Raw genomic sequence first — 123,845 nt, 5'->3', positions numbered from 1 at the left:
GGGGGTATGTTCCAATATGCCAACACCTCTTTATATGCAGCAGATAGAGGAAACTCTACTCTTTCGTCTCCATATAGTTTAAAAGCAATAAGAGTAGTTTTACTACATAGCAGAAACACCATTTGCCTCAATGGGGGCTCGAAAATAGCACATTTTCCCATGATTTTGCAAATTACGTAAAAGGGGCGGGTAACTTTAGCAGTTCCAAAGGGGAGTAGGCTTTATGGTACCAGCACCTCTTTATATGTAGCAGATAGAGGAAACTCTACTCTTTCGTCTCCATATAGTTTAAAAGCAATAAGAGTAGTTTTACTACATAGCAGAAACCCCTTTTGCCTCAATGGGGGCTCGAAAATAGCATATTTTCCCATAAATAGTTAAAATATGAAATAGGGTAGTTGAATTTGGCGACCCCCAAGGGAGGTATGTTCCAATATGCCAACACTTCTTTATATGTAGCAGATAGAGGAAACTCTACTCTTTCGTTTCCATATAGCTAAAAAGCAATAAGAGTAGTTTTACCACATAGCAAAAACACTTTTTGCCTCAATGGGGGCTCGAAAATAGCATATTTTCCCCTAAATAGTTAAAATATGAAATAGGGTAGTTGAATTTGGCGACCACCCAAGGGGGGTATGTTCCAATATGCCAACACCTCTTTATATGTAGCAGATAGAGGAAACTCTACTCTTTCGTCTCCATATAGTTTAAAAGCAATAAGAGTAGTTTTACCACATAGCAAAAACACTTTTTGCCTCAATGGGGGCTCGAAAATAGCATATTTTCCCTAAATAGTTAAAATATGAAATAGGGTAGTTGAATTTGGCGACCACCCTAGGGGGTATGTTCCAATATGCCAACACCTCTTTATATGTAGCAGATAGAGGAAAGTCTACTCTTTCGTCTCCATATAGTTTAAAAGCAATAAGAGTAGTTTTACTACATAGCAGAAACACCATTTGCCTCAATGGGGGCTCGAAAATAGCACATTTTCCCATGATTTTGCAAATTACGTAAAAGGGGCGGGTAACTTTAGCAGTTCCAAAAGGGAGTAGGCTTTATGGTACCAGCACCTCTTTATATGTAGCAGATAGAGGAAACTCTACTCTTTCGTCTCCATATAGTTTAAAAGCAATAAGAGTAGTTTTACTACATAGCAGAAACCCCTTTTGCCTCAATGGGGGCTCGAAAATAGCATATTTTCCCCTAAATAGTTAAAATATGAAATAGGGTAGTTGAATTTGGCGACCACCCAAGGGGGTATGTTCCAATATGCCAACACCTCTTTATATGTAGCAGATAGAGGAAAGTCTACTCTTTCGTCTCCATATAGTTTAAAAGCAATAAGAGTAGTTTTACCACATAGCAAAAACACCTTTTGCCTCAATGGGGGCTCGAAAATAGCATATTTTCCCATAAATAATTAAAATATGAAATAGGGTAGGTGATTTTGGTGACCCCCTAAGGGGGGTATGTTCCAATATGCCAACACCTCTTTATATGTAGCAGATAGAGGAAACTCTACTCTTTCGTCTCCATATAGTTTAAAAGCAATAAGAGTAGTTTGACTACATAGCAGAAACACCTTTTGCCTCAATGGGGGCTCGAAAATAGCACATTTTCCCATGAATTTGCAAATTACGTAAAAGGGGTGGGTAACTTTGGCAGTTCCCAAAGGTGGTAGGCTTTACTGTACCAGCACTTCTTTATATGTAGCAGATAGAAGAAAGTCTACTCTTTCGTCTCCATATAGTTTGAAAAAAATAAAGGTGGCCTTACTACATAGCAGAAACACTTTTGCCTCAATGGGGGCTCGAAAATTGCATATTTCCCCATAAATAGGTAAAATATGGAAAAAGGGTAAGTGATTTCGGAGACCCCCTAAGGGGGTATGTTCCAATATGCCAACACCTCTTTATATGTAGCAGATAGAAGAAACTCTACTCTTTCGTCTCCATATAGTTTGAAAATAATAAACGTGGTTTTACTAAATAGCAGAAGCACTTTTTGCCCAAATGAGGGCTCGAAAATAGCATATTTTCCCATTAATGGGCAAAATACGTATAATTATCGGGTAACTTTAGCAGTCCTCAGAAGGGGTAGGCTTTGATGTAACAGCACACCTCTTTTGTAGCAGATAGAGAAAACTCTACTCTTGTCTCCACATAGTTTAAAAACAATGAAAGTGGCCGTACTACATAGCAGCAACACTTTTTGCCTCAATGGGGGCTTGAAAAAGCATATTTTCCCACAAATAGGTAAAATATGAAAAAGGGTGGGTGATTTCGACGCTCCCTGAAGAGGGTATGCTTCAGTATGCTAGTAGCAGATAGAGGAAACTCTACCCTTCTTATCTCCATGTAGTTTAAAAAGAATGAAAGTGGCTTTATTCCATATCAGAAACGTTTTTTGCCTAAATATGGGCTCCAAAGTGGCATATTTTCCAATAAATGGGTAATAATGGTATTTGCCCTTTAACTAAGCAAATAAAGTCATACATATTGTCATGAAGCGTTACAGTATTATCGGTATATTATATCCTCGTTCGTGTCGAATGCTGATATTTTGAAATAGTTGTTGATGTTAATGATTGAACAGATAGATATCAATGCACATGCACATTTTTGACCAAAATCATGCACATTTCGGGATAAATTTTATTTCAAAATATATCATCAGAAAACGAATTAAATCGATTTCTACTATCCCAATCATAGAGAAATGCGTATTGATTAAAAGATTGTCCCATTGTCAGACTCTGTGCAATAAAATATGAAAATAATTGATTTTCATTTTTAAAAAGTCCAAGAGGGCCGCCAAAGATATCAATTTTGAACCCCGTTGGACACGATTTTGGGAAGGGAACATCAAGATTCATTAACGAGACAGTTTAGACAAATACCAAAACGTTGATTGAAAAATTGAGTGAAAAATATTTTGATGGTACACAGGAACCTCTTATCCGACTCGACTACAACGATGCAGTCTTACATGGTATAGGTTCGTTGTTGAAAACTAGGCTGAAAACGTAGCCTATAGACTGCCCAGTGGGCAATCAATTTTTGCTGAAATCATTGATTGTTCACCAGAGACATAATGAAGAAGAAAATATGTTGTTTGGAAGATTTAATATCATGCAAAATGCAGGAAACATCAAGAAAGTAGGCATATCGTTCGCACACCTCAGCCATATGGTGAAAATAGGCCAAAAACGCACGATTTCTACGTGCGCACCATATTGGAAAGGGGGCTGAAATCACAGTCTATAATGTCTTTTTCAATTACTGTTATATATTTTCTTAAAGTAGAGATATAGATGAAGACAATGATATTATGCTTGAGAGAAAAAATATCAAATAAAGTACACTACAAAAGAAAATAAATTTCTAAATCGATTTTTGACAATTTTTTATGCGAGAAATCTCCAAAACTAATGATATGCAAATTTCATTACGTAATTTGCATATGTAAACAATAATTTCTGTTCGTGAAATTTTGCATATCTCTTGTGCACTACTCGAACAATACATTGTGAAAGTTTCATACAAAACAAGCATGATTTGGCTGAGATATTCTCCCTTGACTTCATGCTATGTGTACAATGTCTGAAAAATGGTGAAATAGGGCCATTTTGTAGTGACGTCATATATTACGTCATTTCGGAGGGAAGACCACGCATAGAACCCGGCAGCAATGCATTTTTGTAAACTTCAAGGTCCATGCCATCCAGCTATGGGGTCATTTGCTTGTCCGGCTTTCGGTTGAATAAACCTCCTGGGCTGCCGGACTAAAGCACGAGCATGCTCCAAATGCTGCAAAAAGGGAGGAAAATGTGAGCAACCGTGAAGGTCCGTGTAAAGACCCAGTAACATCCGTGATCATCCGGGTATTCCGTGTTGGCTCCGGGAGCATATCAAACAGGATCCCTATTGCTACCTTGCCTATCCTTGTAGACTCCGTACTTTTCCGTACAAATCCGTGTTAATAAACAGTTAACTCCGTACTCACTCCGGGAATGCTAGGAAAATACAAATTTGGCACCCCGGATCATCACGGACTGAGATCCGTGATGATTCGTGTTGCATCCGTGAAGGTGTAAAAGGGGCTTTAGACGGCGATTTGCGGTTCAGGTGCAATATACAGTTTAGGGCCGTAATACATGCCCCATCACAACCATCCTCTTGCACCACCGGCGCATAGCACCCGATTCTCTCAAGAAACTTTTTTTTTTAAAGGATGTTTTATTATATTCTCTCAAATCAACATACATACTTTGTACAAACTATTTGAAACATAATTATAAATTATACAATAAATCCATTACAATATAATTATACAACTTATACATCAAACTTCAAAAATACTAGAAATTAATATACTAATGCGTTTCAGCAATTACAAAATGAAATATTAACAAAATATATGACATGATCAGAGAGAAAAAAGGATAAAAGGAAGAAAAAAGGATTAAGATTTTTTTTTCTCAGCCCTTGTCATTCCCCCCCCCCCCACCCTCCCTTGAACACCCCCATCCCCTATCCGGTGGAGAACTGGCTCTGGGCTCCAGTATATGGTCTAATATTTAAGTTTTCCCATTTACAGAAATGGATTGTAAGAGTCCCCCTCTTTGTTGCTAATTTCTTTTCTTCTCTTTGATCCCCCTAATACTATTTTTTATTTCAATCAATGAAGGAGGTTTTTTTAATTCTCGGTTGTTGTAAATAACATATTTAACTAAAATCAAGACATGATTGATTAATTGATATTTACCTTTACTTTTCTCCTGCTTCCCGAAAAGAATTTCCTGCCAACTAAATTTATCTATTTCAAAATTTAGACTTCTTGCACATAGATCCCAAAGTGATTTTGAAAATTCACAAGTATAAAATAGATACTAAATAGGTTCATTATTGCGGATTGAAATAATCGCTAGAGGGTATTCATTTGTCTCGCAATCTACTATGGTCAACAAGTAGCTAACTTGTAAGCTAGTGAACACTTTTTGCGAGAGTGATCACGAATTTCCTAGAAAGCCAGTGAACACTTTTTGCGAGAGTGATCACGAATTTCCTTGTTGACCATAGTAGATTGCGAGACAAATGAATACCCTCTAGCGATTATAAAATAGATGTTCATACGTTTCTTCTTCCCTTTCACAAAATGAGCATAAATTGGTCGAAATAAGACCAAAACGGAAAAGGTGGTGGTTAGTGTATAAAATATTATGCAAGAGTTTATACTGGAACTCCCTTAATCGACTATTCAGTGTGCAATATCTTAGTCTTAAAAATATACTTCCTTATTGGTAAGATCATAATTCGTTCTAATTCTGTCAAAAATGGAAGGTTTAATTTCATTTTTATATAACAGCTGTTCGTATATTTCTTTTGATTTTAAAAACATCAAATTAGTCATTTTCTTACCCAAATTGAAATCGATTCCAGAGTTATGCTTTGCATTCATTTCACTATTGTTCTTCCAACTAACAGGTAAACAGGCATAAATATGCTTAATCTTTTCAACATCATTTGCATCTAAATTCAAATTAAGAAAATGTGTATCACATTTTAGTTTACCGTTATTGTCCAAAATATGATGCAGTCTATAAACCCCTTTATCGTATAGAATCTTATCAAATATACAACTCCCTTTATATCGAACAGATCACCACTTTCCCAAACTCTGTACTTCTAGTATGTCTTATATTTACCCACTCTTCTAATAAGTCCATGTAAAATTTGGAAGCTGTTACTTTCAATAAACCTGGTATATAGTCACATGAAAATAACAAATCTCCACCCAAATGTTTAGTGGCAAAATTAAAGTACCGTTTCCATTTCATATCTTCATCTTTATTTAAAAGTCTTTTAATCCACATTATTCGCTGTGCCTTTACCTGTACAGGGAAGTTTAACATCTTTAATCCTCCTTGCTTATAGTCTAAAAACATTGTATTCCTATTAATTTTGTCTTTCTTACCTTTCCATAAAAAATCAAAAGTTAATTTATCCAATGACTCATAAACCCACTTAGGAACAGGAGTAAGAGACGCTCGGAAGAGGACTTTAGAATAGATATGCACCTTCAATAGTTGAATTTTCCCCATGAGCGTTATATCTCTTAGCTTCCAAAAGTTCAACAGAGTTTTAATTTTGCTTAAGATTTCTTTGTAATTAAGATCTTCTTTCTTATGTTCATCTAAGGTGAAAAATACTCCTAAAACTTTAAGAAAATCCACGGTCTCGCCGAAGGAGAAGTCATAATGCAAATGTTGGCATGAACCTAATTTTAATACTTTAGTTTTGTCATTATTGATTTTTAATCCAGAAAGTTTTTCAAAATCTGCAAATAGAACTTTTAGCCTATCCACTTATCCACTGATTGTACATTACGAGCAAAAATTGTCATGTCATCTGCATAAAGAGCTAATTTAATTTCTTCATCTCCAAATTTAATTCCTTCAATCAGATTATCTTTTCGTAATTTATGAGCCATTACTTCAATACACAAAATAAAGAGGTAAGGACTAAGCGGATCCCCCTGCCTTACTCCCCCCCCCCTTTTTCAGAAACACTGAGTTATATCGATCAGGACAACACTCAGCCTCAAACGGGACGGACATATATATGCAAAGCTTAATTCTGAAATATCACCCATTTCCACCCCCTCCCGTCATGCCCATAGCCCACCTCTACTGAAATTAAAAAAGAAAATTAAAGAAAAATTAGCAAAGAAAGTGGAGGGGAAAGTAATACCTTTTTAGAAGTAGGGCACACAACAACCAGACAACAAAAGAGTTGTAAATAAATCTACCTAGATCGACATAATGAAGAGGGCACTGTGCATCAATTTAATTGGCATATTTTGTACTTGGTAATTTGGCACTATCGATTGAAAAGGTAACATTGTGCTTTGGAGCAGAATTCCCCCTCCCCCATTACAGCGTATTACGAAAGCAAGCGCTATGGATCATGAGTAAAAAATCTCGGGAAACTAATCTCAATTTTTTTTGTCCAACAGTATCTTGTTATCATTGCTTATGTAAAGAGGTTTACGATATAGTTTGAGAAGTGTTCATAGAAAATGCTGTCTGGTTCTGGCGGTCCAACATTATTTTTAAATAATGTGTGTGCGTTGCTACAAGTCTTTGGCAAATAGCTGATGAGTTTTGTGCCACAGGTACTTTCCTTATTTTGTTAGCTGTCATAGTAATATTGCACCATTTATTGTAATTGTCCAACATCTTCCGGAATACGACGAGATCCTTGTAAAAGTTTGGCCCAATATCATTTATCTTTTTCCACAGAGTTCTATTGAAATGGTCATACAAAATCATATCTGCTTTATTCCACCGCCTAATCTTCTCTTGCAGGTCTTCACTCATCAATCCACTTGAATTTGAAGGACGTTGATTCATCTTAACGTACAACAAGTCCTCAAACTCCCAACAGAGGAGACGTTTAAGTAGAATCAGCGACTCATCAACGTAGTCGGTGATTAGCACTAAATGTAACTTTTTATCAAGTTCTTTGATTAATTCTTCGACATGAGTCATATTTTCGTTGATGTCCCGTGAACTTCCAATTATATCAACCCACTGACCATTACGATGTATGCTCTTGAACTTTTTTCTCCAATATGTGTCTGGTTTCTTGAAAAAGTTATTGACATATTGAGATGGATTTTTTCCAGGTACTTTCATTGACTTATATCCTTTGAAGAAAAAGAATGCTGACTCCCATTGTCTGACTGGATTCCGAAGAATAGTGAAGAATCGTGGTTCTGGACTCATTACCTGTTTCAATTTATTCTCATTTGGTAAGAAAAATATATGGAATGTCATCAAGTTGTAGTTCTTGTAGTTTACGAAATCATTATTGGCGACCCCTAAGGGCGGCAATATCGTCTTGTTGTTGACCAGAATAGTGCGGAAATGTCCTCTTGTAGGATCCCGTTTGTTGGCAAGAAAGGATAAGTTGTGCCTCTCACCGTATCTGTTTAAAACAGTGCTGATGGTAGTGCTCCCTGTTTTATGTGTTTTAATGAACACCGCGCTTCTGACAGGATGGCACTTTCTTTGAGGAACGGGTTGAGGTTGTCGAACAGTTCTTCGGTGTTCTGTGGTCGTTCCCACTTCCTGAATTATGGCACGTCTGTATATATCCACCACGACACAAATATATACCAAGCCAATTAAAGAAAGTGCCGAAAATGCCTGTGGAGGGGATGAGAATAATAAAAAGATAATCAATGAGAGAGCGAAAGGATTAGAAGATCTGGGGATGTTTCATCAGGGGACCTGTTTGGTTTGATTTAAAATTCTTATGCGACAAATTCTATTTTATCATTAAGTAACCATGGGTTACCATGGTGACAATCATACATCAGCTCATCTAAGACAAGTGAAGTCCATAAAAATTTGTTAGATCTGCCGTGTTAGATGATGAATATTGGTCAAACGTACTACAATAATTGACGTTTGATTTATCTCTCTCAAATATAATTTTGAAAAACGGACTTAATTGAAAACAAATAAAATATTTTATTACGTTCTCACCGTCAAGTCTTATACATTGCTCTATTAATATGATATATATGTATATATATATATATATATACTACTTCCTTTTTGTCTCACCTGCGAAGCAAAGTGAGACTATAGGCGCCGCTTTTCCGACGGCGACGGCGGCGGCGGCGGCGGTGGCGGCGGCGACGGCGGCGTCAACATCAAATCTTAACCTGAGGTTAAGTTTTTGAAATGACGTCATAACTTAGAAAGTATATGAACCTAGTTAATAAAACTTGGCCATAAGGTTAATCAAGTATTACTGAACATCCTATCAGAGTTTCATGTCACATGACCAAGGTCAAAGGTCATTTAGGGTCAATGAACTTAGACCATGTTGGAGGAATCAACATCGAAATCTTAACCTGAGGTTAAGTTTTTGAAATGTCATCATAACTTAGAAAATATATGGACCTAGTTCATGAAACTTGGACATAAGGTTAATCAAGTATCACTGAACATCCTGCATGAGTTTCACATCACATGACCAAGGTCAAAGGTCATTTAGGGTCAATGAACTTTGGCCGAATTGGGGATATCTGTTGAATTCCCATCGTAACTTTGAAAGTTTATGGATCTGATTCATGAAACTTGGACATAATAGTAATCAAGCATCACTGAACATTTTGTGCAAGTTTCAGGTCTCATGATTAAGGTCAAAGGTCATTTAGGGTCAATGAACTTTGGCCGAATCGGGGGTATCTGTTGAATTACCATCATAACTTTGAAAGTTTATTGGTCTAGTTCATTAAACTTGGACATTAGAGTATTAAGTATCACTGAACATCCTGTGCGCGTTTCAGGTCACATGACCAAGGTCAAAGGTCAATGAACTTTGGCCGAATTGGGTGTATCTGTTGAATTACCATCATAACTTTGAAAGTTTATGGATCTGATTCATGAAACTTGTACATAAGAGTAATCAAGTATCACTGAACATCCTGTGCGAGTTTCAGGTCACATGATCAAGGTCAAAGGTCATGTAAGGTCAATGAACTTTGGCCATGTTGGGTTTTTTTGTTGAATAACCATCATATCTCTGTAAGTTTATTGGTCTAGTTCATAAAAAGTGGACATAAGAGTAACCATGTATCACTGAACATCTTGTGCGAGTTAGAGTAGTATTCAAAGTCAGCACTGCTGCTATATTGAACCGCGTGATGCAGGTGAGACGGCCAGAGGCATTCCACTTGTTTATATTAGGAGAGGGACATTTTATTGCAAGATATTATAAAAGAATGCCTAACATTGCACTAAGTATAAATTGACTATTGTTTGTCAATTTATTTTGTTTTCAATATTTTTTTTTCTAAGTCACCCAAAGTGATATAGAGTAGTATCATGTAATTATGTACACGTTTTATGTACTTTCATATGCCCATACATAACTTTGATGTGGGGATGTCCCAACAGTTTTAATTGTCATCTCAATATCATCCCCAACTGGTCGGGACGGATTTACGCCTCTGTCATTTTTATTTTTATTTTATCAAGCGGAATGAGCGGGCCTATGGCAAGCCCTTTTGATATTAATTATACAACCCAAATATTTTTTTCACTTCATGACATCACTTTGGGGTGAGCTAGAACACGACATATTCCACCTGAAAACTTTGTAAGTCAGCTCTAACTTTTTTCTTCTTTTTGCACATAGTTCATGTTTTCGTATTACCAATGATTATGTTTATGTGTTACCAAGACATGCACCATAATTTTACAAACACTTTGTAGACACTCGTTTCAGTATAAAGTGCGATAAACAAATTACAATATTAAATCATTACTGTTGATACTATTTTTAGTTTATACTATAGGGGGAAAAGGATCGTGGTAATAGGTTATTCATGACCATGATAACGTTCATACATTCGTTAAATTTGTGTACATTACCGGGTGTATGCTGAGGTGCTGCATGTTTTCCTAATTTTGTACATGTAGGTCTGAAATCGAAATTATAATATTGGAAAAGTCTCATAATTCATGAAGTTCATGTTTTCGTTCTTTGTTTTGTATGTTGCCATGTCACCCTATATGTCTGTATTTGTACAACAAAAATTACATACTCGTTCCACCCTCTTGACAAACACTCACCCTGCTTTCACAGGGTGATGAACGATAATTTTATATTTCATGGAAATTAATAGTATTATTTGATGCGCACTTGTGAAATGTGTTTCCGTTCTTTGATCACATTTCAATATAGATGTGTGCTAAATTACTGTTGGCTATTTGTATGATAATTTTGTAAGCACTATTTAATTAACTACCATGTTTCTAAAAAAAACTACTTCTAATAATATCAACAAACAGATATTTCATTAGATCAATAATGTGGATTAATACATGCTTAGATTAAAAAAAAAGTGAACATCTTTTGACGACACTTGTAACCTAATTAGCGCCACTGCACAGCTTATGATTGGTTTGCGACACGATTTTGGAACAACTCCAACTCGCCAAAGTTAATAGAAGTTTATGCTGGTATTGAAACATGGAATATCTTACCGTGTAATATTCTAAATCATTATACGAATTCCAAATCTGTGACTATGCTATCATCCTTATGAGAATAAAGGCGAATCTGATATTTACTCGTTATGACGTCATAGAAATCGTACGATTGGCTAGGATTTAAAATTACACGTACTTTGGCCTTTGTTCCAAATAAAGGATTGCAGTCATCCAAATTTGTTGTAATGGTATACTCTCAGTTAGTTTGAACCTCAAATAAAAAAAAATACCTATCATTCCTATTTTCAGACAATGAGCAAAATGCGATTCATTTATAAAAACTTGATTTCATGTATAAATTCAATGTGAAATATCATTTTTTACTTTTTGTTAATGATTGGAATCTGTTAAAAATAATTTCTATTTAAAAAAAAATAGAAATAAATAAAATATATACATAAAAAATATTTAAAAACATTTAAAAAAACATTTCAAAATTATTCAAAATGTTTTTTATGTCAGATTTTTTTTTAAATTTCAATAGATTTTTTTAAAAATAATATGCAGTTGATCAGAATATTAAAAAAAATAAAAGCAGTTCAAGGCTTTTATATATATACCTAAAACCAAATACGTATTTTGTGCATTTAAATTGGTACAATTGATTCAAATAAAATAAAGCATGAATTAAGAAATTAAGCTTAGAAACCTCTTAGATTGTCATTTTCTACCATTGTGCAAATTCCTATTTTCTTTCTATAGAAACGGGTGTGAAATGATTAGTAGATTGATATACTGAAGGTACAGTAAAAACCATTTTAAATTTTATAAGAAAATAACATTTCATTGATTTGAAAAGTGACTACGAATTTCTTCCGCTATATATATATATAGGGGCGGATCCAGCCTTTGCCAATAGGGGAGGACCGGATTTTTTTAGCCACATTTTCCCCGATCGGCCACTTGAAGTTGATTTTTGTTTCTTTCTTTCTAGTCCTAATAGTCACTTTAATTGTTTATTCTTATAATTCAACACAAATATATACTAATCTCATAAACCTTATTTAAATAATGTGAGCGCGAAGGCGACCTTCTTTTTTTATTTCATGTATTTTGTCCTAGAATTAAAACATTCTGGACAATGTTTGTGATCGTAAACGAGATGTGTATCCAATTAAATTAAATCTATTCATTTTTTCTTAATCATGAAAATGATGAGTAATTTGAAGTCTTCCTACATTAATAATGCGAGCGCAAAGCGCGAGCAGAAAACTTTGGATAGTTTGTGATCTGAAACTGGATAATGATTTAATTAGAGAACAAGCTTTCTACATTAATAATGCGAGCGCAAATGGAAACTATTTTTAATATACGTTTTGATCTGAACAAAAAAGGATATGTTAACGGCTGCTTGATCATATTTCAACTATCAAATAATGGGAGCGCGAAGCGCGAGGTGTAAATTTTGACTTTTTCACTTGTAGAATGGAAATTCTAAGCACGTTTTGTAATCGTGAAAAGGATTGATATATAACGAGCGCGAGCAGACAAATTAAAGATTTACACCTAAAAATGTGACACTCTATTCATGTTTTGTAAATCATGAAAATGATGAGCAATTTGAAATCGTCCTACATGTACTTCAATAATGCGAGCGCAAAGCGTGAGCAGAAAATTTCTGATAGTTTGTGATCTGAAACTGGATGATTTAAATAGAGAACAAACTACGTATCTGATCTCGACCTAGAATTTAGGTATTCTGGATAAAGCGAGCGCGAAGTGCGAGCTTAAAATATTTGATGTTCCGATCTGAAAAATGGTCGATATAAGTTTTGTATTTCAAGTACTTTGTAAGAAAATTGTGAGGTGGATATTTATCAGTTAAAAAAAAAGAGTTGATATGTTTCATTATCATTACTTTGAGTTTTGACATAGGACTGGGACATTCTATAAGCACATTATGTCATCATATGAAAATGATGACTATCTTCCTATTTCTCTTCCTACGCGAGAAATTAAACTTGTCGATATTCCATTAAAAAACGGGGACAATTTTATCATTAAATCAATTTCTATGCCTGACAGTAGACATTCAAAGCTCTTTTAAAATTGTGAATAAGATGTATGAGTTAATATCTTTTCAACAATCATGCGAGCGCAAATCGCGAGCCGAAATTTTTGATGAACTGTCATGAAACGGGGATTTAAATAGTTTGTTCTGGAATTAATATTGAGATATACATAAATCACTAATCAAAATGCGATCGTGCAGCTCTAGCTGATATACGCTTTTACAATGTGACCTGAATAGGGATAATTTGAGAACTTTATGGAATACCATACCTGAGAAATCTAAATTTGGCTCGAGCAGAAAATGTTAATATTCAGACCATAAAACATAACTTTTTACAGAGCACTTTTTAAAATCAATTTGTAAATCAAACAAAATAATGAAAGTTCGATGTCCGAGCTGAAATTTGTTTTTTATCTGGACTTCAAAATTTGATATTTGAAGCTCCATATTGAGCAAGATATGTTAATCACCTAAAAGGCAATGTATATATGCATGTATGTATTTTTTGTTAATTTTGCGATATAATTCGTCCTTCATGTAATTATCATATGTTTACTTCAAAACAGGTGCAATCGCTAACCGAACAATTCCTAACCGGATGCCGATCCTTCGACGACCGGAAACACTTTTTCCTCTCCACCAGATCAATTCATCGATTAAAAGTTGCATTTGCTATCGCCTGGACATATTAAAACTCCCATGTCATTTGCAATTTACTTTGTAGTATTTTTCAAGAGTTCCTACATGAACCAAAATAATATTACATCAGTGAATGTTTGAAAAGGATATTTGTGAATTGATTAAGCAGGTATCCCTTAAAAAAAATATGATTTACAAGATAAATTCTGTGATTTTTACATAAGAATATCTGCTAGTTATGAATAAATGATAATCAAAATGATAATAGTAATAAATTGACTCACCATTACATTATATGGATAACTGGTTATTATTAAAGGACTATAATATCCGCTATATACATGTATTCCATTGTATTGTATTTATCATTGTTATTAGTAGGCCTATATTTTGTATTTTATGTACTGATGAAGGGCTTTTGCCTGAAAGCTTGATGAAGACTGGTATTGACCTTGCTACGGCCCTCTCCATAAATCCACCCCAACATGAATTTGATTTGAATGAAACGCGGTGATTGATATAAGCATGACGCTGAAAATTTTATCAAAGCGATATAAAAGTTATAACAATTTCGATTTTTTTATTTTTTCACAACACGGTCATAGTCTCAACACAGTTACATGCAAATAAGAAAGTTGATGATATCACTCAATCATTATTTCGTTTTGATTTCATTATAAACAAATATAAGATATTTCAGTTATTTGCAGATTCAACAATAAGAAGACCCTTCAACGGACCACCATGCGGTTGTCACAATGACAATACCATATGTTAAAGGAGGAATCAAATTTTGTTTCACAATATAACGAGGAGAAAATGATATTTCATTTTTCATATACTAAAATACAAAAGAAAAAGTGAGCGGATGACATTACCGGTTCCCTGATCGATAAGAATGTTCGTATAACTATTTTGCAAATTAGGCATGAAACGTAAAATATCACATCTTTCTTATTATTCATGAGATTTCGGTGAAATTTTCAGCGTTAGGCTGTATCAAAAGCTGTCAGCTTCTCTACCGACAGTAATTATAATGTCCCAGTCTAAGGTCTAAATCTAAAAATAAAATTTCACCTCGCGCTTCGCGCTCACATCACAATTGGATCGATATCCTTTCCACAATTTTCCTTCATATTGGAAAGTGCTTAATATCTCCCTTTCTGGTCAGTATGTGAAAAATCTTGGATTGGTGTGATATATATTTTAGTCATGGATCATTGCGAACTGTCTTTAACATGTCTTTTGCATGCCATTATATTAAGAAGTTCAGCTCGCGCATGGATCCTCTAGTTAGATACGCATCTGGTTCATGATTACAAAAGCTCTTCAAATGTTCAATTTTCAGGTCTAAATACATGCATATGAAATATCCAAAGATTTGAACTTCGCGCTTTGCGCTCGCTTGGTATTTTGTTTATATCCAGGTCACATGAAATACCTTATCTTGTTTTAAGAATGAAAATTTCGTTAGGACGAACCCCTAAAAAAAAGGGGGAAAAAGGATTTGGGCGGCCGCGACGGGGAAAATGTGAATGAAAATATTTTCGCCCCTCCCCCTATTAATCAAAGCTGGAACTGCACCTGAGTATGACGAAATTGAATATGTGTGACTAGGAGAATGATGAACTCTAGCATGACGGTAATCGGTACCGATATTTGTCGGTAATCAGGGCCTCCACATCCCCCCGGAAAAGTCCTAGCGACGCCCCTGCACACACGCATAGGTGCATACCCACACATATACAGAGTGAGTCAGAAAAAATGTCCCACTTTGGTAAAGTTGAATTGTTTAAAATATGAATATTTAATCATTAGTTTCATGATATGTCTTGATAGAGGTATCCTCCAAGTACATTCAGGTACCATTTTCATTTGACCCCGTGCACGCATGACTGAACAGCGGACAATCTTTATAAGACTGTCAGATCTCACTTGCGCCAAGTTACAGGGTGGGGAATAAAACACTCTTTTGAACAAAGACAGTCCGACAGACTGAAACACACACAAACACACACACACACATGCACACGCACTGGCAGACCCACTCAAACATGCACACACAACCACACGCACACACACACTCACATCACACGCACGCACACACAGACAAACAAACACACAATTACTGCAAACGTCGGTGAATAAAAACACAAACAACTGCTGGGACACCGAACATCTGGGTAACGGCGGCGAAACCCTTGCAAAACAACTGCTACACTCTGAGTCCTTGCATACTCGGTGACCATAAATGACCTATGTTGTGGTGTGAATTGAGGACGAACCATGATTCTTGTACTTTTGCTACTGTAAAAAGAGTCTCAAGTGACTGCTGCCAAATCAGGCAAATTTGTTGCAAGTGCAACAAAAGCACAGACATCCATTGTAAATTTTCATTGTTAACCAACAAAAGACATAAGCAGCATATTGGATTTATGCGATGATGATGATGAAGATCAAGATCAAGATGATGACAATGAGGATGATGATGATGGTATGATGGTGGTAGTGAATGTGTTTTAAGGGGAAAGATTGTCGGGAATTGCCACTTAAAAATTCAGCCATGATCTTGCTAAAAATCAATGCTTAATCAGAAAAGAGAAAATTATGAACCAGTTATTACCATGTGTGTTTTGTGTGTTGATGTGTGTGTGTGTGTGTGTGTGAGAGAGCATGCCAGTCTGTCTGTCTGACTGTCTTTGTCTAAAGCACTGTTTTATTCATCACCACGTAACTTGGCGCAAGTGAGATCTGACAGTCTTCTAAAGATTGCCCGATGTTCAGTCATGCGTGCAAAGGATCAAATGAAAACGGTATCTGAATGTACTTGGAGGATACCTCTATCAAGACATATCATGAAACTAATGATTAAATATTCATATTTTAAACAATTCAACTTTACAAAAGTGGGACATTTTTTCTGACTCACTCTGTATAATAGGGGTGATGTACATTTTATAATGAGAATAAGAAGAGACCCTAGAGCAAGTTACCCTGTATGAATATAGAAAATCGGAGAAGAAAATCAACAGAAGTTTGCGAAAAAAATGGACAAATAATTAAATTATGAGCATTTTAATTTCGAAACCACTTAATATGGAGATCCTTCTATTGAGTCAAAGATTCGCGACGTCACACAACTGCCGCTATATCCTTTGTACACAGAAAATATGTTCCCAAAACCATCTATTTAACGTATCCTACCAATAGTACAAACACTTTGCTATGATATACCCTCTATTACAATGTCATCCCCTCCCATGAAACGAAAGAAATAAAAGTAATACTCTATGGAAAGACTTGATAAAAGTAGGTCCATAATAAAAGTGACAACTTCACTATAATGTGGAACACTACTTGGGGAGTTGTGACATGACGCATGTTGGTCGCATTGCCAATGGGAGGAGTGTCCACATAATTAGTGATCTAAACATTCAATGTTCTAGACTTTATTTGTTAATTTTTTTCCCCAAACTTTCATTCATTTGTTTCTTGGATTTTTTTCTATTTTCACACTGGATAACTTGTTTCCAAGGTTCCCATTCTCCTTTAAAGTTTGTGATACATGCATGGATTAGGGGATTTGTGGTATGTCGTAATAATGGGTATAATGAGACGATTAATTACGTTACACGGTATTCTGTGAATAATGCCATGTCAGTTGAAGTAAATGATTATATAAATAACGTTTACATTTACAAGAAAATGAGCTGAACTAATTATTTCTGAACCATAAATATGTCAAAACATATCTTGTACATAACAGTTCTTGGACCCAAGTTCCTATACAAAGTTATGTTGAGTGTTACATGATCTGTATTGGTGGAATTTTAGGGGAAATGGCAGAGGTAAAAATGGCAAAAGGTAAAAATGGCAGCGGTATAAATGGCAGCGGTAAAAATGGCAAAAGGTAGAAATGGCAGAAGTAAAAATGGAAAAGGTAGAAATGGCAGCGGTATAAATGGCAGCGGTAATAATGGCAGAGATAAAAATGGCTGACGAGGTATTGAGATATAAATGGCCAGTCTTAATCCCCATGCCAAAAATCCAAACGCCCCTCCATGTACAGTAGATTTAATAAGAAAAGTTTTGATAAGAAAAATAAGGATCATAATGTTGGACTAATGGAATGGGTCAAATTTTTACATGATTTTAAATCATACTGTTAATCTTCTGCACCAAATTGATAACACTTGAGTTGGTATTTCTATTTTTCCCGGACTTACATGCACGGCCTTTTTATGTCAAATCGCTCTTCTAATATTCAAATTTGAATTACACTCTGGATCCCAAGTATTGTACTTAATTCATTACAGGGGACGAAGTTTATTGTAAAAATAGCATAAAATAATAAGCTGAACTCATTGTTTCTGAATCATAAATATGTCAAAACATATCCTGTACATAACAGTTCTTGGACCCAAGTTCCTATACAAAGTTATGTTGAGTGTTACGTAAATGATCTGTATTGGTGGAATTTTAGGGGAATAAATTAGGGGAATAGGCCATTTCGTCGATAGGAGTCCATTCAAGGTCAATAAAGATGAGTGATATTTTAACCAGAAAGGCTCTGTCTTTTCCTTGTTGATGTAGCGTGTCATGATCTTTACCTCTGCCATTATTACCTCTGCCATTTTTCCTCTGCCATTATTACCTCTGCCATTTTTACCTTTGCCATTTTTACCTCTGCCAATTTTACCTCCTCCATTTTCACCTCTGCCATTTTTACCTCTGACATTTTCACCTCTGCCATTTTTACCTCTGACATTTTTTACCTCTGCCATTTATACCTCCTCCATTTTCACCTCTGCCATTTTTACCTCCTCCATTTTCACCTCTGCCATTTTTACCTCTGACATTTTTTACCTCTGCCATTTTTACCTCTGCCATTTTTACCTCTGCCATTTTTACCTCCTCCATTTTCACCTCTGCCATTTTTACCTCTGCCATTTATACCTCTGCCATTTTTACCTTTGTCAGTTTTACCTGGCACCTATAAATTAGTGAACAAATATCAGACGTCAGGAGATGGTTTATGGGTTTGCTATCGTAGGGCATAATTATGATCATGTCTAGATAAAATGGTACTATCTCGTTTGACGGATTTTTTTTACACGGAGTCTTTTCTTTACGAAAATGTAAAAGGATAAACGAAGGTGATGCAAGTACTTGGCATCTTCAGGCCTGTCCCATAAAAATAAAACGTAAAAGATTTATAGGCCTAGCATACAAATACATGCATGTTGGTAATGAAGTACTGATAAAATGCCGAAAATATATGTGGTACACCTTTATCCAGTTCACTGTTCCTTTGTTATCTACTTTTGTAAATTATTAATTTTAAATAATTTGATTACGATAACATTTGGTTGACACAGGAAGCCTGAAAAGACGCTTATCGCCTCCGTCATCGAAGGGATGTATATCCTTCGATTTAAGGGGAATTTAAAGGATTATAAAGATGAAAATAATGGGACATGTAGTACAAAGTATTCATTTTCAAGATGTGAATAAATGACAGAAAATCAAAGCCCCTTGAAATAAATCTCTAAAATGCAACCATCAAATCAAAATACTAAAGTAGATTTTACTCGGATGAAAAGATTGTGAAAATTATGTGGATAAGAAAATTATACTCATTTAATTAATTCAGCTTCTTGATTTGCTGTACGATCATGTTCATCCATGCCAGAATCGAGTGACACTAAAAGAATGGGCTTCCTTTCCAATTATATATATTTTTTTTCGGAAAAACACATTAAACTTAACATATTAATGTTTTGCACATTGCCCCTACAGTATTTGTTCAAACAGCAGGGAACTCGTTGTCTGTAGAGAATGAAATGCTGTTCCCGTTTTATAGCATTTGGATTGAAACCAGCGGGGCAAGCCGACTATTTCGATATTGAAAAAGACAAACTATCTTGGAAAATCGACACTTGTGACAAGTGCTAAAATAATGCCCATTTCAACTCAACATCGGACTCCTTGGCAAGCGTCATAAGTGTACCCTTCTAAACAAATTAATTTTTGGTTGAACATTGGATGCATATTTTAGTCTATTCTTTTCCCCACATTTTATTTCATTTTTTTTTCAGTTTTTTTTTAGTCCCTTGAAATTTCACTTCCAGGTGATACATGGCGTGCCATGTACCTCGCTCCAAATACACGCTTCTAGACAAAGTAAAATTAAGGATCCACCACACCTCTTGTTGTTGGAAGCCATTATTTATGAAAATGTGAATATTTTTTATTGTTTTGATTCTTTATTGATTTACAATGATTTATGATAATCATGATTGGTCATGTTTATTTAGGAATCAAGCCAAGTTTCATATCATTTAAGAAAACCTTAATTGTATTTGAAGTTATAAAATACAAAAAGATATTGATTGTGAGACAAATTTTGGCTCCTTCATTTGCATACTACTCACGATGTACATAATAACTGCCTTGTCAGCATGTGTTGTGACAATAATTTGCCATTTGATATTTCAGCGATCTACACCTTCTTGATTGATAATTCCCCTTTGATTCAGGACACAGTTTTGTTTGAACTTGACCTTCAAATAATAGTATAATGTCCATCTTACATGTCTTATGTAAGATTTCCAGCATGATAAATATTTCTAAGGGTAAGTAAACAAATCATACTGCTATGATCATAAGCGGACAGTAAAAATCTGTAGCAGACCCGGGGCCCGTCTTACAAAGAGCTACAATTGATCCAATCAATTGTAACTCTATGGAAATCCATCAGAGTCATAAAAAATTCTACAGGAAATTTGCACGTCTTTTTTGAACAAAGAGAAGCACAGTAATTTTTTAAGAATTAATGCATGAATATACATCATAGCGAGAAAATATTTTGAACAAACATGCATAATACATGTTGACGTTGCTGGCCATCCATAGTTGCGATTGATCCGATCAATCGCAACTCTTTGTAAGAAGGAGCCCCATGCATATCATGTATATAAATACCTTTTGGGCCATTATCAAAGTCCAATCAGCGCTCACTGATTCTGGCAAATATTTATCAGTCTAATAGTCTAATCCTCTTGAAATGTTCCTCTTGGTTTCAGGGATATCCCCCGTTGTGCATTGCAGTGCGTGCCTGTATAACTGAGAACGGAAAATGTAGACACTCATGTGAAAAAAAAATCCTTTTTTGCCATTACCTAAATCGAAATAAACATTATGATGTGATAATGATAATCATTTGAGAGACCCAGACGGGACCCAAAATGTATATGCCTAGCATTGTTTGTTGTTGTCTTTTAAAATCTTTTCCATGGTATATAGTATTTTGGGGTCCGGTCGGGGTCTTTAACATGAAATAAAACACATAGAGGAGAAAATAAAATGTAATTCAATTCAATGTTTTGTTCATAATTGATCTTTGTCTTGTGAAAGATCCTCTAACGATTGTTAATCCTAAACAAGATTTATAATTATTTCAATGTTAATTATTAAATCATTCATTTATTTATACAGGGCGCCGCCATATATGTTGCCTGGTATTTTGCCTTGCTCTGTGTTTCTGGGCGTTTTTTTTAATCTCTTTTGTGATGTTTTATTTGAATGCGTAATTTTTCTCATCACTTATCCTTTTAATTTTGGTTTGCTCTTCCAAAAGTAATACACCAACGGCGGCCGTACGGCGAGTAGAAAACAGCCGTTTTATTCATTTTTATTCTAACCACCTGTATCTCCTACAAACAAATGAAAGAATGACTGTTTTCGACTCACCATGCGGCCGGCGTAGGGGAAAAGTGACTGATGTATTAACGTGCCTTCGTGGCGCCGTCATACTTGAATGTGGAAATTAGCTGTAGTTGTTGTTGCCACGCTTTCATTAGTATTTATAATGTCATAATTATGGAAATGGCACCCGTGGGCAAACATTCTCTAAACATGCTAAACACGAACAACTGGACTTACATTCTGGCAAAGTTAAGTATTCAAGTCGGAAATGGGGTTTCCTGTGTACTATCAGAGAAAAATGTTTAATAAACTTTTTTGGTATTGCCTGAAGTGCCTATTTAATGAATCTTGATGGTCCCTTTGCCAATGCGTGTCCCATGGGTTTCAAATCCGCTAATTTGAAGGCCATCTAGGATTTTTTTTTCATTACAAATAAAAAATTTTCATATTTTTTTACCAAGGTGACGGGAAAATCTTAAGTGAATTTGCTTTTCACTATGATTTTGATAGTAAAACTTGATTGCAATCGTTTTATGGACAGTCGGGTGGTAGTATTTGTGTGAAAATGAGAATTTTTGCCCAAATTGCCATGTTTTTTTCTTCAAAATTTTGCATGTGCATTGTTATATACCTGTTCTATTATTAACATCGGCAACTGATGCATAATGTTAGCGATCGACACGATAGAGTTTTTATCAACGAATACATTTATATGCTTCATGACAGTTTAAAGTCTTTATTTGCTTAAACACAGTTAACACTAACGGCGATTGCCGAATCATTTCTATGTGATTTGAACATGCCAAGATGTATCGGAGACATAATAGAAGGAAGAAGAATATCATGCTACTAAACTAATGCTACTGTTCTGTTACCGAGTAGGCCTATCCAGGCTATGTATCACGTCAAGCCAAACTGATATTACAAGTGCTTCACATGTATGTTACAAAGTAAGCTGTGCATAGTCATAAAATCATGATAGATCTTGAAGCTACATGCAGGATCCCAGTCAAAACATCTGCAATCGGAACTGACAGGTCAAAATCATCTTCTGCGAAAGCTTTCAAGTCATGATAGATCATGGAGCTGCAAGATCCCGGCTCTCACGCCCAGGGGCGTCGATCCATTTTTCAGATTGGGGGGGCAAAATCATTAACGTTCGAAAGGCGCTGGATCGTACAAGACACCCACATACACACACACACACATATATATATATATATATATATATATATATATATATATATATATATAGATAGATAGATAGATATGACTCATGAGACACAGACACGTATCTCACCAACAAATTAATGCGAGCGCGAAGCGCGAGCTGATTTTTTTTTAGTATACTGGCAGGGAAAGCGCGCCTGTTTAGAACTGTTTGTAATAACTCATGAGGAGGATACATATCTCACTACACAGATAGTACGAGTACCGAGAGTGAGCTAAAATTTCTTTATATTCTGACCTGAAAGCTTGATATTCTAAGCATTTTTGGTACCAATGATTAAGATTGGTATCTAAAAGAAGAATAGATGCGAGCGCGAAGCGCGAGCTGAAAATTTTGATTTTTAGATTTGAAAAGAATGACAGTTTAATGGACGTTTTTGATAAAGAACAAGATATATATCCAAGAAAAGATGAATCAAATCAAAGCAGGAGTTCTTATGAGGCTTTAAAGTGAAAACGGGACATTTGCATTCACCTATTTAATCATGAGAAGTATGGGTTTTTGCTACAGAAATGATGCGAGCGCGAAGCGCGAGCTGAAAATTTTTATATTCCAATCAGAAAAGCGGGCATTTTGAGCACGATTTTAAATAAAGAATGAGTTGTGTATCTCATTTTCGCCGCTTGCTGAACCTTACAATCTTGTGTTTTTTTTGCCATATCCGGAATTATTGGGGGCGGGAAATGATATGTTTGCCCCCCCCCCCAATATTTTCATTGGTGGGGCGATCGCCCCCCCCCTGCCCCCCCCCCCCCGGATCGACGCCTCTGCTCACGCCTTAAACAGAACTGACTGGTCCAAATCAACTACTGTGAGATCTTTGACGTGATGATAAATCCTGGATCTGCAGGCCTAATCCAGGTCAAAACACCTGGAAACAGAACAGACTGGTCCAAATGAAGTTCTGCAGGATTGAGTCGTGATAGCTGCAGGGTCCAGGCCAACATTCCTCAAGATGTAACTGACAGGTCAAAATAAACCGGTCAAGATTATTTACGTCATGATAGATCCCAGAGCTGCAGGATTGATCCAGGTCAAAACACTTGGAATCGGAACTAACAGGTCCAAATTAACTAATGCAGAAGTTACGATAGATCATTGTAGCTGCAGGATCCAGGCCAACACGCCTGGAAGCGGAACTCAATTATCCAAATCAACTCTAAAAGATCTTTCGCTTCTGTTTTGTTTTCATTATACAATTATATGCCCATTACCTATTCATAAATTTTCTTTACTTAAATATGATTTATAAATTGAATTAATCTAATTCTATACTATGTTATCAAGGGTGGTTATCCAGACAATTCCTTTTGGTTTTTTATGACTACCCTATTCCAATAATGATGTGTTCTTTCTATATTGTATCTCATATTTCAATACTATATTTTGAATTTTTCACTGCTCAAGTTTTTTTACGCAATTATATGATATGTGTAAGTTTTATTGGAATTGAATAAATGAATTGAATCGATTTGAATGATAGATCCCGGAGCTGCGCAGGATTGATCCAAGTCAAAACACCTGGAGACGGAACTGACAAGTCAAAATCAACTCCTGCACGTAGAATTATAGGTCTGGGAACAGCATGGAGAACTAATATGATCTTCATTGCAGGCTACGGAAGAAGGGTAAAACCAAGGCCTTTCAAGCGACTGACTATAGATTTTTCATTCTCTATGATACAAATGTCGATCAATTCTCCCTTTACTGTCAATCGCTCATACAAGTAATTATGAGTTCTATTATCATTCAATGATTAGTATGTAAGTATATAGTAATAAGCATGAACACGTAACCCTTTACTATGAAAGACACCAGGGGCGGAAATCTCTCCCAAAAGGTAGGGGGGACAAGGGACTGTGAATTTTTACAGCAAAAAAAATAAAAATAGTAATAAAATTTATCACCCCAAATTTAAGGTCATTTCGACGAAAATATATTTGACAAGTAAAAAAAAAAAGGTCATCTCGTCCAAAAACGCACGTTTTATTCCCATTTTGAGTGATATATTTCATAGCATCACCAAAGACCCAAAATAGTAGGGGGACATTTGATATTGTGTCCCCCCTACTATTTTGGATAGGGGGGACACTTATATATTATAGAGGAAATAATAGGCTTTTTTCTCTTTCAGCTACATATAAAAATTGCTGGAACTTCAAAGCCTACCCACATTTTGGGGCTGTCGAAGTCACCCCACCTTTTTTTGCCGATTTATTGGAAAATTCACCATTTTGGAGCCCCAATTGAGGCAAAAGGCGTTTCTGCTATATAGCAAAGTCACTTTTACTTTTCTAAAACCACTTGGAGAGGAAGTGCTGGGAAATCGTAGCCTACCCCCCCCCCCCCTCTTTCTTCTCCAAGTTGTTTGAATACATTGAAAGTGGCTTTACTATATAACAAACACGCACTTTGCCTCAATTGGTACTCAAATATGGCGAATTTTCCAATAAATAAGCAAAACTGGTAAAAAGGGGTAGGGTGACACCGGCAGCCCCCAAAGGTGGATAGGCTTTAATGATGTGCCAGCACTTCTTTAGAAGTAGTTGATAGGAAAAAAGCTTACTCTTTCCTCTTCAAGTTGTTTAAAGAAACGCCTTTTTGCCTCAGTTTGGACACCAACATGGCGAATTTTCCAATTAATAGGCAAAAGGGGATGGGATGACTTTGGTAGCCCCCAGAGATGGGTAGGCTTCGATGTGCCAGCACTTCTTTAGATGTATAGCTGATAGAAAAAGCCTACTCTCTACAAGTGGTTTCAAGAAAATAAATGTGGTTTTACTATACAGTATGCCATTTTGCCACATTGGGGATGAAAAAAAGCACGGACAGGGGCGGGTATATTCGACAGGCTCCTCCTGCACTATGCCAGAACGTTATTGCATGTAACTCGCACAGCATGCACAGCAATGCTAACCGTTCAAACGTCTTTATTTACTTTATATGATTGAAATGCTAGCAACATTCTTTAAGAAAGAGAACCTTGTCCTGTTTGTTATTCCTTAATCATTTTCTTTGATTAGGCCGGTATTATTATAAAGAACATTTTGAGACATGCGATTTTCCTTTTTTAAAGTTCGAATACCGTTCGTCAAGTGAGTTTTGGTAATTTACTAAGTTATATGAGATGACGGAAGAAAAGAGACTTAAGCTTTATAATCACTTCTCAACCGTGATGAAATAAATATTTCATACAACTGGTAACATATTGTTCAAACATTTATGTATTTATCACAACATCTTTATACGAGATAACACGGCACTGTTGACATTAAAAACATCAACAGCATATTCGGAAATGTACAACATATCTGATAAAAAAGAGTGCACCGGGGTGATAAATATCGTATTACAAAATATTAAAATATAGTTCGTCATGGAGAGCGGAGAGAGTATTAATATATTATATATACAGTGCGTCCCACAAAAAACGAAACCGAGATTTATCATAACTTAATCACAAATACAATAGACAAATGACCTACCATTTTAAAGCTTAGAATCTCCTCTTTCATCTGAAATTACTTAGATTATTTCTCATTCAGGCCTGAATGAGCAAAAACAATTTGAAAAGGGGATTCCAAAAAGTCACTTGGCGGGCCGTATCAGGGTTTTAAAAAGAAAACCGCATTTTAAAAAAGTTCAATATCTGCTCTTTAATTTGATACCTCAATTACAGAAAATGGTCAAGGAATAACAAAGTTCTGGTTATTGAAATAAGGCTTGAAATTCAGTAAATTCATAAAATGAAGAGGTTTTACAGGCAGGCGTTCAAACTCACTCGACGCTCCGTTTTGTTGACGATCAGCCATGCATTAAACCTTTTGTTACCGTTCGATAGCTTCTGTGGGAAACTGGTGAAAACACTTTTATTTAATGAAATTATGGAAATACAAGCATTGTTTCGAGGGATAACTTTTTTATTTCTTGACCATTTTTTGTGACTAAGGTATCAAATAAAAGAGCAGATATTGAACTTTTAGCCATGTGACTTTTTTTTAATTTAGATACCCCCCGCCAAATGGGTTTTTGGAATCCTTTCTTTGATTTTTTTTTGGTCATTCATGCGTGAATGAGGAATAATCTAAATAGTATCAGATGGAAGAGGAGATTCTAAGCTTTACGTTGGTAGGTCATTTGTCTATTTTATTTATGAATAAGTTATGATAAATCATCACTAAATCTCGGTTTCGTTTTTTCTGGGACGCACTGTGTATATATATGAATATTTAAGTGTGAGTTTGACAAAAGAGAGAGGCTGCAAGACTTAGCAATATTGTCCAACTCCTTTATTATGCAAAGCTTTCGACCGTGTAACCGGTTTTTCTCAGGGCTTGGAAGGAGGATAGGAAGGGTTTGGTAGGTATGTGTTGTGTGATAAGTCTGGTGCGGCGAATGCATTTATTGAGGTCATGGAAAAAACATAAAAATCGTCTGAAGACTGGAATATCCAGTGTACGTAAATACAACAATACAATCATGTTGATGATGAATACGAACAATATACAAATATAAAACATCGAGAAAAAAATCAAAATATAAAAAAATGTACCAAGAAAAATCTAAGAATCAAATAATTCACAAAAAGTAATATGTTGATCAATTAATCATGTACAAACGTCTATAAGTGTAGTTATTGAGGTCAAGAAAAAACAACAGAGAAACAGTCTGAAGACTGAAAAATCCAGTGTACATAAAAAAATTGCTGAACTTCGAGAGCTTTCCGAAGTACCGCTCAAGCATTTTCCCTGTCCCAAGCCAACATGTAAATCCTTATTTCATTTTGAATAGTTTTTTTTCTTTTAATTCAAACATGTATTAACATTTTATACATTTATTCTTTTGATAAGCATTTATATGTCGAAAAATTCTTTTTTCTGTACTTAATTATGGACTAGCTGATCTGCCATCAACTTGATGCCCGTCAAGGCGCACGGATGCGGGCTCGACAGACAATTCTTGTTCTGACTACACAAAGGTTTTCTGATGTGTAATGAAAAATATGTTCATATCTTTGTGATAATTGTACCATATCACACAAAATTTCGTTCACTTGTAATCAATTGTAGTTTACGTGTATAAAAATATAAAGTTGCAATTTAAATATTATACCTATCAAGAATGCCATTAACATTTTTTGTGGGAAACGCTGTATAGTCTGGTTTTCTCTCCCCTTTCATTTTTTTTATTGATCGATTGATTTTATTCTATTTCTGCATTCAGGATAAATATGCACTATAACATCTACAAAGGTGATACATTTAAGTTTTACAAAATATTAAAACAATAGTTCGGGCATTAAGTTCGGGCATTTTTCTTTTAATTCAAACATGCATTTACATTGTATACATTTATTCTTTTGATAAGAATTTATATGTTGAAAAATTCTTTTTTCTGTACTTAATTATGGACTAGCTGATCTGCCATCAACTTGATGCCCGTCAAGGCGCACGTATGTCTGCAGTCTGTATACGTTCAGCCATGTGGATGCGGGCTCGACAGACAATTCTTGTCCTGACTACACAAAGGTTTCCTGATGTGTAATGAAAAATATGTTTATATCTTTGTGATAATTGTACCATATCACACAAAATTTCGTTCACTTGTAATCAATTGTAGTTTACGTGTATGAAAATATAAAGTTGCAATTTAAATATTATACCTATCAAGAATGCCATTAACATTTTTTGTGGGATACGCTGTATAGTCTGGTTTTCTCTCCCCTTTCAGTTTTTTTTTATTGATCGATTGATTTTATCCTACTTCTGCATTCAGGATAAATATGCAATATAACATCTACTAAGGTGATACATTCAAGTTTTACAAAACATTAAAACAATAGTCATAATAAAGCAATGAAAAATAAATATCAACAAGAAGCATTATTCAGTTAAAAGAAAATGTCAGTTTAAACGAATGCAGGAGACCACCATCGTGAGCGGTTAAGCTTGAAAATGATGGCAGCTTCATAAAATGGTTCCTAAATGTTTTTCTTTATCATGTTTATTGAACAAGTGGGTGCAGTGCAGGTGCAGTACTGCTTGATGAGGGGGATGCATATGATTCGATGGTTTTTCTTTTGATAGTAGCTTTCAATGAGTATATTGTTGAATATGACTTAATATTGTCTGGAAAGTTGATCCACATATCAGGACCATAATGTCGAATTGATTTGTAAGTTACCGGTAATTAATACCTTGGGGTTGGTGAGATGGAGGTTCAGGTAGGGTAGGAATGAACAGACCTGTTAAACGTAAACATATTATTAAAGGACGGAGGAAGTTAATTGTTAAAATATTTGAACATTATAGCTACTTGAATCGTATTTATATATATCAAAGATTTTTAAGGTTTTTAGTTTATGAAACAGTGGGTCAGTGAGCCAAGTAATGTGACCCTGTACACATATGAATTGCTCTTTTATGTTAGAATTGAGTTTAGAATTGAGTTTAAAAGAACCATAATTTGCCCAGACGACATTACAATATGTTATACAGTGCGTATCAAAAAAAAGTTTACACTTTGAAAAAGCCCTGGGAATTAAAAAATATACAGCATGTGGGTAATTTTTTCACATATGATCTTGGGTTTGGGTCTCATCTATCCAATGAAATAAAAAGTTTGGACAGAATGTTACACTTGAGTGAGCACTGTCGAGTTTTGTAAAGCTCGCAGAAATCTGTTTGCGCAGAAATGCTTGTTTTCAGGCTGTGTCAAGGGGAAAGGGCGAAATCAAACTTATCGTGCACAACATTTCTCATACTATTCCTTTGCTCTTTTAGTCAATTGAAATAAAACGGATACATGCAAGCATTTAGTAATAATTTTGCCACCCAAATTGAAATTTCAACACTTAGTAAGCACAAACTTTACCCTTTTTGTCCCAGCTGGATCTGAGGACATAACTGAATCTGAAAAAAGTTTATATCAGACATCTCCAGCATTTTTCACTAAAGTTTTATCATTTAAAGTAGGTTTACATTTCATTTTTCATTTGATAGTTGTATCTCCACACTTTTCCGAAGCTTGGCAATGATTAAGAAAATGGAAATCGAGCCTAAGCCATTTCATGTAAATCACAGCTCAAATATCATCACGATGGCCTCAGTGTGTGGGGAAGTGGGGTGGGGCGCGATCCACTCTTCGAAGTGTTTTGCGCAAGGAAACATGTTTAAAAAAAAAAATATATATTGAAATCAATGTTACGAGCTAAATTCCACTTTTTCTTCATGATTAAGGTCTACCTTTATTCGTATAACTATTTCAAAGTTCTGCGCAAATCATTTTTCACTAACTTTTCAAAAGTGAGTGGTGCTCACTCAAGCGGAAATATTTTTCGACAGTTATGTCGTCATTTGCCTAAATAGATCTGTACCAATGTTAAAATGTGGAAAAATCTTCAGAATATTACAAATATATAATTTTACAGGATTTTTTCTAAGTGTAAACTTTTTTTTGATACGTACTGTATAAGGGAGGACTAAGGAATTGTAAACAAGAATAAAGTTTTGTCAGGATATTAGAGTGAATTTTAACTTGGAAATTACCCCAATACCTTGGGAAATGGGCATCGTAACATGGTGTATTATGTAGATTCCAAGTCAAAGATTCATCCATCATAACACCTAAAAAATAAGATTGGTTTTTCTGTTCTTGGGGGGTGCCGTCAATAAAAATGTAAATCGGTGTGTTAATGTTATGGGAATGGTGTATGAAATACATAGAATGTGTCTTCTTTGTATCAAGGGAGAGCTTATTGGCTTTGAACCAGTTTGATATTTTATCAATTTCACAATTTACGATATTGTTTAGTGAATTAAGGTCTCTTTGATGAGAATAAAACAACAAAAAAATAGAGGAAGATTTAATAATGTCGTTAATGTAGAGTAAAAATAAAAGTGGGCTTAAAATGGAATCTTAAGGGACACCACACCGAAGTAAAAGAGAATCGAACCAATTTTGTTAGTTTATTACGATATATTCTATATGTTTTTTAAAGAATCATCAGTTGGATTGCGTAAGATTTATATAGACGTTTATGTGTCTGTATTGACTTGAGTAAACCTTACGTTATCCAATGATTTTCGGGTTTATTACGTTGTTTTTTTTTTCATTTCCCTATAGAGATATTCTTTTCATAATAATGTTTTAATGTATTATTAAAGTTATTGCATGCAATATTGGGATTCACTTCATTATAAACATCATCCTATTCTTCCCAAACTAGGTCTTGCTTCAGTAATTCTATATTTTGTTAGACTTTTTTGCGATAATTATATTCTTTAATTGATTAAAGGCAAACGAGTTTACATTCACAAGTTAAAAAATGGGCAGGTGGTTTGAAACATCAGAACATAAAATCCCTCCTATGGCTTGTTATTATGAACATATGTTATCAATCTGAGTTGATGAATTCAAGTTAATCGTTGTGGGTTTAGTAATTGAAAGCCAAACAAGTATATCGATTTTACGAAATTGGATGAATTATTATTGTCAGATGAGGGCAAGAAGTTAATATTAAAATCGCCGAGCATAAAAAGATGTTTGTTTTCATTCCCTACTTTGAGGCCTCCACCAGTTATTTAATGCTCCAAGCTTAAGATGACGGTCTCCAACATTTCAATTTACGATGTTATATGTATTTTAAGGAGGTTTATAAACATATTTCAACATATTTTTAAGAGAAATTTACCAAGTATAATTTATAATTCATATTTGACTGAGAACATTAGTATGTAAATCATGTTATCATTATTGTTATTATGTTTGTCTCTTTCTGAAATGCCGAGAGATGATTACGCTTGTTAATAGTTTGTTATTGAAATGTAGAAATGAAATAAAATAAAATATAATATAATAAAACATATATTAAAAATGATAATTATAATAATAACAATATTAAATGCTTATATACATTATGTACATTTGACCTAGTCTCAAACATTACAAAGTAGCCGTTGCAATCATTTTATTCAAAACATACAGATGGGTTTCACGGAAAAAATACAGACCTGTACAGAAATCCCGTGTACCAACAGCGAACATTTGTTGTTGTTGTTGTACCTGTAGTGTTTATTTAATGAATCTTGATGTCTCTTTGCCAAATCGTGTCATAATGGGGTGCAAAATTTGCAATTTTGGCAGCCATCTTGGAATTTTCATGAAAATAAATCATTTTTATATTTGTCCCCAGATCAAGGAAAAATCTTAAGTGAATAATATGCTTTGACTATAATTTTGATAGTACAAATTGATTGCAATCGGTTTCTGGACTGTCCGGGTATTATATTTTTTTATTAAATGGGAATTGATTCCAAAATTTTCATGCTTTTGGTCAAAAATGTGCACGTGCGTTATCATCTATCTGTTTTAACATAAAAAATAGCAACTTATGCAAAATATCAGCATTCGACACGAAATAAGATATATTAACGAGAAAATTGATATACTTCATGTCTTAATTTGCTTAGATAACGGGCAAATACTTCTGAATTTATAATCGATATTGCAATAAAATGAGGTCAAAAACCATGCCATATGGATATGCATGAAGTAGTAGAGCGAGCACAGACGGAATTTTAAAGATACTTAATCGTTTAATTATATATTAAGAGCTCTTTTGTATTTATTCATTTTTTTACTAGATCAATGACGAGATATTTAAAACATACGCAAATGACACGAATAAGGTAAAATGCTGAGTTGTGCAAGATTTAAACGACGCTATAACACATAGGTTATTGAAATAATAAAAAATTATTGACTTATGTTTTTGTTATTTCAGTATTTCAGTAAAAAATGTAATACTCACTTTTAGATGGTGTTTGACAGTGTCAAATTAAAAGAAGTGTACCGGCAGCTTTTGGTTTGTCACAACTTTAAAGATGACTGAAATCGTAATGATGCTTGGTCATAGTAATGTATCTCCATGTGCTTTGCGCATGCGCAAATTATTCGTGGTCAGGATGATTTTCATCATCGATATAAAAAAAACAGAGGTCGTTTTATGCTGCTGCACACATGACCTTGAAGCTACAAGAAAAGTACTCCGTGACACAGTTAATAGCCATTACTAGAGAAAGAAAGCAACAAACAAGCCGTGAGAAGCTCCCCCCCCCCCTTAATAGCGGAGCACGTAGAGGGTCACTTCCATGGAAATACAGCCCGAATTCGAGTATACAATATATATTGAAACAACACGCACACGCAAGAGAAAAGAAGCGTGGAAATTAGTGCGCGCTTGACCTTTTTGAGTTAACTTTATTTGTTTCCGGTAGCATCAAAAGAGCGCGTTGATGCTCGTGTCTGTTTATATATATATATATAGGGCTTCATCAGGAGAATAATTTTCCTGATGAAGTCCTATGGGCAAAAAATTGATCAAAATTTTCACTTTTTGGTTGTTTTATTCACCTTGTATTTTGCTTGATACTACTAGTACCACAACCGACGCAAGACCTTCATTCATTTATATATATTATTATGTATGTATATCATCGATGATTTTTCATGTGCTATTCTCCGCCTCAAGAATCTCCGGTTCGATTTGCTGATATTGTCGCAGATGGCGTTATCTATCAATTGCTTCCCAACTTGATTTGCAACCTCCTAATTATTCATCCATATCGTTTCCAAGTAACTCTAGTTTTTCACTGGTCGATGACCCTGTATCCTCAACAGCCTTAGATGTGAAAAAATGTCTCTCATGGTTTTATTTATTCTTCTCAGTACGGGGGGAGGGAGTTCAGGATTCTTTTTATAGGGAGGGGCCCCAAATGGGGGGCACGTACATTGACGAGTAGATACAATGCGCGACACCCCCCCCCAAAAAAAAAAAAAAAAAAACACGTAAAAGGATGTCTTTTTCACGATGGGGCACGTTACGTACGTAACGTAATAAGGGTGTCAAAAACATTAAAATGATGAAAAAAGGGAAGATCTAGATCTATTTTTTTCGCTAGGAAATTTGAGAGGGTAAAAAGACTAAAATGTTATATAAAGAATGTACTTTTCCCCCACAGTCAACACTACGTGTTTAGAGTCCGATTTGCGTGAGGTGTGGGAGGTGCATATGCATGGGGCCGTACGGTACAGCTAAAACCAATGATGTAGGTACAGGTAAAACCGACGCACAGTAGGCCAGAATGAGTTGAAAGTGCGCCAAAATTATATTCCAGGTTATATTTTTACTTTAACATGTTGATTAAGGGTTATTTTGGGCGTGGAATCGACTGAACATAATCTAAAGCCGATATGACGTCACTTTGATACCAAATTTTGATTGGCTTCTTAAAACCTATTTTTGAAAAGACAAATTACGCTAAACAATGTGCAGTATATAAACTTTGTGTTATGTGTTTTGACCAGAGTGAATCTTGGTTTATGCTTCTCACATGCCTAAAAAGTGTGTATGAGATCCTGAAAATGATTTTATGGCATAAAAATAATAATGAGATCAAACAAATACTTACAAATCTGAAAAATATTAACCGTGCTTTATCAAGTGGTGTGGACTTGGGTAAAACGCAGAGTATCTAACACCACGAATGTTTAACTATGAGGAGGGTTTTGGGCTGAAATTATTCTACAAGTAACTTTTATCTCCGGAAGAGGGGCGGGTAGACCTTATATGCGTTATCAACCTTTATTTTGTTTGCATTATGCCTAGAATTCATGTCATTTTCATGGAATGGAAGGGGAATCGTCCTCGCCATGCAAAAATGAACGGCAATGTCCACCCCACACGGTGCGCTCATTTGTGCGATGACTGCGCGGTATAAATATTACCGTTTTTGAACAGGTTTTGGGGGTGTTGTGTCAAGTAAAATCGGCTCTAACATGAAAACGGGCAAAAAAAGGGCAGCTAAAGTTGGTATCGACTTAAAGCTTAGATATCTGGCAAAATGATGATGATAGAATTTAAACGGAAATCTAAACTTTTTTAATGTAAATGCAAAAAACATGGATTATCCGCCTATTTCCAGGAATAATTATCCTATAAACCTCCTGAAATGTGTCTTTTATCTACTTTGAACCCTTTCACACGAAAAAGGAACACATCAGGATTATGTGGGTGCCATTTAAGATTCCTACATGAAAAACCTCTTGTGAAATGGCCTGTTTTTTCAACTAGGTTGTCATATACGCGGCATTTCGCAAAATGTTACATTTTACGATTTGAGGTTGGAAATAAACAACCTTTATGGAAATTCCCGAATGAAATATTTTGCTGAAGTATATTTCAAAGTGTTGTCTTTCAGCTGGGCATGACAAAAATTTAAAACCTGAAATTGCCCAAAATGACTTTTGGCGCACTTTTGTTTCACCCCGGCCCACTGTGCGACGTCCGTCACGGACGTCCGTGATATTATCTTTTAACATATCGCTGTACTTGTTTAGGGGTTCAATTCAGGGAATAGTTGCCAGGGGTATCGTTTTGTTTCCAATACTTGTTAAGGGTAGAGTTTTACTTGCCAATACTTGTTAAGGGGTGCCTTTTCTGAATATTGAAAATACTTGTTTAAGGCGCTTTTCGAGACCCCATGGTCGCGCATGGTATGCACTCGTCAATGGAAGTGCCCCCCCCCCCCCCCGGTCATAAACATAATGTATTTCCGCACAATGTGCGAGAACATATCTTTCTTTCCTATATTGAGACCTGAAACGAGAAAATTGTAACACATTCTTGTTATAATGTACAGGATACATATCTCACAAAAATAATTTAATTGTGAAGCGCGAATAGAAATGTTTCCTTCCATGTACATTATGTAGAGTTGAACTTCACATTTCGGCGGGGAGACATATAGACTCACACTCTTAGAGTGTCACACTGCCTATACTCGATCTATCCCCATCTACAGCGAGTTAGTGCTAGTGTAAAGAAGCCCTCAGAAACCAGTAAGCGAAAATTAAGAAGATTAAATCCTAAATTATTGTGAAAATTTGAAAAATCTGTTTATCATAGAGTATTAAAAATCAGATGAATCTCTTTAAGCAGAACACGAGTATATAAGTCCGCTCCACTTCAAAAGGAACACGAGTATCTTTGTTTCAATGCAACTTGAAAATAATTGAAATCAACGTGAAAATAAACATATGCAACTTGGAAAATCATCGAAGAAGTTTTAGGTACAAAACACAACTTTATCCAACAAGTTATGCAAACGCATTCAATTCTTTCTTTACGAATATTTGGCCCGAGCTTGCAACAAAATTAATTATCCCAACGCACATTACACATAATTATTACCTCTCAGATCCAAGTCATGAATAATTATTTTTAACCCTAACATGCCCCTCTGAAATAATCAATATTGTCCGTTCCCTTAACAATCTAGATCTTCTGGTTGTTATCGCATCAGTATGTCTCTTATTTAGCAAATAATTCACACTCTTGCTAGCCCTCTGACTGAAATATTTAATAACTTTTTATCTAAAGTGTTTTGCAAGATTTATTCAAAATAGCCAAAGTCAATCCAATCGTTGAAAAGGCAACCATTACGAAATAAGTAATGACTGTCCAATTTCCTTACCTCCAACAATATCTAAAAATCTGGAAAAAATAGTTCACTCAAGACTTTCTAAATTCATCAACAAATGCAATATTCTAAATTCTAATCAATATGGTTTAAGAAAATTATTCAACAGACTTAACACGTAGTATGCATTTTTTTGCAATCTTAGTAAAGCATTTGACACACTGAACCACGACATTTTACTCTCCAAAGTCAACCATTACGGAATACGAGGTCAATCTCTCTAATGCTTTTAAGAATGTTTAAGTAATCGAAGGCAATATATCGATTTTGATATTTGCTACTCTGATTCTCTTTAAGTTCGATTTGGTGTCTCTCAAGTTTCCATTTTAGGTTCACTCTTATTTTTGCTATATGTTAACAACATTATTAGGACCTCTATTCTGTCCTTCGTTTTATTTGCCGATTATACCAATATATTTTACTCCCATAAAGACTTTAATTCATTAAACAATATCGTAAATCGTGAAATCAATAAAGTATGAAACTGGTTTAGAGCCAATAAACTTTCCCGAATTACAAAAAGACACATTTTATGTATTTCACACACCATTCCCAAAACATTAATAAACCGATTTACATTAACATTGATCCCCCCCCCCCCTCCCCCTCTAGAAAAGAAAAATCATTCTAAATTATTAAGTGTAATTACAGTGCGAGTCAGAAAAAATGTTACACTTTTTAAATAAAGTATTTTTCAAGAAAATGTGGGATTCAGTGGGATCACTTGGTAAATTTGTTTCATTGTTGTTGTTATGGTTGAGTGCATAACAGCCATTGTTTGAAAAAAGTGTCATAACCCATTTTCGCCAAGTCAGGTGATTACCTGTATCCGCAGAGACAAAACCTTTCACACAAACAATAAGCGTTAAGTTTTTGCGTATGTTTATTAATCAAGAAAAATAAACAAGAGAACCAGTAAATCAATAAATTATCTTAATAACTGAAAAGTTCCTTTTCATTGTCATTTTGGCCACAACTTGGATAAAGCTTCTCGCCTTCAACATGTTCACTTCAACATGTTCAATCTTCCACATGTTGCTCTGATGATGCGCTGCTGCAAGTCATCAAAATCTGCAGGTGGGGTGCTGTACACTTTTGACTTCAAGCACATTTAATGCTTCTTCTTTATTTGTCGAATGATTTTGATTTAGACACTTCGCAGGGCCATGGCAGCAATGCTCCATCGAGCTCAGAAGTGCATCGAGAGAAATGGACAGCATGTGGAAGATTGAAGGTGTGAATCTTTGTCCAAGTTGTGGCCGAAAAGACAATGAAAAGGAACTTTTAAATGAAGATGATTCATTGATTTACTGGTTCTCTAGTTTATTTTTCTTGATTAATAAACATACGCATAAACTTTACGCTCATTGTTTGTGTGAATGCTTTTGTCTCTGTTTCAGCATGTACATGTAATCACCTGACTTGGCGCAAATGGGTTTTGACACTTTTTCAAACAATGGTTGTTGTGCCCATAACAACCATAACAACAACACTGAAACAAATTTTACCAAGTGACAACGGAATATCTCCTCTATCCACACATGCTAGAATTTCTCTCCGAATCCCACATTTTCTTGAAAAAAATACTTAATTTAAAAAGTGTAACATTTTTTCTGACTCACACTGTATACATGTAGATTAATCTTTGACTTGGAATCAACACATGTACAATGTGCGTCTCAAAAATTATTGGGATAATTTCCAAGTTAAATTAATTCTTCCGTATAAAACTTTATTCTATTTATACAATATTCGTTAGTCCTCCCTCATATAACATAATGTCATTTGGGCAAATTGTGTTTTTTTAGACTCATCTGTCTTTTAAAAAAATCTTTATTACCTGTGTATATGTTATGTTGCATATTCATCATGAATGCAGAAATAAAATAAAATAAAACACTATTTTAATTTACCTCATCTATTTTTTTTTTCGAAAATCTTTTTATCAGTTTGTTTTATTTTACTACGTTTTCTCAAAAATATACGCTTTTGTTTACATCCCATCACAGAATATGCCTTATTTTGTATGAGTTTGAATGCAGAAGGAAATATAGCAAACATGTAGGCATACAAACACAACTCTCATCATGTGATTTCCTAGGGAAGAAGATAGAATAAAGGGTTCCATGACATTTGCTCCGGCGACAATTGCTCCGCTCTAAATTCCACACACCAATTGAATGATTAAATTCAACCTTGGTTTAACACTATACCCTACCCTAACCCTGACATAAAACCATATTGCACCCCTAACCCTACATCTTAGACGAAATGAAGTCCGGAGAAATTGTCGCAGGAACAATTGTCGTGTCACCCAATAAAGATGGCAGTATTTCATCTCAAGCATACGTAAGATCGTATCTCTGTCATAGAGATGTATATTATATTATCAATAATATATATCTCTATGATCTCTGTGCTCAAGCAGAGTTATCTATTGATAACTCTGATCTGAAGCACTGTGCATGTGCTCAAGCACAGTGGCGACATGCGCACTTAAAACAGGATACGCGCGGTCAAAGGTCAGTCATGGAGTTCCCTCTCCGCGCATGCAATGATTTGGCAATTATCGCAATCTGTATTATTCCTGATTAATTGATTTTCAGCAAACTAGCCGTTGTCTGGAAGAAATAATAATCGAGTCTAATTTGTACAGCAATTGTTGAGAATATTATGTAATTTCTCCTCTTTGGTGCAGAGCTTGATCATAGATCCCCTTTAACATTTTGGTTTCTCTGGCATTATCATTTATCAAAGATCAATTCCATTTTTTATTGAAAATTAATGTAAAGAATTATAAAGGTTTGATTTACTCAGTCTATGAATAAGACTGAAAATATAGAAAAAATAGGTAACTAATAAATATGGGAACACGAAAAATTAACAAGGTGATGCTGAAGACATAATGAACTGGAAAACTCGGAGAGGGGCAGGGCAGTTTTCTACTTCTAACACGCAACATTGAAATTTTGTAATCACGACGCCGGTATCGTACGAGGAAAAGAAGCAAAGTAAAAGTGATTACAAAATATATAGAAAAAGCATTTGACGTGATAGTTATTCTATTTTAATTCATGGGGCAGAATTTAATATAGTCCCTTGAAAAATATGGGCTATATTAGGGCCAGGGGGTCAAGCCCAGAGTGGCAACTCCAACCAAGCTACACTATTTTCACTGTCAGTCATTTGGAAATAGGAGCATTGTACTCAGATCGAATTTGATGTCTTAAAGTGATCTCTGATGGGATATTTCCATCTTTATATTAGTAGATTTAAGATTAAGACTAGTAACTTAGAACTAGGGCTAGGGCTAGGCCTAGGCTAGACTAAAGACTGCTTCCACCCATTGGTGGCGCCATCCCTGCAATTAACCGCCTATAGTATAGGGTGGGCTAAGGTTTCCGCCGCCAAAAGCTCCGGCGGCGCAGTTCCTTATCTTTGGCTAGGGTCTTATGAAGGGTAGTCCCATATGCTAATTTTTATGAACTGTTTTTGGTAGAAATTTAATGGATTTTCCCAAAAATAGCATGAAACAACTTGTTAAAAGATCATTCAACCTTGACAGTCATAGTAAAACACTATTTTTAACACGTTGAGGTAATTTATGCAAAACATGATTACACAAAACTTAAAAAATGCAATTTCTCTCTTAACAAACACTTTTTTCGACATTATTTTGGAAGCCGATTTATGCAAAATAACAACAGATGTATCTACAAAAAGGCAACTTTATATGTTAAAATACTCACATTGGCGTCTAGAAAATATATCCATGAGTTGAAAGTGTCGAGGTGTTTAATCACTAAATGTGAGAAAACGTGTAGTTTATTGAAATTTCCAGAGGTATGCACCCAGTAGAAGATCACAAGCGCAGAAAATATGCCAGAGGGAACTAATTGGGGCTCCATGAAATATCTGACCAATCAGAGCACACTTCCGGTTTCGTCATTCTGTTTATTGAACTGGGATGGGAGCGCGAGCGTTCATAGAGAGATGTATACTAATTATTAAGTATATATCTCTATGGGAGCGTTTCATCAATATTTTCATCCGACAAGTTGTCAAGATCTGACATCTTTCCATGATTTTGATTGGCTGAGAGGCACTGTTCCTATGGTAACTGTCGGATAAAATGGGACTTGTCGGAAAAAACGTCCGACAAGTCCTTTCATGAAACATCATTAAGTAGAGTTTGTCCAACACAATTTCAATGGGTTCCCAACATGGTACAATTTCTTTCGAATAAAAAATAAGGCATGCTAACAAAGCTAAAGCAATATGCACCATACTGGTAACCAAAGGAAACCGGTTGGCCGATCTCTCTCAACACGATCAACGGCTCTAAGTATGGAGACGCTGATGACTTGTTCAATAAGTTGAGTCTAGGGAAAGGAGTATATGTAAATAAATTTCAATGCAGTGCACAAACGTTATGAAAAAAGTTATTTTTCGCCACCATATTATGTAATGTACTAGTATTCTAGTAATGGTTATAGAGGAAGAAGTATTACATTAAGGATGCTATATAGTGGTCACCCATTGGCCAGGGTGTCACTGTGTCAATAAAATTAAGAAGAATACTACAAATATAACTAGTAACTCAAACAAAATGGTTCTAGCGTTTAAGTGATTTCATTTTTCAATGTGTGATATCAGTGGCGTAACTGGCGAAGGGCAGGGGGCAGGCTGCCCTCGTGGCGGATTTCACCGGGAAAAAAATAGCAGAACAAGATAAAGGGGGAAAGAAAGAAAGAAAGAAAGAAAGAAAGAAAGGGAAAGGGAGGAAAAGGAGGAAATGGAAAGGTAAAAGTGAAAAAGAGACTATTAAGAAAAGAAAAAAAATAAAAAGGGAAAACGTAACTGAAGCGGGAAAAAGAAGGAAAGAGGAACTTTGTGAGAAAGAACAATTCATCCCGAAATACTAATACATTAGCATGAATAGTAAGAAAGGGAAATAAATTGAAAGAACTGACAAAATGGCAAACAAAAGCGGGAAATGAAGGTAAAATGGAATGAGACAAAAGCTAAATTGGAAAATGAAGAAAGGGGGAAGGAAAACTTAATAACAATAATAATAATAATTATAGGGTATTTATATTGCGCAAATATCCACCTTATTAGGTGCTCAAGGCGCTCCTATATATCACCCGGCTAAGCTAGGCGTTCATAGCGCACACAGCTTTTTAAGGAATTACTTCCTACCGGTACCCATTTGCCTCACCTGGGTTGAGTGCAGCACATTGTGGATCAGTAATAACACGACCGGGCTCAGGCAATCAGGACAAAAAATCCATAGCCAAAAGCTAAACATTTCCCCCTATATGTCCTTATCAAATAAAACTTTACGCTGGCAAAGGTTACCGTAAAAAGCTTCTTAATGTTTACTTTGGCTAAATCTCCAAAGCGGATGCTCTGCCCAAGACCCTGCATGTGTAACCTTCAGAGGGCAATTAAGCTTTAAGTTGAAGCACTGGCGTACGGGGGGGGGGGAGTTCCACAGCCAAGGGAAAAATAACATAACAAAAAATAAAGGAGGTAACGAAATGAAATGATTGGAAAACAATGAAATGTGATATGTTATTTGCTGAATATAATGTAAAAATCAAATTACATTTTCATATCAAAAGGCCATTTTTTCTGGCCCGCTTCGCTCGACTTTTTACCAATTTTCCAACATGTGCTATCTTGTGCCCCCTCAAAATATTTGGCTTAGTAGGCAACTGCGTTTATTTGTGTAAAAGCTATATCACATGATACATAAGTTGCATCTTGATAGCAAGTTTGCATTCATTTTCCAGCACATGGTTTCTCCTATGAAATGAAAACCTATGTTATTTTAGGTTTGTTGTGGAATAGTAATTTCTTTGATGAAATAATTATCCTAATTCCAATTACGGAATCAGACTGTTTTTACATGATTTTTAATTTCCTATTATCATTTAACAACCGTGTCTGAAAATACTTTGACATTTAATGTGATGACCCCCCAAACTTTACTTTCAGCGATACAGGGGCGGTGGAGCGATTTTGAAATGGGGGCACAAAGAAAAAAAAGGGCTCCTTTTCTTTTGAAAAGGGCACTATCTTTAAACAATGAAAAAATTACTTATCTACCCCATTCACTTGACTCATGAAACTTAATACAAATACGGATGGGGGCGGGTAATTATCTAAGCTTAGGCTAAAGCGATGAGAAATCGAAACACATTTACCTTACTCTGCATTTTGTTTTCCTTTTTTTGGTTTCTTTTTTAAATGTTGGTCTATCAAAATTGTACGAGTTAACCCTAAATAGACTGGGCTATTTCGACGCCTAAGAAGACTGGGGGGGCTGATTCAGCCCCCCCTTATGATCTCGGCCGTCGATCGCGCGATCGTGACGAAAATTGGCATACGCGTTACCCATGGCATTATCTACAAAACTATAACATCAAATTCTGCAAAAAAATCTCATGTCTCATTAATTATGCTAATTTATGCGTAAAATCATAGTTTGCTCTAATTAATTAAATAATGCCCCTGAAATGCTAATTTTTGTTTCACATACTCTAGATAGGCATCTTATCAAATTTATTTTTAAAAAATTTCAACATCACATTTATTTTCTTATGTATTCTATTGTTTTCTAAATTTCTTATGTATTTCTTTGTTTTTTTACTTTTTGTTTTTTAATTGTTTTTTCAATGGAAATTGTCAGGGACTTTATTTTTACCATAAAATAGATAAAATCAATTGATTTTAAGCAGTAAAAGGAAAAATAATGATACATTTATGAAATTTGGTTAAAAACACTATTTGCATTGGATTTGTACACAAATTCACGTTTTTGAGTAATTTTGGGTCTGCATGCACTTACGAAATGTAGAGTAATTTCGGAACTGCGTACCCGGGGGTCACAATTTTGGTCTCAAAAGTTGCGCAAGACTTGAAAGTAAAAAGTCAGAGAGCGACGCGGTCAAAAAATTTCGCGCGGCGGACTTCTCGCGAAAAATGTTGAGGGGGGGGCTGAATCAGCCCCCCCAGTCTTTTTAGGGTTAAGACACCATCGGGCCTGGAAACTATCATGATAAATATCAATGTAAGGTGCAAGTAATGATATCATTTCTGAATATGGTAGTTCCCAATTATTTCATGAAGTACTGTTTTTTATGCTTTTGTTCTAAAAAATTGATGATAGAAAACAATGACTAACTACCCAATTCGCCTAAAGAATTTGAAGGAATTCACTTTATATTGGTAAACAGATCTCCTCAATTATATCAGCAGCATTCAACATGCTTACGTTTTCCTCTGCGCAGCGTTTTGCTTCGGATAGCAACAGCCTCGTATTCCTCGATATGTGAAATCCATCAATTTAAAATGTGTTTTTTTCCAGAATCATATAAAATGAAAACTTTTTCGAACGGAAAGGGACGCTAAATAAAGAAACTGGGCGCTCGTCGGGCACGAAAAAGAGTGCTTTGTAAGGAAAAATTATTTGATATGAAGAACAGGCACCTATAAAAAGGCCAAGGGGCACTCATTAACACATAAAACGGGTCATCCGGTGATAGGGGCACAGAACACGCTCGGGGGGGGGGCATTTTTCTTGGGTAAAAAGGGGGAATTATTCGAGAGGGCACTAACAAGAAGACAATGGGGCACTTTCTCATACATAAATGGGTCCTCCTCAGGTGAAGGGGACATAGAACACGATCGTGAGGGGCTTTAATGTATTAAAAAGGGTACCTTAACGAGAAATGGCACTTGATAACACATAAAACGTGTCATTTTCATGTGAAGGGGACACAGTACACGTTTGTGAGGGGGGGGGGGTCCTGCGTAAAAAGGACACCTTTTCAGTGTCTCAAAAAGTAGGGGAACTGTGCCCCCCCCCCCTCGGATTGCCGACCCAGTGATATCTACTGATAAAGCTGTACTCCGAAAACGTATCACTGTTTAAAGGACAAGTCCACCCCAACAAAAATTTTGATTTGAATAAAAAGAGAGAAATTCAACAAGCATAACACTGAAAATTTCATCAAAATCGGATGTAAAATAAGAAAGTTATGACATTTCAAAATTTCGCTTCATTTCACAAAAGCAGTTATATGAACGAGCCAGCTACATCCAAATGAGAGAGTCGATGTCATTCACTTACTATTTCTTTTGTTTTTTATTGTTTGAAATATGAAATATTTTTATTTTCTCGTCATTTTCATGTGAAATGAAGTTTCATTCCTCCCTGAACACGTGGAATTCCATTACTTTAACATTTTGTGCTTCAGGCAAGGAGGTCCTTATCATCAAACTCGTAAAAATTGAAATATTGTATAATTCAAACAATAAAAAACAAAAGAAATAGTGAGTGACATCATCAACTCTCTCATTTGGATGTAACTGGCTCGTTCATATAACTATTTTGTTAAAAATATAAGCAAAACTTTGAAATGTCATAACTTTCTTATTTCACATCCGATTTTGATAAAATTTTCAGCATTGTGCTTGTCTGATTTTTCTATATTGATTCAAATCAACATCATTCTGAGGTGGACTTAACCTTTAACTTGTGCCCACAATTCAATAAAAACATGACAGAGTGCTCTTCAATATTAGAGCAAAATAAACAAACTTAATGTCATTGAAACGTTCAATCTCATTATTCAAGGGCCATCGACAGAAATAAATACCGGTTAGCTTTGGTATTTTCAGAGTGTTAAATAAAGTTGAACTAATTGGTCGTGCACGCCATCAGCGTAATCAGTCGAATTGGGTACCGTGGAAGACATCTTATTGGCTATTATTATTGAAATCGAGAAGAATTTTTTTATCATTTTTTTTCTACATTCTTTCTTTCATCCATTTTTTTAGAGTTTATAAAAGTAAGATCCAATTTCCCATTGGTATCTTTTCGGGAAAGGAGAGGGGTTTTGTCCTCGCATCTCTGTATATCGGATACACAATTGGGTTACAGTTCGCCAATTACTTAAGTATGATTGGCGCTTTGTAGTAATTTGTAGAGATCAATAACTGTTATCGGGTGGGTGTTTCATAAAGCTGTTCGTATAGTTACGCACGACTTTACGCACAACTGGAACATGTTCTTGGGTCATAAATCAATTAGATATGGATACCACATAGCACAAGAAAGGATCACCAGTCGTGCGTAAAGTCATTCGTATCTTACGAACAGCTTTATGAACCACCCACTTGGACTGAAGAAAAATCGATTGGTGGCCGAAATGCCTAAATGGTAGAATATCGCCAAAAGCGGTAAAGTTGGCAAATATGTATTTTTGTCACATTATTTCATATTTGGTGTAAGTGTATATAGGCTAACATACATAATGTACATGAAATAAATAAAGCTTTTTGTGCAATGACCGCGAAAACTCTTCCAGCCTTTGCGTCAAATTACACCACCCGGCTACTAAGATCATAAATTAGAATTTTGATATCTATGATAAAAAAATTATGATAATAAATGGTTCTGACTTCTGATATGAGGGAAGATTGCGGGAACCTATTATCATGAGATCCACTTTGCAGCAATGAAGTGATTATGCTGTGGGTATAGAGACAGCAAAAATGAGGGGCTGAACATATCCGTACACAGATTTTTTTTCCTTGGGAGTGGGCAAGACGCATTAAACTGTTCGAAGAAACTCGAAAACGTGGGAACAAAGTGACTGATATTGTTATATGGGCTTTTTTGTATTTTCTAAAATGAAATTGAAAGATTAGTGCACACTTTTGGTAATTTTTTTGGAAACTTTCAGTAAAATAAAATTGTAGGTTTCACAATTTATGGGGGAAGCAACTGCCCCCCCCCCTCTGTTGCGTTCGGCATGGGCAGTTGGACCCCCCCCCCTAATTTTTTAATAAAGGAAGGAACATGTATACATTAGGCCTAAGCAAGTGTTGTTTTACACACATTTAATTTGTTCTTATCTCGATTCCCCCCCCCCCCGGGCTAGGAACATGGATATAAGGTGGGCACTATACTCGCACATAATATATTTGAATATGGACCCTAACCAGTAATCAGCCTTCGATTTTAGTTTACCATTATACCATTATTATTCGAATTGTGCTCAGAGTAGATTCCCTGTTCAGCACATCAGCATTATACACCAAAATGAATGCTAAACAAATCCTCCTTAGATGGAAAAAACAAGCACTTGTATTAATATTTATGTTACTCAATAAGCTTTTACCGCATTTTATATGTAATAGGATTAGTCTTAAGAAACATTCTACTCACACACTCCGTAACTCAAACAATATAATAAACCTAAAAACACCCAAAACAGACTTTGCACGAAATAGCAGCCTATATCTTGCCATTATTGATTTTAATTCATTGGCAGAACGTATTCGCACTTTACCAAATTTTAAAATCATTTGAATCTGAAATTGAAAAAGTCCTGAAATCTTGATTATCCTTTTTTACCAAACTTTCTTTTTATGTTTGTTACAGTTGCGTCTTTTTTCTGTATTGATTTTATTTTTGTTTTGTTTCATCCCCCCCACTTTGTTTTTGTATATAGATTTTTGTTTTACTTAGTTTACTTTGTTATGATTTGTTATTCTTTGTATTTGTTTGTATATTGCACGGCCTCTCTGAAAACCAGCCATTGGCTGATCGAGGGCTTTTTACCGTGTTTAAATAAAATAAATCAAATCAAAATATGCCTACTAGTATTTTGTCATGTTTCCCCACCCTAAATACCGTGAAAACCTCATAATACGCCCTTTTGTGTACGAGCATGGTGGCTACCTTGCAATAGCAGTGGCCCCGGGGTAATAACGCGGCTACCTTGCAATAGCAGTGGCCCCGGGGTAATAAACCTACGCCCTTTGGGCTACCAACAGTGTACGAATACAAAGAAAATTATATTTGTGGGACTTACCGTGTAATTTCAAATAACGAATCTGCTCAAAGGATAAGGACGGTCCGATAGCGAAAATGCCTAAAGCAACACTGAAAGAAATCCACTTTAATGAATGTTTGAACCTTAAAATTGATAGGCCAGAGGGGACTAAATGATAAAACGTAACAAAGGACTACTCAAACAGCACACGTAATAATTGCTACTCTTAAAAGAACTGGAAGGAGTTACGTAAACATTCATTACTTACCTCATTCGTTAATCATTATCTATGCTGTCTGTAGAACGTGTGTGGAAATGTCCATAATACACTGTTTGGTATATAGAATCAATGCAATTTTACCCATCTTATATGTTTTGGTAATACCGTTCATCCGGGCCTATCATTATACCCCTTCTCCACTGAACGTACTTACGTCACCTTTTTATCGTTTCTCTCTGTCTCTCCCTCTCTTTTTTCCCCTCTCTCTCCCTCCCATTTTCTCTCTATTTCAGTCTCTTTCTATCCTCTCCCCCCTCTCTCTCCTCCTCTACTACTCTCCTCTACCACTGTCACCATCCCTGCCGTGATTCATTTACCTACCCCCCCCCCCCCATACGCCTTTCCTACTCTTCACCAATAGTTCCTCTTCCCCCATCCTCCTTCTTTTGGATCTTTCTTGTTCTTCACCTCCCTCAGTCTCTTTTTTTTTCTCTGGTCACACGGGCCTAACTACAATTGGCATGCCAAAAATATTCATTCCAGCCAACCCATAGCTCAATGTTTTAAATTTGATATTGCTGATTGACAAAAATGAATGAATACGATTGACAATCTTACCCTGATTCTAGGGAGGGTACCTACTGAACTTCCTTTTTCCAAATTGGAAAGATATATCACTACTTTGGAACTATTTTTACTGGCGGAAGAATTAGGGCCATTTTAAGTGATGAATTTGATCCTGTCAGGTGTAGTCTTCATAAATGCCGATTTATTTTTAAAATGAGCCGGTCGAGGTACACTTTTCTGGTCAGATATGGAATGTCAGACATATATCCTGTCCACCGGTAGTAAACATTCATCCCTTTAATTTCCTCCTTATTTTTTATGAATTTTTTGAAAGTGCCACTTTAACACAAGAGTCTATGGGAAGTGAATTAAGCCTGTGACACCCTCTGTGCATCTAGACGCAATAGTGTATGAAGAGCCACCTGTTTTGAACAATGATTTTTAATGCAAATATTTATTTCTGAATTGATATAGATTCCTCAATGTTCTGATTGTTACCACGGTATTATGATTTATTAAAAAAAAATTGTGAAAGAAAAAAGGAGTGGAAAATTGAATGCAAAGAATTTGCATTGGAATCGCATTATTAAGATCGATACTTCAATTCAATTTCAAATAGATATTCATTTTTTTTGTTATTACTCTAAGGACACCTCATTCGAGTCTGACCAGCAACCAAAATCAATTATGAATAATGAGCCTTCAGGTAGAATTATTCACACATTGTCATTATTAACTTGTCTTGTGAATTATGAACATTATTAATGGTTTATTTCATGACTAGCGATTTTACCACTTGTTGTTTGCCTGGATTTCTTGTTCTTTTGAAAATCAACCCAAATGTAATAGATTTAGGGTAAAATACTGACGTATTGGTATGAAAGAAACACAATTTTTAATTCGTATTTATTGTATAAACGTAAGTTCATGCATTATACATACACATACATGTATAGCATACTTGACCTATACTAATTAGGTCAAGTTCACCATGTTTCTAGAATTTGAATTCCTTCACTGGCGTTTTAATTAGTTTATAAATGATATAGAAGCAAAACCACAATCTTGTTTGTTTATGTAGATATAGAAAATAAATGTATATATAATTCATATATAATTTATATTAACTACCACACACTGAAACCATTTACATTGTTATTATTAAAGCATTTGCCGTCCTATGCTTTACTTTTTAAGTAATGAAAATTATCTCTAATATCTCTAATATTGTATATTTCGCCTTTCACGAAATATTTTTATTTGATTTGATTCGATTTTATTTACACATTTCAATACAAACTATATACAAGCATTATATATCAAAATAATGACAATCTGAGTATTTTTCTGAGTCAAATATAAATCATACTTAGGATTTGTTCTCTTTAAAAAATGTTGAAAAATGTATACAACCTCAAAAATATTAAATACATTACATGTATATCGTAAATATCGTATATCGCCATGTAAAGCTTGGAGATTGAAATTGATGGAAGCCTCGAACATTGTAAAATTTTTACCAACACGAGGGTGATTATGTGTCCAACCAATGTGGGGCAGGATTTTATCCAATGCAAGAAGAATATTTTCCAGTAAATTAAATAAATAAGCAGCAATTAATTTGGAATGGGCAAAATTTTCATCATACTGGATAAATAAAGATGCCCAAAAGAAATGCCCAGTGTTGGATACATAATTACCCTCATTCCTCATGGAGCACATTCACCCAATATTTCTTAGAGTGATAGGGAAGAGAAAACCAGATTATACAATGCACAAATATACAATGCAAACAAATATATATTTACAGTATTGTTAAATAATGATTGGTGTGAGCATGCAAGATAAAAAAAAACATTAAAAACATATTTTTAAACTAGAAGTACCTTATTTCAGTTGGCAAGCATTATTTTGAACGAATCAATCACAGCCTCACAAGGTCGGATCTCGACAGGAACAGTGACCTTGCCTGGCCAAAACCCCATGAAAATATATTGTGATTATATGTGATTTTGAATACCAATAAAACACATAATTAAAAAAAAAAAAAAAAAAAAAAAAACCATGAAAATAATCAACAAAAAATATGAAAACGTCAACAAAACTTCGGAGGAAAACCTGCATTGCAATTTTTGTTGGTATAATTTCGTCAGTGCAGTAACAAACTTGGGTTTTATTCAAACTCTGGTTTATAAAATGTGGTTTAACTGTGCATAGCCACTTATGACTGGTATCTATAACAGTATGCAAGTTCAGTTTGTCAGCTCATTTAATACTCAAATCATTTAAAACTCACAGGACATTATTACCAAAATAGTTATCTTCATTATTATAACATGGGGAAAGGGTTAATAAAGATAGGTAACATAATAATGTTAATGCGATTGGGAGGTTTTTTTTTCCTTCCCATAACACATTGGATAAGTTAACTCAGACTTCAGAATACGGGCCATAATTATTTTTAATGAAGTTCATATTCAAAGTATGGCACACGTATGCTGAACCATGTTGGAATTTTCAACATCATGTACCTTGGCACTTCTTGACCTACGCTGAATACCTCTCGCGTATTTCTTGGGTACAAATGGTGCTTTGCCCATCAGCCTTCTGGCGTCTGGTGCCGTCGTTGGTCGTGATTGGCTTATTCCACTGTCCACGTGGTCAGCTGCTGTTGGTGGGCGTGTAACTGCGTAATCCGCGTCCGGAAATTGAATGTGATAGGCAGCTTCATGTGGTCTCAAGAACCAGATAAGATCTGCATCTCCTACGCCCTCACCAACCGTATCACGCAGAGCAACAGGTGAAAACTGTGGAGATATACGCGAAAGAAGACAACAAATACAATGAAACCCCCAATTGCAGAAATAGGCCGAATTGGCATAAAATTTTTAATTACTTTATGTAAAGGCAACCTCAAGGTAATGATTTTTTAATCGAATTATATTAAATATCATAAAATTGCCCCCCACCCCCATCCCTGTACCTACATGTACCGTCTTGAGTACAATACATTTCATATGTAAATTTCTACGGAAGTTTTTTAACCTCTTCAAGAAAAATGAATATTTGAAAAAAAAAATCGGTGAGGTTTTCACTGAAAGTTCTGTTGGGTAACTAACCCCTCCCCACCCACTGCGTACAACCATGACAAGACGTCTTACCTCCTTTTTATACCCAACCTTCTGAAAGAGTCTGTCAGCTTCTGCTAAAGCATTCTGTTGAAAATAAAAAGTAAACCAGAGAGGGTTAGAGAAAAATAACATTTATTTCACTAGTGATATATGTAGGATTCGATCTTATATCATTCATGACAGACCGTAGCTTATTCATAATTGCCTTCATAAATAATCTTCAGTCTTCAGTATTCGATGAAATTGTTCTAAAATCAACTTCAAACCATTTATAATTCATGGTAATATTATGGATTAGGAGTATGCTTTAGGAAATAAATTAATCACATTCAATTCATGGTATTACTGATTTACCATAGCTTTAGAAAAGCTTGATAGAAATGATGTTGTTTATGTTAATAATGTTTATGTAAATAAGAATTTTCATGTTGTCATTATTATCATGATCACTACTACAGCTATTGATTATTGTTAGAATTATCATTACACCTGTCTCAAACTTTGGTAAAGTGTTAATGACGAACTACATACGTATTGGAGTAGTAACCCTCTAATCTTTTTTTACCTGTAGATTTGTTGTGAAAATTTGAAAGTGGCTTTTTTTTTCGTCCAAAATATTGGATAAACTTTAACCAGCACGAGGGTAATTATGTGTCCAACCAATTTGGGGCAGTATTTACCAACGCGGGAAGCATAGGGTAAAAAAAATAAGCAGCAATTACTTTGAATGGGCAAAATTTTCACTGGATAAATAAAAATGCCCAATGTTGGTTGGACATATAATTACCCTCATGCATGGAGCATTTTTACTCAATACTTTTTTTGAGAAAGTGATTTGATTTGGTACCATAAGGTTACAGACAAAGATTGTATTATTAAACGTTCAATTCATTCTATGCTCGGAAAGAGGTATTTATATCCCTGGCTGCTATTATTTCAAGCTTTCAGCTTACGATAGCTGCCCTCTGCATTCAAATTTATTTGTTATTGTTTACATGAATTATGTCTATATCTATACGATTGTCACCTTTGTAATTTGATCATTTTGTACGTTTGATGTTATTTCATTGTTATAAATTTGTACTTATGATCTATTATTATTAATCAATGCAGAAATACCTGCTTAAAAAATATGAAAAGGTTAGGAATATACGACAACTTATCCGAAGGATTAACATTAATATACAGTGAACTTTGCGATTTGGCACTCAATAGAGTAAACTAAAGCATTAATATTGCTAAGGTATGACACTACTATCCAATAACATTTATCTGGGCGTTGCGGTGTGTAATCCATGCCACGTGATGAAGTTCCAAATTGATGCAGAGGTTCGAGCTCCGGTCGCGTCTTTCGGATGGTGACGTTAAATGGCGGTCCAGACGTAAATAATCCTATCTGATTGACGTCTGAATGAAAACTTAAGTACACGCACGCACACACACACACACACACACACACACACACACACTCACACACAAAAAAAAATATTCAGGTTTTTTACCTGGAATGCATCTGTTTGAAGGGTTTGTCTTCCATTAATGAAATGAGAAGGAGGGACAATAAAACTCCCTTGGCTGAATACAGCATCGTGAAGGCTCTCCGTGTGATGTGATATCGTACCGGACTCCTCGGCACCAACATACGTCCAACTACCACTCACAGGATCACAGGTGTACTGTAGGTGTAAGATCATAGTTAGTAGAATAAGGGTGCCATGGTTTACTAGTTTCCTAGATATCCTGGGGGCGGTTTCATAAAGCTGTTCGTAAGTTAAGAGCGACTTTAAGAACGACTGGTGATCCTTTCTTGTGGTAAATGATATATTAATTGGCGATGGTTAACTTAACTTACGAACACCTTTATGAAACGGCCCCAGGATATCTAGGAAACTTAGATTTCTCTTAATAATAATAATAACGGCATATTTACACAGGGTATCCACTTCAGTTCCGAAAAATGTTCTCCCAGCGGGCCCTGCTATTATCATTACCCCGGCTTAAGCACGGCTACCTTGATCGGGCGGTCGAGCATTCGAGGAATTTCTTCCTTGCAGGTATCCATTTACCTCACCTGGGTCGGGTGCGGCACAAAGTGGATACATTTTTTGCCGAACCCACGACCCTCTGTTTCAAAGTCTGGAGACTAAACCACTGGGCCACAACGCTCCCTCTCTTGACACTTAGGAACGAAGAATGAGGATAGAAACCTTTTTTATCCCCCCACAGACCTGACAGAGAATGATGTCAAATTAAAATGTCTCCATTTCTCCCAATCATTCTTTTTTTTTACCTAAGTTTATGCACTTTAATTTTTTATCATTAGTCTATATCTTTTGTAAACCATCCTTTGAAATAAGAGGGTGGCAAGCAATCTAAATTTGATGCATTCAAATTATTTACAAGAGTTGACTGAATTCATCTAAAAATGATATTGGTGTAATCCATACTTAGATATAACTGTAAATGAATCAGAACTTTTAAGATCATTTATGATTCGTTTGATACCACTTTTCTTTTCACTTTTCACTGAGATATTAGAGTTTTGAGGAAGTGTGTGGAAATCTGTAAATGTTGATATAAAAATTGTCTAATTCTGTGGTGTTTCACATTTTGAAACAGTTATCACATAATATTTCGCCCAATTTCAAGAGATAATAACGCTTTAAGGCATATTTCGTCATGTATTTAATATCCACATAAGAAGTGGTATTATCTATTCTGAACCCGAATTACTTTTCAGTTTTCCATGAAATTGGCGGCATCACAAGTCGCCACCAAAGGCTACAGCGCACCTGGGCATTCTTGTGTACTTCTTTAGAAATCGAAGCTACATGAATCAATTTGCATTTCGTTGTCACTCAATGTGAGTTTTACCCATAAATATTTACGAAGAGGTTATCTTCGTTGCAAATGGTATGATGAACGCTCAAGAATAGCGCGTCAAGTAATATCTCAAGCAATTACTTGTATTATAAAAAACTGCAAGTATATAGCATACAAGTAGAATTATAAATTAAGAAGGGTTGATAATTCATACTCTACCAATAGTAATCTGTTTGCTAAACTGACCTGAGAGAGCATCTTCCATCCATGTTTGCCGATTGTATCAACCGCTTCAAGAACATATTCCACAACGTCTTCAGAAAAGAAATAGGGAAGGTTGAGACGTATAAACCCAGGCCTGCAGTGAAAATGAATCAATTTTATACGGCAACTTGAAGATAACTACTATTGTTAATATTCATTTTACTCATGTGTTATACCTGTTCTACTTATGCTCATATTCATACATCTTCTTTTTTTCTTGTTCTCTTTTCATCTTCTTCTTATCCTTCTTCAACTTCTACTCTAGACAGCCGAAATCCGTCTGTTTTGAGGAGTCATTAATTTGTTTGATTTTTCTGAATTATATATTACATTAACAATTTACCAAGATGGGAAATAAGCGAATTACACACTTGTTCTCTTTGCCTCTCTCTCTCTCCCTCTCTTTCTAAGACTTGGACTGAAAACCAGATGAGGTTGTGAATCCACCCACCACTAAGTCAAAGAATTAATGATAAATGAGATTATACAGATCTATAAAACACTTACTTCACTACTCAAAAGTTTTATTCCACTTACTTCATAATTTCTAGCGGTGCTGTTGTTTTCTTGAGCCTCTCAATGAATTGTTTGGAACCCATCTTCTTCAACTCACTGTAGGTAAGAACGAGATGAAATCATTTTTAGAATTCCATTCAAGCGGTTATACACTAATAATAATCTAGCTTTACTGTAATGATTGGACTTGAGAGCTAAGGGGGGGGGGTTAGCCTACATTCCGTTGTTTGTGTGATTTGGTATCCTGTTCATTCTTGCGTTTCGTTTGAAAAATTATCAATAATATATTCCAGGGCCGTCGCCAGGGGGGGTGCGGAGGGTGCGAACGCACCCCCCTTCAGAACCACCAAAAAAATTAAAAAATTATAAAAAAAAAAAAAATTATAAAAAAACAAAAAAAAAAACCCGGAGGGAGGGGGGGGGGTAGGGATACTTGAGGGCTCTTTTGAAAAAGATCTAGGCGAAGCCAGTATCCTTCACAGACACCGAAACTGCATTGAGGAACAATAGGCATGTTGACCAGTATGTACTTTCTATATCCATTCTGGCCGGCGGGCTATATAACTGCATGAAATTGAGTTAATACGTTGTTTTTTGTGTTTTTGTGTTTTTTTCATAAAAAGCACCCCCCCCCCCTAGAAAAAAGCTGGTGACGGCCCTGTATTCGATCGGTGTTATGGATTATGATTGTGATCCCATTCAAGCATAGTTTATGAAATCAAAATTAAAAACAATTAAATGCATGTTATAATAGATTAACTAACAATAAACTTATCATGAAAAATATACCTTTTAAACTTTTTAAGATAGGTTTGGGTGGCAATACTAACCTATCATCCTTTAAGAAATATACAAACTTAGCAGCAAGGTCCTCGTTGATGCCTAATAGATCCTGTTGTAAAGAAGAAAATGAAATAATTAAAATACATCCTGTAATGAAAATGACATATACTGGGGAAGTAAGTATTGTGTATGTTCTATAAATAAATACATTTGGCCATATTTGAAAAAATTCTTACATGATGTTTTCATGGTCTTCAAATCACCCCAGAATGAAAATTACATAAAAACGAGGAAATGAAGATCTGCGAGGATCTGTCCGAGTATTTATGATTAAATAAAGAGATAAGAGTCAATCAAAAGATATTACATTTTAAGAATGCGTATTCTATCCGTAATTACAAAGTGACCAAGCCAGGAATTCATTCATCGTAGGAGGCGAGTGCAGAAAAAAACACTTTTTTATAATGAATTGTTCTGAAACACCAAAAAATGGTTTCCAGTCGGGAGTAATTAACTAAACGTCGCCGGCAGAGTAATGGACAAATCTAAAGGAATGATCTAGGCAAAGAGTCTAGTCGTAAATCAATTTACATGTACTTCATACAGGTAATTCTAAAGGGAGCCAAGAAACCTCAATGTAACGTGTTTTTTTATTGAATTATAGCGATGTTATAGTTGATCCAACCCTCCCGTTCCTACGTTCCTGAGTAAATTTCATTTCATATCTACTCTAGATGTAGATTTCTACAGAAGATATTTCACCTATTTAATAAAAATGAATATTTGATTAGCATTAATTCTTTAAATTGGCAACACTGTTTATTACTGCATTTCCCATGTAGATTGTTTCTTCGTTTTAATTCATTAATATATTCCATTGTTATTTTCATCTAAAAACATAAACAAAGTGGGTTAGAAATCCGAGCCCGTTGAAATATTCTTCTTCTATAGTTATTAAAATTTTAAGTTCATTTACTCTCATCGAATTTTTGGAATAATGAGGGAATTTACCTGGGAATAAGGTCCTGCGCATGCGCATCCTCCTCTAGCCTGTATGCCGTAGAGGTCGTTGAGGAGGACAGCGATGAAGTTATGATGAAGCATCTTTCCAGTCTTTGGATGAATGATGAGGAAGGAGAATATTGGCAGTCGATCGGTCTTTGTGCTTCCAAGAAAGATGATGTTTCCATTTCTCTTCCATCTTGAGAAGGCAGTTCTAGACGAAAATGATATGAACGAATCCTGATGTGATCGCATTTATCATAAATGTCAGAGATAACGATTATGCATTTACAAGAAATGGTATCAGAGATCTTTCATCCAATGACCCTGGCAAGAGTTAGTGACAAATGGCTTATGTTAAAGGAACTTAATAACTTAAATTTTAAATCGTAAACGGGTTCCACATTTAGTATATTCCCAGGCACCACTCCCCCTGTCCGGATGCCATAAATACAAAAGTGAATATAAATGAAGTATGGTTGAGGTGGAATCTTATTACTTTTGAAATTACATAATGAGAAAACTTTTAGTTTTTAGTGTTTTTTTTAAGATCGGAGAGCAAAGATTTACCATTATTTTCACTACATGATTTGCTCTCCAGTATATGACATCACTGACCACGAAAGCCTTTTGTAGTAGGAATGATATTTCTTGACTTTCCAGCCAGGCTATGATTCTTTGTCATGAATGAAATAAAAAAAAAGACTTACGAAGTAAGTTCTCTTTCTCTTTCTCCTATGATGTCCGTCCCGATGCTGTTCTTTAATTTAAAGGTTAAACCTGCTCGAATGGACTCTACAATAGCTGGTGTTCCTCCTTCTTCACGATCTTCAATATTTTCAAGATAGTGGTGTGTGTCTCGTGTTACCTGCAACGTAACAATTATTGTGACACTACTCAGTATTCAGTTGTTAATACTTTCTTGATGGTGGTATGCGTCTCATGCTACCTGCAACTTATTGTGACACTACTGAATATTCAGTCCTTAATACTTTCAAGATAGTGGGGTCTCGTCTCTCGTGTTAATACCTGTATCTTAACGGTGCTACTACTTTATAATGACTGTCTTTGATTTTTTTCAAGATGGTAATGCGTGTCTTATTTTACCTGTAACACAATTGCCTTGATACTATACTGAAAACCCACGGTGTTCAATATATTCATGATAATGATGTATACATCATGTTACGTTTAAATTAAAGCCATGAAGATAGCATCGAATTTGTCAGAATAACATTGCCATCATACAACTATAAAACAATGTTGCTTTGTTAAGCAAGTAAAACACGTCACAAATGTTGGTTTACGGATTTCCATGGTATTTTTCTTACATATAAAACCGTGCCACCGCCGACTGAATGAGGTACTGTATTGAGGAACAGCTTCTTCTTCGCGATTAGAATGCCTATGAAAATACAGAAAAAAAAAATATTTCAACAGTGTGATGTGACTCTTTTATGAAATTAAGAAATACGGGTACTGAATACTTTCGGTAGAGTTTAGTATAAAATCAAATCATTTTTTAATGTATTGCATTTGTTGCATACCTAAATTAACAAAATTAAGTTAATAACAGTCATTTATTGATTAAATCTTCTTTCAGAATGACGAATTATAATTTTTTTAAATTTCTTTTTCGCTTTGTGCATTGATAAATGAAAACAAAGAGGTCTGATAAAAAATATAAAAAATGAAAATGTTTCATAATTCGATGGATTTATATAGGATGTTTGATTTTTACCTGGTGTGCCAACTCCACCAACAAACTTGTGAGGAGATAGATAGACAGCGTCTTTTCTGCAGTCTCCCGTGATCCTATTTTAGTAAAGATATTACATGATAGATTTACGAATCAATCATGATGAGAATGGTAAATAAATAAATTAATGACTCAATTAATCAATTATTAGCTGGGAAGCGAACCCCGGAATTTCACGGTGCAGTCCGGTGCCCTAGGCCGAGTGATTTCCTTTCCCGATACCGATACGAATTCTATCGAATATATATTGACATTAACTTAAAAATCAACATAAATGATTAGATCAAAGAAACTTAATTAATCAATTTAATGAATTTCTAACCTGAAAATATAAACATCTTGAGTTAGGCCTGAAGAGGTAATCAAAGCCATTACTCACCCTGTGTTTGATGGATTCATGTCAATCTTGAGATAAGGACCTGAAAGGATTAAATTCGAAAGAATGGTCATAAGTTTAGATTAATGAAATTTAGTTTTAAGTATAAATGCTAAACCAAGATGAATACTAGATAATCGAAGGAATTGTCTATAACGCTGAAAGCGAACATCGACAAAATATGATCGTCATCTTAAAGGGGGGGAATGGGTGTAAACAGAATTAAAGGAAAATTTTAGAAGAAATCCATACAGCAGGCCAGTAATGAGACAAAAGGGAGATTTTGAGGATGAGGAAGCATGTGGGTGGGTGGGGTATGCGTGTTTGTGAGGGTGTCAGAGGATGTGTGGAAGTGTGTTAATGAGCGAGTGTATATTTGGTGTAACTGTTGATGATTAATTTTGTACTATTTTTTTTCAATTTCCCCCTTCTCTTGTGTCAATCTTATTTGCAGACTTCTTTCTTTTTCTGTACGGTACCCTTTGTAAAAATTAAATGTTCATGAACATAATTGTATATTATTTATGTTTGTGTATGTGTGTGGGTGTTTTGGCTGTGTGTGTATTGGTTAGTACGTGGTTATGTATGTATATAAATATATATATATATATATATATATATATATATATATATATATATATATATAAATATAAACGTAAAAGGATTAGGGAACAATGATTTTTTAATCTTTCAATATCAATTTCATGTATTGTTAGGTTACATCATTAAGGGTCGGGGCTAAGCTCAGTTTTTTATGTACAAAATGTATTTTTTCAAGGTATTTCATTCAATCCTCATTTGCTTCAGGGGGGTCTGTAAATATTTTTGCATTTTCATGTTGATGTAAAATTTTGTTGTATTTATCATGAATTTATTTAAAAGAAATTTTTAATTAAAACCTGTTGAAAAAAGTGGGTGTGTGCCTAAGGGGTGCGTGAGTGTGGGTTTCTGTGTGGGAGCTTGTTGATTGATGTTTTAGGGCTAATGGCGTTACCCCCATTGATATCTACGATGATTGACGCAAAACTTGCATAAGCATTTGATAGTATCAGCACGATTGAAAGGTCTACGAATAAGTGATTCGTAACGCAGTGGTTACTTTGGATAGCGTGATTTATTATTCTATATAAGAAATAACCGCAAGCCCGTAGGCTTATATTTGGATTAAACTTCAACATCTGTACCAACTTGTAATAAAATGAATGCGATCAAAATAATGATTGCTTACCAGCTGTAGCATAATCCCAAAATGATAAGGCGCCATATTTGTGCAAGAGCGCCACCACAGGGTCAGTCTTGCAGATGATCCCTGTGACGTTAGACGCTGCTGAAAAACAACCAATCAGAAGCCGTCCTTTCCTTTGATGGGTCTTTATAAAAAAAACGATTGATATTATAATCTGTAATCGGTAGATTTTAATGGTTTTCGAAACATACCCCCCCCCCTTATATATTATTTGTAAGATAATGGCATGTCGTACGTAGTATTACTGGGTGGTATTCTATATAGTAGTTTCTGGTTTGAATATGCACCGGTCATCCCATGCTTGCTAATCATTTGAAGTTTAACTTGATAATCTTTCAGGAACGTTTCAGCGAGAGCTGGGTTTCACTTGGTAAACTGGAGCACCACCTCGGTATAAAAAGCAAACATTAAGCAAGTAATCTTTCATGAATTACAATAAGCCCCCAGGATGTTGTAGGTCTAGGCCATTTTTGTCAATAACTTATATTATACTTAACTTGTTTTACATACAAAGAAAATATATATTATAGATGTATTCTTGAAAAACGCAATTAAATGAGTACCACATACAGTGAGTCTTTTCAGAAAGCAATCAGTGCAGTTTCATTGACTTTTTATCTAAATTCAAAATAAAACAATGAACAATTAAGACACCCTGTAATAATATGTGCTTGCATTCCAAATTTGATGTAAAATTGCGAAGGCGGTCTCCTCGTCTTAAGGTGGCGGTCTTCTGCATATTTTTATTCGTCATTTTGTTTAACGAGTAAAACATTTTTCAAAAATATATTATTGATCCAATGCTTATACTGTAACTGTAATAAATTTGTTACATATTACATTTGTACATATTACCTTGTAAACTTATATCTGATATATTAATTGCAGAAATAAAAGCAATCAACCCAATCAATTAAAAAAATACTATCAATTGCGTTTTAATACTTAAAACAAGCATAAGTTTGATCAAGGAGTTACCAGCACTTAGTTTGATCCTTATTTGAGTTTTTTTAGTAATACAAAAACTCACTTTCAGTGATTCTTCCAGTAACTTCAAATTCACCATTCCATGCTCGTCATCACGAATTCGTACGATCTGCATGCAAACATATAGGGGTAAACATTCATGTGTTTCAGTTCTGTTTCAGTATCGCTTTTAGCCATCTGACCTTTAAAATGATGAAATGCTTCTTGGTCTATATACTTTTCATTTGGTGTCAAATAAATCCTAATACGTTTATTAACAGTTTTGGTCTAATTTGCCCCCTACAACTATTTGCATTTTTTTTGCTCTAGTTTTCAGTTAGGTATTTAGGTTGTACCAATTTTGTATGATATCCACGTCTCTAATACAGGCTGGGGAGCGTTTCATCAAAATTTTTGTCTGACAAGTTGTTAAATCTGACGTCTTTGATAGATTTTGATTGGCTGAGAGGCAATGTTACTACGGTAACTGTCGGATAAAATGGGATTTGTCGGATAAAACGTCCGACAAATCCTTTCATGAAATGCTCCCCTGGTCTATCATGTCTATATAAAGAGATAAATCATTTCTGAACCAATTTTGCATATCGAAAAGTGCGAAAAAACAAGTAAATTAATGGAAATCAGACCTTTGATGTGTATAAGAATGAATTAGAGTGAGCTAAAGTGAATATATTTTTTGTTTAAAACAAGTGCACACCTAGTTACCAAGAATGCGTATAACATTTTCATTTATTTGAAAGCCTGGATAAAAGAGCATTATCGATTAAATGCCTTGCTCACGGGTATAGGTACCGCGGCCGGGAATCAAACCCCGAACTTTCCATGTATAGTCAGGCGCCTTAGACCACTCGGCCACGGCACCTCGTGATGATTGAACCAAGTGATGGTTGGACCAATTGGCAATTGGACTAAATTAATAGTAGACCAAGTAGCTTTATCCATGATGGTGTTTGATGATCTGACCAACGTTGTTTTGCATTGCATGGTAGCTCAGTGGTAGTGCGCCCGCCTCATATACGGAAGGTCGAGGGTTCACTCCCCGGCGGATTCATACCAAAGACTTCTAAAATTGGACCTTCTGCCTCCTTGCTATAGGCGCTCAGCATTTATATCATATTATTATGGAGGGCTATTTCCTAACTGAAGTGGTTACCCTTCGTAAAGAAAAAAATTATTATTACCATCACCATTATTATTAATTAATTAATTAGCAGAATTATGGGCAGAGAGCTAGGGGGCATCATAATAATTCAAGTTCTGAATACTATACATCTCTATATTTGGAACAAGGCTTTTAAAGAAAGTGGGTTTTGACAATGTTGTTCACTGCGGACGGTGCGTTGCTATGTAAATTGGTTCACGGTGAAAATTGCAAAGTTTGCAACGAAAGTCGCGAACTTCACGACTGATATTGTGTGATTGACCGTACTCTAGATCCACCAAACCTTCTACTTAAGCGTATTCTTCCTCACTGCTCATCATACCTTTCCACTTTTAACAATTCCTCCTCTTCCTCGTCACCCTATAGCCGCTCTCCTTTTCTTTCCACTAAAGTATAGTCTTCTGTCTTCTCCTCCTCATTCCTCCAAAACTCCACTTCTTATATTTTTCTTCACCCTTCCTTCCCCCCCCCCTCCCTCCTCTCCTCTTCCTTCTTCTCGTCATCTTTGTCTTTATTCCTTTTTTTCTTATTCTTCACTTCTCCCTCCCCTCTTTTCGACCTCTCTTCAGACCTATAATATTCACCTTGGCACCAGATTCCTTCCAAGGTAAAATGTTGGAGTGATGTTCGTAAGGCCCAATAAACACTACCTGCAAATCAAAATGCGAAGAGATGGAAAAATCGCAATCAGTGTACAAATAAATAATAGACTATATTAACATACCAATTTGTGTATTGAAAAAAAAAGGTCTTCAACAACAAATTTAGGGGGGACACGGCCCCCCGTCCCCCCCCCCCGCTTCCGCCGCCTATGTGTGTAGGACTATTCATGGGCTTTTGGGTCCATTGCTCCCAAATAAAATGTCACTTTTTTGTGGGGGATAATAATTTTAATATATTTTCAAAGCATGATTTCAACTGAGTCCCATTTAATATCTTGCTTATGACCTCCCTATGCGCCAAAGTCATTACAGAGTCAACCATTATCAAAATGATTGATTGATTGTTCGGCTCTCTCGCTTCGCCATTTCTCAATCGTTTTGAAACAATGCAACATACCCACATCTCATCCTATACTCGATAACTTATATGGACCTCATTACAAAAATGTATTATTAAGCTATTTTGAGATGTGTACATGCAGCAAGAACGAGGCCCAGGGCAGTCCGGGCGGGGGGGGGGTCATATGTATTGATGTACACATGCGTGACCATATTATTTCCAAACACCCCCTAAATGAGTTTTTCTCTGTGTGCAAAATAAACCTCTAAACAATATTTTCACGGGCTTCATTTACACATTTTTGCCCCTAAACAAGTTGTCGCCAGAATATGACCCCTAAAAATTTTTGTCTACTTACTATAACAATAAGCTTAAATCCGGGGCCCGTTCCCAGGGTCGTTGTGTACAATCGGGAAGAACCGGAACACTTTTCAGAAACGAGGAGGAAAAAGCCCCGGAAAAAAACCTTGCAGGAAAACCTACCTTAAACACGTTTGGCTAGTCTTTAAAAAAGCTTTTGGGGAAAAACGTACCCTAAATATGTTAGACCCCACGATTGGCCATTGACCAGTCTTTCAAAACTACTTTTTTTTTTAAATCGGTGTTTTTTTATACGAGTGCACGCGTCCAAAACTGGAAAAACACCCCTTTAAACGCGTTTTTGGTCACGCATGTGTACAGCAATTTGACCCCCAAGAAAAATCTTGGGAGTTCTTCACTTCGGTACCCCTAGCACACACCGCTTCCCAGGGCCATGGCCCAGGGAAATTTGAAAGGTGCTGGCAAGGCGAAAGATTGGTAAGTTAAAAAGGGGTTTTATATACATAGAAGAGCAACCAAACTCTTTCCCATACGTTTCTGTTTCCTCGTCATTTTTTTTTTCATTTGTCTCTTCATCCCTTTCATATTCACCTAAACATCCATAGGGTTGCCCCCTGTGGCGCAGCGCCCTAGATGCACATGATAATATTGTCAAACACGTTAACATGAATAATCATTGTCAATATTAGATCCAGATCATTAGACTTGAAAAATTGGACCATTCTTTGTGCGTGTAACATCCGAAAATCTCTCTGCATTTCACCGAGTCGTTCAATAATACATTTTGACATCCACTGTCACGCTACCTTTTATGAACATTGATTCTATAAACCACTCTTTACCCACACCCCGCCCTCCCCATGACCCCAGCCCTCGGCCCTCCTTCTTATAATCCAACCAACCATTAATTTATTTTCATTCCTTACAACGGCCGAAATCAACATCCTTCACTATGTTCACCTCGTAAATAACATTATCAGTCTAAGAATGGCAAAATCCCCGGAGTGAAACAGTCCCCCCAAAATAATAATGATCACACTAACAAAAAATCAATAAAGGCAAGGCGACAGGGGGTAGCTGAATACGGGTCACCAACAAACTACGAACGTAGATTCCACCACTGGTGTCGATCCGTGACGTCATACTACTCAAGATGGGGGATGACACAATAGATCATCCCCCTTAAACAATAGATTCACAACTCAAATCGACACCAATGATGGATTCCACCCTCAGTCATGTCAGTATTGTTATGCTAAATCTATCCCAACGGTGTTCTGAAATGAACTCTCTTTCGTACTTTTACCAGCTTCAAGGTGGTGAACCCTCCCAAATCCAATTGAAACGGTTGATGACCACAACCTGACCACAACACTCCCATCATTATTATCAGAGCAGTTTACTGATGGTCATAATTATACTACTTTAGTGTAACCAAAACACTCATTACAAATGTCATGGATATTTTTATTCAGAAATAGGGGGACTTACCGCCTTTTTTGCTCTTTCACCTGTAAGCATAAGGGCGGAGACCAATTTATTGACAGCCCCAGTGGTCCCGCTACCAGTAAAGATGAGCGCATCATCATCCGTGGCGTTCACACACTTCTTGATGATGTCCCTACCAAAAAAAGATGTAGTTCCTAGAATAATATTCACTTGTAAATTACAACAAATAAATATTTCTATCACCCTGGTACTTTTTTAGAATCATACAGCTAGTTTTCATACTGAAATAACTAAATCCTTTAAAATTGCTAGGATGCATGGGGGATTAGAGTCAATTCCTAAATCGTTAAAATTTCGTCCTTCTGTTAGGGTGGCTTGGTACATCGACCCAAATTGCTCTATCCCATATTTGATGTAGAGTGCTGAAGTACGAGAACTCAACGAACTATCCCCAACAACGCTTAAGGCACTGACATTCAAAATATATGTGTGATGGTGATATTTTAGGGCACAGTCCACGACTGTCTTGCCCAAGGATCTCTTGTTTGGAACCATTTTTACGCCATAAGATTAGTTTACTGTATTCACATGAGTATTATAAGAATAGGCCTACAACAATAAAATATATTTGGTGGATGAAATGTATAATTACTTCTCAAAATTCCAGCATATCTGAAAAAAATCACATGCCCCGCCCACCTTCCTGACCCCTTGCCTACCTTGCTTCTTTCCTGAATCGTGTGGTTTGTCTTGCCATGATACCAGTAGTAGTGTGGGTATTGGCATAAAGTGGTTGAACGTGTTTCGTGATATAATCTTCTAGAAACGAAAGAGGTCTGAAGTGAAAAAGAACATGAAATCAAGCTTACATTGAATGTCTGTGAAAGATAACTTTCTGAAATTAAAACAAAAAAGAACGACAAATATTAGTGCAATGCGCTTATACAGTTGAAATGTATTTTTATCATAATGCATATCTTTTAAAATTATTCTCCCAGGGGCTTGAATGAGCATTCATAGATCATTACATTAAGTTACTTTACGAATTGCGAGATTGTGTACAGTTGGATTAAAGTCCATCATTGTGGCAATACAATGGATGTTAAACAGTCAAAATCTGCATGAATATTTCATGTTTACCACATGAATGAAAAGTAATGATAAAATAGAAATCATTCTTACCTGCCCGAGGCAGTGTAATCACAATACACAACTGTCAGGGTAAGAAAAAAAAGAATATGAAATTATATTACACTATAGTTAGCTATGAAATAGACCAAACACATTTACATAACGCCCCATGAGTTTCCAAAGATGCCAAGTGTCAGACCATATCAATTTGTTTGCGCTCCTTTTTTGCAGTGCGTAGCGTGTTAAATTATTTCCCTATGGAGAATAATAGAAAATACGCCGTTTTTGAGGGATTTGCTAAGATATCTCCCAAACGCGTCAACAAGGTGATCTATCAAAACAGAATAGAATAGAGCAGATTCTCACCTTGAACATGATATGATTTTCATTTAATTTTAGTCAAATTAAGTTCTGTCACTTTTGAGGTTTTTGGAACCTTTCTTGATGATTTTGGAAATCCATTTGTACATGAGCCAATGGGCAAGTGCGGGAAACGAAACGTTTGGTGCGACTTCACATTGTTGTAAAAAAATATATACGTCACAATAGACCCTATCAAAAAAAGACATTTTGCAGAAAATGCTGTAGATTGCGAATACCTAAGAATGATTTTGATTGGATAAAAAAAACCTCTGTCACTTTTTACATTTGCAAAAGCTTTTGCAATAATTGGTCACTATAGTTTGGCGGGTTCAGCCGATGGCATTGTGTGTACACAGTAAACACGCATAGCTAGGCAACGCAGCGCGTGAAGAATTTTGCACGTTTTCATTTATTCGTACAGCGACGACTTGAGTGTATGTTGGATAGGACCGTACCATTTTTGACCGGGGGTGTGCCAATGAATGCAAGTGATCAAGAAGAGTTACAAAACTGAAGGGAGTGAGAAAACAAGGAAAGTGAGAGGGAAATTTATGAAAACAAGTAATGCGAGGAAAATGACAAGAAAAGGAGAGAAAGGAGAAGAAGTGAAAACACGCAGCTGAGTGCGCTCACGATATGTAAGTTGAACACCCTGCACCGCAATGTAGCAGCCCGCCACTATACACGTAGACTGCCTGCACGATGCGAAGACAGCGGCGCGTATTAGTGACTGTGCGTTAAACGTCCCATTTCTATGCCTTATAAAAGGAGCGTTTTTTGTACACAACAAATTGATATGACTTTTTGATATTACCCAGCACCATTGATGTCCCTATTTTAATTAGGGACATCAAAATTCACTATGATTTCATTTATAATAACCCCTCTTTTTACCAATACGCTCTTTCCATTGTCATTCTTGTGAGCTACATGAACACCTAACAAAACATTCATTATTATAATGTTATGGATTCACCTTGCTTGTAACAAAGGTATTACGACATTCAATATTGATATTTTGATCACATATCTCTGACATTTTGGGGGTTATTTGTAAAGCGATCAATCATTTTGAAATAGGAAATTGAGTATCATCAACGTTGATAACACATTTAATTGGGATCGGAACAAATGCGATTTCAGAGAAAATGTGACAAAGAACTGGCTTTGTGCACTAATATACAAATAGCGAATAGGCATGAGTGCGATGGTGCGAGATTTCGCATGAGGTGAAAGAAAGTTGCTCTATTCAACGAGGCGTTAGCCGAGTTGAATAGAGCGTTTCTTTCTTTCACCGAATGCGAAATCTCGCACCATTGCACGAATAAGAATATTCGCTATTTGTGTTGTACAACGCCTCGAATCTACCGAAAATATGAAAAAAGAAGAGTTTTTCCCTCCAGTTATCTATGAAAAAGGAGCAAAAATATTGCAAGCGAAAAGCAAAATCCCACAAGCTGGGCCCACGTAAGCGCACATGATCTTGGACAGCATTGCGCATTTAGCCAGCGGGTTTTACGCGCATTGTCCATCTTATTCAATGAAATCGCATTGTGACGTCACCTCCTAAAGCCGTACGTGCAATGGTACATTTTGGATGGTACGTCTTGTGTGCAACGGTACGAATGTGTGACATTCAGCCTCCCATTTGATCGCGTACAACAAGCAAGTAGGCGTTGTACAATACCAATTGTACAACGCCTACTTAGCTTGTTGTACGCGATCAAATGGGAGGCTGAATGTCATACATTCGTACCGTTGCACACAAGACGTACCATCCAAAATGTACCGTCCAAAATGTACCATTGCACGGCTTTAGGAGGTGACGTCACAATGCGATTTCATTGAATAAGGTAACAATGCGCGTACAGCGAATGCGCAATGCTGTCCAAGATCATGTGCGCTTGTGGGCGCGGCCCGGCTTGTGGGATTTTGCTTTTTGCTTTCAATATTTTTGCTCCCTTTTCATAGATTACTGGAGGGAAAAACTCTTGTGTTTCTTCATATTTTCGCTAGATTCCGAGGCGTTGTACAACACAAATAGCGAATATTCTTATTCGTGCAATGGTGCGAGATTTCGCATTCGGTGAAAGAAAGAAACGCTCTATTCAACTCGGCTAACGCCTCGTTGAATAGAGCATCTTTCTTTCACCTCATGCGAAATCTCGCACCATCGCACTCATGCCTATTCGCTATTTGTATATTGGCGCGCAGACATTTTGGTCTCAATATCTGAAGATGACGTCACAGAAGTACATTCACCTATAAACCTCTGCAGAGTGGATTCGGTGTGAGTGGGTTTGCTGTGCGTGTGTGTATGAGGTACTGCTGTCCGTATCGACATTAACATGGGGGGGTGCGCATAATTTTAATCCAATTCGGTATGATTTTGGCACACCCTTTTGGTGGCGGTTTGAGCTTTTTACCTGCAAAAAAATAACTTGAAAAAATGTCCCACCCACCCCCGCCCCCGCGATGAAGTTATGCAAATAGGGATTGGGTGCAAATGAGTGAATGAATGACGTCTCTCACTCAATATTCTTGCGTTTTAACAAATTAAATAAGAAATATTCATGGTTTATAATATGATTTGTCTTGCATTAAAAAAGAATGAAATGAGCATTTTAAAAGTCTCAAACATAAACATACAATTGCAATAAAATATTCATTTACAGTTATGCAAAATCTAGATGGTATGTAAACGGGAGAACGAATGAAATCACACAGAAAATTGTTTATAAAAATAATGAATATTAATGCATTGATAAAACTATTCATGATAGTTTCTTGAAAAGTTCATAGGGTTTCAGAACACAAACAATGAAAAAACTAGAAATATGTAGATTAAAAACATTACAAAAATGTTCAAAAAATAGTTGAGAAGACTTGAGAAGACAGTCTCTTTGTCTCGTATTTAAATGACATGACAAAAATATCAGGTTTTCTTTTTATTTTATGGATAAAACAATAGTCCTAACACTACCAATGCATCATCATCTTTATTTCAAAAAAAATCTCCTTATTTGGCACACTCTTTTTTACAAACTTTCCAAATCACTTAGGTTATCATGGTTTAGTAAGGCCTGTGGTAGAGAGAAATGCACAATACTGCTTTCGAGAAATCAGCCATAAGTACCGTAAAATTTGAACCATCTTTACAGATATTTCAATCAGAAATCGCTCTCCTGAAATCCGTTCCAGTTGCCTATTCATGTTCCTCTTCCTAGTATTATGATCATAGTGAACCACTTGCAGCTAGCAAGGACAAAGTAGGAAAGCTGTACAGAAAAATGTTGTCATTATTACTAGTAGAATACTAAGAAAGCACTAGAATTGAAATTTAAAAAAAAATCAGTCGACGAATATCTTTCGATTGCTACCCACTGACAATGTCGCAGTTTGAGAATGCACTTCAAATGCTGTTTGATTGTAAAGGCGCTGTCACACCTTGGCGTTTTAGACAGCGTATGCCCGACGTATCAAAATTTCTCTAAAACTACGATAGCCTAACTTACGCATAGCGCGCGGCAGCGTATCGCTGACGAACACGTGTCGTAGCCTATAAAAAGGCTGCCGCTCGACTATTCAAATCATAACCGCACGATACATCACCGTATCAACACCACCGCCATGCCGAAGAAACTCCTGTGAACCCCACCTTTATATACCGATTCCTATAAACGTTGTCAATACGCCATTATACGGTAGCTGTAAGTTATAAACACGTTCAGTAAGTTTTGTGGTCGTCCGGAGCACGTCTTCATACGTCAATATACGTTGGAGTTAAGTTACACATACGTTCAAAGCACGTTACTCATAGGTTAGAAGTAAGTTTTAGGGTACGCTGGACATTACCTCGACGTACATCGACTTATGAGTAACTTACGAGTAACGTGTGTCAACGTGTATCAACGATCGCGTAACTTGCCTACAACTTATGGCCCGCGTATGCGGGACGTATGAGCCATACGCTGGCATACGTCGAAAAATTTTGTGCTTGCACAAAATTTTTCGACGGCCTCGCCGTATGACGACGTATACCAGCGTGTTTTAGCGTACTCTTAACGTATGCAAAACTTACCCGTAACGTATTCGACGTACGCCAGCGTATTCGCCAAATTCCTCATACGTCGGGCATACGCTGTCTAAAACGCCAAGGTGTGACAGCGCCTTAACCAACTTCATTTCACCTCTAATTCTGAGCATGTTTATTTTTCACAGATATGCACTTTGGATGTTGCAAATATTTACGATTTAAAACACACCCGAGCAGGGATATGTGCACAGAGTTACACATTCATAAATTTGATTTGAACAGATTTATGGGCATAAGTTTGGAACCGGAAATGCACTAAAATATAGTTGGAGGCACATTGAACATGACTTGTTGGATATTCAAAGAAATTACAAGGACACTTCTGATTCTAAAAGCAATCTGAATTCATTATGAATACTTTTCGAGTTCATGCCTATTTGTAGGCCTATATACAATTGACGTTTTAAGATTGAGGTCAAGATGGCGGGACGGTGTATTGGAACGCACTACCACGCTAATACATTTCAATCACGTGATACGTGTTCAGATATTGATACATATGGTATGTATGGCAAACGATGAATTATTTCCCCAGAATTAGTCCTAACTCCATTTTTAACATCAACCTGACACCGGTGGGCTTTTTTTGGTAATCGATACGAATTCCTAATCAATAAACCGGGCTGATGTGAAAGGAGGTAAGCCAATTTCAAAACAATGTTGATCAATAACTTCCACTTTACCGTGAAATGCTTGATCCGACACCAATTTTTATTCGATTGTAGGAAAATCATGTGTAAAGGCGGAAAAAACCACAGCGACTCCCAATAGAAAACATTTCAAGAGTTTAATCGATGAAAGACACCCCACCGGGTTATTGACACAGCGAATTGGATAACAGAGGATTTCCATTTCTTCTTATCTTTGAAGAAGCTAAAAATGGCTTTTAAATGAAATCAAGAGGGGAACTTAAAGAAAAGGTGTAAGTCCCTTTGGGTTAATCTCACAACAAAAGAATACCAGACGGGGTTGAATTTAGACATCAAACCTGTCAAATCGAAATGTCGATTTGATTTGAGCAAGGCGCAACCATTGTGAACTGGAGCAGAAAAGTTAAGTAAATGGGGGTCAATCTCTATCCAGGCTCTGTCCTCTAATTCTATCGTGGTACTTGATCACCCCCCCCCCCTCAGTTGGCCCAAAAAAAGGACAGGGGAGGAAATTATTGTATATTACATTATTTTTCATTATATTATTTCATATATTAAATGTATCATGTTATGTAACAAATATTTATTTCATAACTTTATAAAATATAATTTGCTTAGGGCCTTTGTGTTCAACACTCCTGGTGCTCACATAGTCTGTTTAATGAGATAAATAATATTGTTCAAGGGGATCATAATACACCAAATATACATCTTCGTCTTTTGAGCTGTTATCATTTTATGTAGTGTCGTATGCTTCTGTTTCATGACTACTAATAGTAATTACCCTGAATATGAAACATTTTGCTTACGTTTGCATTAGTGGATTGCTGAGATCTATCTGCTCCTGATAAATTCCTAAAAAACGGTCCTTGAAATTTCCCTTTTTCTGGTCTGAATATCAAAAACTTTCAGCTCGCGCTTAGCGCTTGCATCTTTTTGGTTAATGAAATACATATGGTCTCAATGAATTCCTATAAAAAAAAAACTTAGAATGCCACTCTTCAGGTCTGAATATCAAAACTTTTCAGCTCGCGCTTCGCGCTCACAATATTTGTTTAGTGAGATACGTATCATATTCATAAAAACAATTACTACAAAAAGTACTTTACATGTGTTTTTGTGTACTTCTTTAAAAAAAAACACGCGCTTGTACTCGCATTAGACAACTATGGTGACATGTTCTTCATGAATTTCTTTCAAAAAATAGTCCTTAAAATGTCCGTTTGGGGGTCAGTATATACAAAATTTCAGCTCGCGCTTCGCGCTCGCATTGTGTAGTGAGACAGGAACGTATCATGATTATAAAGAATTGCTTACCATGTCCTTTTTTTAAGGTCTAAACATCGAAATTTTTCAGCCCGCGCTTCGCGCTCGCATTATTTGATCATTGAGATACATATATCCTTTTAATGTCGTGACCCATGGTACTCAACTGACCCCCACCCCCCCCCCCCCCCCCCAGTTTCCAATATAGACATAACCCAAAATATTAACCCCAGACCCATGATAAAGGGAGTGAGAAATATTCAAAGCTTAAGCACGTTGATCACTGAATAAGTCGTTTCGTAGTTCCATTCTGTGTATGATCAGAAGATTGGTCATTGGTACAAAAGTGACACGGTGGTTTCATATTTTATGAGATAAGCAATAACTTTAATGATGTCTTGATTATTCATATATTCTTTTGAATTGTGTTTTCATTAAATCTTAAAAAAAAAAGTACGTCCACCAGCGACTGGTATTTCATAATTGAACAAGTACATTGTTATAACAACTTGCTGATGCATTAAAAGTAGAAATGCAACAAATACCTTCGGGGGGCGTTCATTATTTGTGTGCTATTCTAGTCACATTGGCTATTCAATTTCTTAATTCTGCTTACATCATATTTTGCTTTGAAATCTACCTATCATAATGAAAGAAATGAAAGGTCATTTGATCAAAATTAGCCCATGAAGTAACTACGGTAGGAACTCACTATAAGTTTGAGTATGTTTGTCTGAAATGGATTTGCGTCTTTTTTTTACTCTTCTATTTCTTCTTCTCTTTATTCTTCTTCTCGTTCTCCTTCATCTCCTCTTTCGCCTTATCATTCCTTTTCTTCATCTTCTAATTCTCTCTACTTTCTTCAATTTTTCTCTTTTACTCCTCCCCCTTCTACTCATTATCCTTCTCTGTCTTATAATACTTCTTCTGGCGTGTTTCTCTATTTCCATCTGTCTTTCATTGTTTAGTTTCATGATTCTACAATCTCCTGATATATTCATTATAGAAAAGTCAATTACAATACGAATTACAAAAATGCTAAAGGCATCTTGACTTACTTTGTCTTTCACCGAATGGTCCTGCTGCCCACGTATCTCTTCCAACCACGTGGTCCTCCACATATTTCAGCAGTGATTTTCTTTCCTCATAGTCGACTTCGTGCACGCTTTCACTCCCGGAGCTCACGCCAGAGTCCGAGGCGCCCACGCTACGTTGTCCAAACGATCTCCTCTTCACTCGTCGATCACGATCCACGGAGCGGGGTTCGGACTTTGTACCATCGATTGCCTCATCGAGATCGCGAAGGAGCTCATCAGCGGCCCCGATGTGGATCTCAACATCAGTTATTGTCTTATTAGACATAGTGTTCTTTTCCTTCCTATAATGTTCTATAAACCGATTTTTTGTATTCCTTTCCAACGACAGCAATTTATGATTTCAATGACGATTATACTGGTGATCCATGTACTTCATTTAAAATCGATTGCATCGAAAAGCTGATAGGAAAAGAGGAATTGTTCAACATCAATTACACCCTCATGGGGGAATCTGCAATAACATCAACTACAACAGGTTCATGAAACAAAAATAATTTTCACACAAAAAAACAAAATATCTATTCCTGGAGCAAATTTCCTTGTCAATAATCACGATAATAGTTTCTAAAAATCTTTATTTGATTTCGAGTCTAAATGCAGAAAGAAACAAAAAGCGATCGATGGAAGGTCTATCTGAAATGAACCTCTTATTTGATGCACTGTTAGTAAGCAATCTTAATGTTTTTTGCGTGTTGTCGCGGGTTTTTTTTATTAAGTATTTGCAATGAGCCCAATGAAAATGCAAGATAAAGGAAATCCGGTTTTAAATTCTTTGAAGAACAGAATATTCAAATTGTTCGTTGAAAAATGAGACACAATTTCAACAAAATGTAAGCATCATCTTATGGCTAATATTGTTTCTTTATCATTCTGGAGATTATTACCCCAATGAATGATAATGCAGTTTAGTTTTTTGTTTTTCTTCTCCACCTAAGATCAACAAATATCTCACAGAACAAGTTTGGTCGGATATGATTAGATTACTCAGACTTCAAGAGTAAAACAAATAACTAAATAACAAAGGGCATCCTTTGATTGATGTGTAAACATGTATATTCAATGAAGTACGTTTCGTTTCTGACAATAAAAGAACAACAAAAATTAATATTGAAGATCTAACCCGGATTTTGTGATCTAACGCCAAGTATGACTTTGTTTTATCGTTCAAAGGGAGATGTCATCCTCATTATCGCGCAGTAAATTTCCTGCCATGGACTCAGTCATTTGCCTTAACGTCTTAATATATACGTATAGACTTTTTCTTGGGGCAGATGAGAATATTGGTTATAAAATATTTATTTTATACGTTTGTAGTTTTATTTATACAGGGTGGCATTGTCAGTTTCAAAACTGCTTTCCACAATTGGCCTGTCACAAAATACAATTTGTTATAATTGATATAATTGAATCAGTAATATTTACATAATCAATAGCACAAATTAAATATTTATTTACGAACATATCTTTATAAAATATGGAACCCAAAATAAGTGATAAAACACAAAAACTATACATCAAAATCTAAACAATGAATCAATTAGTTTCAAAATAAACGAACACCCCCCCCCCAAAAAAAAAAAAGTTCGTCCTAATCCAATAATCAAAATAAAATTGATACCATACTAGAGATGACCATTTTCCTCATATATAATAGAAATAAAATTTTCACCTGAAAAATAATCCATCCTCATTAGTGAACGTCTCTGGGGAATCATAGAATCCCCTAGGGATGGCGAGGAATATGGCCCATACCGATTTAAATATGCTCTTTTATTTTACGGCAGTCAAAATTTCATTTTTAAAAGCTAAAACTCTTCTCAGTTTTGTAATTGGTTTGAATTCCAGACAAAGACTCTCAGTGGAATGTTTTCAAATATATCTAACTCCTCCACAGGTGTGGAGTCTTATACCCAAGTAGTTGGGATCTCTTCACATACATCTAAAGTGACATTAAGCCGTCTAAGTGGGGAATCCATCCATAACGAGCTAAGGATCTCAATCGGAAGGATCTAGGAGATACATCAGATGTTACTTTCAAGTGTCAGTGTTTGATATTATTTACATGTAAATCTACTTATTCAAATTAACCTGATGTTGAGACAGTTTTGGCCGTTTATCATTTTGTTTTGTTTATGTATGTATTTATTTATAAATTCATTTATTCATTTTATTTAAACAGGGAATAGCCCTGGTCAGTAATCAAAGTATTTTTTACCAGGGAGAATTGTATACCAATTATATAATTTATTACAATTAATATCTTTGAACAATATCGGCGAAATAGAAAAGACAATTACATAACATAACAAATCGTTTAAAAGAGTGTAGAAAATTACCGAATTCCAACAGAAATGATAATAGGACAATGAATGACGAATTAAGAAATTAAGGATTCGGGAATCAACGAGATAAATATTGAAATGTATACATTTCAAAAGATTTGTTTGTTGTTGCTATCGTTTTTTTAATGAATTAATAGTTGTATCTTATACGTCAGACAGGAAGATATAAACAATTACCGTCAATAAATATGAGTCTATAGTGCAGTTGATCACTCTATAATAATTTTATTCTCAATGATAAAAGATTTGAAAGTATTAGGTGAACTTTTTATAAAATCGAATATATCGCACGTAATGTCTAAAAGTACTTCTTTCATAACAAGAAAATTATTTATTTCTGTCATGCATTCATTAACACTGACCACCGTTTTTATGGTTTATTTCCAATTCGTCTAATGCCAATTCGTCAAATTGCCAACTCATCTACTATCATTTGGTCTACCATCAGTTCGTCCACTCACCACATGTTCTGTTTTCATTTAGTGTAATGCCATTCTGTCTAATAACCAGTTGGTCTAATAGCCATTTAGTCCATTTACCATTTGGTCTAATTGGACTAAGTGTTAAATTGAGCAAATTGAATGAAAAGAAGATGGGTATTAGGCCAACTGGTTATTAGACGAAATGGTCATAGACGAATTGGTGATTAGACGAAGTGATTATTGGACAAAATGGATGTTAGACCAAAATGTTGATGGACGGAATGGCATTAGATTAAATGCAGGTAGACCATGTGGTAAGTGTACGAGTTGGCATTAAGCGAATTGGCAATTTACCATTTTTATATGGTATACTGAGCCTACGATCCAAAGATGTCATCCAACATAAAACTTGTATAACTTAAAATAGTTTCTCGTAATTCGGGATTTAATGTTGTCCCACTCCCAATTGACTTATTCTCCACTAAATATTTTTGATAGTCCTAACATACTTATCACTTATCATTTCATTTCTCTTAATTTCATTCGAATGTTTTTATATAATTTATTTGATTTCATTTCATCTAATGTTTTTTTTATTTTTTTATCCGTTATCAATGCATATTTGGGATGATTCTTTAAGCGACGAAAAGAAGACAAAAAATTATTTTGCATAGGCTACAGTATTAATTCTTGTCAACAAAAATTTTTCATCCAAAATACATTTCAACTGTTATTTGGTCGATCTGCAGGTACAATTAAAAAAAATGATTTTATTCAATTTAATTCAAATTATTTGCCAAAATAAAACAATAACGAATTTATAAAGTAAAAAATACATATAATATGAATGAGCCAGGACCTCTGAAAAAGCATACTGTGCTTATTTTTATTAACGAAGATGAAATGAAATGTAATCATGTATTTAAATATGAAGTTTGTTGATTTATTTTTGGTGTCGTATTTTGCGCTCGTTCGGAGAGCCATGCATCCTTCATCTTGCAACTATCTTTATGGAACACCATTCGATCTGATCAAATAATAACCAACATTTCCAGAGAGCTTCTAAGACATTCAAAATGACGATGGCAGGAATAAATGATGTAACCGTAAATAGTCTCCCCCATTCTATAATAGATCCATACAATCAATAAGATGTGCATTATATATACTTGACTGGGTAATCATAAACAAACTACCGTAGAATGGGACAATATGTAAACAATAAGCCCTAAACATTGATGTTATCTCGTTGACAAATCGAATGTAAATTACTGAATCTCTTATCCGTAATATCGAGCCATCTAAGATGTGAATTTAGTTACTTCAAACAGATCGATTTTAAAATTATCATCGATCTTCTAGTACAAACTATATCGTTTATATCGAAAGACAGGCATTGTATAAAGTTGATGGAGGTAGGCTTGTTGATAAATAGATTACTCTTTGTTGGGAAACATTTTCTATTTAATCGATACTAAGAGAAAGAGACTACCTTTCACGGTATAAGACGCATGTTTGCCCTCATATTGATTACATAACAGAGCTTTTAAACGAAAGGGGGTTATTGGTTATTGGAGTTATGTTGTGATCACATTTTTTTTTTATTCTGTGAATATTCGATGTAAAGTTTCGTTTTGATGCATATCATATATTTTCAATTTTGTGATCTTTGAAAAAAATCCATAGAATATTTGGTAAACTCATTTTTAACATCGTACTATCAAACTTCTGTTTCAAAATCAATTATTCATAAAACAACACTATAATCCGGGACTTAACGGATAAGGTCTATGTCCGATATCATTATTTTGATTGATTTGGCTCCCTCCCCCAAGGCCGTACGCAGATTTTTTTTCTTGGTGGGCAGGACGCGTAAAAAAAAAGAAATTCGAAAGCGAGGAGCGAAGCGACCGAGCTTGTTAATTTTACGCTTTTCATTTTTTTTATAAGTGAAATTAAATGATTTTTTTTTCTCTTTTGGAGACTTTGTGAAAATTTTCAATAAAATGTTCTTCGAATTTTCTGGGGGAGGGGGCAACTGCTCTGGCCCTGCTGGGGACGGCCATGGGCCCCCTATTATCTTTAATAAGCAATACAGTTTTATCTATAAAGGAATGTTCTTTTTTTTAGATAAATATTTTTTCTTTATGATTTATTTTTTTTAATCATTCACCATCACACATGCTTAGTTTATGCACTTATTCATTAAATTCTTTGCTTTCTTATTTGTATTTCTTATATAAAGTTATCTAACATGTTAAGTTTTTGCATTCGTTCTTTTAAGTCCGTTTTTGGTTTCCAATCGTCCATTTTTCATGCATCTGCCTTTTAAACAAAATGTACAAATTTATTAACCAAACAATAAATAAATAAATGCTTATTTCCTGGATGAGCTTCTTCAAAACAGCTTTTAGGAATTGCAACTAAAATTTCTGTATTTTTAGACATGACTCTTACTTTAGCCCCCCCCCCCCCCCCCCCACACACAGACCGATGAAACTTTGTATTTACAAAATGAAATATTATCTTAGATGTAAAATTAGGTTATTAGCATCCGTTATCGTTGCACTAGAATCACGACAATGGCATGTTATATTATTTCATTTAATACAAGGGAATTGAATACCCAGACCAGAGCTAACAGTAAACTAACACCAAACAACTGTTCGTGTTTCGATTCTTGTTCTTTAATAAAAAATTCAACATCGTTTGAGGGTGAAAAATATCACGAAATACTAAATAAACAATGAATCTTTGAAAACTAGTACTCCAAATGATGAGGGCATAAAAATACATATTTCTCAAACTTGGGAAATACGTTGTTGTCTCTTTGACCTAAACAATTTTATAATATTATCTATGCTACCTTTTGAAAGAAACACAGCTCAAGCTATTCAATAAATATAATTCTTATAATATAATCACGAATAATGATGAGAAAGAATAAACAATTTACTTGTTAAACTTTCTATACTTAAAGTTGATGCATACCAGAATGTCGTCAATAAAAAACTGCATTTATATGATCATCTTTCAAAGAATATTTCATACTTACTTATCTCTTTCTGTGCCATTTCAATTTGGGATTATTTTCACTGAAGCAGGTCCAAAAACAATACTACCATTGTTACAAGAGAACGTCTCGTATTGGCAATCGAATTGTTTCCATTTGCGAGAATGAGTTTTTCATTTACCTTTTATGAATAGCCATGGAGCCCTCTGAAGCGCACTTCCACCCATCTGAACATGTCAGTGATGCCTTTCATTGGTTCAATATTTCAGGCATGGGCGGGGCAAAGCGTCGTTAAGAGAGTCATACAAGAAATAAAGGTAGCGTTTCAACCTTATGTCGGTATCAGGGGCTTAGCTACGGGGGGCCGGGGCACGCGCCCCCTGAGATTTAGTGAGCCCCCAGGTGCCCCCGGAGCAAAAAAAAGGGAGGAGAAAGAAAGAAAAAAGGGGGAAAAGGAAGAGGAAAATATGAGGAGGAAGACGAGTGAATAAAATAAGGTGAGGAGATGACTTGCGAAAGAATATTTCATGTCACTAAATGAAATTTTCGGTTGCGCTTCGCGCTCGCATTGCCTGTGCTATGAGATTCATATCTTGCTCAAAAGGCTGATATAGAGCTTAATATTCAAGTTTTGAAGTCAATATACGAAACATATTTCAGCTCGGAAATTGAGCTTTCATTTTTTTTATTTACAGATTGTTTTTAAGTGCTCTGTAAAATTACCAAATGCTTAAAATGTCCGACTTTCAAGCCTTAATAATATCAACAAATTCCACGCTCTCATTAAGCATAGTAGATTAATAAATAAGAAAATAACATTTTCATGAATTCCTAATAACCGAATTGGCCTTTTTTCAGAATGAAATATCAACAAGTTTCATCTCGCGCTTAATTATAATAGGAAGATAATCGTCATTTTCGTATGGTAACCTAATGTCCTTAGAATGCCCCGGTCCTATACGTCAAAATAATAATAATAATAAAATATCAGCTCCCGCTTCGCGCTCGCATCAGTTACTTAGTCTGATCCACATGCACTTCACAATTTTCCTACACATTGCTTGAAATAGTGCTTAAATTGACCCTTTTTACAGATCGGAATATAAATGTTTTCAGCTCGCGCTTCGAGCTTGCATTACTGATCTTCATGATTAAAATAAAATGTATACAGAATGCCCATGTTCTAGGTCTAAATTTACAACAGGTACACGCATGTTTATTGATATGGGCAGCTTGTTATTTATCAAAAACGTGCTTCAATCATCCAGTTTTAGATCAGAATATCAATAATTTCCTGCTCGCACTTCACAATCACATTAAAAATGTAGGAAGATACCTAATTACCGATTATATTCATGATTTACAAAACATGTCTTCCGCTCGCGCTTCGCTCTCGCATCAATTGTTACATACCTATTTCTTTCAAGATTGCAGAATGTGCTCAGGATGACAGGTCCCTTTTCGATCAGACCAGAACGTTTACTAGAAATTTCTGCTCGCGCTTGACGTTCGCGGTAATTATCTCGTTATGCATCTTGTTCAGGATCACAAACATTGCCCAGAATGTTAAATTTTCAGGACAAAATACATGAAAGTTCAAAGAAAAAATTAGCTCGGGCTTCGCGCTCGCACATTTTATATAGGGCTTATGAGATTATTTCATATTCATGTTGTTTTATAAGAATAAAGCTTAGAAGTGACTGTGTGAACAAACAAAAATCAACTTTGAGCGGCCGATCAAGGGAAATAATTTCGGGGCCCACCCCCTATTGGCGAAAGCTGAATCCGCCCCTGTGACACATACACACAGAGACAAAATGGTTTCCCCCCATAAAAAGCAAGGACCCCCAGTGCCCCCCCCCCCCCGGAAAAAATCCTAGCTACGCCACTGGTCGATATGTTGGCCTGTGTATAATAATACGTTTTAACAATTGATCTGGGCACATTCTAATCGAAACAAAGCAAACAAAATAGTCCCTCTCTGTATGAAAGTTTTGGTTTTATCCGCCATTTTTTTCATAATCCTTTAATCATTTTATCCCCTGCTGAAGTACTTTCATTGCTGAATTATTGACATCCTGCCCTATTGAGTATATTGCCTCATTCTAAACATTAATAGGAGAAAATGACTTTATCCAACTGGAGAAAGGGGATTTCCGATACTCCGCAGATTCTTAAACACTTGAAAATGTTTATTTTGCTCTTGCTATTGTGACACAGTCAGAATGTGTCTATAAATGCCTTAGGTATTTAACCTGCATAGCTGGCACAATAAAATGTTATCAATGCTTCATAGATTTTTTTCTTTTCATAAGTTCTCTTCGACCACCCCCTCCCTTTATCTCTCAATTTTTTTCGATCGTAACCCCTTCTCCCTCTCCTCCTAACCCTCTCTTTATATCTCTCTTTTCGATCGCAACACCTTCTCCCTCTCCTCCTAACCCTCTCTTTCGAGCTCATCTGTATCCCGTTCTTTTCTTTTCAATACCCCTCTCTCTCTCTCTCTATGTATTTTTATATAGTGTACACTGGAAGTATTTGTAGTATTATACACTGCACATTAAAAAAACACAAAAATGGATGAACTATGGTGGGATTCAAAAACTTGAAACCTGGCTTTCATAACATCTAATGATGAAAGTACAGCCATTGTTTTTTTTTCTTCAGTTTTTCACCTATATAGTTGCAAATTGTTATCAGTCATACATGAATGATTTCAATTCATCAAGTTTGATAGTGCATATTATATACCTTTCTGTGATCATTGAAGCATTACTCGCACATCTTTTATTTCATTTCATTTCATTTATTGGTTTTTGCAACATTTTTCATAACAACATTCTGGACAAGAAAATACATATCTGAAACTTGACATCAAGATAATGAACAATAATTTTTTTTATATATATCCTCAAACATATCTTACATAAATGAAAATCATTAAGTGGTATTAATAAATAGGACGGTTGCAAGGGTCGTCACAAAAGCAAAGCTTGAAAACGTAACAGCCCTGGAAAATAGCCAAAATAATTAATGTCTACTGTCATTAAACGTGCAGGTGCATGAGGGACTGGGAGGGGGGGATGGGAGATGCTTGGTCCTTCGCATGGAATGTTAGAAAATAACACGTTTTGTTGTTTGATTTTTAATTTATACATGTTTTAGATAAAAGTCAATGTCTAATTAAAATAATAATAACAATGGTAATGATTTTCTTTTTTTAATTTGTTAGGTATTGGTTTAATTGCAATTCTTTTATAGTTCGTTTAAAGGAATAAAATCTTGTCAGCTTGAGTGAATCTGGCAATGCATTCCAAATGTCAGGTCCATGATGTCTTAGCGTTTTATGTGCAATGCTCAGGACTTATTTCTTATTTTTTCTGAAAAATAGTATGATAATTATGCTTCCATTTCATATAAAATTCAGATCTTTTTCATCTGTTTTATCCATTTTGACAGGAAATGAAATGAAAGATGAATCTGATTACGCCCCTGTACAAAAGTCAATGAGCCAACAGCAGTCAGACATCCATTTGTTTAATATCATTTGCGAAATCCGTAATACCTACTGTAATATTAGGAATCCTATATCAAATGAAAGCATTTACCATCTCATCTCTGAGGAAAAACATGAAAGATGTCATGATCAGTGAAGCGTTGCGTGCTACGCTTCAGTAACCATAAAAGGCCTTCAAATGCACTGTTGCAATTTTTTGTACAAGGTGCAAAACATAGGCCCTTCTTTCTTTTTTTTCTATTTTACTACTCATTTTGACAGAAAATGAAATATGTAAAATTAATGTATTTACACTCAATTACAAAAGGCAACAGCAGTCGGATATGGTTCGTCTGTAATCGTTTGCAAAATACGTAATACCGATTAAATACTTTAGAGCTGCATATCCGATGAAAGCATAATCATCTCATTTTTTTGGTGGGGGATGAGTAATGATCATTGAAGCATTGATCACAAGGTCTGAAAATATGCATTCATAATCATAAATGCGTGACTGATCAAAATTTACAACCAGGTACAAATCAAAGGCTATACCTCCTTCTTCCATATGGTTCATTATATTTTCTGATTGCCAAAGTAGGATTTTTAAAGAAATTTTGAAGAAAATTGGATTAATGAATGTTCTCAGGCACATGTTAAGTTTAGTTTGAAAAATGTAATGAATGGTTTTGATGAGAAAAGAAATGATACATTGAATTGTTTGGTATGTATAATCAAACGGCATTTATTTTTTCAAAAGTTAAATAGTAAAAAAAAAGTGTTTACGTATGCAAAGAAAAAAAGAGAGAGTTTAAGTATTATTATTGTTTAGTTCATTTATTGATTGTGTAATAACGTTTGCTTTTGATATTATTTGATTCAATAAAAGGCCTTGGAGGGCTAAGAAATTGGCTGAAAAGGTTTACATGCACACGCAGTGGCGGCCAAGGAGGGCCAGGGACATTTGCTCCCACCCCTAGTCTGGATCGTTGCTCAACATCGTGCCCCCCAAAAATGAAATAAAAAATAGAAAGCTGAAAAAATGTATAGTTAATGCTGTCATGAGAATCCTCCCCAAGCTGTTAATGCTCAAAAACAGCATTTTTCACTTTTCAAATTTTGAAATATTCTCATCCAGTTACTGTCAGTTTCCAACAATATTAGTCAATAATATCATTGTTAAGGTCATTAAATAAGATTCAAAATTTCGTTCGCAGTGGCTGTTGATTGATATAAAGTAATGATCTGTTCAATAGGGGAACATGGGACTTAAATCCAGTGTTCAAGTCAAAAAGCACAAACTATTCTCCTCGTGATTCGACTTTTTATTCCTAGTATTCGTTTTACCTAGATACGCATCCATATGCATGTTCATAATTACGAAAAAGTTCTGAAAAAAAATAGCACGGATTATTCATGTAATGAAATGTCATCTTCACGATCGCTGCAAACAGTCTTTAATAGGTTCGTTTTCGAGTCAGTAGGGTTTATATAAAATTTAATTTAATTCGCGCTCGATTTTTTTTTTCAAAAGGCCAAAAAAAAATTGTGACCACCTTTGCCCTCTGAAAAATATAATTTTGTCCCCCATTTGCCCCTCCCCCCCCCCCCGCCCCCCCCCGTTTAAAAATCCAGGTGCCGCCACTTTGCACACGTACGTATCTCCTAACCAATAGTGTACACATATAGTGGACACTCACCAGCAACGCATGTGACACACATATACATGACAATAGTAGGTAAAATATGTCTCTTTCTTTCAAAGATTTTCTACATTCAGGGTTAGCTCACGACAAGAACATTAAACTAGACTGCGAGAATAATGCAGGAAATATCCGAATAGGACTAAACTGCTTTTTAAACAAAAACCTGAATTACGCAGTGTTGATAATAAACATTAAAACAATGAGGATTTAGTGACTCCCTATTAGATATCCAGGGGGGCTGGAAGTTTTTTCCAAAAAAAAACTTGAGCAAAAAAAAATTGACTCACCATCAGATTAAAAAAAAAAACTTTGTCCACATCTGAAAGGTGCAAAAAAAAACTTGTTTGAATGGAGTAAGGAAAAAATGCATCAACCCAAACTTCCAGCTCCCTCCCCCTGGGTATATGGTGCATACCTTATAAAGGAGAAGTCCACCCCAACAAAAACTTGATTTGAATAAAAAGAGAAAATTCAACAAGCATAACACTGAAAAATTTCATCAAAATCGGATGTAAAATAAGAAAGTTATGGCATTTTAAAGTTTCGCTTCATTTCACAAAACAGTTATATGCACATCTCGGTCGGTATGCAAATGAGGAACTGATGACATCACTCACTATTTCTTTTGTATTTTATTATATGAAATATGAACATTTTGATTTACTCGTCATTGTCATGTGAAATGAAGTTTCATTCCTCCCTGAATACGTTGAATGCCATTATTTTAACATGTTGTGCTTCAGGCAAGGAGGTCCTAATCGTCAAATTCGTAAAACTTTAAATATTGTATAATTCAAACAATAAAAAAACAAAAAAAGTAGTGAGTGACATCATCGACTCTCTAATTTGGATGTAACTGACTCGTTCATATAACTATTTTGTTAAAAAATAAGCGACACTTTCAAATGTCATAACTTTCTTATTTTACATCCGATTTTGATGAAATTTTCAGCATTGTGCTTGTCTGATTTTTCTCTATTGATTCAAATCAACATTTTTCTGAGGTGGACTTGACGTTTAAAAACTCATGACAAAATGGAAGTTGTTGACATGAAACTTCTAAATTCATATCCTTTAATTTCATGACCAAAATATTCATTCCATAGACAAAACATTATTTACATTTATTATCAAAATTGAATTATTTCACAAAATATAAACATGACATACATTCAAACCATAGCATGAAATTTCATAGAAAAATATAAGTCGGGATAATGTATACTAAGGCCACGTTGCAGCACCTTCCGCAACGAACTGTTATGGGGTATAATAAAGTAAATAACTAGGTTAACTAACATTTCGCTCATGGTTGAGTATATAACAACAATAAAAAAATATTTGTTTTGCATGTGCTATGTAGTATAAACAATTGATTGGTGTAATTCATTAAAAAGTAAAGTACTACCAGGGGGTCGTTTCATAAAGCTATTCGTAAGTTAGGAGCGACTTTAAAAACGACTGGTGATCCTTTCTTACGCGGTAAACCATCGCCAATTAATTATATCATTTACCACAAGGATAACCAGTCGTTCTTTAAGTCGCTCTTATCTTACGAACAGCTCTATGAAACACCCACCAGGATGAAATCAGAAGTACATAATGCACGTGAGATCTCATGTTATCTATAATTGCTTCTTCAATATAATTACCCAATTAAAAATAATGGTTTGTCCATTTTAGTTAAGCACCTAGACTCTTATACAGCATTCTCGTACAGACGAGAGGGGTGTGATTTTGGCAAGCGATCGCGCCGAAAATTGACACTATAGTCGCCCTTGGCATAATCTATGGAACTGTAAGTTCCTTTTCGAGAAGAATAAATGGAGTCATTTCATTTTTTTTGTATGCTTTAAAAAAAATGGTGAAATTGGAATGCTCTAAATTAGGACATAATGTTGGAAATTATAATAATGTAGTGAGTCGAGTAGAAGAAATAACCAGTTGTCTCGAGATGTATCAAACGTAGTGAGACAACTGGTTAGTTCGTCTACACAATTTTTCACCACGATGAACCTCTTCCACATCAATGTATAGAGTCCTTATACTCTTAGAAAACGCACGTACTACGAAAATTTTCGATATCAAAATGTGATTATTGCATCTGATGGTTTTTCTTTTTTTCTACTTTTTTTGTTTGTTTTATGAAAGATTTACTCAAAAGAAACGTGTAATCAATTGATTTTTATCAGTAGTTGTGCGGGGCATGAAAGAATAAAGTCGGGGAAACACCAGAGGAAACGTCGAGGCGAAATCTTCTCACGATATGGACTGATCGCATGAAGTGTCGAGGGGCCTGGTATGCCCCCTGTCTAGTTAGGGTTAAGCTTTAAAAGCAATCCGTGTTAATTCGACATCGATAATCATTAGCTATTTAAATTTAATAAGTCTATTTCAGGTTTCAATTGAATACATACATAAATTTCTATCGATAAGTTGTAAATTGAATAAGCCTACAATAATGTGAGAGATCAAAGAACATTCAGCAATAATAATTCAATTATTTTTGTCAGGATTAAAATGTCAACAAAAACCCCGTAATGTAAATAATTGCAGAATAATAATGATACACACACACTCGTCTACATATAAACATTCTGCCAACGAAACTCAAATGGTCTGCGTTTTTGTAATATAAAAACCTAGTAATTATAATCATGACAAAGTGAACGTCCTAAAACGCATGTACGGGCTTGCATTGTCTTAACTATGTATTTCTTTACAGATTGGCATATCCCTGTTTGACGGTACACTTTCAAATCATATAGAAAGGGCAGTTTGCTTATGCAATCGTTAATAGTCGCTGCCTGCGGTCTGGTGATATATGATCGGTGCACAAGTCTCAGTTTTTCATTGGCAAGCAATTGAAAGAGAGTTAAAATCTGGATTTGTGATTAAATTCTAATCTCGTCAACAAAAATAATATACAGGAACACAATATAGCTGTATTTTGCAAATTTTAGTAAAGAGTTAGATTAAGACTTTTCTTCAAGATCACGTTTTCTAACCCATTTAAAAGTATTTAACTTACAATCATTCATTATGAAAATAATCAAAGCATAAAATGAGTGAAGGAACAATAACAGGATATTCACAGAAATATCAATAACCATTACACATTTTCATCATATTCGAGAATAAAATATATATATTGTACATTTGTAACTTATTTATGGCCTACCGTCGACTTATCGCCTCCTTTGACAACGTATATAGACCTATACTGTCTTGAGCCAATTCGATATTTAGAATGTTAAAAAAATACAGAACCTATCAAAAAGATCAGCGATGAATATATTTTTAAAAGGTCAATTTTTTCAGTAAAAATTAGTAGGGCCTACTTGCAAAGGAAAGACATAAAGTTGGTTATATAGACAAGAAAGTACTTTTAATCACATCCTATAAAAATGATTATGCCTACATTAATTTGGTAATCACCAATATTCTTTTTATCCGGCAAGCTTTCAGAAAAAAAATATAACAATATACATGAGATAACAAATACATTTTAATGTACAAAAGATCGATCCTTTATTTATTCAACATGATGTATTTTGGGTTATTTTGGGGTTAGAAGAACTATAGTATATGTTTAGCTCCAAATTCCCATAATTCAATGATTTATAACACACTCCTAGGCACTGCATGACTCGGTCAGGTGAAATGCAAATCATGTGCAAGTGAAGACCCCATATAATATCTCTGTCTTTATCATTAAGATAAAGGACAAATAATAGTCTGTTAAAAAATAAAAGTATCATGGCGTAAAAAACTGCATATGTATTTTAATATCAGGATTCGAAATCAAATAGTCATGTGATAAGGCATGCCAAATGATACGTTCAGAGTATAGTCAAAGTGAAAGTGGTAACTAAAGTACTTCACATAATCGAACATTTGCCAGCGGAATCTTTCTTATGCTTCCCTTTCTGTTGAGGTTTCTTAAATGAGAACCGTCGTGACAAACTCCTCTTGGTGTAACGTTTTGGTTTGAATGGAGCACGCGTAAGCTTCGAGCGTGGATCAGAAGTGATGGTTCCATTTGCTGCTCCTGCCGAACCGTCTCCTTCGGTAAGGTTTGGAATAGGGTCCATAGGATCAGCCTCGGGGAACCGGATATGGTAGACGGCTTCGAAGGGACGCATAAACCAGATCAGATCCGGGTCACCTATGCATGGTCCAACGGTATCTGTCATTACTTCAGGGGGGAACTGGGTAAAAAAAAATATGAAGTGACACAAAAAATTATGGTTTCAGATAATAATCTTTTGTTTACTTTTCATGATAAATCTAAACAAAATAATATAATCTCATTTTATTTCTCAAAAGGTATAACGTCAAAACATAAAAAAAGGGAAACAGACTTTGATTCTTTCTTTTAAAAAATGAATCAAACACTAAAAACAAATCTTGGAAATGAAATATTCTTATTCTCTATGAACTTCAGAGAGGGGGAGGCAATAACAGTGCAGTGTCTAAGGCCTGGTAGCCCAATTAAGGGCTGGTCCGGGGGGGGGGGCACTCAGTATATAATGCATAGTGGGTATGTGCCGCGGAGGGGACCCCCATTTTCACACTCAAATTTCCGTTCCAAGGCATAGCATTTTTGCCTTGTTGAGAAAAAGAACAAAGAAAGCCGCTCCAAGGCATAGCATTTTCTTCTTATGAGAAAAAAAGAAGAGAGAAATCCGCTCAAAAGCTTCGCATATTTTTCGTTACGCCGCTCCGATCGCATTGAATGAGCCGCAATTTTGGTGAAAAGCGGCCGCAGAGCTCCCCCGGCGGAGGCGGCGCTAGCTGCATCATGCACACATGACCGTTCCATAGGGATGCATACGCACTCACACGCTGGCGATCCGTTCCAAGGACCCCCGTTTTCACAAACATTTGTCGTTCCGAAGCCCGTTCCGAGGACCCACCTTTTTACAATAAGCCCGCTCCAAGGCCCCCGTTTTTTTTGTGTCGCCCGCGGCACACCCCCACCACTTTTTTGGTCGAGTGCCCCCCCCGGGGGGGGGGGCTGGTCCCACTGTCCGATGGACACAAAATGTATGCATAGATTCGGGGGTAAGTCCATCCGTTTTTATCCTCTCCAGAAAGAGACAAAAGTGGCGAAAATTTGCGAAAACAGAGCGGTAAAAGTGATGTGGGTAGTATAGCGGCGATGTTACATGAATGTTTATCGGAAGCCTGTAGAGGTTAAAAGCGAATGGAAGTGGGGTTACCGGGGGTTTGAATACTTTATATACGAGATGCATACGCTTACATCCTTTCTATTTCCGTGCTACTAACGAAGTATAAACGTTCCATGTACCTCATCTTTCTTTCCTCTTTACGTTTTCAGCTGCAGTGGATGTGAGTTGCGAGGCTGTAATGCCCAGAGGATGCAAATAGGATAAAGCGAACGTGTAACGGATGATAACTGACAGAACGTGTGTTTTTCATGCACGTAGAGGAATTACACCTTTCACGGTGGGAAGTTCATGCTTTCTGTTATAAGTTTTGTGCAGCTCAAAACTTTTTGCGCTGAAGAATTCACAGTGGACGGATGCTCGATGGAAAGGGCGTACGAAACACGTATACAATGAACGGATTCACAACGTTTTCCGACTGATGGCAATTTTTTTTTTTTTTTTTACGTTTTACATCATCTTTTTATCGGTAAGTGCAGTGGGATCGGGCCTTGAGGTACTGTTTTCAGGAGATGCAAAATCAATCAACGGTACAGGAGCGCCATTCTCGTACGAGATTGGATGCTTTGATAGGTATGAGGAGATGGAAGCGGGCACAATATCTAGCGTTTTCATCGGGCGATTTGATCCCCATAATTTCATTTATATCTTTGTCTACTATTCGAGTGAATCACGCAAACCTACGAAAACTGAGACTTTACATGTTGATGTTACTACCATTACTTTTTACTAAACCTATTAGAAAGGCATCTCATCATTAAGAATATTAATATTTGTGGTATACTAACCTGACATTGATGGCCTGCCTCTCTCATCAGTTTATTACTTTGCTGAAGGTATGTCTGAAAGAAACCGGGAAGGGATTTCGATAGTTTAATTGGCTTCATTCTGATATAATGTTCTATTTAGTTCAAAACACTTGTAAAGGGATGTTTTTATATGAATTTGATCTACATGTACTTTCACAAATATTTCACATGATTTGAAATGCTCATTTCACAGTTCTATTGTAATAAAAACTTTTCACTTAATATATATTAAAAAATAATTACTAATTTAAAAATGCGTAATTACAAAATATCTCTTTTTCACAATTTTTCATCCACTGATGCAAATATTAGGCTGAAAGATTATGGGAACAATCGACAAATGGACAGATGGCTATTTTATAGTATCAACTGCTATATTCTGGGATCTCAGTGTATTTGACCGGGTGCAGATTCAGGGGCATACACATAACTGACATTGAGAATATTTTTTTTTTGCAAGGGATAGTCTTTCTTTTTGCGTAAAAATTGCAACCAAAATGGCTACACTTTTTGTACCACACCGCCCTAATCATGAAATCATTGGTCTGTTCCCGACCAGGACTGTACATATACAACTACATGTAGTATATCAAGAACGAACATTGGTTTTAATAGAATATAAACAAACTATAACTTTATTTCAAATTATAGATATGTCTCCTCTTTGCCTGGAATAGGACATAGTAGAAGCGGGTGGTACCCGTTGCAATGATTAATGGAACGGGTTCACACAAATATAGATTTATCCATGCGGTTTTTCAACAGAACAGAGTTGAATTAATCAACAAATTTCAAGTAATGACAATTTAGCTTCTGTAATAACAGGGAAACGAATTGACGAATCACCATTGAAAGAAACATTTTCTGGTATTTACTCACCGTGTACTGTGACCCATTTTCCTTCATCTTGTGGCTCACATAGGGGCTGGGAGGGGCGTTGAACTTGCCCTCGATAAAGGTAGCTTTTAACAAGCTATCCCCCGCGGCTGGTATACTGGGTTTGGATTCTTCTTTCACAGTGCCGACATACTGCCACTCTGATGTAAAAGGGTCTACTTTATACTGAGAAATAAAGTTACACAGTGAAGAAAATCAGAGTGAGGGAAGCTCTCAACACATAAGAAAACACAAAAAGCACTTAGAATCAAATTTTATGATAAGCGTCGGACTCCCTTGTCAAACAGTTAATGGGTGGGTTTAATTAAAGTACTTTGATTCGTGTACCGCTTTTATCGCATTTACAGTCTTTGTAAACAAAATAGTTTACACCAAAACTTGAATTTCAAAACTGTAGTCACAAGTAAAAAGAAGCAGTTCGACCATCTCTTTCCACTTCCCCTTTCCCTCTTCCTCCTTTCTCCTTTTCTTCCTCTTCGTCTCCTTCTCCTCTTCCTTCGCTTCTTCTTCTTCTTCTTTCTTACCGTCACCTTCTTTCTTTCTTTTCTTTCCTTCCTTCCTTCCTTCCTTCCTTTCCTATTTACTCTTTCAATTGAATGTGAATAAAGTAATACACAATAAGAAAATACCTTTGTGTAAGCCTACCTGAGATAGCATTTTCCAGCCATTCGTTCCGATGTCATCGACTGCTTCAAGAACATAACTGATAACGTTATCAGAAAAGAAGAATGGAAGATTAAGCCTGACGAATCCAGGTCTATTTGGAAAGGAAAATAAATATGAGGGCAAATAATTGAGAAAGTGTATATACTGACCTGATCATTACCAATATACAGAACGTTTACCGTTACCCGAATTCGATATTCATAACGAGTAGCGATATTTCCTTTATGATGGCAACACATTTACTCTGTTCTGATATCGTAGTTGTTTATTCGCTTACACTCTGAGGCAAGTTGATAATCACAAGTGAACAGACGCTTGAACAGAGCTGATCAAAATAAACTAAATTAACACAAATAAAGAAAAGGCTTTCAAGATTTTGAAATCCAACTTTGATTTATAAATGAAATGTGTAAACTATAAATGGGAAAAAACATCAAGGAAGTAGGATTTAAAAAAAATAAGGTCAAGGTGTATTCTTACTTCATGATTTCTAGTGGTGCTTTTGTCTTCTTCATTTTCTTGTATGCAGCTGTAGTATCTTTGTCTCTCTTCTGATTTCTTCGCCCCTTCTTTTCGTTCATTTCTTTGCTGTTAAAATGAAGAATACACAAATAAATCAAATTATTCAGTAAACGACTTTCGAGTATACAATATGGCAAACAATATTCCTTTCTTTGCACTTTTGACTTCTTTTTTGTAATATTACTTACCAAAGCTTAAAAGAAAAATATAACACAATTCATAAACACTCTTAAAAGTTCAACTTAGCACATTTAGCATTGCCACCTTCCTGATCTAAAGAAGCGTGTTCCAAGATCAAATGTACAAAGTTAAACAATTAAAATGTGCTCCCAGTGCGGCATCGGGATGGACATTTTTATTGAACTCTCTATCTTTTGTTAACACTGCTTTTCTATTCGATTGAATGCTTCTATGGTTATTTTGTTTATTTGCATGTATGTTTGTTCATTTGTCCGCCGTTTTATTGTGTAAATCAAAGACCTTATAATATAGGTCTTTGATTTACACAATAAAACGGCGGACAAATGAACAAACATACATGCAAATAAATAAATATTGCCATGAAAGCGCAGCCATACTCTACATCAACATATAAGTGCAAGTAACCATTAAAAAAATAATTCTTATTCATAACTTTAGTAGCACTTTTATTTGTGTTTTGAAAATTCAAATACCCTTCAATGTTGGATCATCACTGCTTACTCTCTAAAAAAAAAAAGATAAAAACGGCATTCTATTCCACGAACATCAAGTAGAAATTTGTACAAAGGTCAAAAGATAACAATATTCGTTATTGACTTATATGAAATTACAGGCCTTTTAAGATAATAGTCTGGACTATAATCACTAACCTTTCATCTGTCAAAAAGAATACGAATCTCTCTGCGAGGTCTTCATTTATTCCAAGTAAGTCCTGAAATAAAAAAAATACATGTTTACTTATGGGACTAATAAATGAAATATATATACATGAAAGAAACAAACACTGGGAACACATTGTTTGTTAGCATAAGGGTAATTGACATAGAGTTGATTGTTTACAATGAAAATCTGCCAAGATCATTTACTAGCTCCTCATGCAGTCAATACTGCAAAATAGACATCTGGGGCGGATTCGGGATTTACTAAAACGGGAACCTTTTTGGTGAGCTAAAATTTGCCAGGAAAAACTGTCTTTACTTCCGATTGAAGGTTATCCATGTCACGAAAAAGTGTCCCCATCAACCCAGCGGGTCCGGCACTCACTTCTTTCAAAAAAGTGTAAAAAACGTAAAAATACCATCTTGTTATGGTTTGGGTAAGATCATCCCCCCTCGGACAATTTAAAAAACTAATATATAGTATATAAAAATTTGGGGGTGGGAATGCAGTAATGGTCCAGAATGCGAAAAGGGATTATTGCATGATGTCCATTGTGCCTTGAAGGTACAGTCTCCAAAAATAGTAAAACACCTATAAGACCAACATCCTACCACCCCTAACGCCGCATCACTACCACCTTCCCACCCCAACCCCTAACCGATGGTAGGACCCCTACTTCATTCCGGAGATAATTTCCTACCTGTGCATAGGGACCAGCACACGCACAGCCACCTCTCGCCTGGATACCATAGAGATCATTCAAGAGAACAGCCACAAAGTTATGATGGAGCATTTTACCAGTCTTGGGATGAACAACCATGAAGGAGAAGATCGGAAGACGACTGGCCCGACTACTACCCAGGAACAACAGGTTCGGATTCTTTTTCCATTTGGCAAAGGCTAGCCTAGTAGGGATATAGAACCAAACGTTTTGTTCAATTATTTGTACATGTTGATGTCATTCCTTGTCATTCCTAACCGAGCAAATACAGTCAAGTAAATCAATTTCAATACATTTCGGTTTATTATGAAAACATTATTGGATAGTCACAATTGCGACCAAATAGGTTGCCAACATAAACGCATAAAACGGTCTATGAATATGAAATCAATACAAAAAGTATATTACCATAAGAACTTTGTGATTCCCATACTTTTTTTTCGTGAAATAGTGAGGCCCGGGAGTTAGGCCCAACTAAAACAAAGCTTGTACCAGTATGTAAACTACTCAAAAAGTGAGTATTCAACATGCGGTATTAGATTGGAGTTACACAGGAGTTATACAAGGGTGGATCAATGTCTTCATAATGAGGGTTGGGGGTACAGAAAGCGAGGACACAACTGGGGATGTTTGATTGTAAGCTAAAATTTACAAATTTAGGCAAAAGGGAGCATGTACCTGCAAATTGTAAATATCAATGTCACGGACGTCTTAGTACAAATGTTAGTCGATTTAGTTTATTTTGATAGGAACTGTGCTTCTCGGCCAATAAATTTTTTTCTAAATGTCATATCTGATAACTTATGTACAAAAATTTTGAAGAAACGGTCTTAATGAATCAATCATTGCAGTGAAATCTACTCACTTGGTCAGTTCTTCCTCTCTCCTTTCTATGTATTCTGTGCTCACTGACTGCAAAGAATGATCAAAACAAAATGAATTTTAGGTTTCATTATCAACATATTATAAAGAAGGTCAAATAGAGGCTAACATGTTGATCACGTCCATAGCAAATGGAAATGAGAATGTCAAATTCGCAGATCAAAACACTTTCAGGTTTCAGTTATTAGAAATTTAAGGATCCAGATAAAGTTATCCATAAATAAGGCAGTTTCAAGTTCACTTCACAATATATAATGTAGCTGCAAAATTTATGGAGATAAAAAACTACTAGCGAGTATCTATGATTTCAAAATGATTCCAATTTTGTCTGCGTACCCTGTCTGATTATTTGTGGATTTTAAACACTCACCTCTTTGAGTCTGAATGTAAGTCCAGCTCTAATAGATTCGACAATAGCGGGCGTCCCTCCTTCCTCTCTTTCTTCAATATTGTGGATGTAATGATGAGTTTCATTGGTCACCTGTTAAAAAAAATGATAAACTTTTAAAAGATCCTTATCAAAACAATTACAATGGAACGAATGTAATCAAAAGCCTTTCAATTGATTTTTGTACTTTTTGTACGGAAAATAGTCATAGGCAAGTTTTTATTTTCTAAAGTTGTGATATCATTTTCATGACCCCCCCCCCCTCTCTCTCTCTCACACACACACACACACACACACACTCTTTGACTGAAACTCCATTGTTTCGTAAAGGCGCTGTCACACCTTGGCGTTTTTAGACAGCGTATGCCCGACGTATCAAAATTTCTCTAAAACGTCGGCATACGCTGAACTTTGTTGTTTTTTATTCAACTCTGGGCGTATACTTAGTGTATTCATAACGAGTTAGACGTATGCATAACGTATTAGTAACTTATATCGAACGCTTCGTTAACTTATAAGTAACGTATTCCAACGAATGCTTAGCGGATTGTTGGCGTATACAACTTATGCCCTACGATAGCCTTACTTACGCATAGCGCGCGGCAGCGTATCGCTGACGAACACGTGTCGTGGCCTATAAAAAGGCTGCCGCTCGACTATTCAAATCATAACCGCACGATACATCACCGTATCAACACCACCGCCATGTCGAAGAAAACGCCTGTGAACCCCACCTTTATATACCAATTCCTATAAACGTTGTCAATACGCCATTATACGGTAGCTGTAAGTTATAAACACGTTCAGTAAGTTTTGTGGTCGTCCGAGCACGTCTTCATACGTCAATATACGTTGGAGTTAAGTTACACATACGTTCAAAGCACGTTACTCATAGGTTAGAAGTAAGTTTTAGGGTACGCTGGACATTATCTCGACGTACATCGACTTATGAGTAACTTACGAGTAACGTGTGTCAACGTGTATCAACGATCGCCTAACTTGCCTACAACTTATGACCCGCGTATGCGGGACGTATGAGCCATACGCTGGCATACGTCGAAAAATTTTGTGCTTGCACAAAATTTTTCGACGACCTCGCCGTATGACGACGTATACCAGCGTGTTTTAGCGTACTCTTAACGTATGCAAAACTTACCCGTAACGTATTCGACGTACGCCAGCGTATTCGCCAAATTCCTCATATGTCGGGCATACGCTGTCTAAAACGCCAAGGTGTGACAGCGCCTTAACAAGCAAAGACAAAATTGTTGTACATGTATGCGGAAAATAAAATACATCAGTGCACCAGACAAGAGGTGTTTGTTATATTTGACTACGAAAAAAATCATCAATGTATTTCCAACATTGTCTGTGAAAAAATATATGACTCACATATAGGACAGTTCCACCGCCCACAGAAGTGGGTACTTTGTTTAGGAAGAGTTTTTTCTTTGCAATGAGAATTCCTGCGATAGAGATGAAAGAAATGAACAAAAAAATAGATTAATTTTAATTGCAGAATAATATCACCAATACTATCATCAACAACATCATTATTACCATCATCGTCATCACCAACTTCATGACATTCACAAAATCTTGTAAATTCCTTTATCGACAACACCGCCATCATCATCATTATCATCACCATCATTATCATCACCATCATCATCATCATTACTGACATCATCATTATCACCATCATCATCATCATCACAATCATCATCGTCACCACAACCACCACCGCCGTCATCATCACTACCAAATTATTATCACCACCATCATCATATTCATCACCAATATCATCATCATTGTCATTATCTTCATCACCATCATCGTTACCTGGTGTTCCAACACCGCCAACAAACTTATGAGGGGATAGATACACGGCATCTTTGCTGAAATCATCATCAGATCTATTATAAATATGTCACAAGAAATAAAAGTTACAAGTAATTCTAATAAGGACCATCAGATGCGACAATTGTTGATATTCCAACCGTTTTAACCTCCACCCAACAACAAAAAAGACAAAGAAGAAACAAAGAACTTGCATCATGTATGCATTTTGTTTATCATCTAAACAAGGGGACTGTAGCACAAAGCTTAACAGTGGTTGTAGAACATTTTTCTGCGATTGATTGCATTGACTACAATGTACAATCACCGTAAAAACAAGCGTACGATCAATCGCTAACCTTTGTGTTACCGGACCCTTTTCACTTAAATGAGGTAAGGTGAAATATCTATTTAATAGAATATGAATGCCGAAGTTAACCTAGGCACTTCTCAATCGGGTATTGAAATATTGTTGTTGAGGTACAATTACATGAATACAAAATAGTCGATTGGAGGTATAATCTTACAAATTTTACCAAAAATTAAATGTAGTATAAATTAAACAAATTGGAAATCAGTCTTACCCATTTGAACTTGGATTCATATCAATGGCAAGATATGGACCTGGGAAGAAAGAAATAATACAATATAAGGTGTATCTAGGAATGACAGCGCCCAGGGCAACAACCACCACCCCCCCCCCCCAAAAAAAGTAGGCCAACATAATTGATCATCCAATCTTTATGACGTCAGCGGATAGTTCTAAAATCCCCCCCCCCCCCTTTCCGAAGTCTGACGATTCGTTAAAAATCTAGCCTCTTCCACTTTTGTTCGGCGCTTCTTTTGTTGATCATCACATCAGACTTTATCACTATACTAGTATATGTTCTTATTTGTTTATTGGTCTTTAATATTGCCTTTCTAGACAAGTTTATTTCACAATGCCCCTCCCTAGATAGGCCTATGCAATAGCCTACATCATAAATAATAATCACTTGATGTTTTCATCATTTGTAATGAATAAAAATAAATAAAAATTCATAGCCGAAACTTTTTTTAAACTATATAACATGAACTGAACGAGTTACTCGCTATAACATAATATTTGGCACTTTATGTGTTTGCCCCCTCCCCTTCGGAAAAAAAAACCTATGCCTTATTTTTCAAATCATGAATTTTCTTTACCTGCAGTAGCATAGTCCCAGAAAGACAAGGCACCATACTTGTGCAAGAGCGCCGCCACTTGGTGAGTATCGGAAATAATACCTGTCACATTGGACGCTGCTGAAAAGCAACCAATGAGAAAGCGATTTTTCTTCTGATACCTCTGTAGACAAAAAAAATATATAAGGAAAGAAAGTATTTTTCCACACCTATGTTCGAAGGAAGTTCAATGTGAATTAAAGTGTATTAAAAAACGATTGATCATTTGAAGCCGGGACATAGAATTTCTAAATGTATGATATCTTTAAATTTCATACATTTTCTTTGTTTTGCAGCAATCGTTTTTTACTCAGAACTTGCATGAAAAATGGAACTGATTGAATATTTTCTTGATTGTATACTCTCTAGAAAACAAGGTAATATCATACTCTTACCTCCAAACTCTCTTCCAGAGCAACCATATCGATCAGACCTCTGCTGTTGTCACGTATTCTTATAACCTTGAAAAAAAAAGACTAATAACGTAAGCATGGATGGAAACTGATTACTGAAGCCAAAAAATAATTTTCGAATAAAAGGGATATTGCTCTTGCTACATTGCGAATAAATTGTTTCAATCTGGATCAGCCAGTTATACGATCCCCCTCGAAGGTATACAGTAATTATAACAAAATTAAAAAACACAAGGGACCTCGCCCATCGTTCGACACCCCCCCCCCTCCCCCTATAACATACAGTTAGCTCTCCTTATGATAAGATATTATATTATCATTATTATCTATATAGTTATTGTAATAATAATAACAATGATGATAATAATGACGCTGGTGATGATGATGATGATGATGATGAGAGTCACAGAAGAAAAATAAAAACAAAACTAAACAGGAAAATACCTTTGCTCCTGTTTCCTTCCAAGGCAATAGGTTTGAATGATGTTCATATGGTCCCACGAAAACAACCTATCATGGAGAAAAAGTAGAGATGTGTGGAATAGCGAAATGACAGCATCAGCACCAAAGAAATCCATATATTTATTTCGAGCACACATATCTTATATATAATTCTAAGTATCATAAAACAAAAAAACTAAAAAGAACGGACATGTAAATATCATTTTGGTTTTGATTTTACAATTCAGCTTAGTTTGATCATCACTCATAATACTGAAGCATGTGAGTATAAGTTATACACCAACTTTGATATGAACCGGCTGGAATAAAAGTTACAATTCTAATAACTTGTGTATATACACTGTAAAAATGAAGTGCTAATTTATCACTTACAGTGCTTGTATGGTGACTGCACTACGAGTGTTGATTTTATAGTTTAAATTTGAACTAGAAAATCAGCACTAGTAGTGCAGTCCCTATACAAGCACTGTAAGTGATAAATTAGCACTTCATTTTATTACAGTGTAATATTTCATGGGTTTCCCTCAACTTCATAGCTTCTCTTGTTTTTAACGATTTCCAACATAATATTACATGAATCGAATCCTAAAAACAAATATCAAAATGGGATTCTTAATAATCAACATAAGAAATCATCCTATACCCCCCCCCCCCCTCGTTTCAACTGAAACAAAACGGGTGCTTCGACCACTCAGCAACGCGAGGATAAAAGAGGGGGCAGTAGTGTACAAAAAACTCTGCTAAGTATAGAAAATTCAAATAAAAAATAAGGAAAATCGATCTGAGGATACCACCATTGAGGCATTCATAAAGAAATTGGGAGGGGTCTAGGGAACACTTCCACCCAGGAAACTGACACTGTAATTATATCTACACAGACAAAGCATATCGTTGAGCTACTGCATGTGAATGATATTGCACAGATATATGAGACATCTCACTGTTTTCTTGGCCCGTTCTCCTCTCAGCAAGAGAGCCGATACCAGCTTATTGACAGCCCCAGTGGTCCCGCTTCCAGTAAAGATGAGCGCATCATCATCCGTGGCGTTCACACACTTCTTGATGATATCCCTGTATTCAAAGAACAAGATCAATAAAACCATGGAATTATGATAACACATTATACCAAATCGAAATTTTTTAAAAGAGCCTTTGAGTTGATAATGGTATACAAAGGCTTTATTTATTTATCTTTTTTACAATGTTTGCAGATCAAGCCTACTGTCTCTGAACATGATGACTGGTCAATGCAAACATCTCTCTCTAATTACTCATTGGAAATCTTTAAGAGAAAATTTTGACACCTCCCATTGCATTCGCTATGATCAATTTACACGTGTACTCGAACGTCTCGAAGTCTTCGAAAGACATGCAACCTCAATTCTGTCATTTATTATATAATCCGTTTATTATTTATGAAATGATCTTCTTGGCCATTATGCAAAGCCCATTTTATGTTCGGGAGCTACGGTCCTAGCATCCCGGCTCAACTGGGTTCGCAGAAACGGGGGGGGGGGCTGGTTGGGCTGCAGCACCCCCCCCCCACACACACACACACACTTTTTTTTCAAAAGCCGTGTACAAAAACGTACAAAATGACTATCTGATTGTGCTTTTTGCATAGTCAGCGTTTTGCTCAGCCCCCCCCCCCCCCTCTCTTACTTTCAAAACCGTTCCACGACCCTTGAACATTATAAATTTCAATTTCAGTTCAATTGGTCATAAAAATCCATACAAAAACAATGCATATACAAAGTATCACATTCACAAAATAAAAAGATAAAAAACAATAAAAAAACATATACAACTAAACATGGATTGAATATGATAGGGACAGCAAGAAAGGAACAGGCCTTGCGATTAGCTGACCCTAAATAACATAATGATTTTACAAAGACTTCAGTAACAACGATAGGATGAAAATCACTAAACTACAACGTAAAGCGGGGTGCCTATAAAATAATGGGGCACAATATCAAATTCCAGTGATTTGGCATGCCTGGGGCAATTTCGTTGGTAATATCAGAATAGGGGAGTATACTTCAAAGAGCGATTTAAAAGTAAAGTATAATTTGAATATTATAAGTTATGATTAACAAATGCAATATGATTGTCAAATTATGATTTAATAAGAAGAGGGTTCACTTTATGCAAAAAAAAGGTAAACTGACTTAGATGTTACAATAAAAAGCATATTATTTCCCAATAAATCGGACAAGAAATAATAAAGTTTCGACTGCTAAAAAAATCTCAAATTGGCAATTCAGTGGGTTAATTGTGTGTGGCAGGTGGTAGGGATCACCCCCTATTTGCCATCAAGAATTTGTTGTTGTCTCCTCGTCACCATTTTGAACATTTATTCATTGCATACATTCATTGTCCTATAAAAGAAAATATTCTTAGTCAAAAAGGTTAAACTATGAAAGATGGACATTAAAAAATGGAGGCAAAGCAGATTCCATCGAGGTTAAGCGGAACCGGGGGGAGTGATTCAATAAACCTCTATGAATTACAATGGCTTGAAACACAAAAATTGCATCATGGTACCATTAACATCTACCTACAATGCCACTTTAACTTGTTTGGTTTTTTTTCTTTCTTTTTTTCTTCTCTTGTACCACTCACTAAAAATGGGTGTTCATCCATCCTTGTCTCCTGCCTGAACAGTACAATACTACATTAAAGCAGAATAATGGGGCCTGTAGTTTCCAAATTTAAAAGCTCGAGCGATTTCTGAATCAATGCACATCGTCAATCGGTTAATCTTTTATTGTGTTGATACTCCCTAATTTACAACACGCAGTTTACGATCTGCCGAACTGGTGCCTTTGATCAAGATTGAGAGTGCGGTGGAAAGGCAGGAATATCAAACAAAAAATAAACATGATACAATATAATACATTACTGGTATCTGTAAAAGCCAATTATTTTCGCGGACAGATATTCTCACGATTTCGGATCAGCAGTGTCCCGGGCTGCTGTTTTCACGATTTTGGTCACGATCGCAAAATTTAAGTATATTCAGTACTTGATATTTCCCTAATTCAAATAATACTAATAAGGATATAAATATTTTGTGAAAATAAGTGGAAGTTCGGAATGATGTTATAATAACTTCATTTGATTTTACATCCGATTTATTAGTATTCTGTGATGCCTGTTTCATCCGTATATTCAACTCAAATTTGTGTAGGGTTTAGTTTCTGTTTCTGCTTATGATAACTCCCGTAGGAACTCAGCACGAAAGCTTTTTGCTGGTAAACGCTAAGCTGGTATATAACCAAATACCTAAAGGAAACATTTAAATGTAGGTTAATCGGTCATAGCGGCTGATCTTATAGACGACAGATATTACCCTCGGGCCTTTTTGCATCAAATTGGAGACAATGACAGAGTGGGGATTCGAACTCACAACCTTGCGATTATGAGTCCAATGCTCTAACAACTTGACCACATTGCCCCGGTTTTTATTTTTTTTTAAAACATACGTAGTTTTAATATCAAATACATATGCTGGATTTGTGAAGGGCACAGTTTGCAGGGCTCGAACTATACATGTAGGCCTATACAACAATAACTATCATTATGATCATTGAGATTAAAAAACATTGTATTCAACATCATTACCGATGACATACATGTAGCGCATTACCATACATACTAATTTTGAAGAAAAAAAAGCAATTTTCCATTATACAATCAAAGCACAGAACCAGTATATAGGCCCTACCTTGCTTCTTTCCTGAATTTGGTTGTCTGTCTAGCCATTAGGCCAGTAGTTGTGTGGGTGTTGGCATACAGGGGCTGGACATGTTCCGTGATGTAGTCTTCGATGAACTTTACTGCCCTGAAAAAGAAATAAGTAAAAAAAGGTCTATAATAACCAAGCAACCATTCCGAATTTTTCCGATAGCTGTTATTGATAATAGGTTTGTCGATTTTAGAGATGATAATTTTCATAGTCCGCCAGATCATAGAAATGTTATGAGAAGTAAATTATAACATGAAATCATTACCCCTATAGAGCAAAAACATGTTACAGTGAGTTACATGAAATATATCAATTGAAAATCATTTCACATGAAATTTGCCAGCTTGTCCACCGAGAAAGGTACATATTTCATGTGCACTACTATTTATTATGTTTCTTTTAAAAAAACAACTTTGCCCCGATCCCAAATAAGTTGCTTTTTTGTTTGCAAACAGTTGTCATTAATTTACTGCTCCCTTTTTTTTCTTTAAACGGATTCACTGGTAAATGGGAAAACTAAATATCGATCACTCGCCTTAAGGGGAGCGATTTGTCCCAACACACTCTGCATGGTCTCTCATTGACCGTGTGTTATGAAATATAAGTCTTAGAATATAACTCTTTGAACTATGACCATCAATAATACAGAAAATAATAAATTAGCCTATAATCTTTAATAGAGAAACTAAAATATTCGGAGAGGAAAAGAACTATTTCTGAGATATTAATGCATCAGGTAGTGAGTGAATCAGTGTTTCGTCATTCAATAGGGCCTATATTACAAGACTATACTGGTCAGTGTTGCATTATGGGTTATGAATCTGGTCACCTATGGATAGTTGAGGACTTGAGATGGTGCTATTGGGACTGCTGGTTCGTATTCCAACATAATCATTATGCAGTGGAGAATAAAAAAGGGAAGATTGCAAAGTAGATCAGGCTGAACTTGCGCGAGAACGAAGGTTACTTACAATCAGATCGTCTTATTTTTAACGTATATACTTGTTTTTTATACGTTTCATTCCGATGATTTTTATGATTTCATGTCGAAACGAGCGGAACTTTGGCAACCTATGTTTATTTTTCAATTGAAAATGATAAACCAGAGCATAGATTTGCCGGATATAAGGTCGTTTCTGGGTAACCTAGCCAAGCATGTACTGTTAACCCAAGACCAAAGATTATTTTTAAGGAATTCCACATCGTAGACTGTGTTGTGAAGTATACCGGGCGTCTGCTAGACAAAGATATACAATACTAAGAAAGAGAAATACAAATAGAATTGAGTAATGGGGTAAAATAGGTTTAATCCGGTAACTATTTAAATAGCGGGCCATATAAGAGCACAAAAGTGTACATTGCCCTATACCATGTATACCCGATCAGCATGCAGATTGCATAGATCTTGAAAGTAAGTTGAGCATTTATCAACTACATGTAGGAATTTATTACAAATTGAACTATTTTTTAAATAACTACAAAGATCTCAATACAGAAAATTAATTCCTTTATATGGAAATAATATTTTCGAAGGTGCTTTACACGGCACCTTGCTATCATTTAACAATGATATATAGAATTTGTGATTATAAAATCTGGTTAAATGCACAGTAGAGGCATGACGTTTAGTTTTAGATTAAATCAAGAGCTAGAGGCACTTATCTTGCATTACGTCTCAAGTCACGCTCACAAAGATTTATAGAGGAACATTTTTCAAAATTCCAATTTCAGAGCACCGTCTACTTTATTATTTTTATAACTATTATTATTATGATCATTATTATTATTATGATCATTATTATAATTATCATTATTATCATTATCATTATTATGATCATCATTATAAATTATTGTCAATAACATTTTAACAACTTAAATGAACTATGTTCTTGTTAATGATTGGTTTTGAACAAAATCTTTCTTTGAAAGAAATAATTCGACAGTCTTTACTTTGCATATGCCTTGTCAATAATATCATTAATACGAGGTTATCGCTTCTTCAACGAATGACGTCTTCGAGAACATGGAAAATGGGCTGTCAATTGCCCTTCATGACAAAGGACTAACAAGAAGCCTTTGTTGGTGAATCAAAACAACAGTTTCGTCCTGGACCCTTGATAAAAAAAACAACACATTTGCAATTTTTCGTCAGCTCCGAAACTTATGACGAAACTGCTGTAGTTGTTCACCAATTTTCGACAAAGATATACCAGCAGTTCATTGTCATTGTGACGGACTGTTTCAATAGAGTTATAGGCCCGTATTCTGAAGTCGGGTTTGACTTAAACGCAGGTTTAAAGTTGTGGTTTAAGTATGGACAGCCAATTGTCACATAATCACGAACAGTAAAGATATCATACTTCAGCTCATTCGGTTCTCAAATCATTTACTAATTGTGTAGGAAGTATAAATAAATGATTGTCTTCATCATCGATGAATCAGGAAGTAGCACAGTAAACATAAGAAACATACAATTTGATGAAATTTTGATACTTTTGGCCTTCCATACTTAAACCACAACTTTAAACCAGACTTCAGAATACGGACCATTGTGTTCTTGAATCCGTCTCCGCTGCAGTTGCGAAAACTCCCCAATATAATGTACAGCTCAGTCGACGTGTTGATCGTGTATACGAGGCATTGCGGATTTCTGGGTGGGTGCATATATCCTAATTCTTATCCGCTTGGAAAAAAAATAAATCAATAATGGTCGAAAAAAGAATATTTTCTTTATTGGAAAAAAAAGTACATACCTTCCCGAAGCCGTATAATCGCAGTAGACGACTGTTAAGAGGAAGAGGAAAAGAGAAAGAATATGGAAAGTGATTATAATTACGTATAACAGATAAAGCGTCTCTGCGCTTTACCACACATTCACGTTATCATAAAAGTAACGTCAAAGGGACTGGTAATTGCCCACATACTAAAATTGTAATTGATAAAAGAATATAGTCATTTAATTCTATCATGATATCATTTATTTGATTTTTTATGTAATTCTTTTTGCACGTTTAGGAGTAATATGGCGAAAATTTGAATTTGTTGTCGATCTAACAAAAAAAACATTGCGAGAAAACAATTAAAGAACATATTTTTTAATAACTTCTTGGTGGAGGATCGGATGTCCTCTTCCCTTCCCCTATTGGCATAATGAGTTTGAAAGGGGGTCAGAAGTGGCGTATTGGACAATATTTTAAAAGGTGCAAGCGAGCGAAGCGAGCTGGCAAAAATGTTAACCAGTTTGATACAAAAAATATTTTGTCAACAGTGATAGATTTATAATAGTCAGGAAATCATAATCACATGTACCCCTTTTCCTTTACTTTTCATCCATTTTCTCTTTTTTATTAGTCGTGAAATTTTGGGGGTCTTTGCCCACAAGCCCCCTTGACCCCCATCTGTGCGCCAGTGCTTCCCCTAATACACCAGCATCCGGAAATAGAATGGAATCACCAATGGATAGCGAAAGGACAGGGGATCAGGAATGAACTGATTTGAAAGCCATGACATGGACATGAAGATGGGTCAAATTTTGAATAGTAGTGCAAAGGTGGCCGTATCTAGATTGACACTTGAATTTACATGTACATTCACTGATCATATATTAACAAGATTTGCATTGAAACATCTGCCTTAAATACAAACACTAATTTAGATCCGAAGTCACGCGAATATGATCTGATCTGGTCAATTTGAAGAAATATATCCAAATATATTCGTATAAAGGAGCAATTTTTCTTATTTATGTCGATCGATGTCATTGGAAATAACAATTAAAACGTACCGTATTTAATTTTCATGTCAGTACCAGTCTGTGCATCGTTTACTAATGGAAATTTACTCTCAGTAAATACTAAAAAAAATAGTTGTGGATTGTCTGAATTTCAGATTGGTAGCCTATTCTTATAAATTGCGTTTAGTCATTTTTACTCCCAAATTAACCTTTTCACCTTAGATTCATGTAGGACTGTAGCATCGAGAGTTCACATCAAGTATTGATAACATCGACCTTACGACATTCATCATGTTCATATCGATATTCCCCGGAAAAAAAATTGGAGGTCTTCGGAAGTGATCAATCCATTGAAGTTGTGGAGTGAGTTGATGTTTCTCTCAATGTGAGTGATTTATTCATACACTTTGCAGAAATGCATAGCGATAAGGAAATTTCCATCAGGCTTACAATTAAGTTACATAAAAATAATTATAATAATCATAGTGAAACAACGATTTAATGACATTGTTTGTGAAAAAAAATCAAGCGAACGCGCCATATTTCAAGAATTGGCGAAAAGGTAATTATATGTGGTTGTTGGAGATGGAGCGCTGGCGGTGTGAACAATGGCGGGTCTAGGATTCTTTTTTTTTCCATAGGCATGATAGGGGCACAGAAAGTTGTACGATGACAATCCAAAGAGAAAGGCTCATCACTCTGGTCGATTTTGGCGAAATTTAATAATTTGCATCCCTTCAAAATGTTCCGGGGCCACTGTCATTCAAAAGGGGTAAATTTCTTACTTCCACCATGGACCTAGAGTATAGTAGGTTCATGCTTCTATATACAATTTTGGCAAAAAGTGGGCAAAATGATCTGCCACTGATGTACACGCCCCAACCATCCACACTTCACTTGACAGTGCAACTGGTTATAAAATAAGGGTAAATAATGAACTATGGTCAGGTGTGGTCACATAACTGTCATGATATCAGTCAGTATAACTCCCAATAAATGTCTTTATGTTTTCGCCGCTTTTCGCATATTATTATAATCATCGTGCATAATAACAAGACTGTGTCAATACGAACTCTGCATGCAGGCCCACACATTACCTTGTTCTAGTTTTCTTTGTCAAAATAACAAAAGACGTATATTTTTCTTCAAAGATGGAATGCAAGCGCATGTAAATAAATATGGAAGTTTACACTCCACAAGTTTATTTGAACTTGGGAGAGAAAAGCAAGCATATTCTGACAATCTCAAGTCAATGACAAGAGGTCTTTTATGAACTACTATGATCATTTGTTTTATATTTTTGTCACGTTGACGAGGTTATTATCAGTTTGACAAATGGGGGCGGGGTAATGAACGGAAATTCGTATAAACCGGATTGCAATTAGAGCCAGAAGCAGATGAATTGTAAAGAATGGGAGACGATAATTTAAGAGAGCAATGTGAAAGAGAAAATAGCTAGGGAGGCAGTGGGAAAGAGAAATGTGAAGAGAGGGAGCGCGTAAAGAAAGTAATCGTTAAAAATATTTTCACTGTATACAGCCATGAATAATGGTACCACCACTGAATTTAATACGAAACAGATTTAACCGAACTTTATATGGTACTAACATGGAGTATGCATAAAAACTTCACGCTCCATGGATACAGCCTTGGACGTACCATGGAAGATATAAATTTATATCATGCTAAGCTTAGATCCCTATGCCTGTTCTGACCAGCTCGGAGAGCGGGGTCAAGAATGTATAACCCCGGGTAGATATTCTGTTTCAGAATGATAATCAAGATGAGAAGGCGAGTCGGAGAAGAGTGGAGAAGAGGTGGACCAAAAGGTTAACTTCAAGGCGTGCAGGCAAACACGAATACATTTGTTTGCGAACAATGATCTGAATAAACCATAATAACTGAAGTGATATTAGGACATAATGACCAACTTTTAAAATTACAATCATGTTCATTGAATATTACATTTTGTACAAAGTCACAGAATATTAGGTGACATTGCACAGGAAGGGATAATTTTTTTTTTTTTAAGGATGTTTTATTATATTCTCTCAAATCAACATACATAATCAGATTCTATAAACAATTTGTACAAACTATTTGAAACATAATTATAAATTATACAATAAATCCATTACAATATAATTATACAACTTATACATCAAACTTCAAAAATACTAGAAATTAATATAATAATGCGTTTCAGCAATTACAAAATGAAATATTAACAAAATATATGACATGATCAGAGAGAAAAAAAAGATAAAAATGTTGTTCCACCTCCCACCCCCCCCCCTCCCTCCCCTCCGTCCCCAGGTTAGGAGCATTCTCCCCTTTATGCCTATACTCTACATGGAAGGGACTGCAATTCTCCGTATTAGTTTTTTCTGTGTTTATATTTATTTTGTTTTGTGGCTTTGTCTCTCGTATATATACCTTTGCCTCACTCTCCCTATTTATTCTTTTAATTAAGATTTTCCCATTTCCTTAAATGAAGAGACATCTTGCCTCTACCTAGCGCCAGCCTTCTTTCTTCCCATTCTTCTTCTTTAAATTTCCTTTTAATTTCATCCATGGTTATATGTGCACCCTTTTCCCTCCCTTTGAAGATTAAAAATTTAACAAAGATTAAAAAGTGATTGATTAAGCGTTCTTTTCCTTCGTCCTTTAATTCTACCCCTACAAGAATTTCCTCCCAGCTTAAATTACCCGTAGAAATAAAACCAAACATCTCCTTACAATTATCCCAAACCAGACAAGCATATTCACATTCCAAAAAAAGATAGCGGTATGTTTCCTCCTCTTTTTTACAATAACAACAAAGGTTATTTTGTGAGATTTTAAAACGGAACAAGTGATGATTTGTGTAAGCAATACCGTGTAACATTTTAAACTGAAATTCTCTTAATCTACTGTTCAGAGTACATTGTCTTGGTCTCATAAAAATGTGTTCAATCTTTTCATAAGAGAAACTATATTTGTTTTTTAACCTTTCGAAAACATCAGGTATTGAGAAGTTGCATTTCATAAAATTTGCATAAACGTTTTTAGATACTAACTCCTCCATTGACAAAATTCTTTTTCCAGATATAAATGATATTTCTTCCCTAAGAGAAGCCTCTTTGCTATCTGTTTTCATATTTCGTTTCCAGCTGACTGGAAAAGTTTTATAAATTGACTCTATCAGATGAAAATCATTTATGTTTAAACCCTGTCTTTGGAAGTACGAAAATGGCCTTAAGTTTCCATCATAATCCATAATATGTTTCAATCTGTAAATATTTTTTTCATATATTTTTTGGTTAAATATGCATTTCCCTTCAATTCGTACAAATTTATTGTTAAAAAATATCTCATTTCCTTTAAATGTTTCAGATTTTAAACGAAAATCCTTCGTCTCTATCCATACTTCTAACAAATCTATATAAAACTGCGGCAATGCTATCTCCAACAATCCAAGCAAGTAATCACATGAAAATATAAAATTTCCTCCCAGATGTTTTGTGGCATAATTGAAATATTGTTTCCATTTCATTGTATTATTTTCTTTAATAGGGGGTTAAATCGATTGACTTACGTTGAGCGGAACTGGAGATATCGTGATCGATATACTTTTATTAGGCGTATAATTTTCACCACCAGCACTTACATAATGCATAGGCGGATCCAGGGGGGGGGGCCCGAGGGGCCCGGGCCCCCCCTATTGGCGGAGCAAAAAAAAGAAAAAAAAAGGAAAAAGAAAGGAAAAAAGAAAAGGAAGGGAAAAGAGAGGAGAAAAGAAGAAAGGCAAACGTAAAAGGAGGAACGTGATTGAATAAAATAACATGAGGGGAAGACTTTGAAAATAATTTTTTGAAAAATCTATTTGTTAGGATATAAAATTTTGAACTTTCATTATTTTGTTTGATTTACAAATTGATTTTAAAAAAGCATTTTGATAAGTGAGTTATGTATATCCCAATATTAATTCTAAATCAAATTACTTTGATGACAGTTTATCAAAAATTTCGGCTCGCGATTTCTGCTCGAATTGATAGATATCATGCATCTTATTCATAATTACAAAAGTGCTTTAAATGTCCAGTTTTCAGGCCATAATATTAACAGATTTTGCGCTCTCATGCTTAGGAAGAGAAATAGGAAGATAGTCATCATATTGATATTGATTGATAACAAATTTATTCATTCCAAAATTGTAACAAAGTTACAAAGTAAAGGAAAATATTACATATATAAATATATGTCATCATTTTCATATTATGACATAATGCCCTTATAGTATGTCCCGGTCCTATGTAAAAACTCAAAGTAATAATAATAAAATACATCAGCTCTTTTTTAACTGTGATCCATCACAGTTCACAATTTTCCCACAAAGTGTTTGCAATACAGAGCTTAAATTGACCCTTTGTTAGATCGGAAAATCATATTTTTAGCTCGCGCTTTGCGCTCGCTTTATTGATTTTCATGATAAGAAAGGTACTTAGAATACCCAAATTCTAGGTCGAAATCTGAAACACACGTTAATTCAGATACGCAGATTTTTCTCTATTTAAATCATTATCCAGTTTCAGATCACAATATCAAAAAGTGTCTGCTCGCGGATAAATAACTTATCCTTTTCATGATAAAACATGAATAGGGTGTCCAGAATTTTTCCGCTCGCGCTTCGCACTCGCATCAATAAAGTTTAGTTTATAAATAAAGTTTAGTTTAGTCCTTCCAAGATTACAAAAAGTGCTTAGCATTTCCATTATTCAGGTAAAACAGGTCAAAAATTTTCAGCTCGCGCTTCGCGCTCGCAATATTTGAATGTTGAAATATGTAACAACTTCATGGCTAAATGCAAGCAGTCCATAACAGGTACAATTTCGAGCAGTTCAAAATGTATACAAAAATTTTCTGCTCGCGCTCTGCGCTCGCATTATTAATGTAAGGAAGATCCCCACTTACTCATCCTCTTCATGATATACAAAAACTAATTGAATAGAGTGTCTTGTTCAGTAGGTCTAAATCTCGAAATCTTTTGCTCACGCTTCGTGCTCGCATGTTTAATTATATACCTATTCTGTTAAGTCACAAAACGTGCTAAGAATTTCCATTCCTTAGGTAAAAATGTCAAAAAATTTCGGCTCGCGCTTCGCGCTCGCATTATTTGATTTTGTTAAATGTGTAACGTCTTCATGGCTAATTGCAAGCAAGTATATTTAACAGTACCTTTTCCATCACTTCATTTCTGCTCACTCTTTACGTTCGTAGTAATTATTAACTTGCATACACATTTTTTTTTCAGGAAAACTAACATTTCCCAGAATGTTCAAAATTTTAGGAAAAAGTACATAAGTTTCCAAAAAATTTAGCTCGCGCTTCGCGCTCGCATTATATAAATAAGGGCTATGGTATTATACATTTATGTTTCATAAGAATAAAGCTAAAAAGTGACTATTAGGACTACCCCTTCAAAGAAACAAAAAATCCCGGCAAAAATCATATTCGAGCGGCCGATCGGGGAAAATATGGCTGAAAAAAATTCCGGGCCCCCCCTATTGGCGAAGGCTGGATCCGCCCCTGATAATGAAATGGTCGGAATTATTTTCAATATCATCTTGATAACTTTTGCCATGCAGAAATCAAATAATGTTTGTTTGTATTTATTCCCATTATCCCATACTAAAATACACTCAAATCATACAAATTCAATAAAAATGTGTTGGAATAAAGAATCTCCTGTGCCAAACAAAACTGCGACTGTTCTTCCATGGGGTCCTTACCGGGTCCTTAAAAAACACATCATGCTTTGAATAATGCATATTATAACATAAAGCAAAAATACATACAAATATACTTATTCGAATACATTAATTAAAACCCTTGACATGACGATTAATTACCCCCACTCCACTCCACTCCTAAAAAATAACAACAGAGATACGGCCTCTGGATAGTGAGCTATAAATACTCCGCATGATCTCTAAAAAAAAATATATAGCTGCAAACTCACTCTCTCTGTTTCCATAAGGTCCATCGAACACCGTTTCGTTGCCGACCACGTTTTCTTCTATATGCTTAGCGATGGCGGCGTGTTCGTCGAAAGTCTCATCGTCGACGTCCAGTTCGATTTCCTCCTCGATGTCGCTGCCGGGCCCTTGGCTTGAGTTGGCTACCGATACCTTACGGGCGTGCGACAAAGAACTTTGCCGGACAGAGCGACGAATACTGCCGAAAACGTATCGGTCGACGGCATCGTAGTTGTCGGCTGTGGGGGGAATGACTTCATCTGCTTTGGCAAACGACACCTTGTTGTTCTCATTACTATCCATCGAAGAAATGGTTTGTAGCACAGTCTAGCAGACAAATGGAAACGAATTGGAAGAAACCATAAAAGAGCATACATTCAATAAATAACTCGCTATGTCGTCTGCTTTTTATTTGATGAACTCGTTTACATCCAATGCGTGCTGTACAAGCTCATGTTTGACCATAATTATGGTCGCTAATAATGTTCCTCATCCAGAAACCAAACATACACCATCGAAGCGCATGTATTCGTCCACAATAGAAGCTAAAGTACTCTTGAATACCGGTTTTAGGCTGTTATTGTTGATCTTTCAAATGCACCACGCTTATATTATTCCGAAAGCAAGGGCCAACTCGTGTTCAACTTGGGTGACTCTCCACTAATAAATGTTTTTGTTGTAGAGCAACCCTTATACAAAGTTCGACCTGTACGTGTACACCCACGCGCGACGCCGAATAAACTTTTCTGTTTATTGCCCATGCCAGTAGTTCAGTGGTGGGGTAGCGGTATACGGAATTTGGGGCATACATTCTGAACTTCTGACATAAGTCTCGACAAACCACTTCTGAGGTTTCAAATATGTAATCGGAATCAAAACATTTGTCTTCCAAAAGAGTTCAGGAAATTCTTGTCGCTCCTGGCGTTCATGTGCTTTGTTTGTATTAGGACTTAAAATGAGCGACTCACCCTAAAACCCACCCCCAATACAAAACTCCTAGACATATTTGAAGAAAAAAAAGAAAAATATATTTGCGTTCAAGAATATTGTTTTCAACGAATTCCCTGCCTCTTGCGCTAATTTCCAGTATTTGGCATATGGGAACTGGAAGGTTTGTATTGAATAGTTATTTGAGCTGACAATTTTATTTTTTGACATAACTTATGAACCTGGCTTATGAATGATCTGAATACACTCACTAGCTGTACCACCCCCTTCGGATTCTCTTTCTATCTCTATCTCTTTCTCTCATTTTCCCAGTCTATCTCAGTCAAAGTCAAGAGTCAAATACGCACTCCACAATACACTCTCTCAGTCTCTCTTATCCCAACATGCCCATTTTCGGCAAAATAATTACTTGAAATTATACAAGGACATTCGACACGACGTTAGTCATCTCAGAATAGAAGGATATCCCCCTTCGGCATATTATTTGTGGTTGATGTGGTGTAAGAATTCTGATGACCAAACTGGTTGGGAATGCCAACATGAATATCAACTAAACTCTTGTTATCCTCATCGCTTTCTTTAATGCAAACTCAACTTTAAATATGAATCAATAAACTTCAATTGGATTCACTGACTGTTTATGCTTTTAAACTGGTTTGTCGGGGGGGAGATGCCCTTTTTTTATCTGCTATGTCTTTGAATTTTCCCATAACTTATAAGAAAGTTAATTTTCAATGATGACGTGCTAAGAGAAGCATAAAACATTCCTTTAGTAATCGTAATTCAAGGTTAGGGCTTAATTCGGCGATGACTTGAAAAACTTTATTTTTGCTCCATAATGTATGTTCTTACTTTTACAGGCTAACCATAATATTCATAAGGATATGAACATACCACTTTCTACCAAATAAAGCGACTTGTTGTACCATTCACCGGAATACACGGGCGCACATAACCCAAGATTCAACTTCATAAATGATGGCTTCAAGTTCAGTGTTTGGATTTTTAGTATCTATTTGTTTTCTTCTTTCTTTTCTTCTTTTTTTTGATTGTTTGTGTAGAATTGTTTTCAATTTTATGTACATTAGGATTATTGTTGATTCAATAAAACACATTAAAAAGAAATACGTGACTGGGTAGCCGTTTCAAATGCTCGCATTTTGCGTCACTCGAATGATCATTTGAATAGGTATAATAGGAAAATCTATTCAAAATGGTATTGACGTCATCATCAACTGAGATTTGGAATTTACTTCGACCACAAGGCTTGCAGCAAAACAGAATTCTGTTGTAAGTATTCTACCGAACTTTGAATAAAGTAATTTTAATTCTTGCAACATTCATCTGCAAAATGAAATTTGTTTTCGTAGTCGGATGGTGTAGTTTAAAGCTAGCTAAAACAGGGATATTCTCTGGCCTGAAAATAATCATATTTAACAAATAGAGTAAAATTCAGTAGTAGCAGTAGTGGTAATAGTATAGTAGTAGTAGTAGTAGTAGTAGTAGTAGTAGTAGTAGTAGTAGTAGTAGTAGTAGTAGCAGCAGCAGCAGCAGCAGTAGTAGTAGTAGTAGTAGTAGTAGTAGTAGTAGTAGTAGTAGTAGTAGTAGTAGTAGTAGTAGTAGTAGTAGTAGTAGTAGTAGTAGTAGTAGTAGTAGTAGTAGTAGTGGTAGTGGTAGTGGTGGTATAGTAGTACTAGTAGTAGTAGTAGTAGTAGTAGTAGTAGTAGTAGTAGTAGTAGTAGTAGTAGTAGTAGTAGTAGTAGTAGTAGTAGTAGTAGTAGTAGTAGTGGTAGTAGTAGTGGTAGTAGTGGTAGTAGTGGTAGTAGTAGTAGTAGTAGTAGTAGTAGTAGTAGTAGTAGTAGTAGTAGTAGTAGTAGTAGTAGTAGTAGTAGTAGTAGTAGTAGTAGTAGAAGTAGTAGTAGAAGTAGTAGTAGTAGTAGTAGTAGTAGTAGTAGTAGTAGTAGTAGTAGTAGTAGTAGTAGTAGTATAGTAGTTGTGGTGGTGGTGGTGGAAAAATGATGAATATGATATGGGGATATGACATAACCACCTTGCTCATTGCATATTCATTGCCATTCAATAAAAGCTGGTTCCTAGAAATGCAAAGTCCGAGTTTGATGAAATTTTCAATTTTTTGTCAAATTTTATACTATCTGTTCAATTTATATTATTTTTAGCCTGGATTACCCCTTTAACATTTCAATATCCAGGCGGGCGAGGGGCCTGCCCCCCCCCCCATTTGGTGGTGCAAAAGAAAAGAAAAAAAGTATGGGGAAAAATTTTAAAGGGAAAAGAGAGGAGAAAAAAGAAGAGGAAAATAAGGAAGACGAGTGAATGAAATAAATGGGGGAAGATTTAGAACATGATTCTAAAAATCTTTCATGTCACTACATAAAATTTCACGCTTCCCGCTCGCATTGCTTGGTAGATGATTTACATATGTCGCTCAATATGGAGCTTAAAATATCAAGTTTTGAAGTCAATATACAAAACATACATGTATTTCAGCTCGGAAATCGAACTTTCATTATTTTGTTTGATTTAAAAATTGATTTTTAAAAGGTGCTCTGTAAAAATGTCGGTTTTATGGTCCGAATAGGCCTACTAACATTTTATGGGGGGTGCACTTACATTGACGAGTGGATACCAAGCGCGACCAAAAAAACACGTAAAAAGGATGTCCTTTTCACGATAGGGCACGTTACGTACGTAACGTGAAAAGGGTGTAAAAACACAAAAATAATGAAAAAAGGGTATCTATTTCGCTAGGAAAATTACGTGTTTAGGGTCGAATTTGCGGGGATGATAAAACAAAATTAAAATGTTTTATAAAGGATGTCCTTTTTGCCCCAACACTACGTGTTTAGAGTCCTATTTGCGCGAGGTGTAGAAGGTGGGGTCGTACTAAACCAAAAAGGTAAAGCCGACAACCAAAGGACCCGTAACAATTAAACATTCCTGTACTTGTTTAGGGGTTCATTTCAGGGAATATTTGCCAAGAGTATCGTTTTGTTTCCAATACTTGTTAAGGGTAGGGTTTCACACGCCAATACTTGTTAAGGGGTGCATTTTCAGAATATGGAAATTACGTGTTTAGGGTGCTTTTCGAGACCCCATGGTCGCGCATGGTATCCACTCGTGAATGGAAGTGCCCCCCCCCCCCCCGAGATGCTCGCGCTGCGCGTTCGCAAAATTTGATTTTTCAGGTACCTATTATTTTCGTGTTTTCCATAAAGTTTTCAAAATATTCCTATTCAGGTCTATTTTGATTGGTGAGTTCATGACGGTTTTTCAAAAATTTCGGCTCGCAATTTGCGCTCGCATTAATTATTGTTGAAAAATATATTAACGCATGCATCATATTCATAATTACAAAAGTGTTTGAAATTTCCAGTTTTCTGGCTATAATGTTAACAGATTTCGCGCTCTCATTAGGCTTATTAGAAAAAAGATATTGATTTAATATTCAAATTGTACCTTTTCAGATTCAATATATATATAAAAATCTGCTCGCGCTCTGTGCTCGCATTATTAATGTAGGAATATATCCAATTACACATTCTTTTCATGACTTACAAAACATGAATAAAATGTCCCGTGTTAAGGTCAAAATCTCGAAGTTTCGCTCGCGCTTCGCAATATCTAAATAAGGCTTATAAAATTATAATACATTTATCTTGATTTATGAGAATAAAGCTAAGAAGTAACTTAGTAAAACCACTTCAAAGACACAAACAAAAATCAATTTCAAGCGGCCGATCGGGGAAAATATGAAAATTCCGCCCCCCCCCCCTTCCTATTCGCGAAGGCTGGATCCGTCCCTGATTTAAGAAACCCTTCAATCATCCGCACGTCAGCCCAGATCTGATGATATCATAAACCAATAAAGTACGAGGATTTACAATAATTAATATTTCAGTTAACTTGGATTCCGACCTTGCATGGTTAAACTTAATGGTGCTCAGGGTGGGAAAAACAGGGAGAAATGTTCTTGAAGGGTAGAGTATTTCTAGCATACCGTCATGCATCATGTGCATATTGATCTGTTTTGTGAAATTTGAAAACTTCATATCTTCTCTATTTTTTTTTCAATTTCACACCTGATATGTATGAAACTTTGAACATTAGGGGAAGGCGGGGTAAGTTGTGACACTTTTTGCATTTTGCATGTTAGAATTGATATGACCATACTATTGTAGAAATAAGTACCTTGCCTTTAAATTTGATTCTTGGGAAATGTTTTTCACCTACATATAACTTTCTAACCCCACACTGAAAGTCATCGTGACCTTTGAAAAAACCGATGTCAAATGGCTCAACTTGCCCCATATATGGGGTAAGTTGTGCCACCGTCTGGGGTAAGTTGAACCACAAAAACTACGTACAAAATGTATCGGGGGAGAACCAGTATGTCAATTTTTTGTTTAAAGTCTTTTCCCTTGCTAATACTCTATAAATACTAACATCCTTTAAAAGGAAAAAAGCAGTCATGTAAATTTGCTCCTTTCAGTCCGCATTTCAATCGATTTTTATGGTTTGTTTGTTTGTTTTTTAAGATATATTACCATACGAATTACTATGGCTCAACTTGCCCCATGCTGTTTGGCTCAACTTACCCCAGTCCGAACTTAGTGCGATAATTTTGTATCCACACATTTATTATGCATCCATCATATGACAAGTATGAAGATCCATACCTGGACTAATAATGTTGTTATCATGTCTTTACTATATGTAAAGACGTGTGTGTGAATAAAGCACTTATCTATTTCACACTCTTTTTTACTTTTTTGGCTGAAATTCATACTTTTCCATCTAACTACTTTTTTTTCAAAGTGGAAAACAATGTGGTGGGGTTAAGGGTTATGTTATGGGTCATCAATACATGACACCACCACAATGTCTGACTCATTCATTATTGGCCTGGGGCTGGTGGCTCAACTTGCCCCTATGCTCAACTTACCCCGCCTTCCCCTATGCTAATTTCCCACTAAGTTTACACAGAAAAAAGGGTTTTGTCACAATCACATCTCAATATTAAAGATGATAGCCAATAAAAGCGGTAAAACCGACGTGGGATGATGGGTACTCTCCTCCGGGACTTGCATTTCTCCTCAGACGTCATCTGATACCACTGACTCAAAGGAGTGGGCGGGGGTTCCCCTAAACGTGACCAACAACTCAACTCAAAGGTATTCGTGAATCACAGTTGATGGGGATGATTGTTGTACAATATATTTCGTTCGCGTCAGTATGATGATTTGTTTTTTAATTAACCACAATAGTTACAAATAAGATTTAAATGATGAAAAGTGGCGATAAACAATAAAATTTTGGTTGACAGTTACTTTTATTACCCCGAAAGGTGTTCAGCAACTAGTCTAGCTCTGCTACAATATATACCTGTGAAGTTTTCTTCTCGTTGCAACGCTAAATGGCTATACGCACTGAATGTTTGATGGTGGTATCTTCATTCTTTTGAACACGGAGGGGGGGGGGGGGCAGTCAAATGTATTGCTGTACACATGCGTGACCAAGTAATTTCCAATCACCCCTAAACGAGTTTTTGTCTGTGTGCAAAATAACCCCAAACAAGTTTTTCGCCGGCTTTATTTACACATTTTGGCCCCTAAACATGGTGTCGCCAGAATATGACCCCGGGGAACAGGGGTAAAAGCTTTGGGAAAACAAAACCTAAACATGTTTGGCTGGTCTTAGAAAAAATACTCTAAATACGTTTGACCCAGTCTTTCAAAACTACTTTTTTTAAACTGCTTTTAGATGGATGCTATGAAAAAATAATTCCCCAAATCAAGACAATTAAAGGGGTGTAACGTGTGTCAGTGTCTATTTTTTCATAACAAGGAATCCGGTCAACAAAAAAATATATAGTGAGTGAGGGACATCATCGACTCTCTCATTTGCATGTCATTGAGTTGCGCATATAACTGTTTTGTGAAAAATGAGCAAAACTTTAAAATTTCATAAATTTCTTAATTTACATCCGATTTTGATGAAATTCTCAGCGTTATACTTGTTTGATTTTTCTCTATTGATTCAAAACAACATTTTCATAGGGTGGACGTGACCTTTAAATCATATTCCGGCATTCCCATTTGGGGCAATTCCTCTAGACTATAATGCCCGCTAGTCATTAACTGGAAAGGGGGCACTCAGTTATGAGAAATATCATTCATGCGGTACATTATTCATATCGTAACTATTCTTACACCCCCCCCCTCAAAAAGGGGGGGGTAGTTAAAAAGTGAGAAATTATTTCATTCTCATCTGTTTATCATAACATTACGAGATATAAGTGTAACAATCGGGTCTTGCATAAAAGGGAGGTTTGTCCATTGCTGAAATAATTTCAGTTCGGCAACAATAATAATGATTAAGAGCGTAGCAGCCGAGGGAGCAAAATGCTCTGGGATAGTTATGATCCAATAACATATTAATGTCATTGTGGTTCACCTTTTCTCTCTCTCTCTCTCTCTCTCTCTCTTTGTTTAGAAGGGTGATATGAGATCGCCCTTAGCTTTCATCTTTCGTCAGTCTATCTACGGATTCGCTTTCTCCGTAAACAAGTCCATCCATGCGATATTTTATGTGTGTTTGTGGAATTCAGCTGCCCCAAGACCTTGGCTGTATAGGGAAGGTCAAATAAAGATCTACAGTTGTCATGACAATTTGTGACTTGGCCATAATAGTTTGAAAATACTGCGACTTTTAAATGGTTTCAGACGATTGATAGAGATAAAGAAGTGAAAAAAATAACTCTAGCTCATGCAGCCTTTCGAGAAATATTGAAACATATCCTGTTTTCTCAAGGGACAAGTCCACCCCAACAAAAAGTTGATTTGAATAGAAAGACAAGAATACAACGAGCATAACACTGAAAAAAATTCATCAAAATCGGATGTAAAGTAAGAAAGTTATGACTTTTTAAAATTTTGCTTAATTTCACAAAACAGTTCTATGCACATCCTGGTCGGTATGCAAATTAGGAGACTGATGATGCCATCCACTCACTATTTTTGTATTTGATTATATGAAAATATTCTTATTTTCTCCTCATTGTCAAGTGAAACAACGATTAATTCCTCCCTGAACATTTGGAATTAGCATTGTTTAATACTATATGGTTCAGCCAAGTTTGTCCTTATTGTCAAAACATGAAATAATTCAAACAATAAAAAAACAAAAGAAATAGTGAGTGAGGGATATCATACGACTGCCTCATTTTCATGTCACCTGTGTACATCTCACAGTCGGTAGAGCGGGGGATTCGTATTCCGGTGACCCGGGTTCGATTCCCACTTGGTGCGCTAGAGCCCTTTGGTAAGGCATTAATCCTCAGTACCAGGTCCTTCGGAGAGGACCTTAAGCCGTCGGTCCTCTGGTTGCTTGCTTACAAGCATTCATGCTTTCTTAGCAACCAGGTAAAAAATCACCATCACAGTACGGTGAAAAATAAGCAAAAATCTAAAATGTCATAACTTTCTTGTTTCACTTCCGATTTTGATGAAATTTTCAGCGTTATGCTAGTTTGATTTTTCTCTATTCATTCAAATCAACATTTTTCTGGGGTGGACTTGACCTTTAGGAGTTCTGGGGTCCGTTGCAGAAAGAGTTGCGTTTAAACGCGAGTAAAAAAATCAATCGCAAGTCCCAAATGCGCGCTGTTGATTGGTTGAATATCAAGTTGCGCATGATTTTTAGAGTTGCGTTGATTGCAACTCTTTCTGCAATGGGTCCCTGGAAGGACATCTGGCCGTGGATGGCCACGCCCTTCTGGGTCAAATTTCGAACATGAAACACCCCCCCCCCCCTCCACATGGCCTGCTTCCCATCCGTGTCAAACAACTTTGAAATGCATGATAAATAATTGGGATTACCAAATTCGCAACCTGAAATGGCGTGACAAGTAAGAAATGGCTATACCTTGGGTGATTTTTGGCAAATAAGTTCTGAAACCCTTGTCGCCTTTCTAAACAAAAGGTCCAATATCAGGCACCCACGCGTCGACGCTAGAGTGCGTGATATTGTAGTTTTTTTCGAGGCTGGCGCCATTTGGAATATCCTCCCATCTCCTTATGTGAACATCGAAAAACTTGTTCTGCTATAAAAGCAATGGAGGGTCGGGGCAGATGGAAGGGGGTGTCACCGCACTCTTAATTATTTACAAAAAATCTGAATTGAATAAATTACAAATATTCCATGTGTTCATGGAGGAATCAAACCTGTTTTTAAATTGTATTGAGAAAGAATTCAAATATTTCATTGATTAACGTGATTAAGGAGGTCACATTCAATATCATTCTTGTTAAATTTTCCTCTCTTTTCATTCAAGTCAACGTTTTGTTAGAGTGGACTTGACGTAGACTTAGCATGGTTCTATTTAATGCTTAAATGGACTTTCAATTTCATTTATCTTAAAACAAGACATATAAAATCTATTGGGGTGGTTAACTGACAGTACTTCCTTTTGTGACTTGCCCAGATGCCCAGTGAGACAATTCTTCAATCATTCATGGAACAAATAAATGATACACAATATTTTTATGTTCAGACGTATAAAATTGTCATGGAGAAGTTTCTGATCACTCATATGACATTTTGTACCACAGAAAATATCGAAAAAAGAAAAAGACTACCTTGCTGCATCAACTACAATAAATCTGATTTTACAGTCCCATATTCAAGTTCGATTGAGCATGAAATAACATTATTGCATTTGTTTACTATTGAAGCAAATTCGCAATCATAATACACAAAGCATGGTATTCAGAATGGCCCTGAGAACCGGGGAAGCTGAACCACCCCCATGATTTTCCGGGGGGGGGGGGTGCTGTGTGCATTATTTTCAATAGGCAGCATCCCTTGGAATTCTGGTAGGTGTGACAAATGGATAATGTAATGTAATCAAAATAACCTTCATTTAGTACTGCAATTTTTTTTCTAGGGACCAATGACCTTCATTTTTTGTAGCGATTTTTTTTAGCTAGTCAAATTTACATTAGCACCCACTGTAAAAAAAAATGTTCCTAGGACCCTGGTATACACACAACTTGATACAATAATATTCACAAATGAATATTGTATTCATTCATGTAATGGTCAATTCCGGATTTTGAAATGGAAGGGGGTGCAAGCGGCGAGGGAGCAAAATGACCAAGTCGGGGGGTGGAAAAGGGTATTACCCCTCCCATGATGAGGACTTTTTGAAAAAATTGTATTAAAAACTTGTATTTTGGAGGACACTTTTAGATGGAAAACCCATTAAAGGCCAGGATTGACTTCCCTTTTTACTTGCATTACCTACCTCTTATTTTGCAATGCAAAAAATCCGGTGTTGATTTAATACCAGTCCGGAATCTATATCTGTCCACATCAGAAAAGTATTGAAATAACACCAGTTTGGAATCACACCGATGCTGTTTTAATACTAATTGGTGTTGTATAAACACATATCTGGTGTTAAACCAAAACCAAACTGGTGTTGTTTAACACTTCTCTGGTGTGGACATATAGATTCCGGGCTGGTGTTTTTGCAGTGTGAGTGACAACATAAGTAATTATGATGCTGTGCAAATTCGGCATTTTCATTTTTTTTTTAACACGAGTGGATACATATTTATCAAACAAATTAAAGGGGCATGCACTCCACGCGCCCATGCCTAGATCCACCACTGATTCAGTCATATTTCAGGACATTTTTCATAATAGCATGAGCCTTTCTCTCGTAGATTAAGAAATCTGTGAGAGCGCCGGGGAGGCACATCTCTGCATACATCTACCAGTAGAAATAATGAATCACGTTTTCATGTCTCATTTGATGTGATTTACAGCTCATTTTGAAATAAATTACCAGGTAGAGTTTCTCTCCGATAGCTGTCAAAACAAGAACTCTAATACACATGTTTGTTAAATTACATGTAAGTCATAAAACAGGAATAGGAAGGAAACTGACTTTTATACATGTATCAGTGAATTCTAACTTTCCTACATGCATTACGCTCAATCAGTGCCCCGTTGCATAAAAGTTGGCATTAGGGTAACTTTGTCACGCAATAGTAACTGGCATGGAATTCTGGATTTTGATTGGCTATTGATCAGTGTTACCATGGTAGTTACCATTGGATGGCAATGCTACCATTATAGTAACTTTCATGCAACAGGGCCCAGGTGGAACATTCAAATAACATTCTCCTCAAATTTAAATCTAAAGAGGAATGTCCTGGAAGGATGATAATCACACAGATATAGTGTCCTGCATGTTTTATTGA

The 123,845-nt window shown here is 35.7% G+C and overlaps 3 protein-coding genes across 5 annotated transcripts; all 3 read right to left on the bottom strand.

Moving 5' to 3' along the window:
- Positions 1–6,572: 6,572 nt before the first annotated feature.
- On the bottom strand, positions 6,573–47,538 carry LOC121411126 (galactosylceramide sulfotransferase-like). Of its 3 annotated transcripts, none has more exons than XM_041603656.1 (3): positions 47,331–47,538; positions 20,715–20,855; positions 6,573–8,215 (listed from the first exon to the last, which is right to left on the bottom strand). In XM_041603656.1, exons 2-3 carry the CDS (start codon positions 20,724–20,726, stop codon positions 7,052–7,054), a joined length of 1,176 nt encoding a protein of 391 aa, XP_041459590.1. In that variant the 5' UTR covers positions 20,727–20,855; positions 47,331–47,538; the 3' UTR covers positions 6,573–7,051. The 3 variants fall into 3 exon arrangements, with proteins under 3 accessions (XP_041459590.1, XP_041459588.1, XP_041459589.1); XM_041603654.1 differs by lacking the exon at positions 47,331–47,538 and adding an exon at positions 47,102–47,284; XM_041603655.1 differs by lacking the exon at positions 47,331–47,538 and adding an exon at positions 32,480–33,008.
- Positions 47,539–49,923: 2,385 nt separating this feature from the next.
- Positions 49,924–79,226, bottom strand: LOC121411125 (probable cysteine desulfurase). Its single transcript, XM_041603653.1, has 19 exons — positions 79,093–79,226; positions 73,235–73,672; positions 65,853–65,883; positions 65,390–65,506; positions 64,713–64,842; positions 62,483–62,548; positions 60,780–60,845; positions 59,732–59,873; positions 58,507–58,546; positions 58,110–58,183; positions 57,700–57,773; positions 57,079–57,236; positions 56,378–56,582; positions 55,414–55,475; positions 54,605–54,679; positions 54,050–54,161; positions 52,483–52,656; positions 51,011–51,064; positions 49,924–50,656 (listed from the first exon to the last, which is right to left on the bottom strand). Exons 2-19 carry the CDS (start codon positions 73,536–73,538, stop codon positions 50,327–50,329), a joined length of 2,214 nt encoding a protein of 737 aa, XP_041459587.1. The 5' UTR covers positions 73,539–73,672; positions 79,093–79,226; the 3' UTR covers positions 49,924–50,326.
- An 8,677-nt stretch (positions 79,227–87,903) lies between these two features.
- On the bottom strand, positions 87,904–113,327 carry LOC121411124. Its single transcript, XM_041603652.1, has 19 exons — positions 112,593–113,327; positions 105,612–105,642; positions 102,838–102,954; positions 100,049–100,178; positions 99,090–99,155; positions 98,628–98,693; positions 98,215–98,356; positions 97,614–97,653; positions 97,033–97,106; positions 96,583–96,656; positions 95,173–95,283; positions 94,786–94,832; positions 93,900–94,104; positions 93,190–93,251; positions 92,297–92,404; positions 91,796–91,907; positions 91,133–91,315; positions 90,233–90,286; positions 87,904–88,463 (listed from the first exon to the last, which is right to left on the bottom strand). The coding sequence occupies exons 1-19, from the start codon at positions 112,909–112,911 to the stop codon at positions 88,134–88,136; spliced, it is 2,271 nt and encodes a 756-aa protein (XP_041459586.1). The 5' UTR covers positions 112,912–113,327; the 3' UTR covers positions 87,904–88,133.
- Between the last annotated feature and the right edge of the window lie 10,518 nt (positions 113,328–123,845).

Source organism: Lytechinus variegatus, chromosome 3 (assembly GCF_018143015.1).
Source record: "Lytechinus variegatus isolate NC3 chromosome 3, Lvar_3.0, whole genome shotgun sequence".
Lineage (NCBI taxonomy): Eukaryota > Metazoa > Echinodermata > Echinoidea > Temnopleuroida > Toxopneustidae > Lytechinus > Lytechinus variegatus.
The sequence above is the reverse complement of the archived record's forward strand: the minus strand, read 5'-3'. Positions and strand labels throughout refer to the sequence as shown.

Bases quoted from the DNA above. Each gene is read 5' to 3' on its own strand.
- LOC121411125 (XM_041603653.1), bottom strand. From the start codon at position 73,538: ATGTCTAATAAGACAATAACTGATGTTGAGATCCACATCGGGGCCGCT. The intron at 65,507-65,852 runs GTAAGAATGATT...TTTTCACTTCAG, and splicing joins GATTACACTGCCTCGGGCAG to ACCTCTTTCGTTTCTAGAAG. The intron at 50,657-51,010 runs GTAAGACGTCTT...ATATCTCCACAG, and splicing joins AGGTTGGGTATAAAAAGGAG to TTTTCACCTGTTGCTCTGCG.
- LOC121411124 (XM_041603652.1), bottom strand. From the start codon at position 112,911: ATGGATAGTAATGAGAACAACAAGGTGTCGTTTGCCAAAGCAGATGAA. The intron at 97,654-98,214 runs GTAAAGAAAATT...CTTTCTTCCCAG, and splicing joins CTGGGACTATGCTACTGCAG to GTCCATATCTTGCCATTGAT. The intron at 91,316-91,795 runs GTAGGCTTACAC...TTTATTTCTCAG, and splicing joins GCTGGAAAATGCTATCTCAG to TATAAAGTAGACCCTTTTAC.